Genomic DNA, 143,758 nt, shown 5'->3' on the forward strand with positions numbered 1-143,758 from the left:
CACTCTTGACTGAAATCTTGTTCTTTGGCACTTGCACTGAGTGAACAATCCTGTATTGAATGGATTAAACATCTGACAGTCACCCTGCATCGTCCTGCCTCCTGTGTGTGCTTGTGTGTGTGTGTGTGTGTGTGTGTGTATCTAACCATATAAATATTGCTGCTGTTGTCCATTTTTGCACAATGAACACTAAATGACTAAATGAAACACTTAAAAACTACATTAACTATAATCACAAGTTTAAAGTGTTTTTATAGCTTTTCCTGAAAAGTTGCTATTTTAGTAATATAATTTTTTCCTGACAGCGGCAGTATATAAAACATATGCTATTGCTTTCAGTATGAAAAGTTTGTATTAATACTTATGGCCAAAACCAACAGACTCTAAAAGTACTACTCTTATAAAAAAAATCAAGAAACATTTTTGAAATAAAAAAAAGAAATTTATCTTCTTCCTTCTTGTATACCCACAGTACCCAGTTAAGACCACACAGACTGTACTAACACAAACAGATTCAGGAAGCACTCTGCAAAGATTGCCATGTTTACACAGAACTGAGTCATGGATAAGCCATTTACACTTTCAAATGACTGGGCTGATGACTTTCTGAATGGTACCATAATTATTCTTTTCTGCATTTTATCCACCATACCTTCAGGCTGCTTGTCTCTAACGTTGTCTCCAACCACATGAAAGTGTGCTAATGAGAGTGCCAGGGGAGCGTGTATGAGAAGTGAGATGTAGAGGAAAGTTTGTATGAGGTGAATGGACCCCATGACCCTGTGAAGATGAGGTGTGCTGCTAAGAGCTGAGTGCTAAAGCAGAAACGGAGTCGCTCATACATACACACACACACACAAACACAAGCACACAGAATATCGGCACTCTTTAGCCTCTTCTGGAGCCAATCTCTCTCTCTCTCTCTCTCTCTCTCTCTCTCACACACACACACATACACACACACAAAATGACACTACTCAGCTTTTCCATACAACAGGGGGGCTTTGGCTCTTCTGTATGGAATCTCATGCAGTGACTCGACTCAAATTCTCTGACATTTAATGGACTATCGTGGACTCCTGATGAAAGTGGCACAAGCAAATTATGCCAATTAACCACAGCTTACATCACTTGTGGCATGGCCACCTATCCGCATCAACAAAAAAATAAACTGGAGAGAGCAGTGCTTCATGCTGACTTTTCCCACTTTCCACTGGTTCTTCATTCTCCATTGCAATGCCTGACTTTTACAGGGCACCGAAAGCTCTCCTCACTAAGCCAAGAAATTCAGCTTTAAATTCTAGTGTCACACAACAGCATCTTCCTTGTTAATTTTCACACTGCTTGCATTTGCAGTACTAAAAGCACTGATGTCAGTGCATGCTCTGAGCATCCAAAACAACGTCAGATGTTTTAGCTGTGCCTCTGCAGTTCTGAATCAGGGGATGTATTTAAATTTCGTAAATATTTTACAATAAAATGTTTTAGTATATATATATATATATATATATATATATATTCATGTATTTATGTATATATATATATATATATATATATATATATATATATATATATATAATGTATGTATATATGCATATACATATGCCACACTATACACAGACATATTAATAGATATAATATAAAAATGGTACAATACCACTCTTCCCATTTCAATACCAATACTGAAATCTTGAGCATCTGCCTTGAACATCTACTAATCTTGTTCATTTGATCCCTGGTGATGCCACAGCCACCTCTCCCAAATGGTCTAGCCTTCACTGTGTGCCCCTCTCTTTGTTCACCTGTTAGCTGATGTGACAGAACTGGCAGTCAGTGCTCTCTTCCAAGCTGTACCATAACAATGCATTAGTAGCAGCTCAAAAATATGTGATAGGCTAGATTCATGTGCCTCTGAGGATGCACAAGTTAGCCTGCACATTTCCAGCACTGGTGTTATTGTGTGATGGGGAGCCCTAGCTACTGAATGAATGAGGATAAAACATGGGTTAATTTTTAATTAATTAACTAATTAAATAAATAAAAACTTTTAAAATGGGTGGTCAAATTAATCACTTCACTTAAGATAAGCATCAAAATATAGACGATCATGTTCAAACATATACAGCTAACAACACATCACACAGTATGGATGTATGCTACTCCAGACAAGGTTTCTTAAGAATGCACTCATATTTATTTTTCGTTCCTTCCAATATCCAAACCAGCATGCTGATATCAAGTGTGGATAGTGCAAAGTTGGTGCCAGGATTATTACGTTGAAATCGGTATATGGGTACTCATTTCGTTTTAGCCTGACCAGTCGGAGAAAACCTACAAAGTAACAATTCAGTGAAACACTGGCTTTGTCAGGACTGTAAAATGTGATGCTTTTAAACGTGAACACGATGTGAAAAATTTGTTGCCAAGTATGCACTGTTGAGGAAGTGGCTGAGAAGGCAATGACAGCATGGCGCCAATGGCAACTACTACAATAACTGCTCTAGCTGATGTTAGCTAGGTCCAGAAACAAATGGCAAATGTACTTTTTTCATTGCTAGCATAATGTCAAGTAAGGAGTTTCAAATGTGGTCATTCATTAACTTTTGCAAAAAAGTTATTATTACTGAACAACAACAATGTTCTTAATCAACCCAAAAGACTCCTAAATATCAAAGCTTAATATTTTTGGAAGTTGGAGTGTTTTTTTTTTTTTTTTTTTTACATTTGGCTATCTTAGGAGGATATTTGTTTGTGCATGTAACTATTACTTGCCTAATAATTACTATTAATTATTAGGCAACTTAATAAAAAAACAAATATATACCCATCTCACTTGTTTATTTTCACCAGGTAAACCAATATAACAAAATGTATAAATAAACCTTTCTGACATTCAAAAACAAAACCAAAAACAAATCAGTGACCAATATAGCCCCCTTTCTTTACGATGACACTCAAAAGCCTTCCATCCATAGATTCTGTCAGTTGCTTGATCTGTTTACGATCAACATTGCGTACAGCAGACACTACAGCCTCCCAGACACTGTTCAGAGAGGTGTACTGTTTTCCCTCCCTGTAGATCTCACATTTCATGAGGGACCACAGGTTCTCTCTGGGGTTCAGATCAGGTGAACAAGGGGGCCATGTCATCACCCTTACTGGCCAGCCACGCTGTGGAGTATTTGGATACATGTGATGGAGCACTGTCCTGCATGAAAATCATGGTTTTCTTGAACAATACCGACTTCTTTCTGTACCACTGCTTGAAGAAGGTGTCTTCCAGAAACTGGCAGTAGGTCTGGGAGTTGAGCTTCACTCCATCCTCAACCCGAAAAGGTCTCACAAGTTCATCTTTGATGATACCAGCCCATACCAGTACCCCACCTCCACCTTGCTGGCGTCTGAGTAAGAGTGGAGCTCTCTGCCCATCCATCTGGCCCATCAAGAGTCACTCACATTTCATCAGTCCATAAAACCTCAGAAAAATCAGTCTTAAGATATTTCTTGGTCCAGTCTTGACATTTTATCTTATGTTTCTTGTTCAAAGGTGGTCGTTTTTCAGCCTTCCTTACCTTGGACATACACCTTGGAGTATCGCACACCTTGTGCTTTTTGATACTCCAGTAACGTTGCAGCTCTGAAATATGGCAAAACTGGTGGCAAATGGCATCTTGGCAGCTTCACGCTTGATTTCCCTCAATTCATGGGCAGTTATTTTGCGCCTTTTTTTTCAACACGTTTCTTGCAACTCTGTTGGCTATTTGCCATGAAACGCTTGATTGTTTGGTGATCACGCTTCAAAAGTTTGGCAATTTCAAGACTGCTGCATCCCTCTGCAAGACATCTCACAAATTTTGACTTTTCAGAGTGCGTCAAATCTCTCTTCTGACCCATTTTGCCAAAGGAAAGAAAGTTGCCTAATAATTAAGCACACCTTATATAGGGTGTTGATGTCATTAGACCACACCCCTTCTCATTACAGAGATGCACATCACCTGATTTACTAGATTGGTAGTTGGCTTTCAAGCCTATAGAGCTTGGAGTAGGACAACATGTATAAAAAGGATAATGTGATCAAAATACTCATTTGCCTAATAATTCTGCACACAGTGTATACAATCATAATCAAAATTATAATAAGTTGTGAAGCCCACAATAGAATGTTCACCAGTCAGCATGCAGTATGCCATCTACTAGTACTTAACAGGTAAAAAATGTACGGATGATTTTCTTACAAAAAAATTTAATTTCAACAAAATTATACAGGATTATACAGTGTGATTACTGCATTCTAAGAAGTTCAGAACACTACTGCCTATGCCATCTGTGTCCTATCATCCTATTTCATGTCTCAAACTAGCCAATGCTCTGGAACCTTATTTATATAATTATAAATTAATTATTCCATGGCATTAATAACTCATCTACCCCCAGCCACTAAGCAATACAGTAGAACGTTTTATATTTAATATAATAACCTGTGTAGGTTTTGTTCCATTGCAGAAAATGCTGAGACCTCCAACATTTTTTCCAAAGGTTCATGAATGTTACACACTCATAGGGTTTTATAATATGACAGTGGCTTGGCAGGCCATCAGATCAGCTTCAGGCAGACAGAGACTACAGCAAACCTAACTCAATAGATGAAAACAAACACTGGGCACAGGTCCACTGCAAGACCATCCAAGTGAACTACAAACTCAACAACTATCTCTCACCATATGACCACAAGCTGTGGGACTAGAGCCACAGGACTGGGCCACTTTCCTTAAAAATGGACAAATACAGTTGTCAGTAGATGTTACTGAGAGACTAAGTGATGTAGCAGTCCAGGCTTTTTCAAATAAGCAGAGAGGTGGGCTGACTTATCTGCTTTACTGAAAGCGATCCTGCTTTGACAGGCAGAAGACAGAAGACAGAAAACACACAAGCATCTTACACAGTCCTGGTCGGAATTGAATTTCTAGGCTGTCAAGAGTTGAGTCCATTGGCTTATTTCGTCTAAAGAGAGATAAAACATAAGAACTAATTATCTAATTAATTACTAGTTCCACCAGTAAAGCATTATCTGCATTGTCTCTGAAATACTGTCATGGATAATGTACAATAATGTACAATAATGTTATCAATATAGTTTTGTTGGAAAAAAAATAAGATAATAGATAATAGATACAGTTACAACTCTGCTCGATTGCAGGAGCTGGCAAGCGGTCAGACTTGACCTTGGCACGATGGTCAGTGACACACACCTAGTGGCATAGCCAGAGACAATAAAAACAGACATGGACCACAAATAAAACATAAAGAAAGAAGCTCTTTTGCCATTCAAACATAAACCCTACATCAGACCTTTTGGAAACTGACGAAACAACATAAGTGTTAAGTGGCTACAAGAGCCTTTGCCATGCATGCACTTACATGTTGATACAACTGAGGCAATTAATAAGAAAGGGGACACAGCACTAGTGAAGGTGAAAGCTGATGTTTGCAGAGCCAGAGTCTAATCTCATCTGTTAGGGCCCTTTCGTTCTGGCTGTGGTTTCACTTGAGGAGGAAGGTAGCCATGACTCAAAGTGTTATAGAGATATCTACCAAGAGAAAGTGTCCGAGAGAACTGGATCGGACAATTACCTTCCCCAGCAGGGAAATCAATCGGGCTGCAAGCGTGGGAAACATCTGTGCAATTTAGATGGGCGGCTACTCCCAGAGCCATGAAAATTACTAGGATTATTGGTTCAGAGGATGTCCTGCCAAGGCAGCTGCTTCGTTCGCTGTACCTGCCCGCCTCCCTGCTCCCTGATCTCTTTAACACCCTCTGAAGCGGTGCTCGGCTGCTCTGTGGGAAGTGTAGTGGTTCGAACAAAAATGAGGTAGTGTGAGCAGATTGGTTTTCAACAAGGTTCCATGGATTGTGATGAAAAAGGCTTCCATTTAAATAAACACTAACGAGCTTATACCGACAGAGACAGGAAAAAAAACGCGTCTCTGGCTCTCGTGGTTGTGTTCTCAAGCCCAGCTTCAAATCTTTTACAAACAAAGTGGGCCGAGTGAGATTTTCAACCCAGTTTAAAGCACTCCAAATACACACAGCTATCCTGAGCAGGCGCACGGCTAGCCTGGTTCTGATGATTACTCTCATTAGGATTGAGAAAATACTTACCCTAATCAAACTGGCCTAAAGATGCATTTTGTGAACTAATGAAGAGAGTTGTGACACATTATATATTATGACATAATAAAATAATGTTTGCTTGCTTTTGAGTCAAGTCAGATGAAACTTTACCTACATTTCCTTTCCCAGCAGTGAAGATGAAAGACAGGGTTAAAAGACAGGTTGTAGTGAGATCATACATTTGGGTGTCAGACCCAAAGACCATTGCTGTTTAGATATTATTTGGGAGACAAAGTAAAGTAGTGGGTACTGGGTGCTGGTACAGACATCCTCATTTTTTATCTAGCAGTGCAGGATTGAGAACAGTCAGAAACGGATAATTGATAAGGGGGTTAGAACACAGCTATTATATTGGGTATGGAAACAGCTGGACTACAGGAAGACCTAGAAGTTTCCAAAAATTCCAGCAATAAACAAATTTGCTTTAATATGTTTAAGTGGCTGAATCATATTCAGAAGTACAAAATTAGAGGCCATTCTCAGTTCTTTCCTACACTTTTTTCTACATGGGTTTCTAGTAATTTATACTAAATTTAACTTCAGATGGTGCAAAAGGCCTACCTGCACACAGAAAAGGACTGCCATGGGGGATCTGTGTCAATCTGCTTATCTTCACATTATTTTGCTCTCTGACTCTGTGAAAGAAAAAAGAAAACACATCATTTCACTGAATGTTGCATGTGAATGTTTATGCTGTAAACACAACTCTATATATAGTGTACATCACCATTCAAAATGAGGAATCAGTACAAAATAATCTTTTTTATTGTTGGTCCTGTGTGCCAATACACAGCAAAATGTTGATATTTTAAACATTAGTCCTTTAAACATTCTGTTGTGTGCAGTAAGCTGCAGCAGCCTCATTTGTGGAGGACTTGACTAGAATCCATTGTGTGTACCGACTCTAGCTGCAGATTGGTAACACTGCTGATACACCCATCGAAAGGGAGAAAACCATCTCCAGATCCTATAGCACACCGTTTCAGACTATTTAGACGAAACATGTCATTCAACCTAGAAAAGTAGCAAAACAATGTACAGCGTTTTGAGATTAAACATGCCCCAGAAGCCCTACCTGCACACAGAAAATGACTGCCATGAAGGATCCATGGATCCTGTGTTAATCTGCTTATCTTCACATTATTTTGCTCTCTGACTCTGTGAAAGAAAAAAGAAAACACATCATTTCACTGAATGTTGCATGTGAATGTTTATGCTGTAAACACAACTCTATATATAGTGTACATCACCATTCAAAATGAGGAATCAGTACAAAATAATGAATGTTATTATTGTTGGTCCTGTGTGCCTTCACACGTCTCAAATACTCAGTTGGGAGCTACAAAGCAGCAGTACTAAACCAAACACTGTTTGCTGACCAGAGAGATGATTCTGTAGATGATTCTAACATGACTAAGAAATCGGCATGACACAAAGACTGAAATTATCTCCAGATGCCTCATATTTCAAAAGTGTCTTGCTAAAATTACTGAAGAGAGAACTGATAAATAATAATTCTGTAAGTGATTCCACATTTGTCACCAGTAATTTACAATTACAACTAACTGGGGTTGAGCAGAGAAGAAAAGGATTCATGTCTTTGACCACAGGAGGGCATGCAAGGGAAGATTCTCTAAGTAACTGACCACCAGAGCTGTGTTAGGCCCCAACAACATGCAGCAAAATGTATATTTTAAACAGTGGTCCTTTAAACATTCTGTTGTGTGCAGTAAGCTGCAGCAGTCTCACTTGTAGAGGAGTTTACTAGAATCCATTGTGTGTACCGACTCTAGCTGCAGATTGGTAACGCTGCTGATACACACATCGAAAGAGAGAAAACCATCTCCAGATCCTATAGCACACCTATAGCACACCGACTATTTCGACGAAACATGTCGTCCAACCCAGAAATCGTAGCAAAACAGTGTACAGCCTTTTGAGATTCAACATGCCTCAAGTGAAAGAGCTGTTAGGTATAAGAGCATTTTTTAATTTAGCATATAAAATTGGTCAGTGTGTTGGGTATGTCTTGTGATATCCAGAATGGTGACAATCATGCTTAAAAAAACTAAAATAAAGAAAGCCCTGTCTCACCTGTCTCATATTATAAGAGTATATAGTGTTTAGGTGACACCAAGCTGTGGTAAAAAGTCTGCATTTAATTTATTTGACTGCTCTTGCAATCCTCCACAAAGTAATACACTGCTACATAATGTTAGCAGCAAACGATTTCTAAATTTTATATACAGAGGGGCAAAAAAGTATTTAGTCAGCTACTGATTATTATTAGTATTAATGGCACCTGTTTGACCTCGTTATCTGTAAAAAAGACACCTGTCCACAGCCTCAAACAGTCAGACTCCAAACTTAACCATGGCCAAGACCAAAGAGCTGTCGAAGGACACCAGGAAGAAAATTGTAGACCTGCACCAGGCTGGGAGGAGTGAATCTACAATAGGCAAAATACCAAAATACCAAAATACCAGCTGCAGTGTGTGCAAACCTGGTGAAAACTTGTATAAACAGTATTGAGTTGAACTTTTGTTATTGACCAAATACTTATTTTAAAATCCTACAATGTGATTCCCTGGATTTTTTTTTCTTGTTTTGTCTTTCATAGTTGAAGTCTGCCTATGATGAAAATGACAGGCCTCTCTTATCTTTGTAAGTAGGAGAACTTGCACAATCACTGACAGACTAAATACTTTTTTGCCCCACTATATGTTTTGGCATTGGCAGATATATACAAGACAAATGTGTCAATTTGATGTAACCATACTTACTGAATACCATTACCAAAATTGACTTTAGATGTCAAATGAGAATGTTCAGCCATTGTTCACAAACTCTATATAGGCCATCTTGAATGAATATCAAAACTGTTTTGCAAGAAAACTGGGTTCAAAGAGACCTCTAGAGGTGAGGCGAGAATTTTACAAGCATTAAAGCCTAGCATACTATGAGCAAGTTTCCCAGACATAGATAAGCCTAGTCTTCGACTTAATTGCAATACCAATGGTGAACACAAGTGCAAATTATCTTCTTTTTTTAAGATCTGGGTCTGAGAAACTGCCCTTACCTGTCCAGACCCCCCTTCTAATTTGTGTATTCATCTATTTCAAGGTGTACCTATTGCTGACACAGGTCACACACAAAAGAGAAGAGGCTGTTGCTGCTACACCCTGATTTCAGAGAAAACACTAAATGAGTAGTTGTCTATGAACCTTTGGTCAAATTGTAGAAATACTTAAATTCCCACAAGGCTTGATTTAGGGCTTGTTCTTTTCTGTTTGTACATGCTACGTCTTGACAAAGCCATTTCATAGCATTGTGGTTTGCAAATACAGTGCCTATAAAGAAGTATTATCCCATTGGATGTGTTCAGCAAATTACTGCCTTTACAGTGGAATAATGGTCAATATAATTTACAAGATTTCTACAAAGTAATGTAAATTAGATAAAAATATATCAAGTGAAATACGTGATTGCATAAATATGCACCTTCCGTATTTAGTCAATGGATCTTTGGCCTTGCAAGACCTGTCGCCAAGAAATGGTGTGCTTGTGGTAATGTGCAGTATCCGCCAAACATAGCACCTAATGGCCAAAAAGCTCAATTCTGGTCTCATCAGACCAAAAAACCTTCTTCCAGTAGTCTTTGGGTGAACTGTTGTCGGGATTTGATTTTCTTCGCCACTCTCCCATAAAGCTTTGACTGGTGAAGAACCAGTTCTTGTATGCAGAGTCTCTCCCATCTCAGCTGCTGAAGCTGTTCACTCCATCAGAGTAGTCATAGGTGTCTTGATGGCTAGACCACTTCTTGCACGGCCACTCAGTGTGTGACGTTACATTTGAGAGAAATCTGTTTCCACATTAAAGGGCTTTTTGTAAAGTCTTGTAAAAAAAAAAAAAAGACAAATTACATTGACCATAATTACATTTATAAAAGCAGAAATAAAAATTGGCACTTTATATTTCCATTCCTTCTGAAAGTATCCAGATGCGTGCATCACATACCTCTCAGTGGATGTTTCTACAGGTGAAATGAAAAATACAGTAATACTGATTTCTATGCTTCCAAATCTTAAGTATGAAACCTGGGTGTGTGGTTTGTGGTTTGAGGCTCTTGATTATTGTAAAGCTCTTTAATTAAGATTCCTAAGAAACAACAAACATATAGAAAACCCAGCAGCACAAATATAAAAAAAGAGCCTGTCCACCCTGTTTAAAAAAAATAACTACACTAGTTACCCATAACTTTTTAGGCAGATTTGTAAAGTTATGTTCCTCGTCAGGCCTTCTGCAAATTCTCTGCATAAATTACAGAAAAAGCGACGAGTCCTTCTAAGAGGCCTTAGAATAAATATGCCTTTGATTCATTAGTTCATTTTATTTTCTATTACAGTAGCCGTAATAGAACTGTAACCAGCTTAGCAGGTTAGCATTTTAGAAAAAAATTATTAGTAGTATTCATAAAATAATAATATTAATAAACATATAGAAATGTGGTAGCTAGATCATTTAAAAGGTAGAATTTAATATATAGTTATTATATTATATAATATTATATTATATATAATTACTGTATTCCAGTAAACCCAAATGAAGACGAAACAAGAAGCTTAGCTAGTTAATAGTAGCTACTTAGCAGAGGATACACATCCTGAACCTGCTGGGTTGGCACGAAGAGTCTCTTACATGCACTTATTTGTTAAGAGTCTCACAAACTCAAAATCTACATACTGGCTTATTCGCACCTGGACACAGTCTGGCTTTAACGCTGCAAGGTCACGATAAGTACAGCTAGCGATAACTGTGAGGGTGAGAGGTTGGGGGAAGAGCGCCAGTGCTGCTGGACTGGTTTCTTCAGCGGGAGCGGGCCGCTTACCTGGCACAGTTCCGTTACAATTTGAATTGGGCTGAGAGCGTGGAGGAGCGCGCGGGCCGGGAGGCGGGATTTAAAACTACGTCAAGGCACGCGCACTCACTCACCCTCAGCCCGTTACATAGACCTACAGCTGCAGAGGCAATGGAGTTACTCTGACCATTAACACTAGCTCCGATTAATACTGGATCCGATTAATTCCCCCCACTTTTTTATTGACATCCAAAATTACTAAAAATGTCAGTTATACTATCTATTTCATCAACCAAATAATTATTTTTATACCTGAGATGTATGACATTTTTGCAGTTACAACCTGTAATATTTTTACTCTATTTTATATATTTATTTTTTAATTTATTTTTTATATTATTAATGTATATTATTATTATTTATTCTCTTTCTCTCTGTATATATATATATATATATATATATATATATATATATATATATATATATATACTGTATATATAATGTACACTTGTTTTTCCCCGACCTCTACGTATTCCTTAGTACTGTATATAATGAGCGATGTTCTGATTGGTTGCCCTGTATATTGCGCCTCATTCAAAACCGTTAATCACTGTTAACAGTAACGTGATTAATTTAATTTAATTTTGGTAAAAACATTACATTTAGTATGTCAACAGTAATGGGGCATTAAATATTTTTACAATATTTTACATTTTAATGTGAGCTATATTTTATTCAAAGTTCAGAAAATATTGATCGTGTCTAAAACACGTCTTCTCTATTTCTCTGTCTCTTGTAGAAGATTTAGTCACATGTTTACAATCAAAATTAATATATACTGTTTATACACTGGTTAGGGGTCTTTGGTATAAAGAAGTTTGAAGACCCCAGTCCTACATATAGATTACTGTAGATTACAGTGAACAAAGCCGTGTGGCCTGCACTTTTAAAGAGGAGTGCGGATTTGATTAAATGTTGTACAGCCACGTGTTTAAACAGTAAACAAGCTGTAAACAGCCCTCCCTCCCTCTTGGATCATGGCCATGCCCCCGCTCATGAACTCCTTCCTGCTGCCGCGACCCACATGAGCAGCGTTTCCGTCCGGCCGCTCCGACACGCCGCTGCTGGAGTCGATTTTCTGACCAACTCCTGATCTACCCGACACCACGATGGAGCTCTGAAGTCAACAGTAAGGTACAGAAACCAGCGCTCGTCCACTCGTAGTGTTGGTGTGAAGCGATATTTGGCACCGAAGGCCGTCGAGAACTTTGGCGAAAAGCTTTTCTGTGAAAGCAACTTGAGGCGTGCTGAAGCGGCCACTGCCCTGTGTGTGTATGCAGGTAGCCCTGTGTGTGTGTGTGTGTGTGAGCGAGCACACTGTTAACCGTTACCTAGCTTCACGGCAGGCGTGCTACTAGCTGAAACGGGCCTGATCGGCTGTGCTGTGTGAGTGAGCGGGTCTGAGGCTGTTCTCGTGGTTTGTGTGTAAGACCGGCCGCCGGCGGATTCTCAGCAGCTGCCACGTTACTGGGAGCCCAAACGCATGTGACGAGCTAGGCAGTTAGCGAGTTAGCTATAGCTATAGCTACAGCTACAGCTACAACCACCGCTAGCTAAGGCTCCCAGAGAGCTGCTTGCTATAGCCAGACAACAACTTTCGGCTCCTAATGTAACATTATTACAAAACTGAGATTCATAGGAACCGATAAAAGACGATAAAATCAACACAGGAACTTTCTGTTGGTTTTGTGTGGCCGGCTGCTAGCTCGCTAACGACAGAGGAGTAACGTTTGTCTATGTGTGTGTGTGTGGACCAAATATTGTAGCCATGTTGCATCATGCCACAAAGAAGTGAAAGCAGCTGGACTAAACCGGACTCCGTGTTGTGTCCGTCTCCCTTTCACCCGTCAGTCCACCCTGCTCTGGACCGGTGGTGTTGTGACAGTTTTTGTGTTGAATTAGTTGTGCTGATGCGGGGATTTGACTTGGGCCTCTGAGCTTTCAATCACGCCCTGTACTGAAAGCCAGTGAAAAAAAACTTTGTTGTTGTAATGGCATTTTCCTTTTACTCGCGTTTAGCCGTTTTGTTGGATGTTCATTCATTCAAATGAACAACGAAAACTACCGTTTTCGGTTGTGATGAGCATCCTCAGAGACCAGTTTCCTGTGCTACAAGTGAAACGCAAGCACCTACACTTGTCCTGTAATGTGGAGACCATGTGATGGTTGCCTTCCTCAGTAAGATGGTAGAAACAGCAGATCAGGGATGTGTTCAACACAGTTATGACCTCTGTGTGTTATTTCTCTCTGTGTGTTTGACAGATGTGTGAATTCTGCATCGGTGTAGAAGATTGGAGTGACCCTATAGTGGAAACAAGCTAACCCACACATGGCCTGCGAGTCGGCTTTACCTGCCATCATGGACGAGCAGGCCCTCATGGGACTGAACCCCAATGCTGATGCGTGCTACAGGCAAAGAGTAAGGCAAACAGCCCCCCTCCCCTCCCCTCCACCAACACACCTCTGCCTCTCTCTTGAGCTGGGCAACCCTAATCTCATCAATTCGAAGACTACAATCTCTTGTCACACCTAGAACTATGTAGTAAAATTCAGTACTGATCAAATTAGTTAATTCCTTTAGTTAATGTCTTTAAGGAACTGAAATTCAGTACCTGAGTAGTCAGTTTGTTCCAAATTCCTGATCCTGGAAGTGACACTATCTTTTGATTTGGGACTAATTAGAATACATATCCAAAAATGATTGTTTTGGGTCCAGTGTAGAAGTCAAAGTATCTGTCAAAACAATGAAAAAAAGAAATGCCCAGCCCAAGTCAAAAGTGTCACTTCAGTCTGGCATTATATTCTTAGCGAGTACAGCCACAGCTTTCTGAAAGCGATGATCTTCTGGTCTTCTTATTTCATCTTAAAGCTCATGTCTTCTCATTTCCATGTTTCCATGTTGTGATGAATTTTATATGAACTGGCAGTGCAAAAAGTGGTCTTTCATGTCGACAATTTTTCTTTTGTTTTCTTCTGACTTAAGTTGGTCTGGACAAAATTTGGCCCATCTAGCATCAGATGGCCAAAGAACCAATCAGAGTTAGCAGAATGTTACTTCACCTACCTCGATTACATTAGTTCCTCTAATCTCCTTCCTAAGCAGACAGTACGGCCCTAAAACACAGCAACTGTGTTAATCAACATGCTTTTCATACCGACCACATGCTTGCTCGTTTTGGCTCTGATTGCTAGTTTAAGCTCCATGCTGAACATGCACTTCTGTGATGTCTTTACCTTGTTGTTCGCTAAAAAAAAAAAAAAAAAAAAAAAAAAACACTTGTCCACCAAAAAAAAAAGGTTTTGTCGGCCAGACTCTGAAAATGTAACCATCTATACACATAACATAACATGATATTTATTTCTGTAAAAATGTATTTATATAAACAATTTATATCCGTTAGATCCAGTGAATACATGAATTGGAGTGCTTTTTTTTGCGGGGGGGGGGTATTTAACTAAAGTTAATCTGGATTTTTAACTCTCTGTATAATAACATTGATAAATGCTTAATCTGTGACCTATTTAGTATTAAAATACATTTTTAGATATTTAGACCAGTAGACAGGGGCTTTAAGTCATTAGAAAGACATGGTACTCATGCAGGATAAATGAGGAGGGGCAGAGGGTTTGGTTCTCTCAGTTCTCTGAATGCTGAGTCACTCGTCAGACACACAAGAGTCACCTATATTATTTTAAGTTGGTACAGTAGTCATGCCAACAAAACATGCTGACATTTTATAAAGCGTCGCTGTCTGCGATGGACTGTGATGGATTGAGTGTTCAGATTAGTTCATGATCAGTTTAGCGTGTAGCTGTCCAACGATGAGGATGTTAGTAGTTCAAAATGATGTGGTGATGCGTCACATTTTATATGCTGCTCAGTGTCAATCTCAGTCAACTAATGAACCTATGTTTGTACTCTGTTATCAGTTGAACAGATTAAGGACAATGACAAGGAGGTTGCTTGCCAGTTCCTAGTTCTTGCTGGACCTGTTCTTTATTGACAGTAATCTACATCTACATGATTAGGAAAGGAGGGTGTTTTTTTTTTTTTTTTTTTTTTTTCCCCCCTTCCAGCTGGTGCTGGTGGAGTCGGTAGCATTTAGAAAGTTTTTCGATTGATTAGTGATGATAGGATTTTTGATCATGTGATCTAATACCATTTTGCATACTTTATTGTTACTTTATCAGCAAACCCCTCACATTACCCCACCACCTTTTTAAAATAAAAAAATGACTTTTTTGTTTTGTTTTGTTTCAATTAAAAGAAATTAATCAGGGATGTTAATTTGTCAACACTTAACATTTCGTATTATCAGTTTGATAAACGTATTAAAAACTAGAATTGCAAGTAGCAGTCAATTAGGCGAGGCTTTTCACTGTGAGTTGGTTGCTTGACACTGGGTTTTGATGCAAGTGCTTTAGCCACTACTGCTGGGTTACATTACTTTCTCAGGTACCAAAATAAAATCCATCATTCACACACTAAATCTGTAAAAGGGGGGAAAAAAACAAGCAGTTGTGGATAGGTAAGGAGCACCCATTTGGTCACAGTAATAATCACCATGTCCATCTCCTTTCTTTGTCAGGCGTTGGCATATTTTGAGCAGTTGAAGGAATCTCAGGATGGCTGGGAGGTTTGTGCAGAGGCCTTGGCTAAAGGCATTTACAGGTGAGCTGATGGGTTTTCTCACTCAAATGTGCTTATATAAAAAGAAATGTATTTATCTTTTTGCATAGAAAAACACTTCTGTGTCAACATGATGTGTTCAGTATAATTTTGAAGCAAAAAAAAATTCTCTCAATGTACTTTAGTTATATTATATCAATGCAGTTGCTGGATCAGTTTAAATATAAGTAAAATAGTAATTGTTGCTTGTGGTAAGGTTAGTTTGAAGTCATTACGCCTTAATTGCCTTAAGACTGGTTAGGCAGATCAAGAATTGTCATTAGGCGTTGTTAGCTGATAACAATTCCTGGGAGTAATGAGCTCTCTGACTCAAACCTTGTGCTAACACTCAACAATCTTGGGCTCCTATTTGGTGTGTGTGTGTACATAAATATAAATAAATAATGTGAGAGAGGGTGGAGATGAGGGTGACTTGGTCTGTAAAGTAGCAAAACAACATCTAGGTGAGACATTTTGGATACAAGTGCTGTGGACTGATGAATAGGGGTGCAATGACTAATCGTCTTGGTCGACTAAAAACAAATTGTCAATTTAATAGTCAGTTATTTGGTGACAGCACTTATTTTTCTCATGCTAACAAAGAACGGTTTGGATGTACATGAACTACAGTTCAGTCATCGAAGTTGGACCATAACAGTGTGGAATACCGCTGTGTTTTATTGCCGCTGTTACTTTTTACAGTACAAAAGTGGGAACCTACAGACTAAGCAGCTGTCTGTCACTTGAACGGAGTGCATAGATTAAAACATTGTGCCACGAGAGCCATAAGGCAACGTGGACACACATCTTCAGCGCCATCACTCTGGTGTTAGTGGAGTTAGTGTGAAGCATGCGAGTCTCATATGGACACAGGCTGAGTGTAAAAAGAGAAATCTTCAAGGATGTCAACCTTAGACCGACGGACTCCACTATTAACTTTTAACATGGAACATACAGACTGTGTCAAAATAAGTCACTAATACAAAGGTAACAGTAACAAAATGCATGTAAACTGAAAGTTAAAATTATTGTTAAAAGCTGATGGCTACGAGTTATTTAGAAACTGAGCAATTCATAATCTGTGTTATATAATAATAAAAAAATTTCATTAATCAATAGATTATTCATTTGTTAAAATATCCATTTGTTGTAGCCCTGCTGAAGAAGGAAGGCAAGTTTGGTCAGTTATACTTTGGGGTTGTGTGGTAGCACGTGGCACAGGAAACTTTACATGGGTCCTCTACGACCTACATAAACATTTACCATGAACTGCTTCAAGAAAAACAACCTTGTGCATTTGGATTGATCCTCACTGTCCCCTGACTGCAACAAAATTTGCAAATGTGTGAGCAGATCTTAAACCTGCCATTAAGGGATGTCCATATTTATTACTCATCAAGGTGGGCCAATACTGGGTTGTGCAGTATAACAACCCACTGTTTGGCTACTATGCTAATGCAGAGACCATGAACAAAGAGGTCATTGTGACATAAAGAGTTAATACAAATTGTGTATAAACAGTAACTGCTCATTTGGTAGCGGTTAATCAGAGATCCATTGTTAACCAAATGAGGAAAAAAATTGTAATTGTGAACATTTGGTCAAAGATGGGTCTCTGATCATATTTAAGGATAATCATTTAAAACGTCTTCGCCAAACCGGTGTTGGACGGCAAGGCATTACTCCATAATCTTACAGTGTTCATTTTTTTATGCTTGTCCATCAGTGATGACCATGTGAAGTTCTTCTGTTTTCAAGTTCTGGAGCATCAGATCAAATACAGGTAAATCTTTGAACTTTGTACTCTGTTTGTAGTGTATTAGAAAAGTCTACGGTAACATAATGTTCTTGAAATGTAACAAGTAAATGAAACGAGTGAATTTACTTGTTGTACAGAATTATACTACCCTAAGCTCCGACCTTGCAGTGTGGTTGGCTGAAAGGTATTCTGTGAGAGCCGATATCCCACAATAATGGCACTCTGACACAACAACAAATACTATTTGGTCTGTCACACACCAGTTACCCAGTACAGTGGAATCAAACTTGTGTGTCTTTGTTTGTGTCTCTTGACAGGCACGGGAGCCTCACCGGAGCCCAACAGCAGCTGATTAGAGAGACTCTGATGAAATGGCTACAGTTGCAGGTGTTAATGTCACTCCTATTTTTGTCCTGCTACCCTCAGACTTGGAGAAAGGATATTTCCCATATGAAGCTGCTGAGAATGAGTGACGTGGAGGTGGTTGTCTGCATGAATGTAACTCTGTCAAGCAGATTTTTTTTCTGTACAACATCCGGAGAATTCGACCCTTCCTCTCTAGAGAGGCCACCCAGGTGCTTGTTCAGTCTCTCGTCACTTCGAGACTTGACTACTGCAACTCTCTTTGGGCTGGTCTCTGTGTGCGCACCATTAGGCCCCTGCAACTTACCTAAAGTGCAGCGGCACGGGTCGTCTTCAACGTTTCTAAACTCAGCCATGTCACTTGTCCACTGCTGCGTTCTCTTTACTGGCTTCCTGTAGCTGTTGCCCGCATCAGCTTCAAAAACCTGACGCTGGCCTACAAAGCCAAGAACAGACCAGCCCCTCCGTACTTTATGGCGATGGTCAAAAGCCGATCCGCACCAAGAGCATCAAGTACGGCTCGGCGCAACTCTCCATCCCTTAAGATCCACGGAAGACAAGCGCCCAGGCTTTTTTCTGTCCTGGCGCCAAATTGGTGAAACAGTCACTCACTGTCTTCAAACGCAGAGTGAAGACCCACCTTTTTCGAGAATACTTGGGCGAATAGTAGAGTGGTCACCTTATTGACTTGTGTTTAGTAATGTCTAAACTTAGAGGTATATTTTAATTTTAGTCTATTCAAACTAGCTGAGGTTTTTCTTGGGTAAATAGCAAAGCACTTTTGTAAGTCGCTCTGGATAAGAGCGTCTGCTAAATGCTGTCAATGGAAATGTAGTGGTGTTGCTGACGACTTCTCTTTTTGTGCAGTTGATGAGCACACAGTCGGAGAAACCCTTCATCAAAAACAAGGCTGCCCAGGTGTTTTCCCTAACTTTCATTATGGAATACCCGACTGTGTGGCCCAAGTTCTTCTTTGACCTGCTCTCACTGGTGGGCCTGAACCCTCACGGCCTTGACATCTACCTGCGCACACTCATGGCTATCGATGCTGAGGTGGTGGACAGAGATATCTTGCATACTCCTGAGGTACGTCTCAACAAATGTTTACGCTGAAGCTTTTGCTTGTGAGACTGTAACGCACTCAGGTTGTTATAACCTTCCCTTTGTTCTTCAGGAGACGCGCAGGAACACGCTGATTAAAGACACCATGCGGGAGAACTGCATCCCAGCACTGGTGGAGTCCTGGTACCAGATCCTACAGACGTACCAGCAGAGCCACAGTGAGCTCACATGCCAGTGTTTGGAGGTGGTGGGAGCTTACGTGTCCTGGATCGAACTCAACCTCATCGCCAACGACAGGTTAGAGCGTTCGCAGTGTGTAGACAAATAACCGTTTACAGCCATGTGTATTGACTGAAGTTTGTGTTTTGATAGCTAGGGCTGGGCAGTATGTCCAAGATAATGTATTATTATTATTATTTTTTTATTATTATTATTATTCCCCCCAATATTTCTTAGGTATTTGCAGTGTGCAAAACAACGTACTAACAGTACTAAACAGAACTGAACAAACGGGTATAATGTTTATGAACACTGAATCATTTCATCATTGTCATGTTCAGAAAGGGTTTGACCTCTATATACATGTATAGGAGAAGAGCGATGGAGGAAGATATAAGCAGAGAGTGAGATGTTGTTAAATCTCCTCTTGTGTAATGTGTGATTTAGTCAGATCTCAAAAACAGCGCGGAGGTCCTTGGGGAGTGCTTGCCTACTGCCACTAGCTACACAGTATTGCTAAGCTTTTATACGGTTTGTAATTGGTCTAAAACACGCAGCAGTAAATGTTGTTCTGCGTTTTGTTTTGTTTTTTTAATCATTTGTTCTTAACATTTTAAATAAATGTTATTTATTCAGTATGGTATTCTGAATGTTTGCTGAAAAAACTTTCAAAACTATCAAATGCATTACTAATAAAGGTTTAACAGCTGTACACACTTAGGGTTGTACGTTTTGCTATGTAATCACCTGTTGTATTGTCACCCATATTATGGGTGACACTGCATACAGTAGAGGACAGAGCACTTCACTCAATAGCTCATTCTAAAGGTTAACCAAAAAAGTCTATGGTATTTAATATGTATATGACAAACTACTCTTTAGTTTATTAGATTTTTTTTTAAATAGGGAGAAGTACAGTGCAATTTTGTATAGTCAACACTCATGTCTTGTGGAGGCTCTGTGAAATCATTGTGATGCTCCAGTGTTTGCTTACCTTTAGCCAGCCTGCCAAAGGTGATAATCAATCATAGTGCTTACCCTGACCATGCAGTGTTTGTTTGGCCTAGATGTTGATTGGGTGTGGTTTGTGTTGTATACAGGTTTGTGAATCTGCTCTTAAGCCATATGTCTGTGGAGGAGCTTCGAGAAGAGGCCTGTGACTGTCTGTTTGAGATTGTAAATAAAGGCATGGACCCTGTGGACAAAACCAAACTAGTGGAGTCTCTCTCTCAAGTTCTGCAGTCTGCTGGGTTCTTTAATGTGGAGCAGGTATGCCTCATCCCTATCATACACACATGCACATGTACAACTATAACTAATAATTTATAACTAATGTGTAATAATATGTAATGTATAACTAATAATTGTGTGCCTGTGTCAGGAGGAGGATGTAGACTTTCTGGCAAAATTCTCACGGCTGGTGAATGGGATAGGCCAGGCTCTGGTGCTAAGCTGGACCAAACTCAGTAAGACAGGAGATGTGAAGGTTGCTGCAGAAACGCTGCAAGCGCTAGAGGCTAAGATTCCCCTGATGCTACAGCTGCTTATCCATGAGGATGATGACATTTCAGCAAACATAGTGGGATTCTGTTACGACTACCTGCACATACTCAAACAGGTACATACTTGCATTTGTTCACTCTTGATCTTTTCCTTTATTTATATATATATATATATATATATGTGTGTGTGTGTGTGTGTGTGTGTGTGTGTATATATATATATATATATATATATATATATATATATATATATATATATATATATATATATATATATAATATACTCTCTCAGAGCTCATTTCATTTGTATGTCTTTGTCTACAGCTACCTGTCCTTACTGATCAGCAAAAGAGTAATGTTGAGGTATGAAATCTGCACCCATTCATCATTTTAAGCTCTTTTTAGGTTCTTGTAATACTTGTGCTCTTTAACAGCTTTGTTTGCTTTTTAACAGGCAATCATGCTGTCTGTTATGAAAAAACTGACATATGATGATGAGTACAACTTTGAAAATGAGGTAAGAGTACTAATATGTAATGGCAAGGCCAGTTTCTTTTTATTATTATAATTTTTTTTATTATTATTATTAACATTTTAGGTGTAGTGACAATATACTCTGTGTTCTGCTTCAGGGTGAGGATGAGGCTATGTTTGTGGAGTACAGGAAGCAATTAAAGATGCTGCTGGACCGCCTTGCCCAGGTCTCTCCTGAGCTCTTACTGGAATCTGTGCGCAGAGTCTTCACTAGTACCATGCAGTAAGTCCAGGCTCTTTTAACCATTACGTAATACAAAAATCATTTACTGAGCTCTCCACCTAAACCATTATTTGAGTGGTAATTCTCCAGATACTTAAGCCTGTGTGTATGTGTCCAGGAACTGGCAAACGACACGGTTCATGGAGGTAGAAGTGGCAATCAGGCTGTTCTACATGTTGGGTGAGGCACTGCCTGCATCTCATGGGGCTCATTTCACTGGGGATGCTACCAAAGCCAGTACTCTACAGGACATGATGAGGACGGTGAGAAAAATCCCACATCATACTGTAAAATGAGCATTTAGGTGACTACATAAAGATATAAAAAGAAATTGAGGAGAGCTTTATTTTAAGATTTGTTTTTATATGCCTGTATAGCTCATCTCCAGTGGTGTAAGCGAGTATCAGCACACCTCGGTCACGCTGGAGTTCTTTGAGACTGTTGTACGCTACGACAAGTTTTTCATTGTGGAACCACAGCACATTCCAAACGTCCTGGTGAGTTTTTAAACTCCACGCACCTGCCAACCAGACACCAAGTCTGACTGCAAACTGTTTTCTTGCATCAAAAATTTATATGCGTCTCCTGTACAGATGGCATTTCTAGACCATCGTGGTCTGAGACACAGCAGTCCAAAAGTGCGGAGCAGAGTGGCTTACCTTTTCTCCAGGTTCATCAAAACGCTGTAGTAAGTCTAATAACAAACATTCACAGTCATGCAGGCTTTTTAGAGTGATTTGTAGTGATATTGAGTTGAGTGTGCTGTGCTGTTTTTTGATGCTCATTTCTGTTTTTGAACAGTAAACACATGAATGCCTATATTGAGGACATCCTAAGCCGAATACAGGACCTGCTAGAATTGGCTCCACCTGTAAGAAACCAACACCACCCAGAACTTACCCACAAAGTCATAAATACACAAGTTGGTCTCTTTTATACTTACACCCTCCTTCACTCCTTCAGGAGAATGGCTTCCCAGCTCTGTTGAGCAGCGATGACCAGCTGTTCATGTTTGAGACGGCCGGGGTGCTGATTGTGAATGGAGAAAGTCCAGCAGACAGGAAGCAGGCTCTGATGCGTAGTCTCTTAACCCCGCTTATGGAGGCCTTCCGCCTGCTTCTCGCCAAACTGACTCAAGAGGCTGACGAGGAGAGACAGACAGCCCTTGCAGACTGCCTCGGTCATGCTGTGGGCTTTGCCAGGTACACACTCTTCACCTCAAGTCACTTCAAATACACTGTGATGATCATGTTTGCCATGGTGTGCGCTGTATAAGAATTCCATTGTATTTACACTTCTTCCTCTCCTGTGTTCTCTCTTCTGTCAGCCGCACCAGTAAGGCATTTAGTAACAAGCAGACTGTGAAGCTGTGTGGCTGCTCAGAGGTGTACTTGGACTGCCTGCAGACATTTCTGCCTGCACTGAGCTGCCCGGTCCAGCGGTGCACTCTGCGCAGTGCTGTGCGCTCATTTCTCCACCGCATGATCATCTGCCTAGAGGAAGAGGTTCTGCCCTTCATACCGGCAGCATCCGAGCACATGCTGAAGGACTGTGAGCCCAAAGACCTGCAGGAATTTATTCCCCTCATCAGCCAGATCACAGCCAAGTTTAAGGTGCGCTGGAGGAAATTGTTCTGAATGTTTACGGTGACAATTGACCCTTTGGGCCCACTAAAATCACTCATTTTGCCACTGTATTTATATATATATATATATATATATATATATATATATATATATATATATATATATATATATATTACAAATGAACACATGCTATTGGGCTCCATACACACACAGGTTAGATTTGATTAGCTTCTCCTTTCCATCTAAACAGCCCTAAAATATTTGTGAGCATGCCAGCCTGGCAGGGATTTTTTATCCAGGTCCTTGATCTCTTGATCACTCAAGGACACAAGTTAACATTTGTGATGCTGGTGTCATCATAAATCTGTGTTTTCCCATTGTAACACTGTGCTATATGAAGGCTGTATCTTAGCCTGGGTAGTTTTACTATGAATTAATTATTATTATTATTATTATTATTATTGGTGGTGGTAGTAGTAGCACCCCGTATCTACTATATTAATAATAATGGTGAGATTAAATAATGCACCTTTCTCACACTCAACTACAATTCTAAGATTTACAGTGTGATTGGTCTTTTGATTGCAGTTTATTTAATTATAAAATGCTTTTTATTGGCGCTTTCTTGTAGATGTATTGTCTGAGTTAAAGTACCAGAGATGGTTTAGCATTAAATATTTTTAAGATATTTTTAAGTAATTTCAGAGATAACATTTTATATTTTAATTTTTTCCACATCTACTAGGGGCAGGGGGACTGAATTCAGGGACCAACAGTAGTCTACTAGTCACTGCAGCACTTGCAGTTAATTATATAATCTCGATTTTTGCTTTAACACTTAATCTACTTGTCCTTGCAGAACCAGGTGTCTCCCTTCCTACAGCAAGTATTCATGCCATTGGTGCTGGCAATCTTTGAAGTGTTGTCACGGCCTGCAGAGGACAATGACCAAACTGCAGCCCTTGAGAAGCAAATGCTAAGAAGAAGCTACTTCAGCTTTATTCAGACCATGGCCAGCAGTGGCATGAATGAAGTAATGGCAAATCAAGGTAAGAATTTTGGTCAAGGACACTGAAATGAAAAGCTGTACTATGTAATATTAGCTGCTGTATGAAAATTGCACAAGAAAGCTCAGAACTTTTACATATACTTGATTGAACTGAATTTTAAATTTATTTTTATTTTGCCAGGTGCTGAAAATATTGAGCGTGTGTTGTTCACAATCATCCAGGGAGCGGTGGACTTCCCTGACCCTGTCGCCCAGAAGACATGTTTTATCATCCTTTCCAAACTCGTGGAGCTCTGGGGTACTGAATTTTTTTTTTTTTTATATATCTGAGCATGTCAATATGCTGTAACTCTACTCATATATGCAATTATCAAATAATTTGATTGTGTGTGACAGCAATGCATTAAACACAGAATTGTAGTTATGTAACTCAGATCAGTAACTCTGATAACTACTCTGGACAACTGTGAGCAGAAAACCTTGAGGTGACCACATTGGCTTTGATGTCTGTCTGCCAAGAACAGAAAGATGAGGCTGCACTTGACAGTTGAACACCGGAAAACATGGCCTAGTCTGATGAATCTTGATTTCTGCTGAGGCACACATAGTAAATTCAGAATTTGGCATCAGCAGCATGAATCCATGGACTCAACCTGCCTTGGGTCAATAGTCCAGCCTGGTAGAGGTGGTGTGGAGATTTTTTTTTTTTTTTTTTTTTTTTTTTTTATTAATCATTGAATCATGAATGAGCTATTGGAGCAATGGCCTTAAATGGGCACAATTTACTCATCTTCTAACTGCTACTTCCAGCATGGTAATGCATGAACATTTTCATGAACATGAAAATGAGTTCAGTGTTCTTAGTGGCCTTCTTAGTCACCTGATCTGAATTCAGTAGAACACCATTGGGATGTGGTAGAACGAAAGTCTCCACATAAGTGCCTCATGCAGGTCCCCAGACTTTCTAGAGGCAATCATGTCAACATGGACCAGGATCAGAGGCTGTTTTGACAGCAAAGACAGGCCTAATGCAGCGTTATAGTGTTCCTAGTAAAGTGCTTGTTGATTCTATTTTATATAGGGCATAATTATTAACCAATTCTTTTCTCCCCATTCATTTTCTCAGGGGGTAAAGACGGTTTGGTTGGGTTTCCAGACTTTATCTACAAACACATTGTCCCAGCATGCTTTCTGGCTCCTCTTAAACCAACATTTGACCTATCCGATGCTCAAACTATCCTGGTAAGTCTCTTGTAGATCTCTTAAAAACTAGCAACACAGAAAATCAGATAATGTTGTGCCACCTTGTGTAATCTACATTGCAAACTCTTGCATTTCAGACCTTGTCTGAGTGTACACTGACTCTGAAAATGATTCATCTCAAGAGGGTGAGTCACACGTTTTGTTTTCGATTTTGATTTTTTTTTGTTTTTTAAGAGGGAGGGTAGAAACAAGTTTGCTGAGTTTTTTTTTTTGTTTGTTTTGTTTTGTTTTTTGTTTTTTTTGTTTAGTTTTTTTTAAATTTCATTTCAGTAATACTCGAGCATAAATCTTCCTAAACGGTACCCAATATAGATTTTCATTTCAGCATTTCTTTGTATTTTCAGGGGCTGGAGTTTATTCAGTTCTTGCAGCAAGACTACTTGCCCTCTCTGCAGGTGTCTCCTGAAATCGCACAGGTATGTAACCAGGGCTCTTCCAAAACACTCTACTGTCTCACTTTGAGTTCTTCAGTGCTTTAGCTTATAGAATGCTGATTAGTATCTATTTTGTTAAGCTGTGCCTTGAATGTAGTTTGCACTGCATACTTATCCATGTCATTTTCAGGAACTCTGTCAAGTGCTTCAGCAGCCAGACACAAAGATTCTGAAAAACTGCATGAAGGTATTTCCTATCTAATAAACCATATTGCTTCTTATTCAGTCCCTTCAGGCTCTTTTTTTTTTTTAAATGTTGACTGGAAATGTGGCTTTTTTTTTAACCTTTTATCTCAATCACTATCTGTCCCCAGGTATTCTTTCAGCAAGCCAAACTGTAAAAACTGGAAGTTCAAGGGGTTCAGAAACTCCAGTCTAAAAGGACAGCAGTTGTCGGTGCCACTTACAGTACAACATAAAGACAGAGCTTAGCATAGGCTGCTTTTGCACTTAAAGAGAGAAGCTTAACCACGCCCATCCAAGGTGTAAGGGAAATGGTGCCGAAACAGGACTCTCACGAGGATGAGCTATCACAACGGTGACCACAGCCCTCCAGTGACCTAGGCCCAATCGGGAGTCGTGCTCTTCATGTGGATTTGACCTCCAGGCATGGAGAAGGATGCATGATTGGCCAACATGATGAGGTGGAAAGCTAATGGGAGACTGTGGGAGGAGGGGCTTTGATTGGAGAGAAAAGTCTGTCCTAACTTCACCCTTTCATACCTAAACGAGGGGAGGGGAGCATTTGGCGCTTGAAAATATAGAATGAGAATATTTTGTATTTGTGAGAGAGATCTTGGTTTAAAATCTGTAGCGAGTAAAAAAAAAAACTGTAGAGCATTCGCAGATATTTGGTGGTGATATTTTTTTGAGTGGTTGAAACGAGGTTTCACTAAATGAATTGGAAGAAAAGAAGGGCTGGTTTGAGAATTTTATTTAATGATAGATTTGATTTTCCTTTTATGTTACAGAATGGAAGCGTTTAGGTTTTATTTTGAAGTGATTTGGGAGGAATATGAAAGTGCTCTTGATCTTGGCCTTCTGGGTCCGAAACATTTTTTTGTCCCTTGCTTCATCGTTGTAAGATGTGAACAGTTAAATCATCAGGATCTGCTTCTCTTTCTGATTTGTAAAATAAATCTTTTTTCTTTTGTTTATGGCATGTTAAATGCACTGTAACCCACTTAAGCTGTACAGTCCCTCACCATCCTGTCTTAAAGCAGCTACACATCTTTCCTTAACATCGGAACACTAAACACATAGCAAATCTGACCTTTATTGGAAACGATGCTATGTAGACATCAGATGACGTGTATTTTAACATCCATTTTAAAGATCTCATTCTTATCAATTATGCAATATTTTTGTTTTGTTTGTTTTTTTATACTGGTTAAAACATCACATACAGTCTGAGGGCTTTACTCTCTAGGGCAGCAGTTCTCTGGGTGATGCCTGAGGTGCTGGAATTGGGAGTGACATTTACTATGTTGGTCAAGCGGGCAGTTTAGTACTGTAGAGCAGCAGTGGGCAACAAGGGCCAGAGTCCAGCACATGCTTACTGCTTATTTCCCCTGCTCTAACAGATCTATTTCACCTGATGATAATTAATAGGTCAGTTGATTTTAGGTGTGCCTGAGCAGGAAAAGCACCAAATTGTGCAGGAATCTGGCTCTCCAGGGCCAGACTTGCCCAGCACTGCTGAAGAGGAATAGTTTAACAAAGGGAAACTCATGATTTTTCAAGTCGATGATAAAGATACAACATATTGCATGATGCATGTTGAAATTGCACAACGGTCACTTTCACATGACGTTCAGTGCAGTTGAACTATGTTATAACCAAAATGGTTTAAAATTGTAATGATAAGCAGCGTTAGAAGTTAATCTGAGCAGATGGTCATCATTTTACTGATGTAAATTTGTCTTTATGCAAAGATTAGGTTTGAAAATTGCTTTAAAAAAAGGTGTCAGGCATTCAATTGTTCAGTGTTAAGCATTAGTTTTGTAACATGACTTAACGTGTTTATGTAGGATGAATTGGGGGGGGGGGGAGTGGGGACAAAAAGAAATATAAATTTGACTATGGGAGAGGTGTCAATGTCAAGATTTTGGTTAGGATACTCTAGTCCTAATGTGACCTGCAGCTCCTGAGCCCGCTTCCCCATTCTAGTGAATAAATCTGTTCATTATGTACAAACAGGTGATTGAAAATTCTTATGAAAGCCAGCTCATTTTCAAAACCACACAGTGCAAAATAAATGACTTGTGGTTTCTTCCACAAATGTCTGAAAGTGAAGAAATAAACTGTTCTTGGTATTCCTCAGTGTTTTCCTGTGAATGACCGCTACTAGTCTCTGCTCATGCTAACCAATGTGCAACATGCTGTATTTACTGTCACCTTGACCTCAGCAGACTTCTCAGTGTATATGAACAACTCTTAGTATTCTTGTGTAGTTCTGATGAATCTTAGATCAACACACATGTTCAGTGTCTTTATGACCGTGTGTTCATATCAGTTGTTCTACAGTATGAGGTGTGAAGTGAAATGAGCTGCATCTTCAAGTTTATTGTACTCACAGGTATATCACACTGCATATCACACTCACTGGATTTGTTTACAAGCTCCTTCAGACTGCACTGTCTGCTTTGAGACATTTAAGCAGCAGCACTTCAGATAGAACACAGAGCATAGCCCTCAACAGCAGATCAGCTCCTCAAAGTAATCTAGCGTTACACCAAATAAATTACAAAGTCAATTTCATTGTTTCGGACAGAGATATCCTTGTTGACCGTTATTTTTGATATTCCCCTCACCTCCTTGTCAGTCTTTTGTCACAACCAATAAAGTGCATCTAATGTAACCTCTTTGTTTAATGGCTTCTTATTTGTGCCCTTGATGTTCTAGGTCTCAAGTAAAAAAGCAGAGCAGTAGATATTTTGCTGCTTTTATTTTATTTGTTTTTCCTCTCACAAACTGCTTCTTTAATCCCACAACCAAAAATATATTAGCCACATGGGCTGTGCAAAAACAAAGCTCATAATTAAACAAAACAACAACAACTTCAGCTTTTCCTCTGTCTTGTGAGCTTCGTTTTTTTTGTGCAATCTGTTGCACGCGTACTGAAAGGCCAGTCCCTATAGACAGAGAGCAGAGGCCCTGAGGCAGGGATTACTCCCTGTCCCTCTGAAGTGCTTGGCATAAAGAGGCCTCATCTCTGTAGGTTTTGATGATGGCTCAAGTGAGTGTTCTCTGGGTTTAACCCTGTAGCGATGGACGTAAGGCTTTGGTGTTTTAACCCTTAATGACAGCGATGGGTCTGAGTTTGATGGCCTTCTTGCTGATGCCGGCGTCATGGCACGTGTTGACCACGTCGGTCACGTTTTTGTAGGATTCAGGAGCCTGAAGTACAAGAAAAACAGTTTCACATAGTGAAATAGTCATTTTCAAAAACCACAGCTGATCACAAAAAGATATGATCATACAACTGCCTTTGTAACAAAAATCATGATGTACTTTAATATTATTGGATTTGTTGTAGGCTGTAGATTAATGCTTAAAGCTTAAGGCTTTGGTCTCTGCCCTCTGCCCAGTCATTCCTAAGCCATCAAACAAAGCTTTTAGACTACAGTAACCAAACCTGAAGAGTTCTGCTTAGCATGATCTGAACAAACCTGTGGTCCTGATTGCCATTAATTAAACATTGTGGCTGTGACCTAAGTGAATCCCTATTTAGGTTTTAGGGCACAAAGTTTTTAAGTGTCCGAATCATTAAGTAAAATTGGAATGTGATTTTGAGGGCACTAAAATCTCCCGAAAGGCACTCGTATTTTTTAGTGAACAGCGTAGCTCACTGTACAGGCTGAACATGATCCAAAATGCACTGAAAGACTCTGTTACTAAGCAACGGACAGCAAAATGAAAAGGATCCCATTTGTGCTCACATTCTAAACAACCAGACGCCATTTATTTCAGATCTTTGTGTTTATAAGCAACATCAATGGCGAAAAATTATTCCATGAACAGCACACTGTTTTTACTGATCTAGAATAAAGTGTGTGTGTATGGAGGGTTTAAACATGGCACATGAGCAAGTGTCAGAAGATCCAGAGTTTCTACCACTTCTTAGTAAACTAAATATAAGAAGTGACAATAGTGTAATACTAATGAGGGAGTCAGGTATCCATTTCAGTCACAGCTTGTGTGTATTTGTTTTTTTTGTTTTTTTTATAAAGATGCCAAGTGTTCTTTACAATACATGGTTCATCTACAGCTTTCCAAAAATGTAACTTCTGCTTGAACTCTCAATAATAAACATCCCAAACTAGTTTATGATTTTTCACTGACCCCAGATGCAATCGACAAACCAAGACATTCATACATCTTGAGTTTAGAACGGGAGATGCTAGGCTAACATTGCTAACAAACACTGGACACCGCCCAATACCAATCTCATGTATTTAAATACATACCAAATGTGTCGCAACCCAGATTTCATTCGTTTTCATTTGGGATTTAGAGTTTATGGCATTAAATCAAAAACAAACTTTGTATAGCTGAATGAGGGCAGACATTTGAGTAGATGTTCTATTTTAGTTTACAAACCTAGTTTAAGAGTTTGGACTAAACTCTTTGTTCTCTTTGTTCTTTTAATGGCTTTTTGCATGTATTTAGAGATACGACATTCCAAGTACAGTGCAACAACATTAGCATTGCATCTAAACTAATAATCACAGTCTTGGCTTGACTGCATCTGGGTTAAGGGGTCATTTTTGAACCCCAAACAATTACTTAAACTATATCCTGATGAAGAAAGAAGGCACAAGTATGTGGAATTTAGTTGTCAATCTGTTGCTCACCTCTTCCATCACCAGTTTGGGTGAAGCCACTCTAATGGCGATGCCCATGTCAGCCAGTTTATCCAAAACATCCTGGAAGTCCAGATTCCTGCGAGATTTTGCTCGGGACAGTGCTCGACCCTGAAATTGGGAAATGCACTCTTTACTATACTTCCACAATCACATCATGTGCAGTCATAAGTTAAAGACCCAAGCTAAACAGATTCCTGGCTCTGTGGCTTTGTGTAATAATACAGCATGAGATGACAAAAACCCTGCACCTTATAACTGGGGTTAAACACAGGGCCCAGCCTATTCCCTTCACTCATATTCTAATCACCCCCACCTCACAAGCTTTTCCTACATGTCAAACGCGGTGAGGTTTAAAGGCACTGTATACGATTCTAAGGAATGGCTGATGGTATCTGATGTCAGCAAAACAAACAAACCCCGCCCCCCCAGTGCTCCTTCAGAAGCTCCGCCCCATAAAAACAAATCTAACTGCTCCACTACCACAGTTAACCTCCATGTGCTTCTTCTCAAATACACCTCCTTATGCCCCCATGTGTAGCGAACCTCTGACAAACTACCTTACCTGCTGACAAAATGTGTTAACATTCCATCCACACATAATTTACAACTTGAATCTTCACCAACCAACTGATAAGGTTTTTGTGGAGCTGCAAGGACATCATAAGTAGCTTCGTGCAGAAACTTGATGCAAAGCACATCAATCGCCCATGGCTCTCGCCAGGTGATTCTCCGTTTCTCTACACTCTCCCATCTTAGCCCCTGCCAGTTTTCTTTGCAAGGCTGTAGTTGCACACCATACTACTTCTAGAGTAAAGAACTATGGCCTCGAATAAAGCTTGTAACCTTTCACCTTCTCTCTGGTGGCCTTACTGAATGCTTTCCACAAAACTCCTGACCCTAGCCCTGCCCTCCCATTCTGTACCTGCCTAATCACAACCCTGTGCTCCAAAGGACTCTTCACAGACTGCACTGCTCCCACTTTCTTCCTATTCCTATTTCTGATTTATAGCCCTGGACAGCGGCTGCTTTTTTTTGAGGATATGGGTGCTTTACTCACTGCGCCGTGACAGGTGGTGCCGAAGGTCTCGGTCATGCCTTGTTCTGTGCCAGTCAGTACATAGCTACAGGTGCCCATCGTGCCACCAATCAGCACAGGCTGACCTGTCAGCTGGAAAACAGAAGAGAGAGCGCAGCGGTTTATTTTATATTTTTTTAGCCTACGCTACTGTAGTACAAAATAATATTGTTGAGTTACATTACAATTCACTATTACAGTAGATCTTTATTATGAGTAAAATGAGAAGGAATCTGTAAAAGTTTTTCATCAGACAGTAGGAATGAGTCTAAGGTGCCTGTTCCATAGACCATGACAAATAGACAAATGTTCACAGATTTCTGCATGGTTCAGTCATTATAATGTAAAATCAGACCATTGAGAGTGGTTTGATGGTGAAATGCATCAGTGTAGAGACATTGTGCAGTGAAGACACTAAACCAGACTTCTGAAGAGTTTTTAACTACACTAAAGATTACAAATATCTCATCTGATGCCTACAGCATTGTTTTATGATGGTTGTTCAATAAATACATTGGAGGGGTCCCGGGTGGCACAGCCATTTAACCCCTGGCCCAATCAATCATCATGAGATGATCATGAGGCTTGATCCCTGGTGATGCCATATCTATCCATGGCCAACAGTCCCAGACAGCACAACTAATCTCCCTCCATCTGGCCAGATAGGATGCACCCCCCCTCACTGCATCACTCAGGCTCGCTTCATGTCATTCAGAGGAAACACATGCTAGCCTTCAGCCTTCCAGCACTGGTAGCATTGAGGGAGTTGGGAATTGAAAATGACTTAATATGGGGTTTAAAATAAATAAATAAATAAAAACATTAATAAATAATAACACAGATGATGTGTAGGTTCACTGGCAATTTTGGACAACAAATAAAATAGTAACTGGTTAAATTTGTACTTAGATATTGTGACCCCTTGGTTCCTATCATTTTTTTTCTACAACCACCATTATACAAAAATCTGAATCAGTACATTTCTCTACAATTAACCATTTCACACCAAACCACAAAACTGAAATCATGCAGAAATGCTGATTAATCTGCGGACAAAGTAATTAACCATCTCTGCTACTGTCAAGGATGTAAGCTGGGGGACTGGACCATAGATTGTAAACAGTTAAATATCTGAAATAGGGTTTGTAAAGACTACCATAGTCCAGCAATAACCAGTTATTTATGCAATGCTAAGTTTGAGAATACATCCTTACTGCACACTTCAAGACTGTTTCACCTGGTAGTCGACGGCAATGAGGGGATGATGAGGGGGGAAAGCTCTTGTGGAGCCTTTGCGGTGCACCAGCAGTGTCTTCTGTTTACCATCCACCATGTGCTCCTCCACCTTAGCGATGTTATGGGACACATCATAAATCACATGCATGTCCAGGTCATCCGGCGTGGTGCTGAACACTTTTGAGAAAGCCTACAGAACACAAGACAGGAACAGAGTGACCGGCATCAGACACAGCACAATGCACACACAGCTAAGATTAAGTAACTCTCTCTGACTGGGTTAATGGGTTTGAGGAGAGGTGGATGAATGGGTGGATGTATGGATCAATGGGTGGATTTGGACGCAGTTCACAGTTCATGAAAGTGAACTAGAAGCAACAAACATAGGCAGCTTACAACAAAGAAACACAAATTCAGTCATGACTCAGCCATAACTCCTCTGCTGCGTTCTCTTCACTGGCTTCCTGTAGCTGTATCTCGCATTAGATTTAAAACCCTACAAAGAAAAGAATGGACCAGCCCCTTTGTACCTAATGGCAATGGTCAAAAGCTGATCAGTACCAAGAGCCCTTCAAGTATTGCTCAGCTTGACCCTCCATTCTTTAAGATCCACAGAAGACAAGCACCCAGGCTTTTTTCTGTCTTGGCACCGAAATGGATCGAACTTCCCCCGGGTGTCTGAATGGCAGAGTTGCTCGCTGTCCATCTCTTCCAAGAGGGCAAAGTCGAATATTGTGGTCTACATACTGACTTTTGTATTTAGTTGTGTCTAAGCTAATCTTTGGAAAGCTAGTCTATACAAACCAACTAGGGGTATTTTCTGCAGCACCTTTGTAAATCTTGATAGGAGCGTCTGCTAAATGCATTCAATGTAACATTAACATTCAGGATCACCTTTATCAATGCAGAAAGTAAAGAAAGGGTAAGAGCCAAAACAGCCTTAAAATGTGATTAAAACTATTTTTTCCAAGTAAATTCTTACTGTAATAACTACTACAATTCAATACATTACATGATAATGAGAACAGCTTCAAATAGTAGACAAATCTAGCAAAAGAAATCATGTCTGTATTCCTAATCTGTGTGCATCACTCAATATGCTGATTTGCACAATTTGTAGCTTTTGGAGATTTGGGAGGCAATATTTGGGACCCACCTGCTCCTCATAGACAGCCCCTCTCTCATAAAATAAATTTCATATTTACAAAACAGTAGATCAGCCATCACAACAGTTGAAAGGATGAGAGTTTGCTTGTGTGTGCTCGTGTGTGGTGCTGAGCTAACCTGGCGTGTGAGGAAGGTCATGGAGGAGCGGTTGACCCATGCATAGTTGCCTGCCGCAGCCATGCCTTTTAGGTAGTCCTGACCCTCAGCGGAAGTGATGCGAGCGCAGGCAAGCTGACGATCATTTACCACAATGTTATCTCGCTTCATCGCCTTCTCCATGGCAACCAACGCATCTGCACAAAACCACAGAGACAACACACACGTGTCTGTGATCTCAGCTCTGCTCAATAAAACTGTCTGTTTTTCTGAAGTGGGCAAGTAGGAATGTAGTTATATGTTATGCTTATGTTTCTAACCAGGTGGAGTAGATTTGTAGAATATGAACTGGGAGCTTGGTTATGGGACAAACTGCACATTTGAATTCAGCTAACCCACAGGACTTTTACGCTGTGTGCTTTACATTCCAGATGTGAGGGAGTACGAACAGCCAATGAGCAATTCAGCCCACCAGCTATTCAGCACTCAGGGGAGTCCTACTGATCTAACCCTTTTTGCTGTAGAAAAACAGAAGTATGCTTTCATTTTTTAAATGCAATACAAAACTACTACTGTACAAAAGTAATTTAGGCAGAGGTTTAGCTTCTCATGGTTTTGATAAAACTTTGACCAAAACAAAAGGCTGCACTTCCCTCTGGTGGAGAGTTCAGACATCTCATAGTTTTTCCTTAAAAAAAAAAAAGCTAATTTGCATATATTAACAAAATTTATATTTGTTCAACTTGAACCTGCCCTATTGACCTTTCTTGACTATTTGAATATTGTCCAAATCTTACACATTCCTAGTTTAAAAAATAAAAACAAAACAAAAAACACATCTAAATATTTTCTCTGAAAATAAATGAGACATAAATCCCCTGAACCCCTTAAAAAAAGAAAAATAAAATAAAAAGGGGAGGATGGGGATGAAAGACCTTCAATGATCAAGAGGGCACTTACCTGTGGCCACTTGGTGTCCCAGACCACGACTCCCACTGTGGATCATCACACACACTTGGCCTTTGTGATCTATGCCCATCTTCTTAGCCGCGTAGTCATTGTAGATCTCATCTACCACCTGGATCTCAGCATAGTGGTTACCAGCACCCAACGTCCCTAACTGCATCACAACGCAATAGACCAGTTACATACGAGTCAGAACATGCACGATTATGCAGGTTATGGTTTCATGTAGCATGCATTTACCTCTTTCAACCTCGTACAAGGCAGTGCGTGCGAATGTGTACGTACCTGTGGCAGTCCTCTCTTCTTGGCCTTAGAGGAGACTTTGTTTGGGTCGGCCTGCAACATCCTGCCATATTCCTCACAGTGCTCTTTATCTTCGGCCCAGGCGTAGCCCTCACGCAGAGACCAGTCCACTCCCATCTCCAGCGCTTCCTCCAGGTCTCTACATGTATATACACACATAGTCTCCTTACCATCAGATCAAATGCAGTGGAGATTTGATACATACCTGGGTTTATAATTGTCCAAATAAACCAAGCTATTATAACATGTAATGACCTCAGTGTAACAGCAGATATGACATCATGTTAATATGAATGAAACATGAATGCTCAAGTTTTGTTCACCCAATTCAAAAAGTAAGAGTAGGCATCATCCCTACTTTCCCAAAGATGGAAAGGAATCACAAGAAATTTCAGTGGTTGAAATACTGTAACACAGCAGACCATTTGCTATATATGCCATATTATACTGCACATACACTTCTAATAAACCATTTTTTTTTAAACAATCTTAAAAAATGAATTCAACCAATGCTTTTAAAATTTATATCATTAATATGTAAACAAAAGGTTTGATGTACATTGTTAAGAATGGAGATATGGAACCAGACAGGCAGTTAATGCCTCTAAAAGCTCCTTCAAAAATATCACAACCAATACTTACAAATACCTTTACCATTATTTTACCATATTACATGTAAAAACTCAGAAGCCATGGAAGACTGGTCGTTTTGAGGAGTAAATGAAATGGCTATATTTATTTATGTTTTAGACACTGTGACTATTACGTTTGTTCAAAATGCATAATTGTAATGCTTTGCAATGGCAGAAATATACTAACCACTGAAATTCCCATTTGTTTAATGTGTTTAGGGAACAAAACGTCTTTTTGAAAAATAATTTAAAAAGCAGCCTGACAACAATAATTCCAGCAAATACACAGAATAAAGGTTTACATTTATATGTAGTTCAAGGTTTCCATGATAAAGGTTGGCATGGCCTACTGATAGGTGACATAACACAAGAAACACAGGTAAGAACTGAGAGGCTGCACATTAAACTGTAATTAAACTAACTCATCTTAATGATCATGGCCTGTTAAGCATGTAAAGGGTATTGTTAGTTGTTTACTTGGCACTCATGGGAATCACGCCTTTGGATCCCACTCCTACAGGGATGTGGTCAAACAGCGCCTGAGCTAGCTGCTCCTTCACAGGTTGCACATCTCCTTCGTCCAGGTTAGTCCTCAGCAGACGCACACCACAGTTAATATCAAAACCGACACCACCTTATAGAAAAAGCACAAGATCAGCCATTAATCCAAATACTATCGACTCACAAGCTCATACATAAATAAACGTCATCATTATCCGTCTTCCTTCCAGATGCCATTTGGTCACAGTTACCTGGCGACACAACTGCTGTGGGGTCACTCATGTCAAAAGCTGCCATGTTTCCAATTGCAAAGCCATATCCAGAGTGAACGTCGGGTAAGCCTACAGATTTCTACAACACATACGGCTCAGTAAATCACATGGCGTAAACAGAAGCATGCCTTTAAGAATCATAATTAGTCAAAACCTTGACACATCATCCATAGGATAGGACGCATCTACATGCTTACATGCACGATTCCGGGCAGGGCTGCCACATTGCCAATTTGCTTCATAGCAGGCAAAAATCCTCCAAACCCTGTTGACACACAAGATCAGCTGTACGTTATATTGCTGCTACGTCATATCAGTAATAGAGCTGTTTGTATGACTGCGTTGTGAAGTGACTATACCTCCTCCACGACAAGCATTTCGCAGCTCCTCAAACATCAACTTCTCCAGAGAATCGTTGACATAGAACACGCCCTCTACCTAGGAAATTTAACACAATACTGATAAGTTTCAGGAACTAGCCATCAGGTCACCAGCAGTTCATGGACAGGTTCACAGACACAGACAAGCCTAAAAGCAATTCCAAATGTTTCAAAATGTTTCAACAACAAACACAGGTGGTTCGACATTTGCGCTCAGGATTTGCTGGTATTTAGTAGAATCCATTCTTCCCTCCCCCTGTGCACTACTGGCAATTGGCACTGGCAGCATCACAACCCCAAAACATGATAGACCCACCCCAATGCTTCAGTTGGCAAGGTGTTCTTTTCATTAAATGCAATTACATTTCGCCCAAGACTTCTAATCTGATGGTATCTCTCTACAAACACTGAGTTTTGTGACAAGCTCACAAGTAAGGTATCCTTCTTATAACTCTTCAATGGCAATTATGGTGGAATGGTACTCCACCCTTTTGACTCAGCTAAACTTCTTGAAGGTGTTATGGCACTCAAATGAAGGATGCCACCTTCATCACCTTCCACAAATGCCACCTTCTTCACCAACCTTTAGACAGTTACTTAGAGGAGCCCATGCTTGATGAGTGCTAGAACAAGATTTGAGGAGACAGAATTTCTGGCAGTTCCTAATGACAGGTGATGACATGCCTCAGGCCTGATTCGCTGATCACAGAAAAATCTTAAGCCTTTGCAACATTTTAGGTGTTTATTATTTTATGCTATGAAAGCCAGTGACTGTGCATCAGTGCACACAGTTGCAGAGGCTATGTTTACTACTTCTCAATAAATAAATCAATCAATCATTAAATTATATTTTTTTAATAAATATAAAAAATATATATATATATTTAAAAAAAAAAAAATATATATATATATATATATATATATATATATATATATATATATATACACACACACACACACACACACACAAAAGTGTGTAATTTGGGGGCAAAAAAATGGCAAGACTGTACACTTAAATGTCTGCTTAACACCCACAGGAAGTGTATGTAAATATAAACGATGGCTGAACGGCCTGAAAACGATCAACTGAACCCCTTCACGTGGCTACGTGGCTTTTATGAGTTTGACAGGTTCACGTTACAGCCGTGCGGATAAACCGAGCAGGAGAGGAACATTTAAGACCTGCTAGGAAGAAGATGGGGAAAGTCCATACTGATAACCTTAACTAGTTAAGAGAGCTGACGTCGTTTAAGAGCAGACTTCAGGTTAGCTGCTGCTTTCCAATAAATACCCACGTTTTTGTACCGATCCGCTTGGTTACCTGCATGTTTGGGACGAAGCCCTTCTTAATTCTCCAGCAGTTCTTATCGATCTTATCCAGATACTGGAGCTCATCGTTGTACGAGCGACTCATGCTGATATTCAGCGCTTTCACCCAGCTAATACACCAGTATTCACGCAGCTCCTCAGTCAGAGAGAGTCCTGCTCTTCTTCCTCTCTGGGTTTTAATGCCTTCTGGGTAAACTTCAGAGCACCCTCTACTGCTCTGAGGGAGAGCTGCAGGAGTGCAGTGCACGTTAATTATATTATATTAACTTATTAAATTATATTATATTAAATTAATTATATTGACAATAAAAATTATTATTGTTATTATTATTGTTGTTATTATCATTATTGTTATCGTTATTATTAATATAATTATTGTTATTATTATTATTATTATTATTTTTTATAATAATAATTATTATTATTATTATAATATAAAATATAGTGCTAAAAAGTAACGCTAGGTACACTTAAGTGTATGACAGCCTAACACTACAATACCTTGTGTGGGCTAATACAATACACCATAATGTGTCACATAAATAGGCACAGACAAAAATTGGACCATATATATGTGAAAATATCAGAAAATATTAGCAAGACAAAACATGCCATTACATAAAAATTAAAAAAAATATATTAAAACGTGAGACTCATTTCCCACGTTATTCGATGTTTTTGGCCGGTGCGTAACTGGGTGTTGCGCGCGAGCTTGGGCTTTTATTTTGTAAACAGCAGCACTGAGACTAACGCTGCAGGTTACGAGACCGTCTCTGCCTTCACGCTGTCAACGTTGGTGACGTCTGTATCAACAAACTTCGGGTAAGTTAAGCTCAACGGTACTTCTCCTACACATTCAACAGCAGGCCTGTTAACCGAACAGCTTGCTTTACCTCGGGCTGGCGCTTCTGTAGCTGTGCAAATCAGTTTATCGGAACTTTCGACAAGCTAGCTAGCATAGCGAAGCCAGGTTAGCGAGCTGCCCTTAGCTGTGGACAGTCAGAGCTAGCTAGCTAGTGTGACAGCAAGGTGTCAGTCCTTATAGAGCGATGTGACTAGACCACATCATCCCCTCAGATAGTGTTAGCTAGCTAGTGCATTGGGACGTGCATAATTATGGGGGGTAACGTTGAACTCCACGTCTCCAATTGTCCTACTCCTCTGAGGCGAGGAGGGTTCATCACCAGACTCCCACTCGCCTGAAGCTTCTTAATGTCATATGATGTGCACGCCATTATGTTGCATCCAGAAATATATAGCTATAATACAGGGTTTCCTTATATTAGTCAATGATTTTGGGAGAAGTGCTGTGTCATTCATTTGTGTACAGTCCAATCACCCCACCCTTTTTATCTTTATTGTCTCCAAACCAAAGAGTTTCATTAAAAAAAGGATAATCACTTCAATGTTTCTGCCTAGGTCGAGGCCATAAGCCCTGCAGTGTATGGTGAACATCGTAGCTATTAACGAAATCTTTGGGTCATGTATTACATGTATACATATATGTCAGTATTTTTAATGGAATACATAGGACTCTCCCTGCACCTGCCACCACAAAATGCATGCGAGAAAGTGCAACCTTAAGGAAGCACCACAATGGTTTACTGTGACCCAACTCATACATGGAAGGATAGGGGAGGTTTAAGTAAGGCCAACCCAATAGGGAATACAAAGGAAAACAATCGTCTGAACATATTGCAAGAATGGGGAATCCGTTTCAAAAGCACCAGATTACCAACTCTGTGACTTTCCCTTCAATAGTATGAAGTTAAGGGTGAGGATCAACAAGCAGACCAGCCGGGTGGAGTTGGAAGGAGAAGATCCCACGCTGACTGATCTCAGTGTCCAGGTAAAGGAGGTGGTGTTGCCCTCAACTGGTTTCAGGTTAGTCCTGTAGTTTCCACAGACACCGGAAACTTTGTCCTTGAAACAGTGGGTCTTATACCCAGTGTGTGATATGCGTGAAATGCTTTGGCTTCTCTGATTTATGCATGTTCTTGTCCTTCATGCAGTGCTGATACAGAGTTCAGTCTGTCCCTGAATGGGAAGGAGCCACTGGTGGACACTGGGCAAACACTGTCCTCATGTGGGGTGGTGGCTGGGGACATGATCAGTGTGATTCTGCCTCAGAGCAGCACTTGCTCCGCCCCACCGCAGCCCTCTACTCCTCAGACTGCCATTAGAGCAGCGGATCAGCAGAGCACACAGCGGAGTCACACCGTATCAGTCATGCAGAGCTCCAGTCATGAGGTAAGTACTGCTATCTTTGAGAAGTCGGACAGAAATGCCCCCCAGAGAATAAAAAGCAACAGTGTGAAGGTTCATTTGTCCGCAGTGGACGGTATGCTGTAAAGGGTGTGTCCTTCCTTCATATGACTGCTGTGTTTCGATTTATGGATGTCTATGGATCAAATATGTGGTTTGTGGAATCTGGTCAGACTATTTGAGAATGGTAGATTTGATAAGTTTTAATCTATGAGTGAGTAAAGTATAATAAGGTGTGCAGTGAAGGCAAGTGTGCTGTGCCTGGATCAGTGTGCTTAATGAGTAAATGTCTGCAATCACTCATTTCAGAGAAGAGTGAAAGTTTAGAGTTTTACTGAAATGAAAGTGAAATCCCAAGAATAGCTTCGCTTCTATATACACACATGTATCAGGTGTGTGTGTGAGAGAGACAGAGAGAGAGAGACTTTCCAGTGTATTTATGTGTGTTAAAGGGGCACTGAAGCAAAAGTGAAAAATTAAAGCATCTGTACGTCTAATACAATCATGCCTACTCTCATCTTACTGCAATGATGCATTAATCTTTAGGGCATACTCCTTTATGATTTATCTTGAAGATGGAAGGACATTGTCTTGGATTTTTTGGATTTGTTTTCTGCTAGCTAGCTACTTCAGAAGGAAGCTAGATGGTTGGCTTACTGCTGGGAAGCTCAATGTCACATCTGTACACTGTTAAAAGTATAAGATCCTTGAGGAACCTTTGGGGGGGCTTGGAGTTGGGGAGGTGGGGTTCCCAATACTGAATTCAATCCAATACTGTAACAAATCTATCCTGAAAGAGCACACACTCCCACTGTGTGATGTGATAATGTTAACTGTGTGTTTCCTCATGTGGGGTAGTTGAGTTTGAGTGTAATGGGCTTTAAGTTTGAGTCTGAGAAAGTTTGAGTGTAATGGGCTTTCGATGCTTATCTTGTGTGAAGTGATTCTGAAGAAAATAAAAAATATTGGATTAAGGTTTTTCAGCCAATACTCAAGACTTCAAGACCAATATCTTAAAACCAGGGAAACCAAGTGGTATTGAGCCATCTCTAGGTATAGGCTGTGAATGCATTGTGGGAGTAAAGAATTTTGCATAACATGACCGGTAAGGCAAATGTAAGTGCCAATTTCTGGCAAAGACTCTTCTCTGGGGCAGAGTGTACGTTATGTCCCATGAGCCTTTGTTGTAGCGCAAATCTATTGACAACAGGAAAAAAGTTACACATAGCATTATGGCTGTACATCATGAGCATTTTGACCAAAATACTTTACTTTTGTTGGATTCCATGAAGACTGTGGTTTATATCCGTACTATTAAAGACACAATTTGGCTAATAAACCTGTGGAAACTGTGTGTGTGACTCCTTTAGGCAGGCTCCAGCAAGAGCAGCAGCAGCTACAACAGCAGAGACAGCACATATCAGCCAGAAGCAGTGGAAAGGATGGAGAGAGGGGAGAATGAAGAAGAGGCAGTGGGACCTTTCGTTCCTGAGCCTATGCTGTGCTGTGAGGCCGAGCAGGGGAAGGCTCCTCACTCTCTGGAGATGCTTTTTCAGGCTGCGCAGTGCCACAGCTCATCAGATTGCCTGCTGGTGGCAGCACATTTGCTGCTGCTGGAAACCGGCTTTTTGCCCCAGGTCAGAGCTTGCACTGGACACATTCACTGCGTAGGATGACCCTTTTTTGAGCATAGACTCTAGGTCAGTGGTGCTCTATAGCTTGTTTGAAAGAAAATCCTGCAGCCATTCCAGCCCTTTGTGGCTACGAACGGGCACCCTGCTCTAGAACACAGCTGCAGGACAGCATGCAGAACAAAGCTGCAATAATCAGTGTTGTTATTCCACACTATCATACTTGAACCTCCTTTGCTGTGTGTGGCTCATTGTGTGATGTGTGCAGGGTTGTGACGTCAGGGCTGGAGAGATGCCTGGTGGCTGGCGAACGGCAGGAGGTGTTTACAGACTGCAGTACACACACCCTCACTGCGAGAACAGTCTGGTGTCAGTGGTTGCTGTGCCAATGGGCCAAACGCTCGTCATTAATGGTATGCCTGTCAGTCCAAAGTTGTTGCCGTTACCCGCATGAAGTAAGTAGCTTTTTGTGACCGTATATGTTGGGCTTTTTGCTGTTTCCCCTGCAGCAATATTGAAGACAAGCAGCTCACTTGAGAATGCACGGAAGCTGGTGCTAAAACCAGAGGCATACGTGACTGAGGCGTGGACAGGTGCGGAACATTAAATGCAGAATTTCTTAAATGCAAAGTATTGTATTTCTGAAACACTGTAAGTGACTAAGTATGCTCTTGCAATAGGAAATGCTGGAACTGCCTACAGAGAAATGCAGAAGCTGTCTCGTGTTTTCAAGGATCAGTTGGCTTACCCGCTTATTGCAACAGCTCGAGAAGGTACATTCTGAGTGTAAAGTTAGTTTTAGTAATATGGAAAGCTCTATCCACACTCCCTACAGTAGACTGGCATCCAGATAAACCCAGAAATCTGGGAATCATTTTCTTTATCATGTTTTGCTGTAAAAATTTGACTAAAAGTAAAAGTCTTCAACTGAGAGTTTTAATTTTTATGCCATACCAGCATATGAGCAATTTTTTTCAGGTTTTCTTGGTCTTCCAGATCTCATTGTGACTTCCAAAGTTTCCTAAAGTGTAATGTCTTAACATTCACTGTAAAGTCCACAAGAAGAAACACTTGGCTAGTTTCTTACAGACATTCCCTACCTTGTGGGAATTGATTTGTGAGTTTTGATCATTTGCTAATCAAGGTCTGAGACTATATTTTTAAAAAGGCTCTTACACAGACTACACCGTGTTGTTTTGTTTTGTTTTGTTTTGGGGTTTTTTTGTTGGTTTTGAAAGGCAGAGTAACCAAATATAAACTTTTGCACTATCCCACTGGTGCCTCAACAATTTGAGTAGACTGTATGAGTAGACAGAAGATCCAGTAGAACAGCAGAAGTCCTGGATGTGTGAAAACTCTTTTGTGTAACATAGAAGTGTTTTTATTGTTTCTGATGCAGCGCTGGGATTGCCTGCACTCTTCGGTCTGGCTGTGCTGCCTCCTGAGCTACTACTGCGGATTTTGCGGCTTCTGGACATTAACTCTGTCCTCTCGGTGTCTGCAGTCTGCACCCACCTGCACTCTTCCGCACAAGATCCCATGCTCTGGAGACACCTGCTGCACCGTGACTTCAGAGGTACCGACACACTAAGTACACATTAGCACCATGTTTTGTCTTACAACATCCTTGCCTAACTAGAACAACTACAGAGCTCTCAACTTACATTGACTGTACGTAGAACTGGATTGTTAACAACGTGACATTTTTTTGTTTACTCTTCAGTGTGTATTCGACTCGACAGTGAGCACAGAGACACAGACTGGAAAGAGGTGAGGAAACAGTGTCATAGCTTTTTCAAGGCACATGAACCAGAAGTGGATGAATGTATCAAGGCAATTGTCATACATTTTTCGTACCTTCATGGGGTGATTTTGTAATGTTGTCCTGTAAACATGCTCTTATTACATTTGTATACATAAAATACATTACTTCTTTTAATTGCCCTTGAACTTGAGGAGTGCTGTGATCTGCCATTGGGTACTTTTTTTTTTTACCATAATCTCTGACAGTCTTGAAAATAAGTTCAAATGGGGGCCAACCTAAAAAGTAATAACCATAATAAAATTATATACAGAATACTTTGTTTGTCCTCTTAATCTGAATATTGGAGCCAGATGTGTTGGATCTGAACTCGCCAGTAGGTTTTTAGATGGTTAGGATGAAATTATTGTCTCGTATAAACATATAAAAATATTACTTATTACTGTCCAGAGTGATCAAGAAAAAAAATTGACTCTTCTCTTCACTATTTATCTTCTCCAGCTTTACAAAAGGAGATATAAGCAGAAGAAGGATTTGAGCAGATGCAGGATGAGATGTTACCCCTACCCAATGCCCCCCATTTACCCACTCACTCCGGTCCCCACACCCCCTGTACCCTTTCCCCTCCACCCTCCCGGCATCATCGGTGGAGAGTATGACGAGCGACTCTCCATCCCACAAGGCATCTTCCCCCGTCCACGCTATGACCCTATTGGCCCTTTGCCAGGTCATGAGCCAGGTATGGGGATGCCCTTTGGCCGACGTTCGCTTAGACCTGGCGGGAGTCGACCAGCAGATATCAGGAGAGGTTTCATCTGAGGGCACCAGACTTCTGCTTCATGTCTTAAAAGACAGTAATGACCCCTGATGGGACATATTAAAGCAAGCAGGCTGCTGCCTAACGTCTACAAACAAAAGTACTTGGTATTATTTGATACCTTATACATGCTTCACAGACAGGTCAGGTCATTCTGTTCACCGTGGATTAATGAGCAAACAGAGCGGATATACCATCTGAAAAGGATCACATACCGTATTTATGTTGTCAGCAGTTATATACACCTTCATCCAGTCATCACTGGAATAGCAGGCATGCGGCAGCATCCCTGTCTTTCGGATTTAATTCTTTACAATTTAACAAACATAAAAAACCTGATGAAAACCTGAAGCCTGTTACTCTATAGATTAGTGATTTCCCCCTCATTGCATTGATCTGTTTTTTTTTCTTGATTAACACACCAAATCTAATTTGCTCTGTATTCATACTGCTAATCCACTCATGCAACCTCAATGCCAATTACATTGATCAAAACAAACACCTATCATTCCAAGTTGCTGAGACTGATGTTTTTAGATCTGTTGCATTTAAAAGGAGTGCTGAAGACAAGTTACAGATTCAACAGATTTACTAAGAACATAAACATGTCCTTTCCTTAGGCATCATTCAGTAGCGCAAGCTATTACATTAAAAATATGATCTGCCCATACAGATGAATGTCTTCCCCCTCCCCCAATCAATAACACAGATTTGACCATTTGACGCATTTGCATAAATGTAGCTAATGTAATGCTTGATGTGGCCCGAGTGTGTGCTACAATTGAGACAGCTAAATAGTGTGGTCTAATGTGAACTGCCCTTGGAAATGCTGTTGTTCCAAACCTGTTATCAGCAAGTATGGTGTGCCATTTAGCAATAAACTGTATTTTTCCATCTCAGTCCTGTGGTACTGATGTGCTTGATCTTCAAACAGTGCTTCTCAGTACCAGTTATGCAAAGAGTCAGTCATGTGCCTTCTCGGTGCTGTTGGTCCACACAGGCCTGCGTTTTTCTATAAAAGCTCTGATGCCCTCCTGCCCGTCGTGCAGTGCCAGATTGTCCACCATGACAGCGGAGGCAGTGGCGTATGCTACATCTCTGGGTTGCGCCATCTGCCTCTGGAATGCCGCTTTCCCTAGAGCCACCACTGGCCGGCTGGACTCGCACACTCTCCGCGCAATGCCCAATGTCTCCTCCTCCAAGCGCTCTTCACTGACAACCTTGCTCACCAGCCCGTGTAGCAAAGCTTCCTGCGCTGTGATCGGGCGACCTGTGAACAACATCTCCATTGCGACCTGGGACAGACAAAACGAGAGTACAAAAAGAGTACAGGATTCAGTAAGGTCACGGAGTAGGTCACTGTTTATCAATGCAGTGCTGGGGGCTGTTTTACAAAGCAGGATTTCTTGTTTAGCTTTCAGCTAAGTTTGATGGCATCTTATGATGGTGGATCACTTTTTTATAGAGATGCATCTTCTACAATTTATGCTTCACACCTAATCTGCTCTGGGGCAGGTTAGGTCTAGGATTTCAGATGGTAAACAGCTCATGAGCTAATCATGAATTAAGCTTGTAATGGTGGACCCCTCTTCACAGCAAAACTTTGGAAGACAAGATTTTAGTTTGACAGTGGCGCTTGGATTTCTTTTTACCTCTGTGATTAATGTCAAATCTTAACCTAACTCATCATGTTTTATAATGGTCTGTTTGATCTGTGCATGAGGATTAATTGTCTCTTCAGTATCTGGGCCTGGGTTGGCAGAGAAATGTGATTTGCTTTAGTGATATGAGTTTACAGCGGCTGCATGTATAGGTTTGTAGAGTTGAAACTTAAAGAGGAACATCTACTTTGTGAGACAGATCCTCGAAGTTCTCCTGCCCTGCCTGTTTTCATTGCTCAAACACCTCTGATCCAACTAACCACGTAATTAACCAGCTAAGCAGTGGAAGATACTTGCTTAAAAAAGCAGCAGCACTGGACAGATGTTTAGATTTGATCATTATTAAAAGCTAGTATTTCATCATATTTCTATTGAACTCTAGAGGAGCATAATGTTTTGGTGATGCTGCACTGAAAGACAGGGGTGGGCAATCCTGGTTCTGGAGGGTCGGATTCCTGCACAGTATGTTGCTTTTTCTGCTCAAGCACAACTAAGTCAACCTGAGTCAACATCTTTTAATTGTTAGGTCTGTAACAGCAGGGAAATCATCATGATGTGCTAGACTCTGGCCCCTGTTGCCCCTGCTACAGTAATGTATCTGTAATGCTAATCCAAACAGACATGTCCCTTAATTCTACCGGTCAGAAATGTAGAGGTAACAGGCATCTCAAGCCCTTCTTAAACTTCCCAAAAGTGGGTTTGTTAGTGCAGGAAAACACTGCACATGCACTGCAAGGGTGTTCCGGGATTAGGACCCATTAGACTAGACTCAACATCAGGATACTTTATAGCAAGCTGACAGGCTACAGGTAGAGTGGGCACCTTTCTGGGCACGGCTCTTCCGATGGCCACTCCTGGAGTGGAGCAGAACAGGCCTACATTCACTCCAGGTGTTGCAAACGTTGACTTGTCTGTTGCCACAGCAATGTCACAGCTGGCAACAAGCTGGCATCCCGCTGCCGTGGCAATACCGTTCACCATAGCAATCACAGGCACTGGGGCATCCTGGATCACGGCCATAACCTTCAACAACAGTGACATTACGAGAAATGACTGACATGCCCAAAGCTTATTTTACCTCAACAGAGCTGATGGATACAGAGATCCTAACTACTCATTAAATGGTGTAGTCATTTTTGTAGGTTACCATGTCCTAACCTCTGAGCAAGCCTGGAACACACTAGTGTGATATTCTCTGCCCTGGGCTGAGGTCAGTTCCTTAAGGTCATGGCCAGAAGAGAAAACAGGACCCTGTGCTATAAGAGAGTGAGAGAAAGATTTTACACAGACATTCCTTTATGAATTCCAGAGGAAAAGTTGATGTCTTAACACATCCATTTTGATCTCTGATATAAAAAAAGAAAGACGACATGCCTGATATTATGATGACTCTGAGGTCGTTGTCGTCTAGGTCAGTCAGGATGTCCTCTCGTAAAGAGTTCAGCATGGCCAGAGACAAGGCATTTCTCTTCTTAGGGTTATTCAAAATGATCCTCCTAAAATGACAGCATGCAGATGTGATCGGGCTATTCCGCTATGCTAAGTGGACGCTATTCCTGCTCACTTTATGTGGTTAATAATTAAAGGTGGATAATGACAATACTTTTTTATTATATACATCTTACTGATCAGTTGTTTTTGTGATAAATATGAATGCCTGCCGGTCTTCCATAACACTGACCAACTGTATTCTTCACTACAGTGGGCAGAATTAGCCTTGTTCAACTGGATGTTATGGTTGCAGTATAAATACACATATTTAATCACAGAATTGTGACTTTTCTCTCTCTCCCTTTCTGCAAGTGTGAGCTGTGTCAAGCTGACCTCTGGTATGTGTGTGTGCGGGCCTCCCTCTGAAGGGAGTTGAGCTAGCTGTTAAACCATTAGAAGTAATCTGTATTGTTGCCATCTTGCTAAGTGATAACGTCACTGTGGCCTTGAATGAGCTCTGAGATTTGGGTTAGCGCACACACTCACTGGGTGAAGAGAGGCCAACTGGAGAGATGACCTGAACAGCTATGGATATTCAGGATTTTCTCAGTATGTATATTTTATATATATTGTACTGTTTATTGATTATCATAGTCAGTTATGACCAATGGATTTAACTTTCTTTGTCCCATGTTATGCAGAGAAAGTGAACCAACACCCTTTCGGACCTTATAATAATATAATAGTGACGTAGCAGTACCGTTAGGGAAATTCGCCCCAAACCATTGCAGTACTAACATTAGTAGTGCAGTCGTACAGAGAATATGTGGTAGCCTCAAGCTGTCAGCTGTTTAGCAACATGTTAACCTGCTAGGCTTGGCTCAAGCTGATTGGCGTCTGACTATGGCGAGTGTAAATGACACGCAGGAGCTAGAAGACACGCCTGCTTCTTTCAAATCAGCCATTTGGGAAAATTTCAGGTTTCGATAGCAGTAGAGAGCACATGCCAGATTGGACAAGGAAAAACGGCTAATTCAAAAGAAGCCAATTGATCTTATATGTCAGTGTTTTTCACCAGCTGTAGGGTACATGTGGGGGAAAACAGCATACACGTATTCATACATTTATTCCGTATTTTTATAAAATAGAAGACATGCAGCATGTAGCCAACTGTATCCTATATAGGGTAGAGCGTTGGTAGAGCAGGCTCAAAAATCCAGCCTGACCCTACCCGAGCATGTGCATGTTCTGTCCGAGCCCGACCCATAAACTTTCATGTCATTCTAACATTCTAACTTGTGCAACTTTTTTACGATCACAGTGTGATTTGCTACTTCACTATATTGTGATTATTAAGACATAGCTTTATATAAAATACAAAATAGCATTAAAAAACGTAGGCCTACGTCTCCAATCATTTTCATAAGCACTGGGTTGGGCATTGACATCACGCTCCTGCTGGTCCCCTTTGGTCGGACTGAGTGGCAAAACATTCTGCAGCCGGACTCAACAGCAATCCATCCAAATGACCAAAGAACCAATGGTCAAGCTATCCGAGGCTCAAATCACACCCGTTTCGAGGATAAAGCCTCATGTCTGAGGGCACAAAGTTGAGTAAAAGGTCTTAGGAGCATTTGTGCATTTTTAGGCACATTTAGTAGACTGGTTCATCCAGGTTTGCTTCCTTTCCCTTTTAAATTTGTCACTACGTTCAGGACTTCACACAGTCAGCTCTCCCATTTTGGTGCCTGGATTCCAGAATTGCAGCCATCCATTAGTTTCTCTTCCCTTAAGCTTTCTGCAAAGCAGTCTGCAAAAGAAAAGCTCTGAATTCCAGCCACAGTTTTTTCCCCGCTTTGTGTTTTAGCGGCATTCACACTGAACGCCAACACTGCCACTCAGTCCGTCTTTTTGACACTCAGTGGGCACGGCTGCAGTGACTCCTGCCACCTGTGACGTCACATGCATACCCTCTATTGCCTTTAGTGTTGTCCCAACCCTACATGACTATACCCAAGTCCTTAGGCAAGTCTGTTCCCAGGCCCGTTCCCCGTTCACAGAGATAGAAGCCTGATCTCATACGACTGGAAATAACTGCCCGGCAGCAATCTTAGCAAGGCTGCCAGGCAGTTATTTCCAGTCATACGAGACCTGGCTTACAATATCTGCTGCGTAACCAGCGAGACAGACGCCATGAGCGTTACGAGAACTCCTGTGGATATTACAACCAGTGACCATCTCCTCATTTATTAATATGCAACAGTACACACTATTCAAACCGTCCCATAACTTTAGGATTTATTTATGCTACACAAACTGAACAGCAGCTGGCAGCTGAACTGTGAGTGCTAGCACCAAACTTACTGCACCTTATCCCGGCCTCCTGCTCTCGGACGGTTAATGGCGGAGCGCTGTGAGTGCACACAGCTCGTGTCGAGCAGCTAGAAAGAAACCTGCGGACACAAGACCTGACCAGCCTGGCAGCTACTGCCTGAGACATGATGACCACAGATATTCCCCCTCACGCTAACACCGTGAAGACGACTAGCAGCTCCAGTGGCCTACTTTCAAAATAAAAGTACCCCAAACCGGCGAGCGCGAGCCACTTTATTAGGACACTACACTAGCACTGGGCAAAATGTTGGGCTGCACCAGGCTGCCTGTTTCTGCTGCATATCTGCACATTGAAAATGAATGCATTTTAGTAATATCAAATATATTAAAGGAGCATTTATGTGCACTACTGAGCATTAACATGTGTTTCACGGAGGGAAAATATGATGAGTAGTTGCCTACTAAGTATTGTAATGGTGCAAAAAGTCTGAGGCATGTTATAAATAACCTTTATATTTATTAAAAACCTTTATATTTATTCTCATCCATTTATTCTCACTTTCCAGCATTTTATCTGGGTAGGGTTTTGTTTGTTTGAACGATGACAAGCCGGAATGAAAACAAACCGAAAGTAAATAGAAGTAACGAGACTATTTTTAAAATGTGAGGAAAAGAAAGTACAGATAATTGGGTGAAAATGTAAGAAGTAGAAATTGTAAAAAAAAAAATAATAAAATGAAAAAATTAAAAATATATATATATTTATTTATTTTTATTTATTTTTTTTTACAATTTCTACTTCTTACATTTTCACCCAATTATCTGTACTTTCTTTTCCTCACATTTTAAAAATAGTCTCTTTTTTTTTTTATTAAAATAGACCAGTTCTGCTCTGAACTGATCCTCAATCAGTCATTTTAAGCCCTCTAATAAATCAGAGAGAAGCAAAAAAACTCTGTCTTGTATGTATAACAGTGCTTATTTTTACATTTATAATTAAAATATTTTTTATTTTGTTATGGAGATGGTTAATAATATATAATAATAATAATAATAATACGAATTAAAAAGTGTGAGAAGCCCGCCTTGCCTGTGTGAGGAAGCCCTATTCAGCCACGAGAGGGAGTCCTACACCATCTGACTGCCCTGGATCAAAGGGCAGTGTTTTGCTTTAGCGGCTGATCAGCTCTGCTCCTTTACACCAGGGCCTCGCTGAGGAATCACGTGTACACAAAATAAAGTCTAGCTGAACTGCTTATTTACAGACAACAGGAATTAGGCATACACCCATCAGATCAGTTACAATTACTCCTTAGTGAGATTCAACAGATTTGATGGGATCATGTAGTAATTGAGCATTTCTGTTTTTTTTAAAGCTATTTCACTGCTGGTCTCGGGTCAGCGTGGTGTTTGAGGAACCCCTAACAGTCCACAGTATTGCTCACAGGTGAGATACATATCTCATCAGGTTGTTACAGACCATATTACAGAGCCATCAAATGAACTCGGAGTTTGTCCAGACTGCTGTTCCTGATCTACCGCTGGCAGACGGTCGGGTTGTGGGTCTTGTGTTTAGTCTGAAACTGGACCAGTTATTTAGCATCAGGACTGCTGCCCCCACCCCACCTGTATTCCGAGGGCGGGGTTGGTCGGAAAACGAGTGTGCAGGGGCGTCTTGAGGGAGGAGGAGGAGGAGGAGGAGGAGGAGGGGCTGTGCGGTGAGAAGAGTTTGGGAGACGGGACGGGTCACTCCGCTTCACTCACTAACTCTGCCGGCGAAGTGGATTTTAATTCCAGACTGGATTCAGATCTGCCAGAGGTACGCATGTGTTCATGTAGCCTTTTATTTCCTCTCTAACGAAGCTTGTTCAGAGGTACCTTAATTTGAGCCTTTGTTTTTTTGCTCCAGAAAATATTGTAGACTTTTTCGTTTTAAACGACCATAAATGCGCTTCAGCAGCTGTGTGCTGCTGTAATTCAGCCTCTGTAACTCAATAACATTAATGCACATTACTCTGTCTGGAACAAAAGATTATAGGTGACTCTAATGGACATTATTCAACCAGTAAAACTATGTTTTTTTTATTTATTACCAATATTGTTACATAAATGAAAGTACAATATTTTTGACAGTATAAGAGCTAATTGACAGTATGTTAACATTAGGAATACTGTTTTTAACTGTAAGGGAGAGTAGATTAATATTACAAGAATTATTGGTAATTCTAAGAAACTTACTATTAGGAGTATTATTGGTAACTAATGAACAGTCAGTTAACATTAGGAGTATTATTGGTAACTCTAATGGACAGTCAGTTAACACTAGGAGTATTATTGGTAACTCTAATGAACAGTCAGTTAACACTAGGAGTATTATTGGCAACTCTAAGTAACAGTCAGTTAACATTGGGAGTATTATTAGTAACTAATGGACAGTCGGTTAACACTAGGAGTATTATTGGTAACTCTAATGAACAGTCAGTTAACACTAGGAGTATTATAGGTAACTCTAATGGACAGTCGGTTAACATTAGGAGTATTATTAGTAACTAATGGACAGTCGGTTAACAATATTATTGGTAACTAATGAAAAGTCATGTAACATTAGGAGTATTATTGGTAACTCTAATGGACAGTCAGTTAACACTAGGAGTATTATTGGTAACTCTAATGAACAGTCAGTTAACATTAGGAGTATTATTAGTAACTCGAATGAACAGTCAGTTAATATTAGGAGTATTATTAGTAACTAATGGACAGTCAGTTAACATTAGGAGTATTATTGGTAACTCTAATGGACAGTCAGTTAACACTAGGAGTATTATTGGTAACTCTAATGGACAGTCAGTTAACACTAGGAGTATTATTGGTAACTAATAAACAGTCAGTTAACATTAGGAGTATTATTGGTAACTAATAAACAGTCAGTTAACACTAGGAGTATTATTGGTAACTCGAATAAACAGTCAGTTAACATTAGGAGTATTATTGGTAACTCTAATGGACAGTCAGTTAACACTAGGAGTATTATTGGTAACTCGAATAAACAGTCAGTTAACATTAGGAGTATTATTGGTAACTCTAATGGACAGTCTGTTAACATTAGGAGTATTATTGGTAACTCTAATGAACAGTCAGTTAACATTAGGAGTATTATTAGTAACTCGAATTAACAGTCAGTTAATATTAGGAGTATTATTAGTAACTAATGGACAGTCAGTTAACACTAGGAGTATTATTGGTAACTCTAATGAACAGTCAGTTAACACTAGGAGTATTATTGGTAACTAATAAACAGTCAGTTAACACTAGGAGTATTATTGGTAACTCTAATGAACAGTCAGTTAACACTAGGAGTATTATTGGTAACTCTAATGGACAGTCAGTTAACACTAGGAGTATTATTGGTAACTAATAAACAGTCAGTTAACACTAGGAGTATTATTGGTAACTCGAATTAACAGTCAGTTAACATTAGGAGTATTATTGGTAACTCGAATGAACAGTCAGTTAACACTAGGAGTATTATTGGCAACTCTAATGAACAGTCAGTTAACATTGGGAGTATTATTAGTAACTAATGGACAGTCGGTTAACATTGGGAGTATTAGTGGTAACTAATGAACAGTCAGTTAACATTAGGAGTATTATTGGTAACTCTAATGAACAGTCAGTTAACACTAGGAGTATTATTGGTAACTCTAATGGACAGTCGGTTAACATTAGGAGTATTATTAGTAACTAATGGACAGTCGGTTAACAATATTATTGGTAACTAATGGACAGTCAGTTAACATTAGGAGTATTATTAGTAACTAATGGACAGTCGGTTAACAATATTATTGGTAACTAATGAAAAGTCATGTAACATTAGGAGTATTATTGGTAACTCTAATGAACAGTCAGTTAACATTAGGAGTATTATTAGTAACTAATAAACAGTCGGTTAACATTAGGAGTATTATTGGTAACTCTAATAACAAGTCAGTTAACATTAGGAGTATTATTAGTAACTAATGGACAGTCAGTTAACATTAGGAGTATTATTGGTAACTCTAATGAACAGTCAGTTAACATTAGGAGTATTATTGGTAACTAATAAACAGTCAGTTAACACTAGGAGTATTATTGGCAACTCTAATGAACAGTTAGTTAACATTGGGAGTATTATTAGTAACTAATGGACAGTCGGTTAACATTGGGAGTATTAGTGGTAACTAATGAACAGTCAGTTAACACTAGGAGTATTATTGGTAACTAATAAACAGTCAGTTAACACTAGGAGTATTATTGGCAACTCTAATGAACAGTCAGTTAACATTGGGAGTATTATTAGTAACTAATGGACAGTCGGTTAACATTGGGAGTATTAGTGGTAACTAATGAACAGTCAGTTAACATTAGGAGTATTATTGGTAACTCTAATGAACAGTCAGTTAACACTAGGAGTATTATTGGTAACTCTAATGGACAGTCGGTTAACATTAGGAGTATTATTAGTAACTAATGGACAGTCGGTTAACAATATTATTGGTAACTAATGGACAGTCAGTTAACATTAGGAGTATTATTAGTAACTAATGGACAGTCGGTTAACAATATTATTGGTAACTAATGAAAAGTCATGTAACATTAGGAGTATTATTGGTAACTCTAATGAACAGTCAGTTAACATTAGGAGTATTATTAGTAACTAATAAACAGTCGGTTAACATTAGGAGTATTATTAGTAACTAATGGACAGTCGGTTAACAATATTATTGGTAACTAATGAAAAGTCATGTAACATTAGGAGTATTATTGGTAACTCTAATAACAAGTCAGTTAACATTAGGAGTATTATTAGTAACTAATGGACAGTCAGTTAACATTAGGAGTATTATTGGTAACTCTAATGAACAGTCAGTTAACATTAGGAGTATTATTGGTAACTAATAAACAGTCAGTTAACACTAGGAGTATTATTGGCAACTCTAATGAACAGTTAGTTAACATTGGGAGTATTATTAGTAACTAATGGACAGTCGGTTAACATTGGGAGTATTAGTGGTAACTAATGAACAGTCAGTTAACACTAGGAGTATTATTGGTAACTAATAAACAGTCAGTTAACACTAGGAGTATTGGTAACTCTAATGAACAGTCAGTTAACACTAGGAGTATTATTGGTAACTCTAATGAACAGTCAGTTAACACTAGGAGTATTATTGGCAACTCTAATTAACAGTCAGTTAACATTGGGAGTATTATTAGTAACTAATGGACAGTCGGTTAACATTGGGAGTATTAGTGGTAACTAATGAACAGTCAGTTGACATTAGGAGTATTACTGGTAACTCTAATGAACAGTCAGTTAACACTAGGAGTATTACTGGTAACTCTAATGAACAGTCAGTTAACACTAGGAGTATTATTGGTAACTCTAGTGGACAGGGTATCTTAGCATTCATAAGAGCCACACTGAAATGTTCTTCTTTGATTGTCTCTAAATCGAGACCTTTGGCTGTTGGTGACTTGATTTTTGAGTGCGTGCAGCCAATACAACACTTTTCATTGTTACAGTGAGGAGATTAGGTCATTTAGGTCATTTCTGAGCGTATCATGAATATTTGTAGTACTTAAGGATCACTTCACTGGATTTAGCGCAGCACAGTGTATAAAACACTGAATAAATTGATTGTACTCATAGTCATTTACATAGTCACAAACCACAGAAAACCCCCCCTGAAATATTACATTTCTTTGTAATGAACCTTTGCGTATAGCTGTTTTGATTGATTTGTCACCACTGCCGCCCAACTATTGTACAGGCTTGAGCAACAGTCTGCTCTCAACCTTCGATTGCATGAACCTGATGTCTCACATTAGGCCTCCTCAGAACTAACCTGTGGTCAAGGACACATGTGTGACATCATCGATGTCTTAAGTATACATAAAAATGCCACCATATGCTAAAGTATTTAAAGCACAGAGTGTTTCACTACAAAATATTATGAGGCATGCTTCACTGAATAGGCTTGCTCTTGGAAATGGCTTGTGTCTCACTTTACAGTGGAATGGTGTGTCTTTGCAGGTGTACTTATGTGTGTGGACCCGCTGAGGCCCGTTGCTCCAACGGAGATGTCTGAACTATTGACCTTGACCACTTGACTGCACCACGAGACACGGAGACGTTGACGTGGTAGCCATGGACATTCATGTGCACGGCAGTCCGCGCCTTCACTACGGGCATAACGGCTACCTCCAGGCCCCCCACTCAGTGAGTATATGTGGGACTCCCGCTGTACTACAGACTAACACACAGAGCCCAGGACACGCACAGTCGCGCCACATGACGTCAAACTGAACGTCAGGGTAGACGAATGTCCACAATGATAGGTGCCTGAGCACACATTTATTAATGTATATGCAAAGATATATAAACACACTCACACACACACATACTCTGACTCTCTCTCTCATACACACACACACACTAAACACACATTCTTGAACTGTGTACACACAGAGGAGAAACCAGTTCTGCTGCAGTTTTTTCAGCTGAGTCTGACAGGAGAACTCATTGTGCTCCTCATTCTTTCTACAAGGTGCGGCTTTCCATCACGGATGTGTGTTTGTGTGTGTGTGTGTGTGTGAGTGTATCACTTCTAGGAGCAGCGTAATTATCTCCAAAATCCTGGAAAACAGAGCCGCCTGTTACAGATTAGCCACCACTGCTTAACAGAACAGGAAGCTTTAATGTGTGTATAGTGTCACCAACCCCGCGGCACAGAGGAATGCAATGGGGGCTTCTGAAATTCTCTCTCTTGTTCTTTTGACAGACATTTAAACGCTCACGCGTTCACTAATGGTTATTTCCTCATTGTGTTTGAGTAGTGCGTGGATTGTCCTTTTAATAATGGCGGAAACACAGCAGCTCCAGGCGCACTGCCACCGAGCCTGCAGCATTGTTTTCTTCACAAAGTCTGAGTAATGTGAGAACTTCCAGTGATGTGTTCAGTCCAGTTCAGTTTCTCCCTAGCTCAAGCAGAAAAGCTGGTTCTGTGCTCCACGCTCTTTCTCTTACTCTCTCTCTTTCTGTCTCTCTGAAATTCCTGAAAAGTCACAGACTGCATAACTTCTCAAAAACTAGACTCGTGAGTAGGGATGTGGAGATGACATATCGATACTGATATGTCGCGCTCAGACTCTGTGTCGGGCCACTGTGAGCAGGAAATACTGGATTGGAAAAGACTGCATCAGATCCAATCCTGTAACACATCTATCCTGAAACAGTGCGTGATGTGATGTAGTTAAGATGCTATTTTTAGGCTGTGTACTTGGTCAAAGAATACTGTGGCCTATTGTGCTGTAATTGATCACGATTACAATTCATATTGTCTTATTGCCCAGCCCTACTGAGTAATTTAGGACCAACCCTGATCCTGTAGTAACCCTGCCTTGCACAGGTTTTCCTGTTTTCCACAGCTGGTCCAGTCCAAAGAAGAGCTTGTTAATGAGCTCATGTTACATGGATCAGGTGGGCTTGAGTGAGGAATTGTCAGCCAATGCCAATATCCAATATATATTTTTTTTAACTATATTTAGTTATATATTTTATAATATAATTTTAATATTCATATCGAAATATGTATTTCTAAAGGGTTATAAATACAGTCCAATGAATAAACTGCAGATATTTCAGCCAAGTTGTCCAGAACATTCTGCTCATCTGGAGTTCAACAAATACATCGGCAAACATTTTTGATTTAAAAATTTGGTCAGATCGAAATGTTTGGCTCAGCAGTCTGATGCGCTACCCTTAGGGGTCGCAAGGTCGAATCCTGACCCTGATCCTGAGTCTGAGAGAGCACGATTGACCATGCTCTCTCTGAGTGGGTAGATGATGTTCTCTCCCCTCATCACTCTTAAGCGATGTTGGCCGACACAGGCCTCAGTTAGCTGGTGCGGTGGATCTGGGGACCCTGCGCTTTCCTCTGAGCACGTCAGCTGTCCAGCAATGCTGCATAATTTACATGTATCGGAGGAGATGTGTGAAGTCTTAGCCTCCTAGTGTTGGGAGCATTGCTAGTGTTAGGGGGAGTTACAAACGAGTGGGTCAATAGGGCAGTACCAAATTGGGGAAAAAAAGGAAAAATTATTATCCACAGATTATTAAAAAAAATCAAAATGATTGGCAGGTCTAGATCTTTTTTCTAAGTATCCGTAGATACCAGTAAGATTTTGATATCATTGTCAATCCTTAGGGAAAACTGAGATATATGCGAAATTCTTGGTGTATAATATATCATTTGACTTCCTTTTCAAAGCAGTTTAATGTAAATTGCGTTAGATTGGGCTGTTGTCATTTAGGTGAAGACCCCTTGTAAATTCTTAGGGTGCGGTATATCCATTTGCTATCCACTGTTTGCACATTTCGAAAGCGGCTCTGGATAAGAACATCCCCTAATGAGTAAATGTCAATGTACATGTACTTCAGAACCAGGGTGGGGACCACTGGAGTAAAGGTACCAAGCCTTACCTAATCTTAGAGGCTGACTTCATGTTCTATTTCTGAAGCATAACTGCCTCACACACTTGTGCACACAGGCCCGCCCTCAGTCCTCTTGCGGAGAGGCAGGTGGAGTTATCCTCCTTTCCACCTCGGGTTAGACCTTGTTGGTTTAGGGGCGGGGGCGCGGGGCTGAGGCAACAAATGGCCCACTGTTCACTCACACCCCCCTCACACACACACACATACACACACATGCAGGAGAGAGGAGGCTCCTGTCTGGCTGGACACTGTGCTGCACTGTGCTGTGTGTTAGAGAGACAGAGCTGTGAGGCACTTCTCCACTGAATCGAGTTGTTTCAGAATAAGACAAAAATGAATTTTACTGCCGCTGCTCTTTAGCTCCTGTTTCTTCTATAAATCCAAGGGAGTGCCTCTTCACTTTATAATGGAACACAAACACCATATAAAACATGAAGAGCAGGAGAGCTACCCTTTTTTTTTTACACATTGTCCTTCTGTGCAGTGTTTTATATACAGACAGTCTCAAAACTGCTCAAATGTTCAGTGAGTGTAGCAGTATGTTGGAGGTCCTCCTTGGGTCTCATGCCACTCTGTCATATTGTCATTATGTTTTCTTTTCTTTAAAGGATCTAAATAATCAATAGCAATCTATCATTGCTACTCCTGGAACCTGCACTGTGTAACTTTGCTGTGTAACCAGAGTCATATTCATGCAAAATTCTGTAATCCTACCCTACTTCATCAGTCCACATGCTACTTTCATGGTTCTGTATCTCTCAGAAGTCCAGAAGTGAGTGTAAGCTTGTCCTTGAGGGGTGCCTTGAGTGGTAAATTTCTCTTCTCGACTGTAGTGAGAGCCCAGGAGCCAGAAATATGATGTGGCTTTAAGTTTTCAGAGCTGGTAAATCACCTGAACTTCCTCACTCCTCAGCCCACTCCTTTACGTGATGAGTGGTGTGGCATCTTGCATTGTCTTTTTGGTAGATCAGGTTTTTTGTGTGGCTCTCTCCAGACATCAGCATGTGTGAGCCATTCTTTTTGACTGACTTTTTGTGAAACAAAGAAATTGCTCATAAAGACATTGAGTAAGTTGTGGAAATGCCCGGCTGACAGATACTTCCTTTTTATACATGCCGCCACTTATCCTGCTGCTTTATATTCCCAGGAAAATGAGGGCAGGCAGAACAAATATTAAATTTCAAATCAGCTCTTTCTGCGCAGTACACACGTACAGATATCTAATGCCACTTGTGTTTTATACGCTTTCAGACTTTCTGTCAGTTTGTTTTTTCAGCATTTCAGCTACTTATCTGCTCCTCTTTCTTCTCTGTTTCTCTAGAAAGACGATGGCCTGCAGTTTCTCAGTCTGGAGGAGAAAGAGTGTATTCTTTTCTTCGAGGAGACTATTGACTCTCTGGAGGAGGGTTTGGAGGACGATGGTGCAGGATTGTCATCAAGAGGGAGCACACCTGTGGAGAACATTCAAGTCACATCCAGTCCAGCTGGAAGCTCCATCCCAAACACAACCATAGCTCCAGGCCTGATAGAGCATGACATCATTGACCTGGTCCACTCCACACCAGACTTCACCATGCCAGGTACTGCCTAACACTGCTCATTTGGGGCAAGGGTGGTTCAATAGTCTGAGAAGGAATAACAGGGTTTGCTACTAAAAATGACAGTGGTGCAATGATAGGAAGTGGTTATGTTATCGTATGTTTTATCGTATGATTTAGCGTTGGGCGATACGACCTCAATATCACGTTTAATTATATATATTAACTGCTCGAGTGGCTGAGTTGGCGTTGCTCAGTGAGTGTTTGAGTTTACTTCCATGTTGCTTCTATGTCACAGTCTGAAGGGGGTGGAGTCACTTGATTGCACACGCGGTGGTATGTTTTTAAGGGGACAGTACATGAACACATTGGGGAAAGTCCTAAAATAAGGAAAGAAATAACTGACATGGGCAAAATCACATCTATTAGAGGTCCTGAATGTTTTAATTAACTTTCGCTGAATTGCCCAGCCCTAGTTAGATTACATCATTATTCACTCAAACATGGGGCAGAATAGGTTGTCTGAGACAGTGCTTTCCATCTCTGATCATAGAATCCCTCCAGCCTGTGCATTTGTGCATTTCTGGAGCAGACATGCTCCACAATCAGGGCTGTAAACCACTGCTGTAAGATGTCTCAAGAACACACAGGAATTCCATGTTTATGCACAATAATTTGATAATGCTGCAATTTAGCTAGTTTAGTGTTTGATATGCTGCAGAAGAGCTTGGTTGAATATTTAAAGGAATGTTCCAATAGCAAATCAAATTTACACAGTTACATAGTCAGATTTCTTTAGTGTATATATTTTGCTTCTTTAGTTTTGCACTAGATCTACAAGGCTAACGCTGCTAACAAACTCTAGAAGTCAATAGTCACTAAAATCTTTTCTGTAGCAACATGCCCACACATTTCTAGATCTGCATTCAGGTCAGATGTGTTGATGTGCATTAGGGCATAGCATGGCTTACTGTGCACTATAAAAATGAAAGCTGAGAGCAGGCATTTTGTTGAAGAAGTGTAATGTGCATAAACCTTTATGTGCACACATCACACAGACCTAAAAAGCTAAAGAAATGAAACCACCACTGTCAGATTCTTTGTTTGGCTGTAAGTGCTCTAGGTTGTTAGGCTTATGTTTCAAAACTGTGCAAAACTAAAGAAAAAAACATTACATTTTTGAAACCCACAACTTCAATTCCTAGTAACTGAATAATTTAATAATTAGCTTAATTCTAAAACTAATCTTCTAGATTTGATCAAATGTAATAGTAATCCCTTGACTTTGCTTCTCCTCTTTGTCAGATTTTCAGAGCTTGTCTGTGACACCACAGGCTTATTTTGAGACAAAGCCAATGAGGGACCACACAGTGAGCCCCCCAGCCACGGACGACGCATTTGAAGATAGTGTCCACCAGCCTCCTCCGGGCTCCATCCCAACTCCCGTCATCATTGCCAGCAAGATTGCTGAGCACCAGGGCACAAGTGCCACCTCTTCCTTGCCCTCAGTGCTGATCCAGCACAGAAGTAGCCTGGAGTCTCCACACAGTCCGCCTTCCAAACATGGGCCACCCACCCACGCCAAGCCCCACCGACTCCCCGACAACATAAGCATTGTGCGGGGAAGCCAGGAGCCAAGCCCCCAGTCCATCGCCACAGCGGCAGTCAACATGCAGGAGCGCCGTTCACAGATGCTGGCCAACCTGCCTCCCTCCTCCCACCCTCTACAGGGCGGGGAACCAGCCTGTGTGCGAAACCTTCCTTCACGGAGTGTGTCGTTCAAAGACCTAGCACCAGACAAGTCCAGGATGGAGGCACTGTCTATGTTGGGGCTGACTCAGGGTAGAACACTGCCAGTAACAAGCACAAAGACAGAGAGTAGTAACGTGACTCCTGCTAACAGCAATACTAACAAAGTTGGCAACGGTGCTGAGGTAGCCAGCAAAAGTGCTCATACCTATAACAACATCGTTAATAATGCCAGTATCAGTCCTAACTCCACTGTCAGCCAGAAGAACAGCCCGAACAAAGTAAGCTACAGTGCTGATACAGCTAGCAACAGTGCTCATACCAGTAGTGCTAATATCAGCCCTAACACCACTATCAGTCAGAAGAAGAACAGCAGCACTTACACTCAGTCTAGTCCCACCAGCTATGAGTCAAAAGCTAAGAGTGAAATCTTTACCAGCAACTTCAATAGCTATGGGGGAAAATCAGCTGTCATCTTGCCTGCTGCAACAGACACGTTTCCTAACCATGCTAACCAAAACAGAAGGTCTAGTAGTGCATCAGCAGAAGTGACGCACAGTGACTTCAACAGCTATGGCGGCAAGACCATCATGCTGAATCCAACAGCCAGCTTCAGGGCAGAGTCTTCCCCATCCCCTGGCAGTCCAGCAGTCAGGCCTGAGCCAGCAGAGATCCAAATCAACAGCTTCGGTGGCAGGTCCAAGGTCATAAACCCTTCTGTACACGCAGACCTGTCGGACGAGCCTGTCTACAGACCCCGCTCCAACAGTCACTCACCATCCAGCACCATTACACACGCAACCCACCACAGTGACCTTCACAGTCCAACCGGGAGCAAATCTAGGATCTTCACACCATCTAAAGCTGAGAGCCAGCACATGGTCCTCCACTACTCCAGCCCAGCCAGAGATGAAGTGCAGCCAGATGTAAATACCCATGAGGCTAAACCCAAAGCAGTAAGCCCCCACCACCCTGACCCGGTCTACCAGCCTTTAGGCAGGAGCAGGCTTGCTTCTGCACCCCCTACGCCTGCCCCAAAACCACATCGGCCCACTGCTTCTCTGAGGCCACGGCCTGACCCCATTCCTTCCGAGATCCGCAACAGGCCTCCGCCCAAACCCTCCTTCCGCACTCAGGGCATTACGGTGCAGTTCTCTGGGAAAGGAGCCACAGACGAAGCCAGACGAGATGCTTTGCGTAAATTGGGACTGCTGAAGGAGACTTCCTAAACCCTCATTGCAGCGTCTTTAAGGGATTATTGTACTCTTAGGTTCTGCGGTTGCCTTTTAGATAAGCGCACAGCCCTTTGTTTTCGACTCAACAACAATAGTATTATTTCGTGTTGTAAGTGTGTACTCAGTAACTGTTCATTTACTTCATCAAATGAAAAAAAGCTCTATTTAAGAATGAATATTCCTTATAATAATAATAATAATAATTGTTAATCGATAGGTAATAGTTACGATCATGTTACAATGACCCAATCAGCACTCCTCCACAGTCATAGTGCAGTCATCAGAATTGTTTAGCCAGGACTAGCCAGGACCAGTTCTCTTACTTGGAGATAACGCAGGTTGCAGGGTCAGATAACATGCGCTGATGTGGCCCTTTAGAAAATGTACACACTCCCAAACATTCCAATTCTTTTTATTTTTCCAGTTGAGCACTGTAAGAGTTCATTCAGCTATGGGGATTCCAGCTGTCTGTGATTACTAGCCCGGTATTCAGATTACAGCTGTATAGGACTGTGTGACAGATAGACTGGTGATACTAAAGACATTCTCTGCTACTCATCTCCCTTCAGAAGTGCTGCTCAGTCTGTCTCCGCTCTACAGAACCTTCAGTGAGTTCCAGTCTACCCTGGAGTAGACTGTAGCATGTTTGACCACCACAAAGGGTTCTATGAGCGATGCAATCGAAGAACCACTTTTTGGATCACACACACACACAAAATCATTACATGTGAAGAACCTTCACATTATGTTGAGGCTCTTTAAAACTGTTCACACTCACAGAGTGTGTTTACAAAAATGGTTCTCTAAAGAACTTCTGAAAATAAATCACAGAACCCTAAGAGCTCGTTTTGACAGCCTTATTTTTAAGAGGGTGGAGCTATTGATTGGCTGGCGAGAAATACACGTCTATTACTCCCAGTGTACACACTTAACAGTAAAAATGCTTTGAGGGATGCCATGAAAGGTCTGAAGAAGAACTATGTTTGAGAGAGAGCTGTGTGAAGTGTGAAGAACCTTCTCTTGGTCCAAAGGTTCTTTAGACACACATACCCTGTCCAAAAACATCCATTCAGAGTCTGAAGTGTTTTGTTTATGGCATCCCTGCGAAGATCTCTTTTTGACCCAAAAGAGTCAAAAGGGTCAGTCGTCTGTATTTAGGGGCTTCTTTTCTTCTTAACGTCTCGGAGCAATAATGCTGATCTGGGGTCAGCGTATGCCTTTTATATAACTGTACAAGATTATGTGAACTCGTGAGACCTGGACCAGTCTTCATAAAGCTCTCAGAGTTCCACAGTGCCCATCTAGAATCCGCTTCCTCTATTTTTTTCTTACTGACAGGAACAGATCCTAGATCAGCCCTCGTGCTCTAAAAAACCTTTATGAACATGGGTCCTGATCGTAGATTAGTGTTCTTAATCTGAGATGTTTGGAAAAATACGGGCCAGGGAGTGTTAGATCTCCCCTTCACCCTCCTTCTCCAGGATGCTGCTGTTTGGTTATAAACTCTGAGTTAATCCTGGTGGGACGTTTGAGTCCTGATCATATGTGTGACCACCAGAGACACGCTGTTTTAATAGGGGCCAGTTTGAACTGTTAGGATTCTGCAGGGTATCGGCCTTTGTTAAAATGTGTAATTGATGATATTATATAGAAATGACACAAAGCACACTATTTTAAGAGCTGTCCTCTCTCTTCCCCTTCTCTATCCAGTGTGTCCTCTGCCTAATCGACAGCTTTTTGACAGTATGTCTCAGCAAACACTGTATTCATTCTCTTACCGTGAAATTTGGGAATCTGTGAGAAGTGAGAGCTGGACTGCTTCTCTCGCTCCATGCCTCTTCTTACAGGATATTTTTACATTTGATGGCAGTGCCTCCCCCACTAAACCACAGCGATCCAAATCTAGCTCCTGCAGGAGGGTGCGGAGCGAAAATGTGGAATTTGTTTTTTCTTTTTTTTCTTTTTTTTTTCTTTTGATTTTCTTGCTTTGACCATCTTTCAGCACCGCCCTTTTCTGGACTGTCTTTCTTCATCAAACATGGGTGTGAAATCCAAGGAGCATGTGTGTGTGTGTGTGTGTGTGTGTGTGTGTGTGTGCATCTGGGAGACTGTGAGAGAGTGTGCAAGCTTTAGAATGTGTGTTTGAGTTGGCACTAGAGTGAGAGAATGTGTGTGTGTGTGTGTGTGTGTGTGTGTGTGGTGAATGGCTGGCGTGTCGTGGGCACATGGTTGATTGATGTCTTTGTGTTTTATTTGATGTTGTTTTGTTTTTTTTCCAAGTATGGACTCCGGTTTTTGTAGCAATTCTACAATTCTAAATGAAGGACTGTGTATTTTTACACATGGACACACACACACACCGACATGTTTTTCATGACTAATCTCCTGTTGAATCTGTTTTTGCTAAATTATTATGCAGATTTCTGTATCATCTTCTGCCTCCTGTGTTCCTGAATAAAGCAGTTTATCTCCCACATGACTTGTGTTTGTGCCTGTGTGCCAGAGCTGAAGGGTCCTGTCTTATCTTGTCCCAAGTCCTAGGTGCTGGTGTGGCTGCAGGTTTACCCTCCAACAAAGGAGTATTATCTGCTAGAATAGAGCAAAAGTAGAAGCCCTATGCTAAGTGAATATATTAAATAATTATCATTCAATCATTAAACATTCTGGAATTTAAATGTACAACTATCATACCATCTTCATATAGATTTAGTATTTGGACAGTGACCCTTATTTGCCCCTTAACATGCAGCAAAGGCCTGGTTAAGCATCTCAATAGAGAAAACTCAGATCTGGAACATGGGTTCCAGACTTGAGGCCATTTGTGTTGGACAACAGATGGAATTGGACATCCGCCTTTAGGCCATCCATGCCCAGAGCAGTGGGTAGCCTGGTAGCACCTGCTGCAACTGTGGCAGCTTGGCAAACCCACAACCCTCTCGTCAAGAACCCGTTGCTCTAAAACTTCTTAGCCACCTCTGACCAATAAAGGGGCTCTGTAGAAATGGCTGTGATTCCTAAACAGGTAACATAAGACTTTTGTTAAAGTGCTTGTAATTAAAGCTGAAAGTCCATTGTTGTGGTGTATTGAAATTATATCCCTGTCCAAATACTTTTGAACTTGACTGTATAGTTATATAAAAAATCATAGGTTAATTTAGAGCAGTGCTTTGTGATGGATTACTTTCATTTATTGGTTGTTTCAAAAATGCCCAGCAGGACAGATCAGTGATATCAGGTCATTTGTTCATTTGGTAAACTGCATTCTTTTTTTCTCAGTGGAGTGTAAAGAGAAATACGTGTGGCTTGAAAAGGCTGGGGCTTGTGCTTCACTCCAGGCAGCTTCACCACATTTCTTTCTAAGAACTATTACCACTGCTCCGAATCTGCTGAACTATGTCTAATGCGGTTTACAAATGTACTTACAGATGTGGGCCACGAGGAATTAGTAGGATGCTGAAAGGCAGCCATGATGTTGAGAGTTCAGCCTCCATAATCCAAACGGGTCACATGCTAAGATTGTAAATAGGGCTGTTTGTCCTGAGGGTAAGGAAGGGAATCATTTCATGGTGTGCTGCCATTCGTGGTACAACAGCTTCAAATGTAATTAGTGATGTTTAAAACAACATCCCAGGACAGTAGTCAAGCATCTAAAGGTCCTAATCTGGCCCACCAAATCACCCACTCTTCTTTAACTTACACTGTTTGGAGCTGTTGAAGGTCCTTCAGTTTAAAACTGTGGTGCTTTGAGGAACCTTCAAGGAACCTTGTGTTTTCCTAAAAGTCTTTTCCTAAAAGCCTTGAACGTTTCTCAAAACACTTTAAGAGATTTCCCCCCAGTTTTCAATTAAAGCACCTCCAAAAATTCCTCAATGTTCTACTTTTAACAGTGTACTGACACAGGTATAAGGGTATAAAGAGAGACTCAACAGCAGAAGCTGAAGAACCAATCAAAATACTCAGTGGCAGGTTCTCCAAGAAGAGTTGATCCACCATGCTTAACAGTGGACTGTGTGTAATGTGTCTCCTCACATAGGTTTGAACTCCCTGGTTTAGGTCATTTAACATACTACTAGACACAGTGATACAGATACTAGTTTCAGTCGTCTTTTGTTTGCAATCTTTAACTGTATCACCAAAACCACGAAACAGACCCTTCAATACACTCACCAAGCACTTTATTATCTGCACATCTTCAAGCACTTATCTAATCAGCCAGGCCAGCAGCTTCGAAGCTCCATGGCTCTTCTACAATATACAGTTTTAAATGCGATCAACCTTTTTAAAAGTCTAAAGAAGTTTCACATGAACTTCACACTAACAAATCTCTCACAGTCCACAGACATGGTTCTTTAGGGGACCAAAAGTGGCTCTTCTATGGCATTATGTTCAAATTAAAAGGTATTTGTCACTGTACAGTGTACAGCGAAATGTGTCCTCCGCATTTAACCCATCTGTGGTAGTGAACACACACACACACACTCGTGAACTAGGGGCAGTGAGTACACACACACCCAGAGCGGTGGGCAGCCAACTCCAGCGCCCGGGGAGCAGAGAGGGTAAAGGGCCTTGCTTAAGGGCCCAACAGTGGCAGCTTGCTAAGCCCGGGAATCGAACCCACAACCCTGTTATCAATAGCGCGGTGCTCTAATCGCTGAGCCACCACTGCCCCATTTTAATTAATACAAATCACCATTTGTAGCTCTTTTATTTTTAAGGGTGTAAGCAGAAACCATTGCTATTCATCTTAAGGCCCCTGCAAATGTGTTTGTCTAATCAGACAGACAGGTGCATATACTCGTGCGTTTTGTATTTTTATATAAAGAATTCTATCCGAATATATGCCACTGAATCGACGATTAAAAATAATACAAGCTTATACAAGAACAGCTCAAAATTCAGAAAGCATTTGGATGAATGTGTTTAAATCCTCTCGGACTTAAATTCCAAAATAATGATTAGACATCCAGTCCTCCCTGTTTCCATTTGATTGGAGTGGTGTGTGGTGAGTTGATGGGGGTTTGGCCTGACTCTACCTGTTCTGGTGGAGAACAGCTGTAGAAACTGCACAGGCAGTTCAGGCAGCTGGTGAAGCTGGTTAATGTCATTTGTTTGTTCGTAGAAAACAGGCCAGACACGTTGGAGCAGAATGCAGCAGAACAGGCCCTCAGCGCTCGGACAGATACGGTCACTCCGACTGCGTCTGCCTGCTTTCTATCAGGTGTAGGTAAGAGGTAGGATTTATTATTCAGAGCATTTTATCACATGTTCTGAACGCTAAGGTCCGTCCATCTGTCCGTCTTCATTTTCATGATGTGTAACTTGTTCATATTTTGTCTCATGTCAAACAGGGTGTACTGAAAGGTTGACTCCAAGTGGCTGCTTTATAATGTCCATAGTTAAACCAAATTAAATGAGTTTTATTGGAACAGCGCTTTTTATGACTGACATTGTCAGAAAGCAGCTTTACAGGACTCCAGTAATAAAGACAAAAAAAAAAAAAAGAAACCAGAAACCCCCCTCATGAGCAAGCTGGGGTTTTTTTTGTGTTGATTGGAAAAGTTGCTCCGGAGTTGAATTTCCTTAATTAATGTTCCATTTAGTTCTGTAAAATAACTTTTAACCACTAGAGCTGAGTGATTCACTAGAGTAAGGTTCAACTGCCACCGATATGATTGGAGGAAAGTGCCATGGGCGAGAGCAGGGCCAACTGTGCCTTCTCTGACTCCGGCTGCCGATGGCAAAGCGGCATGGTGTGGGATTCAAGCTCACAAGCCGCAGGCTATAGTGGTGGCGCATTAGATTATTAGTATTATGGAGTTTTGTTTCTTGAGTCACTTTGCAGTAGTGCTTGACAACATGGTACAAATATTTCATCAAAAAATACAACCATCCAAATACTCCCATATTTAGTACAGTGATTTCTATTCAAAATCTGCTGCACTTCATTCACTTATACCAGACTAATTACACTGTTTGTAATGAAAGGTGCAGTAGATCAGTGTTCTTTAAGCATTTGCACCTTACATACACATACAATACATCTTGGCAGGAGTGTTGTAGGTATACTGCAGACCTTCAGAAACTCCTCAAATTAAGATTTCCAGACTTTGATATTATATGGCAGTAAGGCTGTGTGCTTCACTTTCACGTTCCCTGTTCTGGACTACACATCATGGGAAGCATTTCATAAAGCAAGATTTCTGAGTCAGGCAGAACATTTTGGACAAGTTTTAGAAAATGGTCCAGTATGCATGTCCAGGGTTGGTGTGGATATGGGTGAAAAAAAAAAAAAAAAAGACACGAGAATTGCACAGCAATGAAATCACTTTACTGCAAGATCATTAATATTTACTGACATACAGCATGTGTTACTGGCCTCAGCCATCTCTACGTAAACATTCATATATTGAGATAATATAAGCTACTGAACAGAGAGAAAAATCACAAAGAAACTCATTAGGTAATCTTAAACCAGCCTCGTTTTACAGAGAAAGCACTTGTTCATTTGTCAGGATGCTGCTATACAGCACAAAGAGGAAAGAAAAAAAAAAAAAGATCTGGGAGCGCAAAAGATCTACAACTCAGAGATGTGTCAAAGGCTTGCTCAAGAAAAAAAATAACAATGTTTCCCTCCATTTAACTCCTCTGCGCCTGCTGAGGAAAGCAGTACATCCCACAGTACCCCACACTCTCCATCTTTCAAGCTGCCTTTGTGAAGACTCCTTTTATTTAAAAAAATATTGTTTTGCACAAACAGCACAACTTTCTGGCATCTCCCGCTCGGTGGCTGCACCACTTTCTCCAAGTCACTGTGCGACATGGAAGCTGACTTGCGCTGTGTAACACTGCCAGAAGGAGAGTGTGCCTTCAGTTTGCTTCCACCATCCTGCCTGAAGAAGAAACAGCTAAACTCTCACGCCACTCGCTGAGCCCTTTACAAACATCCACACATACTTCTGTCTGCTATCTGAAGCCTGCCTGCCTGCCCGCCCGCCTGTCGGTCCGTCCGTCTGTCGTCTGTCCGTCTCGCTGTCTGTCTGCATAAGTATAAGTGTGGGACTGTCCGTGTCTGTGTGTGAGGCGTGCCGGAGGTAGAATTCCTCCAGTTCTGCAGCTGATGGTGCTCGTCTTTCCCTCCTCTCCTGCTCTCCGCTCAGGTTGCCATGGTGAGGTTAGAGTCTGTAGGTCTGTCTGTAGCAGGTGCGCACTCCCTGCCCGTGCAGGGAAGACCAAATGCACCGTGCTCTCGCTTTCTGTTTCTCTCTCTCTCCGTCACGTGATCAACTCGCTCGCTCACTCAGCGTCTCCTACAAAGCAAAAGAGCGGGTTAAGTGCGTGCATCCTCTTAAAAAAAAAAAAAAAAAAAAAAAAAAGTGGAAAAAGTCCATCTCCATCTTTATACAGTGATGGATGTCCAGTCTTATCTGCATAGGAACAGCATGGCTGCAGGACTGAATTCCAAACACTTGCTAAATCAGTTGGTCTCTGAATTCAAAGGGCTGGTTTTTAGAACATATAATTAATCCTTTTTTTGGGTAAAACTGCACACCCCTGCTCCAAGCTGTGGTCTGTAATAAGCCTTTGGTGGAGATCTGTGCGTGTGCACGATGGTGCTTGTGTGCACTCTAGTTAAGGTACACAGAGCCACAACTTTAGATAGACATGCAAATGTTTTTATTGCAGAAATAACGTTGAACAGACATTTGCGTCACGAGGAATTTGAACTGGAAAATGAAAAAAGGAAAAAAAAAACAATTTCCACCTTTAATAAATAAACTTGAATAACCAAAAACTTGTGTAACTTGCACTGTTCTAGACACGCCTACAAATAAAGTAACAAATATCCTTCAGTCCCTGCTGACAGATTAAACCCAGTAAGGTGGACAGGACCACGTTCAGGCTGTGGGGTCATGAGTGGATGACTGATGCTGGATCAGGTCGGCTGCCCTGTTGTGCATCAGCATGGCTGCTGTCCTAGCTGTGCTGCCTTCTCTTCCTTTAGTTTTAGTCAAACTCGCCTGTGCCTCTGGCTCGCCCTACTCTCCAACTTCCTGCCCACAGATACAGCAACCAGCAATTATTTACAGTAGCAAGCAAATGGTCAGGAACCCTTGGTCAAAATTTCTGTTACTGTGAATGGTTTACTTAGTACAAGATGAGCTGACCTCCCAAACAAGTTAAGTTAAAGACAAACTTTATTTTTTAACATTTTAAGCAGAGTATCAATTGTGTTTTGTACAAGTTTAAAGTGCAATGAAAAGGGGGGGGGGAGGGCAACAACAAAACAAACAAACAAAAAAAGAATCACACAAAAGTTTAGGCACCCTGTCTCAGCTGTTAATAATCACTGTTAGTGATGGAAACTTCAAATATTAAAAACCTTGTCCCAACAATCAGCAGCTATGAGCTCCCCCCAAGCAGCTACCTAGCACTCTGAAAAACATTATAATAATTGTTGCCCTCAAAGCAGAAGACTATAAAGTGTTCCCAAGTAGACATTTCCTTGTTTCAGTGCATAACAATTTAGCAATGGCGGTTAACAAGAACAGTGGAGGTCAAGTTGAGGTCTAAGACCTCAGAGAAAGGCAATTCAAAACCCCTGTTTGACTGCAAAAGACCTTCAGAAAGATTCAACACACTGAAGTGATGGTGCACTGTTCTACTACGCAGCAACATCTGCACAAATATGATGTTTACAGAAGAGTCATCAAAAGAAAACTTTACCTGCTTCCTCACCATAAAATTCAGTGTCAGGGGTTTTCAAACGAACATGTAAACAAGCCTGATGCATGTTGTAGTTAAGCTCATTTAAGACACAAAGCTACATATGAAAAAAGGATAACATTTCATGAAAAACCAACCAAAAAAAAAAAAAAAAACAACTGGTTAACATGGGGTGGATTGATCATGCTTTGGGCAAACTCTGGAATCAAACATCACAATCTCTGAAAGAAAAAAGCTGCAAATGGGGAAAAAAGGGGGATGGCTTCTACAGGAGGATAATGAGACTAATCCTGAACACATTTCAAAAATTTACAATAGACCACCTCAAGAGGTGTAAGGTCTCTCAATCTCCAAACCTAAACATTGTTGAAAATCTGTGAAAAGACCTAAAAAGAGCAGCGTATACAAAAGGCTAAAGCCTTTGGTGACAATGCCTTAAACAAGACCTAAAAGACTAGTAAAAGTGTTCACAAGCTGCCAACTTGACAGTGCTGACACTTGCCAAAGGAGGTGTTAATAAGCACACAGGGTAGCCAAACTTGCTTCAGACCCCCCCCCCCCAATCCACCCCTTTAAAGAAGTGTCATCTTTAAATTATTGTTCACAGTATTCACAGTAACGGATATTTCGACCAGGGATGCCCAAACGTGCATTCTACTGTATAGCATACCGCCACTGTCTAACCAAACCAGAGTGAACATACATTGGACCATAGGTACAAAAAGACACAGAAATCTGGTACAGGATATACACCTTTATAACCCTCCTTTCAGCATGTCTTACCTCCCCCCAGTCTTGAATATCAGGTCTGCATTTGGAGCCCCTTTAGGGTGCTGATAGCGTGGCCGACGCTCTCGGTTTGTGTTAGCAGGCGCAGGTCTCTGAGCCAGCGACTGCATCATCTCTGCGGGTACAAATATGAAGTTATTAATAATATCAGCATCTGCACAATGAACTGTAAGTAACTGCTACAGTTACATTCACATAAGCTTTATTGCTCCAGTCCCAATTTTCTTGCTGACATCTTTCAGCCTTGATCGTTCATATTTGTGTTTGCAAGTGATCAATATCTGATATTAGTCTGAACAAACCCTCTGCCTTGTAAGGACCTATTGGTGCACATTATCTGGTTATGTGCACAATAAACAATTAAATATGTTAATGGCTCAAAAGAAAGGCACTGCTTTCTGTCTCTCTCACCCTGGTAGTCCTCCTGTTCCTGCCGTTCATTGATGTCCAAAGTGAGTTTCTTCATACGCATGCGCTCCTCCTGTTCCGCCTGCTGCTGGTTAAAGTGATTTGCAGCCAGGTGAGACGACAGTGGCACGTTCAGGATCTTGAACTACAGAGAAAAAGATTTCAGTTCACACACAGAAACAAACTAACTGGATTTATTTAAACCAATCATACAGTCTGATGTACCATAAGGAATCCAGACCTCTGAACAGCAAAAGTAAGGCAGTCGGAGGATACAGAAAGTGTAATGCAGAGTACAGCAAAGTACTGTAGGGGGTTGTGTGTGTGAGCAGCTTTACAACAGTGCGCGGTTCTGTGAGCTGCAGTTTACTCTCCCAAAGCCACTTCCTGAACACACCCTGCCGCTTTGGACTGCAAAACCACACATTCCACAGCCAACACACACACGGACCTGTTGTTTGTTGCCTTTCCTGGTCAGCATGACGAACTGCATGGTGTCGTTGATGTCTGCATTTGTTTCTCCTGCACAGGAAGGTGCTGGGCCTTTCTTCAGCTGGCTCTTCAGTTGCAGTGGAATCGCAACATCAAGCTGGTGCACCTTCACTGCCTCCCCACTGCGCTGCTGCTCAAACAAACACTTTATTTGCTTCCACATAGCAGACAGTTCAATCAAAAGGAATCAAAACATCCCTATCCGAGTATCCAACACAGAAGGAAGTTAATGAATCCATAACACGCGCCGTTACATGTTAAGGAAGCACCATCTTTACTAAACATCCGCCTAAACAACTGCCTAAACTGTCCAAGATACCAATACTGTGCAAGCTCTTCAGCCTTAAAGACTTAAAACCAGGCTAGATTGATTATAGGATTGGATTAAACTCAAATAAAATATTTTCTATTAATATCGGCCACATATCAATATTCCTCAGTAGATATTCCATCTTTACTAGTGTGAACGGCAAAGAAACGCCGCCCGACAGCAAAGCCCATCCCTCACTACGTCTTTCACCCAGTTGGAAAATACGTAATAATCGCAAGGTCACAGCACCCACCGGCTGTACGAGTTAGCTGAGCACACTATAATAACAAACTAACAAATGGATAAAGACTATACTACTGACTGGTATGCAAGCGAAACTAGGTGCCTCATCTCGATTAATTAATTATTAATGTGTGCCATGCTCCTCCTCCAGGGGAAATGATGTGAGAAACTGGATCACAAAAGGTCACAGAAGACCAGCTGTGACCGACTACACGTTTTGGCAATCATTTGAGATCAGATCACCCGAAATGCTAGTTAATGGTAGATGTAAACATGGGCATATGGCAAATAAAATGGTAAGGTCCATTAAGCTAGTGTGTGTCTAATGCAGAGATTAAGGTAAATTAAATAAAATACATTTCCTGTAGCTCTTGTCACTTTATGGCCCAAAGAGGCAACATTACATTAATTCATTCATTTATTTAAATGCTGGTACATCTCAGGTCATGTATGGAACATACCTGCAAGTTCTCCAGCATCATCTTATCCAGGGCCTGAATAAAATCATCATCCTCTGCACAGGCCACATGTTTCAGACCTCCACCACGAATCATCACCTCCTAGCAACAGCACAAACAGTTGCATTCACACTTTACAAAACACTGTTGTTCAAAAATAATTCTGCTTGTTCCCCCCCTCTTCCCGAGCCCAGATATCCAGATCTGTGGAATACATACATTGTTCTCCTCATCCGTCTCATTCTCTTTGTTGGAGTCAGTCAGGTAGTCTGTGTTCTCTTCCTCCTCCTCCCGCTCCTCTTCCTCATTCTCATTCTCTGACCCTTCCTGCACGCACACGCGAAAATCATAGTCAAAATCTTACACACAGAAACAGAAAACGCCTCACAAAAGCTCCTCCAGGAAGTTTACACTACCATTTCCTGGCAGCTGCATTCATGTGCTCAGTTTGTGTCGGTCCATCTTTGTAAGTGTTATGTTGCATTTAGTATTTATTTTTATTTATTTATTTTTTGCAGAGACAAAAACCCCATTCACATCTGGTTTTCTGGATTGTATCCTTGTAAGACCATTAGTCAGAATGAAACCCGATCGCTGTGTGGGATGGAATATGACAATCATGCAGCAAACAGTTTTTTTTTTTTTTTTTTTTTTTAATTCGTTCTATTCGTTATGCTGTGCTAAAGATGGTAGCTGCCTGGAAATGTGTAATTTTACAAGCATTCAAGCATTTCAAAGTGCTGTTTAGATACCTGTTCGAATAGTGCATCGTTCCTGCAAGTTTGTTTGACACAGTAGTGTCTGTCCATATTGCTATTAAGCATTTTTTTTGGTTCGGTCCTAAACCAAGTGGTTTAAGTGACCAGATCAGATCTAGGTTTTAATTGTGTCTTGGGTGCGTTTACACTTGCATTTTTATGTGGCTTGATCTTATCAAGGAAATCATCCTGATACTCAAGATGCATGAAGTGACCAGGTAAAAACAGGGTCAAAACGTCACAAACCACGGTAGGTAAGCCGGAATTCACACGCCAGGACTTAAAGGAAAAATGCAGGTTGAAGACCACATTCCTCCAGTCTACACAAATATGAGCCACCAGACATTCAAAAGAAACTGCTGTTGTGTCTGTCTCAGAACACCACATTCTCCCATTTTCCCACAGAGTGTGTGAATGCATTTCTGTCACTAAAGGTGTAAGTCTCTGCTAAAAAACTGTAGTCAGTTTAATCTGGGTAAAAGCAAACAGCTCAATGTATAACGAAATGTCAAATTACCCACGACTTAATTCTGACCTTAACACGATTACTTTTTAAAAATTGCACTAAATACTCAAATATGACCAAGATTAAAAACAGACAGAGGGCCAAAAACAAAGTCACTTTGGGCAGTTCTAACATTATAAAATACTATTAATATTAGCTTATACATATCTACGATCATACATAAATATTACAAAATCTATTTAGACTAGAGAGGTCACAAGAAATGGTACTTTTGGTACTAATGGTACTAGCACAGAGTCAGGGTAGGGTATGTTCCTATCTGAATGCAAACAGAAGAAAACTTGGTCAAACTGATGTGCAAACAATGTCACAAATCATCTTAAAATTAAAGATAAGGACGGAACCTGGCAAATATTGAAGAAACAACTGACTTGCAGTTTAGTCTCATAATTAAGAGCTAGACAAGTGTTTTGCCCAGAAATACAAGCTATTACTGTGATTTCACAATACAAACTATGTTTGGCTACTTCCACATAATGTCATCATCATCATCATCATCTTTAGTAACAGGAAATCATTCTACATTTTAATGGAGTCTGCTGGTATTGAGTACCCAGTCTGTTCTTGACTCACCTCCTCCTCCGGTTCATTCATTTCACTCTCATTGCCAGACTGTTCCTCCGTCTCGGCTCCACCTTCATCGTCATCATCCTCATCTTCCTCATCCAAAACCTCCCCCTCCCCCATGGCACTGGAACAACGGCCATCCTTCTCCAAGCCTGGACGAATACACACCCAGTACAAACAATGTTTTCAATATTCTTTGGGAGAACAATAGCAGTCATATCTAAGGTGGAATGGATCTTAGGCCCATAGACGTCCGGTTTCACTTTCACAGGCTTATCTTGCCCGTACAGGCTTCCTCTTTTATTCACCAGCTACAAACATGGTCACTACTTGTAATTACTAATGACTAATCACTTGCAGCAAACCAGATAAACTTTTTGGCATATTCCACTATTTCTTTGCTTTAGTAGTCTGCAGTGCAGTCTGCAGAGAAGGCAACACTTACCACAAATACAACTACTTAACTGGGATTACATTACAAACTATGAGTGGAATGTGCACCGGACACACTGATCATGTAAAAGGTCTGTAACAAAGTAGAGCAGCATTCTGTTTTTGACATGATACAAGTATAAGAACTGACCAAACACATGAAGTACGGGTCAGTCTCCCCTCCAGCTACAGTAAGCAGGAGAGGGCCACTAACTAAATCTGCAGCAAAACAATACATATGTTTAAGCTTAACTCAAAAGTCTATTAGAGATGCAATTTACTATAACTAAATGTTTTTATTGCCCCACAAAAGTTGTCTAATAGGCTGTTCCAAAGTATGCATTGGCATTAAAGGGGCCCTAGAATAGAAAACTTTATTTATCTTGGCAAAGTTGAACAAAGAATGAAAGTGGACAGAAGTGAGATGCTGTGAACCTCAAACTAGCTTTTGGCAGTAAAACAAGACAGTTCTAAAACCCCAAAACTGTTATATGCATCCAGCCCACCTGCAAAAGCATTTTGAGGCTAAATACAACAGCTACGTCACATTTATACGCCAAAGAAAAATGTAAATACTAAAATAATATTCTGTGCGCACACACACCAAGAACTAGATTCCAGGTGAACACTTTCAACACTGCACACACAAATCACTCTTTCTGTTGCCACTGCTATCTTGATACCATTACGTGTGCTGAAAGAATGCAGCATTCTCTCTTTTACTCTCTTCAGGTATGTAGGTGTGAAGAGAGGATGAATGAAAGAAGGAAAGACATAATGAACAAGCCTTAAAGTGAGTCACTCCTACAGACTGGAATGCTGCTTAGCAGGGACAACAGAAACTGGGATAACAAGCACACAAAAAGTCAAATTACCCAGTTTGACGAGGAACTCTCTCTCTAGTTCCGTGACCTGGCGGCAGACTTCCTCCAGTGAGCAGCAAAGGTGCATTTTGGGCCTCAAAAGCTCCAGCATGTCACTGATCATGTAGTCAATATCAATGGGGAAGGGGTGATCTTTGGTCCACACATCCAAACTCTTCTTCCACCAGATATACCTCTGTGTACACACACACACACACACACACACGTTACTGGCTCAGCCTACACAGGCTGGTACAGAGATTAGTAATAAATATGAAACCCATGCTCCTGTGTTGTATGGACATGTTAGGTCTCCCAAGTTTTTTCCCCCGAGCTTGGATTTGCTAAAGATTAATATTGGGTTAAACACAATCAGTGACCCCACAAATGAAATTTAGCATTTCACATTATAGTTAACATTCTGAGTGCTGTGCAGGCTATTGCTTCCATTGCAGTTAAAAAAAAAAAAAAGTAAAAAACATTTGGCCTAAAGCAGCATTTTGTGGAACACAATCATAAAATGCATAAAAAGCAAAGTTTGGAATGAGAAGTTCCTTTTAAACAGCTTCTAACCACACTCTGGCATGAGGCAGCACTTACTACTGCTAAAATAAAATAGCAAGCAGTGACAGCTCCCCTTTTAAGAATAATAAACATCTTAACTTATTATTAGCTCATTAAAGAAGAAGAAAGCCCAACCTGGAAGTAAATGAGGAAGCAGTCAAGCTTTCTCTTGCTGGAGCCACGGTCGAAGTATTGCCCGCAGGTGTCCAGCAACGTGCACACCAAGCGGATGCGGAACAGGTGCTCAGGAGGGTCCAACGGACTGGGTGAGCCATCAGTGTTCACACCGAATGAGATGAATGAGAAAAGTGTGCGGAAGATCACTGCTGACTCCACCATGCGGTAGTTGTACAGCTCTCCTAGAAACTTAGCACTACTGATACGCCGCTGGTTGAACTTTGGCTGGTTCACCTGCCAAGGCAACAGAGAGAAGAATTTTGTTGTTTTTAAGTATCACTGCTGACATTTATTATTGCCAAAAAAATCAAGACAGAAATAAGAATATCACAGAATAAAAGACAAGACAACGACATCATTGTAAGAGTCCATCTATTATGTTCCGTAGTGCTACAATAACGCATAAAGACACGCTACCTCCATGCCAAGTCGGATGTCCTCTAGCACTCCATCCACTACATGTATGCCCACATCCTCCTGGTATGCAACTAGACCAGCCAGCAGGTTAGCCACACAGTGGATGCTGTTATATTTCACATTCCAGATGTTCACCATGCAGCAAATAAGATAACTCTTCATATCTGGATCCTGCCAAGGCAACTTCCGCATCTGTCTCAACACCTACACACACACACAATCAAATTTCTGATTCTATTTTCTTGCTTTAAGTGCACAAAAATTGCAAAAGATACATAAAAATAAAAAAAGGCACACAGACAAGTACACACCTTCTCTGTGGTAACTTTAGACAGATCCTTGTAGAGAAGCTTGCGGATATACTCTTGAAGCGGAGGCCTCTTTTTGCGCACGGTTTTCTCCATGGGTGGTGGGTTGCAGTAGTAGTATGCATTCTCCACCATAGTCACATACCGAGCATCCAGATGTTGTGCCTGTTTTTTACGCATCATTTGCTCCTAAAATGCAGTGTGTAATGAAAAAAAAAAAAAAGAATAACGTGTACAAATGAAGTAAATGTTTTATTACAATATATTTTAATATAGTTTAAATAAAGATCATGTTAAGTCTGGTGTTAAGCACACTTAAAAGAGGCAGAGAAAGAGAGATATGGGGACAACGATAAGTGGAGAGAATTTAGCTGCCCCAAGTTCACCATAATGAATTTGTTCTATGGTACTGTTTATAAGCTTTACCAGTAGAACGCTGGTACGCAGGTGAGATTCAGGTGACCTGAAGAGGAAACGTCCACATGTCTCCAGCAGAGTGCAGGCCATTTCAATATGGTGATGAGAAAAGTCAGACAACAGCATCTACAGACCACACACACACACACACACACACACACACACACACACATTATACAAGAAAAACTTGTATAAAAAAATGTAGTTATAGATTTCAGGAGGGTTCAACTTTGCTCACCTTTAGACAATGCAGAGTGTCTGTTTTGGAAAACATTTTGAATTTGGCCAACTCCCCAATAAACCTCACTGTCTTATTTTTGGTCTCAATGTTGATTTGGTCCTTCTTTCTTACCTATAAGAGAAATGGAGAGCTCATGATTTTAGGCTGGGAGAGGTGGCTGTGTTAGCAAACTAAGCGCATATAGGGCAGTGAGTGTTTCAAAGAGGCAGATACACACATGAAATCTAAAGTCTCCTTTGAGCATGGAGCAGAGATCCTCCGCGACATCAGACATGCATGGGTGCAGAGTAGCCACCAGTCTTGAGTAGAACGGCAACAGATCCAGTCTGATGAAGAAGAAGGGAAAAAAAAGTCAAAGAAACAACACATATTTAAAAACAAAGAAGAGCTACATTAGATGATGCTACAGCTCCACCTAGTGTCCGCATGGATAAGTACCATGTAAACAGAAATGAAAATGCACATACCTTTGCCTAGGAACAGTGAAAAGAGCACGAACAAGCTTCCTGCGGTTGGACTTTGTGTTCATATTCATACAGAAGTCCATCGCAGCCTGAAAGTAATTACATATATATATATTTTTTACATTTCTGATACTACTTTGAAACAAAGAGAAAAGTGTATTTGACCTTAGATCTACTTTCCTACATGTTCCTCTCATAAAAAAAAATGTTTACAAGACCAAAACAAACAAACAAACAAATAAATAAAATAAAGCCAGCTACTAGACATCTAAGCTTAAGGCTACATATTTTAGTACTCTCTTGTGCAACAGGTCTAGTAATGTTCTTTAAAGATACACCCACAAGCGATCATTCATACACACTAAAGAACACCAGAAATCATAAAACCAGGAGATGCTAAATAAAGTTTGGGTGCTCTGGTATGCAAGATGTGAATGTATGTTTACCTTATCAATCAGGTCTCTGTTGACACAGTTGGGGAGCTGCTGGATGAAGGCGTCAACAATGAGCTTAAGATGAGATCCAGTGCTGGCATCTTCATCCTCTTGTTCTACACACACACACACACACATGTACAAGCATAGTAACACTAAATGAACAAACAGTCTTCACAGTATTAACATAAAATTAGTGTTACTATATATGTACTATATATTTGTACCTGTATAATTATGCTATTTGAAACATTGTGGGTCTTATTTTTATGACGAACAAAAACATTCAGTTTTGTCTGAACACCAAGAGCTGGTGTCCTGGACATTCACTAAGCCAAGGTAAATGATTACAGGTTAACATTGTACTGTGATTCTAATCAGAGATGGACGGATTAGTGTATCGATACCAATCGCTGATACCGATTGAAGGCGGGGCAGAATGCAACATTAATCTTTACAGGCATTAATTGGTAATGAATCACCATGCAGGGCTTCTGTTATGTTCCGTGCATTATGTCTCAACATGAAATGTACTTTACTTTTTGGAATCAACCACATTCCCATGCAGAACTGCACTGCAGAGCAAAAAGTGAAATGAGTGCTTATCTAGTGCTAAAACCTCCAATACTTTGGGCATGATTCTGTTAGCTTTCCGACTGTTGCTGCTGCACTTTTGGTTGTGGATAAATTTGGTCTGCACGGTTTTCTGTTTTGTATACTTAGTGGTGTTTGTTATCTCTGCCAAGTTCTGATCCTCAATGTACTAGGCAGAGTGTTGTATGCGCACTGAGTATCTGGTTAATGGTTTAAAAGTCTTTCCTCCTCTTGCCCAGAAGACATATTATTTGAGTTAGATACAAAAAAAAATAGGCAGACTGACAAATACAACTCATGGAGCAGAGTACAACACTCGCTTTAAGATCTGGTGTCCCAGACATTCATTAAGCCTAGTCTTGGACATGCAATCATTTTCAGGAATGCTAATATCTTAATTACTTTGCTTTGAAAATATGTTAAAATGTGATATTAAATAAAGATGAAAATACATAAAACATGATTGGCAAAATGGCATGGATAAACCTTATCTCAGCACAGAGGAGATGTTTATTCACCCACCTTGCTCATCCAGGAATTTCTTGGCCAGTTCTTCGCTCTCAGTCTCATCAGTGGCTTCCAGTTCTAGAGGGTCATCTGTAATGTCCAAAGCCTCAAGCTCCAGCTCCAGTTCCTCAGTGCTGCTAGCTTCTTTCCCTTCACGCCCCTCTTTAACTTCTGCAAAGTGAGAGAGAGAGACAATAGAAATTGACTTCAGTTCAACTCAATTACCAGACCTCAGGCGTCAAAGTGACAGTGACTCTCCATAGGCAATTTTCTACCTTTGTTGTCATCCCTTTCCTTGCTCTGACAGGCCTTCTCATTGTCCTTGAACAGAATGGCAGGAACAAATGCTTTTAGGTCCACCAAGTTTTCGTAAAAGTTTCGTGCATCCTCATCCTCCCAGATTCCTCCTTCAAGCTCATAGTCTCCAGGTTTCCCTGGGGTGAAGATGTCAATGCCTGGACCATGCTCTGCAACACAGATATATTACACAACAGAATTAATACACCACTCCCACACCTCTGTAGGGGTAGGTATCGCCACTTAACTCTTAAATACAATATGCACCGGAACCCATAAAACCACTGCTTTTGAGTTTGCAACTATTCTCAATCCGATAGAAATTGCTGTCACAAAGCCAGAACTGATACTGATAGTACAGTATCACAGGGCTGAATACTATAGCAATAAACAAAACATTCTGTTTTGTCTGGACACCAATGGCTGGTTTTCTGGACATTCACAAATCTCAGTCTTGGACTACATTGTGGTGTCAATAATGGTTCACCACTGGGATTTTTGTCTAGTCTTGGTTTTAATCTAGAAAATGTTTATTTGTTTGAACACATTTAACACTATATATCTGCAGCTTACTTAACACATCTGCTGCAAACAGCTGTAAAAGCTGTTTGTGTCAAGCAATGTGATACTATACTTTGTCAATCTCAAAATCAATTAGTAGCATGAAAACCTGACTGTACGTGTTCGTACCTTCCTGGACAGTCTTATCCTGAGGCAGCTCAGGCATGTTCTCATCTAGTAAATCAGCCAAAGACTGGGTGTTGGCCAGCAGTTTCTGATAGCATGTGGCAAACTCCTCATACTGCTTATGCCTGTCCTCGCTTAATTCTCCTTTGGAGTGCAGAATACGCCTGAAAGAGAGTGAGAGAGAGGGAGGAAAAGACAGATTTAAGAGGTCTAATAGCTTTGCTGTCTCTGACACATAGACAGAACTACAATGGGCAGCTGATGATGATGATGATGATATTTGCTCACCTGTTTTGTCTTTCAGTGTTCTGTAGCTCTCTATGATCTTTCTTAAGGTGTTTAGTGAGAGAGGTGAAATACTCTCTCAGCAAGTTCTGGAAGGGCTGCTGCTTCTCTGTATTGATGATCTCACTAGGAGGGAAAGTCAGGTTGAACTTTTCTGCTGCACCTTTTACCCGACGAGGCACCAGGCCAGCAATGTCATCTCCACAATGCTTGCAGAAGCTTATCACCACTGAGACGTGAGTGTGAGTCTCGCGGTCAGCACTGATGATGTTCTTCAGCTGCTCGTAGATGAGCGAGAGCCCTTCCTTATCAGTGAAGAGACCCACAATGGTCAGCTCAGCGATGAAGCGCAGGTCTGTGCGCAACTTACTCACGTTTGGAGCCTTCTCCTCCTTACGTGCCTCGAAGTGCCTCTTCCAGGCAGCCAGAAGGAGTGGCGCAAAGTCCGCATAGCGCTGGTGGAACAGGGAACACAGGTGCACGGCACATCCCACATCAGAAATCTTCAGCTTGGCCTCCACCAGCGAACTGACAGCCTCTCCAATGTACTTGCTGAGGTTGAGTGAAGCAAAGTCATGCGAAAGGGAGTCACGCTGCTGTTCTGTGAGTGTACGGAGCTTCTTGACAAAGGCCGTGTTCTTCTTGAGACTGGAGTCCAGACGGCTGAAGAAGGCTTCCTCGGGACGGCCTTCCTGTGCATGCTGGTTCTTCCCTCGCAGCTCCTTCCTGGTTTGGTGCCTTTCCCATGCCTCCTGGTGCAACTGCTGAGCTTCCTCTTTTTCCCTACAGTACAAACAATATTAGCTGTAACCTGTTTTCGATATTAGTCTGATTTAAACTGCAAGTCTAAATAAAATGCCACCATGCAAAACAGCACAGCAGCAGTGCAGTCTGAAGGTCTCAATCTAAACTTAGAGACAATCCAAGATAGATTTGAATATGTAAAAACATTGTTGCCCAGACTTTTTGCAATACTATGCCATATTTTGCAATATTTATGCATTACCATACATGTGATGAACATTAAAAAAAAATTTAAACATATGAATGACAAAAATAAAAGGGTTTAAAGAAGTATAAATAAAAATCTTAATATAAAAGATTAGATATTTTAAAGAACAGAGGGGATGAACACTAATATTCATAAACAGTGAGGAAATCGCCCTTTATAAAGGCAGATATATCCAGCGTTTCACACAGCTTTTCAGTTTGTTTGACACACTGAGATCTTATTTGGGCTGCTACTGATGTACTCAAATGACTTACCGTACTGTACATCAACACCACATCATTTTTTTAATTTAAAAAAAAGGTCAATGTGGAAAACAGGATCGAGGAGAACCCTCATCCGTAACCCTTTCAGAAATCTTACTTCAACTGGGCTGCCTCCTCCTCCTTCTGTCGTTTAGCTTCCTCCTCCAGCAGCTTCTTTTCTTGTTCCTCCTGCTGCCTCTTCTCTTCTTCTTCCTTCCTCTTCTGCTCTTCCTCAGCCCTCAGTTTTTCTTCTTCCTTCTTCTTCCGCTCCTTCTCTTCCTTTTTCCTCTTCTCCTCCTCCGCTCGACGCTTCTTGTCTTCTGCAGACTTGTTGCCATCTTTCTTGCTACTCACTTTGCTCTCATCTTTGCTCTTCTCCCGGGAGGATGTGGGTCGTCTCTCCCCGTCTCGGTCTCGCTCTCGCTCCTTTTCCTTCTCCTTGTTGCTGAAGGAGCCTGCTTCTTTCTCATCCATGTTTACTGACTTTTTACGTTCAGCGGGCATCCTGATAAAACATCAGACATTTCTTTTTATACTAACTTAGCTAGCACTACCTCTTCTATAAACACAACCCAATTAAGCAAGGTGGAAGACCTAGCTGGCTACACCTGCTAGCTAGCTAACTAGCTAGCTAACTTAGTCAAACAGCTAAAGTCACCAACGCGACAAACGAAGTTAAGGTCTGGAGTGGACCGAATAAAAGCTTGCACACTCCCTTTGGTGTGATTTTAAGAGAATGGCGGTATGAGATATGAGCTAAAGTTAACGCTATCTACAACATTTTGAAAAGTAGGCTGCTGTTTTGACAAAAAAAAAAAAACAACTACCGTGACCAGCTAGCCGAGAGAAACACAACTTAGCTAGCACTAGTTCTCTAGTTAGTTACCGTAACACAAAAGTGAGCTAGCGCCAGCCTGACAAACGCAAATAATAGTTAGCTAGCTAGCGTTTCCATCAGGTATTACCCCTATTAGCTCAATTTTAGCCAAAATAGCTAGCTAAACACTCCATACTAGGTAACAGGAGAGGGCAGTGAGCTGCAGCTGTAGCAGTGACAGCTGTTCGGTCCAGTACAAAACATGAGCCGAGCTCACACCGCTGAGTTTCCCCTCACCGCGCTCGTCCGCTTCAGCTACTTCTACTCAAACATTCCCTACAAAACTCGCAGATTTCATGAGAGCAAAGTTAATCGATGAATAAACCACAAACTAGCGACTTACACCATGGATTTGCTTTAGTCGAAGTGGTGAAGAAACTCACGGCATATGCCCGTTAGCAAGTAAGCTAATTCAGCTTTGCCATAGAAACCGAAACAGCTAGATAGCTAACGCTGATAGTTATGCTAGCTAGCTAGCTACATGCTAGCTGTCTGTCTGTCGAGGGCTCTTGGCTACAAACTTTACGCGCCCCTTATTCCCACACATGAAGGTAAATACGATGCCAACTGAGAATAATAAAACGAGTTAATCTTAAGCTGTCAAGTGTCCAGACAGCCTCTTCGTGAACAAGAGAGCGGTTAGCAGTGTCAACGTTAGCTCTGCTCAGCTCGTTTGAATTTCAGGCCGTCGTCAGAGAGCTGGGTAAACTTGACCGAGCTACTCGCGACCCCGCGGTAGTGACACCCACCTTCACTACGCCCCGCTGTCTGCAGTTAAAGTCGTTATCTTACCTTCAAAATAACATAAACAACATCAGGTAGTTTGTTTTTTTTTAGCTGGGTGGGCTACTTTTTTCCTCTGCCTGCTTTCGTAGGTAGGACCCCAAAATTTGATTGCTCTGTGCGCCTGAACAAAATGGGAAGCATTGCAGGCTGGGCTGAGCTGGTGGTGTCGATCATGGCGCGCAGCATACGATCATGATCTGAGGTCGGTAGTGTACTAACTGCATATCCTCAGTCACATGTACTTAAGCAACAGCTTCTAATAAATTGAGTTTTTTTTCTAAATAATATAGGACCACGATGGAAAAAAGAGTAAAATCCAACCTTTAACTCAAGTGAATTTTAAGGGGGGGAAAAATCCCTGACTAAGAAATAATTATTCTTCATAAAATCACCTGTTCCACAATTATTGGCACCCCTAACATTTCCTAGGAAATAATGTAATTAAAGTATTTCTGTCAGTTCTACAGTAGTTTACGAAGTTGATCAGAGTATGTACGTACATTTAATTAGTAATTCACAACTTCCTGTTACCCTAAAGTAGCCACTCACCTCCACCTGTCCATATCTACTGTCAGAGGAATTATTAAGAAGTTTAAAACAACTGGAATAGTGGTAAACAAGCCTGGACGAGGACGCAAGTTTATTTTACCACCACACACAGTGAGTAGGATGATCAGAGAAATAAAAAGGTCTCTAAAGCTCACTGTTACAGAATTGCAACAAATGGTAGCTTCTTGGGGTCACAAAGTCTCCAAAACAACCATCAGGCGCTATCTGCATGTCAACAAGCTGTTTGGGAGGTATGCACGGAAAAAACCTTTTCTCACTCACAATCGTAAACGCAAACGTCTGGAGTTTGCTGAGCAGTACTGGAACTTCAACTGGGACCGTGTGCTTTGGTCAGATGAAACTAAGATAGAGCTTTTTGGCAACAAATGCTCTAAGTGGGTCTGGTGTAACACAAGAGCTGAGTATGCAGAAAAGCACCTCATGCCCACTGTGAAATATGGGGGAGGATCAGTGATGCTGTGGGCCTGTTTCTCTTCCAAAGGCCCTGGGAACCTTGTTAGGGTGCATGGCATCATGAATGCTTTGAAATAACAGGACATTTTAAAACAAAATCTGGTGGCTTCTGCCCAAAAGCTGAAGATGGGTCGTTACTGGGTCTTTCAGCAAGATAATGACCCAAAACATATGGCCAAATCTACACAGAAATGGTTCACCACACACAGAATCAAGCTCCTCCCATGGCCATCTCAGTCCCCAGACCTCAACCCCATTGAAAACCTGTGGGGTGAGCTGAAGAGGAGAGTGCAGAGGAGAGGACCCAGGTCGCTGGATGATTTAGAGAGATTGTGCACAGAGGAATGGTCAAAGATCCCTCTATCTGTATTCTCCCATCTTGTGAAACATTATAAGAGAAGATTAGATGCTGTTTTGTTGGCAAAAGGGGGTTGTACAAAGTATTAACATCAGGGGTGCCAATAATTGTGGCACACATGATTTGATGTTAAACAATTATTTCTTAATGTGGGATTTTTTTCCTACTGAATAAATTCACTTGAGTTAAAGGTTGGATTTTTACTTTTTTCCATCGTGGTCCTATATTATTTAGAAAAAAAACTCAATTTATTAGAAGCTAAAGAACACATCTTAACCAGGGGGGCCAATAATTATGAAGGGCACTGTATATAATATATGTATATATATATATATATATATATATATATATATATATTAGAGCTGGGTGATATGGAAAATCTTATATCACGATATTCAAAGACATTTTTCCCTCGATATACAATATTTATTAATATTTTGTCATGTAGACAAAATGTGCCAACAGCGTACATTTTTAAAAAACTGCTATCCAAGTACCCGTCATAGAATTAAATAAGACTGATAACAAAGACTGTCTTTCTTTGTCAATGAAAAGTGCAGATAATTAGGGCTCTTTAAGCACTGACGATATCCACAATACATTCATAAAAGCATATTGTGTACTACGACAACAAAAATTTATGATACAGTTAAATATTGTCATATTCCTCATCTCTAATACACACAATGTTTTTTTCTATCTTTCTTATTTGTGAGGAAGGGAATATTCAGTATTGATCAAGGTACATTTTAACCATTCAAAGTTTGTTACTCGGTCTACTTTTGTAAATTTCAATATTTGTTGTGTATTTTTTGTGACAACATTGCTTTGTGATTAGTCAGGTTAATCACTTTATTAAGAACAAACAGTACATACAAAGAAAACAATAGCCCCTAATACACTTCAGCTCCTATGCTGATATATGCTGGAGGATGCTCTACATAAAGTTTTTTTTTATTATTCCTTAATTCTGTAGTATTTTGTGATGCTGAATTTGAGTAAAATAAATTCAGAAAAAATCTATCCAGAATAGACATTTCATAACCAAATTTCTGGAGTAGATTGTAAGTAAAACTGTAACAGTAGTCATTAAATAACCTTACACACTAATAATTCATGTATTTACCTAAGTACAGTATTTATGTAAGTACAGTTGGAGGTGATAATTCTGTGCAGATTTACTATACATAGGCTATAAGAGCTGCTGGGGTAAAATAGAAATACATGTGTGCTTCCTGCCTCAATATCCCAACAAATCCATATGATGGCCAGACGTTAAATGTTGGCACTTCAAATAAACCCCAATTCATTTCCCGCATCAGCCATGATATTATTATTTATTGTGAAATTATTGAAAATCAACACTCCCACTCATGCCAATGATGCCAGAGTGTCTATATGACAAAAAAAAAACAAAAAAAAAAAAAACAAGACATAGTCGAATGTTCATATCAAACAGTCAGATGTAGACTGACAAATTTCTGGATCAGGTAAAGCCCTAATTTAAGCAGGGGTGTCCAACACTTGACTATATAGGTCACATACAATGTTTTATTCATCATAGGTACATCTAATGAGCTTGTACAACAGTTCTTCAACAAAAAAAACAAAACAAGCCCCAATCACAATTTCCCCCTGTAATTAACACCTTATTATAAAGTTTATTCATTAAAAAAAAAAAAATAAAGAACACTGTGCTTTAAGGGCACACTGTTCAGTCACTCTGCTCTCAGATCTCCTTTAATGGCTTTATAAAGCTGAAGAAAGGTGTCTGCCCACAGCTCCCTCTGGTGACCAGGAGTTGCCTGTGCAAGTCTCTGAGCTGTGTACACCATGGTGAGCACAGTGCGCTCAAAGTCCTCTCTGTTTAGGTGACCCCGGTGCTGTTCCAGTTGGTGGCAGAGGCGGCGGATGTCTGACAGTGTTCTCGGAAGGACGTCCTCGCACACCACCTCCAGAGACTGTAGCCGCCGCAGAGAAGCCAACTCCTCATCGACCACACGAAGTACACCTTCCCTGGCGTCCAAGTACAGCCCTGACCACAGCGCCTGAGACATAGACAGGCATACAGACATATATAGACATATTTACAGCAACAGCCCTGAACACCCCCCCCCCATCTATAGATTGCTTGTATACCATACCATAACTGGAACAACTGTATAATGCACCATACAGATAAATCTAAACACACTCACTGTAATTTATACTGAACGCTGAAGTAGTGCACATGAGTAATGTACTGTATAATTAGTATTATGCCACAGTCAACTCTGGGTCTGACTGTGCAATGTGATTGGCAGACAGGCACTCAGACAGAATCTCTGTCAGTACTAAGTACATACCTTGCAATCAAAGCATGCCATTAAGCTGTCACTGAATAGAGCAACACCTCATGCTTCCTTTTTGTAGCTGCCATCCAGCGATATTAGCTAAAAGGTCTGTAATTTATATTTTGACGGCTGACTGTATTTAGCAGAGCTTGAATCAGAGACCTTCTTCTTGTTAAGCCTGTTTGTGTCATCATGGTTTTAAAATCTAATAACTATCAGTACTAAAACTATAATGTAATTGCAGTAATACACTTGAGGTTGTGCTATGTGGTGCTAAGCTGTGGGCTCAGTGTAGTTCATAAAGCACAACCTCCAAGTCTCCAGCTCATAGATCTTCCCTGATATGATGTTTCACTTGGAAATATATCATGCTTATTTGCTAGGATTTGCAACTCATACTGACCCGAAATAAGTTACATGCCGAGTATTTGAACTAGTATGTCATGTGTGTCTCTATACACCACAACAAAGGAATCAACTGACCGAATCGAAGTTGATGGCCAATTGTGGTCTGTTCTCTTTTTATTTCATGACACATCTGGGAAATACAAACTCTGGAGTTGATTCCAATTGTTAAATCTGTATTGAATACTGTATTTATGGGAACTCTCAATATGCTGTCCAGAGAGGCATGAATGCAAGTGAAGGGCCACCATTATCAGAGAGATACAGACACGTTAGGAGTCGCCAAATTAACAATTTCTTTATTCTTGAAAAGAAGGAATGCACTGGTGAGCTCAGCAACACTAATAAGAACAATAGAAACAAGATTTTTTGGACAGAGGAAACCAAGACCCTGTTTAGACCTGGACACTTAATGCGCCTTGAGTATCAGGGTCTTATCTGGATCAGGCCAAGTCACATAAAAATGCAAGTATAAACACAAACCAAGACGCACTTCAGAAGGTGGTCTGAGATGCATTTGACCGTATTTGAGTAAACACTATATCTCTCCAAGATTCAACAACCAAAAGCCCTCCCAGTACAGCCAAAACAGCAGTAATAATAGTGTAACCGATTACTTGGTAACTTATTACTTAGCACAACTGAGAAGGTAAACCTGTATCGAAAAGGATAGAAAGTTATGTTGATTAAAATAAACTCTCTGGCAAACTATAATTTTCAATATACCGGTTGCAGGTGCAGATCTAGAGAGGACAGCATCTGGGTCCAGACTGGGACAGAGGTTCACCTATTAGTGACCTCTGTTGTAAAGTATTTTATAGTACTAGACCACATTCTTTTTACAGAGTTGTAGCCTACGTTTTCTGTTAAAGCCCATTCACCCAGGTTGAACAGGGCCTGAGTTATCAAAGTTATTCAGATTCTCTCTGTTTTTACCATTTCTCACTCCTTCTTTTTAACCTTCATACTGCTTTTATGAAAAACACAATTGTGGAAGCAATGATGGGAATTTCATTTCTCTCCTCGTACTTTCTGAAGAGAGCCAGTCTTCTGCAGTGTGTTCAGGAGCAGCCTAATTAGTTTGCTTCGAAGCAGCAGTGCAGAGACGGGGCTCAGGACTGCTAAAGAAGAAACAGGAAGAGTCTGTAGGTGCAAGTTTGTTGACTGTCTAATGATGCATCATTGCTTGCATTAGCTCTGTCCAAGACACTGTTTACCTCAGTGAGGAGTTGATGGATACAAGTATTGGAAAAAAAAGTATGAGTCAGACAGAAAAGGTTGATGTATGAACAGCTACAACATATTGGCCTACCTGAGTTTAAGGACTTAATGTTGTACATTTTAGTGTATGTGGCAAGTGTCATTTGTACTTTAATACTGATTCAAGGAACTGGGCAAAAACGTCTCTCCCTTAACCCAAACATAGTCAATCAGCCAAGATGTTATGAGATACTGTTCTGTACAGTTGCAGTCTAAACCATTCAACGTCCATTGCAAATTAGGTTTATTTGCAAAATGTACAAACCTTCCACATCAAATTGGTCATTTGCTTTCTCCAAATTCCCTTCATGACAAGCATCCCTAATACTTAGTTGAGCTCCCTTTTGGCTGTTATGACCTGCTGCAAACTATGTTTGGGTTAAAGGAGAGACGTATTTGTCCAGTTCCTGAGGAATCTTAGCCCATTTCTCAAGGGCAACGCTCTGCAGCTCAGTAATATTATTGGGTTCAGGTCAGGCGACTGTGACAACCACTCCAAATTCTTCCAGGTGTTCTGTTGGAAGGTCCTGTGACGCCCAAATTATGGCTTCCTCACAGAAAGCATGACATTTTCCTGATACTTGATTGAATCCATCCTGTCCTTCCACATGCTGCATGTTTTCCAGTGCCAGAGGAAGCAAAGCAGCCCCAGACCATCACTGAGCCACCGCCATGCTTCACTGTAAGCAGGGTGTTCGTTCAGCGTATGCTTCATTCTTTCTTTCTCCAGACATACCACTAATTCATGGGCCTGACAAGTTCCAGTTTTCTTTCATAACTCCACAGAACAGAATTCTGTGATTCATTTATATATGGGTTTGAGCAGTTTGGAGCTAAATATTTTGTGCTTTTTTGTTTTTCTGTGGGGTATAAGCTTCCATTACAGGCCACATTAACGCCATAGCTTCAGTGCAAAATTACAGAAGTAAATATCAGACATGAACATGGTGCCATTTAAAACACACACATGTGTTATGGACACATTGAAATACCAATTTTTTGTCAGTTGCAGTTTCACCAGAAACATGTTAGATATGCAGAGCAACTTTTACAAGGTCCCGCTACACTGCTATGTTGTGACTGTTGTGTGCTTTATTTGATGTTAGTACAACTGTTTTTGTGTGATGCTTGCCAGAGTACCTTTACAACTCATGATATGTTGCTGTCCTCTTGTTCTCACTTAGCTTATTAAAAGTTAAACCACCTGGCCCAAAATAAAAATGGAGAAACATACTGACCTCCCATTGAAATAAGGAAGACAATACTGGAGGAAACATACCTCATAGAGCAAGTCTGTGTCCTCCACAGATCTTTGGATGGAGGGGTTAAGTAGAGTGGGAGTTCCCCTCTTTACTCTGAAGGCAGATGGGTACAGTGCTGAGGAAGATAGGGGTTCAGGTCAGTGAGTGCAAAAAGTGAGAAAGTCAAAGGTTTATCTTCGCTCTTAGCTGTGACAGACCTTAACCCTGAACACTCTAAACATCTGGTAGGAGAAGGCTGATGGACTGTCTGCAAGTTATGCGCCCTTTGATTGGCAGGTTGAGGCTACATCAGGGACATGCCTCAACTGCTTACAGGTCACAGCTTTTCTCTAAAGCTCCTCAGACAACTCCACTGTGGGAATTTCAAAGCAAGCATCTGTGTGGCAGGCTCCTATTGCTGTATCTGCTTCTCATCAAGTCTGCAGTCAGACCAAACGGGGACCACCTGATTCATCCCACAGTTCTATATGCTAAGTCATGATAGTATAAGGTGACCATGTGTCCTTTTTTTCCTGGACACTCTAAAATTTGGAAAATATGAAAGGCTGGGATTTCTAAAATCCAGATTTAGCATTGATTTTATGCAGCATTTGAAAAAAAAGAAAGAGAGAGAGAGCGAGTGAGCAGGACACTGTTTCATGCACTTTCCATGGAACCCAGTAAGCTGTCACATAGCATTTCAATTCTCTAGTAAGGCACATGATTTAAATTCGCTGTCTGCCAGACTTCCAAGTAAATGTGACAGAGAGTGGTGGAATGCAATCCATTCACCAAACACTGTCCCAACATCACTTGAGTAACAAGATGGTGGGTACCTCAAATTTGTCAATACAGCATGTAGAAAGTCAAACCAATTTATAGGAAGGTATACAAAATGTTACTCATTTTAACTGATATACCTAATGAGGAATAAGTTTACTGCCAAACATCACAGCAATATGCAGATAAATTGTCATTAACTGCCTTCAGGAAAATGCTAGCTTTAAAGCAGTTTGAAACACTGATGACCCCTTCTAAAAGAGGAAGTGCACTAACCATCAAGTCCCAGGCTTCATAAGCAAAAGAATTCATGCAGAGCACAAATAATGGCAAGACATTTATTAGAAAAACAGTACACTGACAAAGCATGTTAACAAGCAAGTTAACAAGGCCAATAAACCAGTCAGATGTGCATTAGGTAGATATTCAATGCTTAACTGAAGAGTCATACTGTGCAGAAACCCTGTAGCAGACCTGTAAGAAGCACCATTCAGGCCCTGAGCGAAGTTATAGCCAGTTGAGCTTGGGTTTGCAGCACCACTGTAGAAGCCTGGTGAAACCAAAGAGGAGCCACTAGATGTTACTTGTGCCACTGAATCAGATCCTGACTGGCTGAAACTAGGCTGCATTTGGGTATCCTGGTTCTGCACATCAACATTGCTGTTAGAAAGCTCTTGAGGCCACACACGGGCCACAGACAGACGACTTACTGGAGTGGATGCTTCAAACCCTGAGGCTCCATATTGACCACTTAGGGCACTGGCAACTTGAGACTGCATGCCCTGAAAGCCACCCTCAAAACCAGAGGTTTGCCCCACGCTTACACCTTGAGAAGGTACACTCTGATATTGGCCTCCACTTAGTTGGGCAAAGTCACTTGCAGGGCTTACTAGATGTTATGCTGGCACCATATTGACCCCTTGGGACACTAGGAACTTGGGACAGGGCACTAGAAAAGCCTGTCTGGAAACTAGTAGGGGTCTGCCTTGTGCTCAAACCTTGAGAAAGTACACTCGGATATGGGCTACCACTTGGTTGGGCAAAGTCACTTGCAGGCCTTTGGCTGCTAGATGCTATACTGGCACCATATTGACCACTTGGGGCACTAGGAAAGCCAGTCTGGAAACTGGTAGGGGTCTGCCTTGTGCTCACACCTTGAGAAAGTACACTCGGATATGGGCTACCACTTGGTTGGGCAAAGTCACTTGCAGGGCTTACTAGATGTTATGCTGGCACCATATTGACCCCTTGGGACACTAGGAACTTGGGACAGGGCACTAGAAAAGCCTGTCTGGAAACTAGTAGGGGTCTGCCTTGTGCTCAAACCTTGAGAAAGTACACTCGGATATGGGCTACCACTTGGTTGGGCAAAGTCACTTGCAGGCCTTTGGCTGCTAGATGCTATACTGGCACCATATTGACCACTTGGGGCACTAGGAAAGCCAGTCTGGAAACTGGTAGGGGTCTGCCTTGTGCTCACACCTTGAGAAAGTACACTCGGATATGGGCTACCACTTGGTTGGGCAAAGTCACTTGCAGGGCTTACTAGATGTTATGCTGGCACCATATTGACCCCTTGGGACACTAGGAACTTGGGACAGGGCACTAGAAAAGCCTGTCTGGAAACTAGTAGGGGTCTGCCTTGTGCTCACACCTTGAGAAAGTACACTCGGATATGGGCTACCACTTGGTTGGGCAAAGTCACTTGCAGGCCTTTGGCTGCTAGATGCTATACTGGCACCATATTGACCACTTGGGGCACTAGGAAAGCCAGTCTGGAAACTGGTAGGGGTCTGCCTTGTGCTCACACCTTGAGAAAGTACACTCGGATATGGGCTACCACTTGGTTGGGCAAAGTCACTTGCAGGCCTTTGGCTGCTAGATGCTATACTGGCACCATATTGACTACTTGGGGCACTAGGAAAGCCAGTCTGGAAACTGGTAGGGGTCTGCCTTGTGCTTCCATCTTGAGAAGGTACACTCTGATATTGGCCTCCACTTGGTTGGGCAAAGTCACTTGCAGGCCTTAGGCTACTAGATGTTATGCTGGCACCATATTGACCACTTGGGGCATTAGGAAAGCCAGTCTGGAAACTGGTAGGGGTCTGCCTTGTGCTCACACCTTGAGAAAGTACACTCGGATATGGGCTACCACTTGGTTGGGCAAAGTCACTGGCAGGCCTTGAGCTGTAGCAAAATCTGTCTCTTGCTCTGTGTGTGTGTGAAGGTGTTTGTGTGCTTATTTACTGGTAGGAGAGAGCAGTATTAAAGCATTTGTTCTCTTTGTGGTTTAAATAGTCTGGCATATTTTCTGATTGAGCTGTTATGAGAATGTAAGAACCGACTATTGTTCCATCGTGTTGTAGAACCCCCACCATTCCTCTAAACTGTTCACAGTCTCCCAGAGCAGGACAGTTTTTATGAGAAACTGCTGTTTAAAGGAAGTGAAGGGAAAATTAAGGATGTGTTGAATTAGTTTTTTACGCAAGAAAATCAAATCTCAAATCAAAGATCAGATCTCATCTAATCACACTGTAGACACATTCGGTCAAAGTGGGTCCAGATACAATCCAGAAACAAAATGCATGTTAATGTTAGGTGTTAACAGACTCTTGGGGTGGGTTGTGTGATCCAGAACCGATCATCAAACATCAATTCCTGATCTTACTAAAGCTCCCATGGCTTAATGCAATGAAATCCCTACCACAGTGGTCCATCCTCTGGTGATAAATCCTCTCAGAACAGAAGAGACTGTTACTGCAGCAAAGGGCAACAAACAAAACTATGGATGAGCAGGTGTCTACAAATTCAAACTCATACACTTATAACATATGAGACAGACAACTGGCCCATAGTGTATTTGGGCTTTTTTATGACCATACTGGGTGAATATGAGTATATACCATAACATACATGATACAATATAAGGTTCTGAAATTATATTTTGAAATGATAGTTGGTGCGGTGGTTGGTGTGGTGCAACAGATAACATCACTACCTGCCAGTGAGCTACCTCACCACGTGGGTGACTGGGGTTCGATTACCATTCTGGGTGACTATGCTGTGCTACACCAATAAGAGTCCTTGGGCACGACTCCTAACACTGCATTGGCCCACCTCAGTAATATGAGTAACCTTGTAAGTTGCTCTGGATAAGAGCGTCAGCTAAATGCCGCAAACGCAAATATTTTCAGTTTCCTGGATACACAGTTCTGCATAAGTAGCTTTAATTAGAGTTTTTACATATAGGGGAATTTTGGCCAAAGATGGATCCAGTCTTCATGTTCAAAATTCCATTTGGAGGTTAACGTCCTATTAGTAATTGAGTGACTTAGCCAGCTGCCATGACCAGGCCAGCTCATCACAAATATTTGGAGTTCTAGCCCAACACAGGCATGAGGACACTGGTGACGAGGACATGACACTTCCTGAAAAATGCTGTGCCCTTGGAGAGAGCGGGATGTAAAATAGTGTTTTCTATCTACCCCTGAGTGCTGAATTGTAATGATATGTCAGTTAGATATACAGAGGTCAAGCCAAAGCCGGTGAGTAAAAACTCACCACATTATGGCCCCACCACCAGTCCAAAGGAACAGTTTGTCTGCGGGTTTAAGATGTAGCAGGACAATTTGTCCTTTACAAACAGTCATGGTTGAACTGCAAAGAAGTTCAGAAAGATCCCTCCTCAATTTTTTTTTTAGACAGGTAATCAGAATCAGCTCCTGTTCGGCCTATTTGTCAGTGTGCACAGGAAAAGAAAGGACCCATAGCATAGGATTTCCAAACTGTGTTTTTGTTTATTACTCATAAGGAGCCATTCTTTCACAGTAGTTAAGTGGAGTTCACTCTGCCTGACCCTTTCTGACTTGCTGGTAGCAGACATTGGAGATCATTTTGGCTCAGCTTCCTTGCAAAGTGTTTGTTTGGGACATTGGGTGCCTTTGTGGAAACAGTATTTGCGTTCTAATGGGAGCCTCAAGAACTACTGCTTTTTTGAGTTTGGTCCAAGTCATAACGGAATTGCTAAAAGTTCATTGCCAAGAGCACAAAATCGGAAAAGAAACATTCCGTCCCATCTGCTTTTGTCCCTGAATAGAAACAGGGAAGCTGTTTGCCGCATAAGATGGTATTGAAACTATTTCCTTCAGACTATTTGCTGGACGTCCAGACAAAACAAACCGCATCCGAGGAGCCATCTGCTGAAACCAAATTGCACCAAGTGATTTTTAGAACAATTTTTAGAGCCTATTTCTTTATTCTAGTCGCACACCGTCAAGTGCTCTTATGCATTCTCATTTGCATTCTCATCAAGCTTGTCTTATTTGCCATCCAGTCTTACCTTTCCTCCAGTGCAGTGCAGCAGATATGGACAGATGGCAGAGGACCAAACACACAATCACGAGGGCTGCTGTCTCCATATTCTCCTTCGTCTCTCAAGGCTTCTCTGCGTCTTCTGCAGTTAGTGTATATCACCGGGGCCTGGCTCCAGACATTCAGGACAGTAATAAACAATCCCTGCACATCACACACACACACACACTGGCCCCAACTCTTTACTCCCATTCTCCTCCTCCTGGCTCAGCTCTCCTCCTCTTCCTCTCCAGCAAACATCCCCTCTCTCTCTTTTTCTCGGACTGAAGGAGAATTGTTGTGTGAATGTGATGATCATCTGGAAGTCATCATAAGCTCAAAGACAGCCGGCCTGCTTGCCTGTCCATCTAACTGCTGCCTTACCTGGCTGGAAGTCTGCTGACTGCTGACTACCGGCAAAGCCACTGCATTCTTTATCACCAGAGCTTCTTCCGCTCCTTTTTAAAGGAGGATATTATGTAAAACAAAAATTGTATGTTGGATATAACTCACTAAGAGTTGCATGTACTTTGCAAACATGGGTAGAGTTCATATAACTCATAAAAGTAGTAAATATGTAACATGTATGTAAAATGGTTGGGGTGAAAAATGCCTTGATACGTTTTTACAACAATATTTGCCTATATTGGCTGGTTTAAGTCACCGCAAATGCTCATATGAACCACATAGCATAGCTTTGTTTTTAGGCACTGTAGCAAGCATATTGTAATATTTTTTTTTTTCATTATCCTTTAGCCTCACTGATAGTGTCAATGTCCTTGTGGTGTGCAATTAGCTTCCCCAGATTAGGTTTCCTTACGCAGCAAAGCAGTTCAGGGGCTGGATTCACAAAAGCTTCCTTAAGAAAAAAATTATAAAGGATTTTAAGAGAAACACTAGAGGTAGAGGTTGATAGGAATATTCTTATATGCAATTCTCCGAAAATATTTAAGAAGTTCTTAGATATTCTCTTAGAATTCTATTTTGTTAAGACATTCGGCATGGCTTTCGTATTTAGGCCAGGTGTAGCTAATTATAAATAATTCCAAGCAATATTCAGTTTAATCTGTGCAATGGAAAGCAAAATGTAGGAAAACGGAATCAAGCTAAGCTTTCAAACATTTTAAGTACAGCAGAGCTACAAGTGATCTTTCTTATGCAGAAACTAATAGTACTTTAAGATCTCCAGTTAATCCTGTTAAATCAGACAATTGTTCTTATAATTTAAGAAGAAAAATCTGAAAAGTCTTCTAAAGATTTTTAAAGAATGACAGTTTGTCTTAGCCCCTCCATACCTGATGGCAATGGTTAAAAGTCAGTCTTTACCAAGAGCCATTCTTTAAGATCCACAGAAGACAAACATCCAGGTTGTTTTCTGTCCTGGCACCGAAGTGGTGGAAAGAACTCTTCTAAGAGTCCTTGGGCGAAGTGTGGTGTCGAGTACTGTGGTCTCAATGTTGACTTTTGTGTTTATTAGTATCTAAGCTTAGAGGTATCTTTTGGATCCTAGCCAATACAAACTAGCAAAGGGTGTTTTATGAGTAAACAGTGAAGCACTTTTGTAAGTCGCTCCGGATGAGTGTGTCTTAAATGTATCCAACCTTTTCCTTAAGCATGAAGTTTAGAAAATTAATATCAAAGAAATATTTCTTTATTGTGATACTTTTGGGAATCCACCCCTGATGTGTTAATACTAGTGTCAGGTAGTTCCTGTTGTTTTTAAAGCAACGGATGTTGTGGAGAAGAGATGGTAAAAGCTTTTTGGCTAGTGTTATCTTTTAGCCTAGCACGGTACCTGCTCATTTGCGCTTCATCGTTTCACCAACTTCGACTAGGACTAGTAGGTGCTTTTCCAGTGGGAAAATTTTGGGGCTGTAAATATTATTCCATCAAGACTACAGACTAGGTAACAGTTTTGGTCTTTTAAAATCGGCACATTTTTGAGTCCAGTTTCAGTTCTCAGCAGAATTCCACTATGTCAAAATAAACAGTTTGCAAGCGTGGGACACTTTTAGGAGAAGACAAGGAGAGGTTGGAAAATGATCATTACAAATAATCCACACAAACACAAACCTTTTTTATGTGTCAGCTGTCAGCTGACCTTTACAATGGGTCACAACTGAAAAAGTTATTGAAAGTTAAGCATATGTTTTCCCTATTATATCATATTTTTATTATATTCCCTGTAAAATTACAATTTCTGACATCTGAACATTTTGTATTTTCTGTAATGGTGATTCTTACATGTTTTTAATTTCCATGTTTCCTTTAGTACTCAACTGCTTCACTTATATCAGCAGCTGCTGCAGCATTGCACCAGCGAGCAAGTCATTTCACACAGGTGCAGGATCACTGCCATGTCTGTTTATTAACTTCTCAGATGAGATCTTGTGTAGTGCAGCATGTCATCTGGAGCCATGCTGTTTCACACAAATATAATAAAGAAAGATTAGCAACACGAGCATGAGCTGCTGTGTTTCCAGCACACTGGCAGAGGTGAGCCTCTTGGGCATGCAGAATGCTGTGAGACGACTCTGCTTCAGGAATTCAGAACGCTCTGTTTTCATTGGCCCAGTGTCCGATGCGGCTGCAAGACGAAACTCACAGAGTTCCACAGTAACGAGAGAGAAAACACAAAACCATCTCCAGTTGCAAACTCAAAACCTTTTTTTTCAGAGACAAAATAATTTCAGATGTGCCATAGAAAAATACTAACTTTATTTTGTTCCAAAGCCAGCGTGTTAATGAGTGTTTGTGTAGTTCACTGCTTAAGCAGACTGTAGCCTTTTGGAAAGTCTGTCTTTGCTAATACTGAACATATGGCAGGTGAATAAATCAACAGCAATAGAAGAACTACTGTGTAGAATTACAAGAATCTAATTGGCCTCTAGTGCCAAGTACCTTATTAAGTGACTTTCGAACCCTTCCCTCATTCATAATGTGGTTTCCAGCCCTTTTTGTCTCTCAGCTCTAATATTCCGCCATTTGCACTCAGTCACAACAGATGTTCGTGAAAAGCTCTCCAGAAAGCCATATGGGCTCTGAGTGGTGCTGCCCTTGTACTTTCCAACACAACTGAGTACAACGGTTGCTTGGTGGCTGATCCTGCTGGGTCCAATATCAGTTTTCTCCATGATCAGCACTAATATTTGCCCAGAGGAACTTGGCCAACGGATTGATCCCCAGGCCAGGCTTTGTAGTAATGAGTTTCTAGTGTGCAGGCACCAGAACTTAATGGAATGAATAGGTAAAAGGATCAATATGTACAGAACGGAGAATGCTGTTATTAGTAAATGTGTGCATGTTGAGCTTATCTTTATAAGTATACATAAATATATGTAATACATATATGTATATGTATTACAAAGTTTTTGTAATTATCACTGATACACAGAAAAAATCTACTGGCAAAATGGAAGCAGACAACCTTGACGACTGCCTTGTCTTCTGCTTTGTCCGATTCTTGCACTGGTTTCTTAAATTAGTAATGTTATATCTAATGAAGAAGTTGTGGCATGTTTAAAAGCTTGGATGTCCATGTAGTGGTAAAGTCTCAGGGCGTATGTCCTTAGGCCTTATTTGAATTGACAGCTATTGACAATATGAGAGCATAATAAATGATCTGACATTCAGCCAATTTTAACTTTTAATGCAAATGAGTGCAGGCTCAGCATTGCGTTTAGCCAATCAGGCAGGAGTATATTGGTGTGTTACAGTGCCCTCCATAATTATTGGCACCCCTGGTTAAGATGTGTTCTTTAGCTTTTAATAAATTGAGTTTTTTTCTAAATGATATAGGACCACGATGGAAAAAACAGTAAAATCCAACCTTAAGTGAATTTTAAGAGGAAAAAAAAATCTGACTAAGAAATAATTATTCTTCATAAAATCACCTGTTCCACAATTATTGGCACCCCTAACATTTCTAAGGAAATAAATGTAATTAAAGTATTTCTGTCAATTCTACAGTAGTTTACGAAGTTGATCAGATATAAATATGATGTGACACAGAGGCCATTTCTCTTCAACATGGGAAAGACAAAGGAACATACCATTTAAGTAAGGCAGATGTGTGTTGACCTCCACAAGTCAGGCAATGGCTACAAGAAAATAGCCACTCACCTCCACCTGTCCATATCTACTGTCAGAGGAATTATTAAGAAGTTTAAAACAACTGGAACAGTGGTAAACAAGCCTGGACGAGGACGCAAGTTTATTTTACCACCACGCACAGTGAGGAGGATGATAAGAGAAATAAAAAGGTCTCCAAAGCTCACTGTTACAGAATTGCAACAAATGGTAGCTTCTTGGGGTCACAAAGTCTCCAAAACAACCATCAGGCGCTATCTGCATGCCGAGGCATGGGAGGCATGCACAGAAAAAAAAACTTTTCGCAATCACAATCATAAACGTCTGGAGTTTGCTAAGCAGTACTAAAACTTCAACTGGGACCGTGTGCTTTGGTCAGATGAAACTAAGATAGAGCTTTTTGGCAACAAATGCTCTAAGTGGGTCTGGCGTAACACAAGAGCTGAGTATGCAGAAAAGCACCTCATGCCCACTGTGATATGGGGGAGGATCAGTGATGCTGTGGGCCTGTTTCTCTTCCAAAGGCCCTGGGAACCTTGTTAGGGTGCATGGCATCATGAATGCTTTGAAATACCAGGACATTTTAAAACAAAATCTGGTGGCTTCTGCCCAAAAGCTGAAGATGGGTCGTCACTAGGTCTTTCAACAAGATAATGACCCAAAACATATGGCCAAATCTACACAGAAATGGTTCACCACACACAGAATCAAGCTCCTCCCATGGCCATCTCAGTCCCCAGACCTCAACCTCATTGAAAACCTGTGGGGTGAGCTGAAGAGGAGAGTGCAGAGGAGAGGACCCAGGTCGCTGGATGATTTAGAGAGATTGTGCAAAGAGGAATGGTCAAAGATCCCTCTATCTGTATTCTCCCATCTTGTGAAACATTATAAGAGAAGATTAGATGCTGTTTTGTTGGCAAAAGGGGGTTGTACAAAGTATTAACATCAGGGGTGCCAATAATTGTGGCACACATGATTTGATGTTAAACAATTATTTCTTAATGTGGGATTTTTTTCCTACTGAATAAATTCACTTGAGTTAAAGGTTGGATTTTTACTTTTTTCCATCGTGGTCCTATATTATTTAGAAAAAAACTCAATTTATTAGAAGCTAAAGAACACATCTTAACCAGGGGTGCCAATAATTATGGAGGGCACTGTACATGTAAACAATAATCCAAACAAGGAGGAGAAGCTAATATTGGCGGTGTATTGATGTCCAGTGCTGTATAACAATAGTATAATTAATTTTTGTATGATGTAATATTGCTAACATTGAATTAGCATTCAGATACTTACTTCAGCTTACTTCCAGAGACATGTTCGGTTCCTGCTCATTTTTATGACAGAAATACCCACATGCGTCAAGCAGAAAGATGTGACTTGAGTTCTGTGACAGAATGAAGACAGAAGTACATGTGTATGTTTAGCAATACTAATGTTCAACAACCATACGGCTAATAACTTCTCTGTTCACAAGTACAAGTTATAGCACTTTACCAAGCTCTGAAAGACGATACAACCTGTCAACCTAAGAAAACATTTTTTTCGTGGTGTTTCTGAAACTTTTGGAACACCAAGTGCATGTTTTGTAACGATATGGACTGAGAAGGTTCTGTCCAAGAAAAAATCCCCTGCTCCCAAACCAACTCCTTCAACTCCTGAAGTTAGCAGCTGACCACATGGACAAAGAAAAATCTATCTGGTGGAAAGTTTTATAGTCAGACATGAAAGATGTTTGGAGGAGTAAAGGTGAGGCATTTGACCCCAAGAACACTGTGCCAGCTGTTAAGCATGGTGTTAACATTAAGCTCTGGGACTGCTTTGCTACCAGTGGAACTGGTACATTGTATAAACTAAATGGCATAATGAAGAAGCAGGACTTCCTCAGAATCAGCTAGATGGTTGAAACAATTGGGGGTTCCAACAGGACAATGAACCCAAACACATAGGGAATGAATAAAGCAGGCTAACGTTAAGCTTCCCAAAGTCCTGAACTCAACCCTATTGAACATATGTGGACTGGGTCAGGTCAGGTTGGGTCAGGTTGGGTCTGCACCATGAAACCAACAAACTGAATTAAACTCAACCACCATTCTGACAAGAAGAGTGGTCAAATATCCAACCTGAGTTCTGACAGAAGCTTGTTGATGGATACTAAGAGTGTCTGGTCAGGGTGCAACTTGCTAAGGGACATTTAACCAAACAGTATATTCCTGGCACTGTATGTATAATTTTGACTCTGTGTTGGTCCATGTGAGCAGTCAATGTGAACTTCTGACCACTACTGAAATTTTACACAGAAGGCTATAAAAAGACCAGCTCAAAATTCCCACTGTCTAAAATGCAATTGGGAAACTTGAAAGTCAAGCCAAGATCTGAGAGACCAAGAAAGCTCACTCATACTGCTCATATAATTACTAGAAAAGCAAAGCAAACCACATTAGTGGGATCCACTAAATATGAGCATACTCTGGAAGCAGATGTGACTCAAGCTGATGCTTTTTTTGCATCCAAAACGTTTTGCTCTCTCACACCTCCCAGCTTACAGGAACGAAGCAATTATGAGCAGAATACCTGGTATATGTGCGCTGGGAACTGAGATGCAGAAAAAGTAATAGACCATTTCTTGGTCCCTGAGAACTGGGTTGGGAGTGTTATGTAGTGCAGTACGCATCAGTCCAGTCCCTCAGACCCTCAGCCTGTCTACATTTCTCATCTACTGAAGCTTCTAGTGCTGCCTGCATAATTTTTTTTGATTACCTGACCCAGGCGCTTTGCCCAGTGCGCAGAGATGTGAAAAATGAGCTCAGCAGATTGGCATGTAGAAGTGTGATTAAGTAACCTGATGCCGTTTGCCTCTACCGTTTGAGTTCGGGTGGTCTTTTGGGAAATGGAAAAGGAAAGATGTAGGACGCCCCTGTAAAAACCTGTGCTGAGTGCCAAATAAAACTCCATGCCTCATACTTTCTGCCCTTCTCCATCTCTTGAGATACGGATGTTTGGTCGTTTAATTCCTGACAACAGGTGGCACTGTAGGACAGCGTTTCGTTCTCCTGCCATCTCTTTGCTGTCACAGCTCTGTTAGCAATGGACTCATATTTTTTCCACGCTCTCCCGCAAACACAGAAAAACTCAGTCTCTCTAATGAAACTATGCAAAGCACTTTTCATGTTGTCTGGATTTAAATCCAGGTGGGCGCCCTTGTAAAGCCCCTCCATGTAATTGCCTGTGTAAACCTCAGATATGTAAATGGTCTCGGATTGCTGGCTTTGTGTGTCTGAATAGCCCTAATTGCTACATCGTGAGGCCGCATATCAAAGCAATGCTTCATCTGCTTTTAAAAAGGAATGAAAGACAGAGGCACAGGGAACAGCGTCAAGCCTTCTAACTCTACCTGCAAAAGGGCTTCTGCCTGTGACCCTGAAGTCATAAATAGGCAGTGTCTCTCTGCCTCTCTCGCCCAAACGACCAGCCTTGCACCAGCCCAGATGGCACAAAGGGAGATGACCCTTTGCTGCAGCCCCAGTCTCAGCTGAGGCAATCCCTCGACACACTCATAAGCAACATATAGAACCCAGCATCCTCAGCTCAGTCAGGCTGTCTGTAACCACAGGGTCACTCGCTCTGTGACACATTCTTTGTCAGGAGGCATGCTGGAACTGCCATCTATGTGAAAAAAATACAGAGGAAATAAATGAAGACCTCATGCAGATTTGTTCCAATGGCTCGTTCATGAATGCAGCAAAACCTTGTGGTTCTGAAATGGTAACTTTTTGAGATGTTTCATCATGTCACACAATGCCAAGGCCAGCTGGGGCTTCTGTACAAATGTTCGAAATGAAAAAAATGCAGTAACATTGGCCATGTTAAACACTGCAGGGCAAATCAGATCCATCTGTCTTCCTATCCGTTTCTTCCTGGTTAGGGTCGCGGTGGGCTCAGAGCCACCTGGGATCACTGGGCGCAAGGCAGGACTAATCTGGACAGGCCTGGACAGGGCGTTAGTCCATCATAGTGTACCACACACAACAATTCATTTACAATTCATAGACAGTTCATCTACCATGAGTGCAAAAACTTACATGAGTACAAAAACCCTTTATGAGCTTAGCAGTTGATATGATGTGTCAGTGTCATTACCCAAATACTATAACTAGCTAACAGAACAATCATGCTGTATTTCACAACAAAACTGCACTTTCTATTAGGAATCTAACATGAACAGAACAGGAAAATAGTGTCTGTAACCATGGTCAGCAGATAACCTTGGCTAACAGGCAAACAGGCTCTTCCAGTCATATTCGGACACAGTTCAAAATAATGAAAAACACAAAATCTGTTCTGACCAGTCAAACTAAGTTGGTGTCTATACGTTTTTCTATTCTGTCAGCAGAAAATTGTCATGCCAAAAATGCAAAAAAATTATTTTTAAGGTGCCTGACAAAACAAAGCCTAAGAAATGTGATTAAGAAGTACATGAATTCAAGTAAATTGAACAAAAGTGAAACCAAAGCTGATGCAAAGCTGAAACCAGTGCATTTCATTTTAAGGTTTCAAAAATTGCCATGCAAATATGTCATGTGTGTGTATATATATATATATATATATATATATATATATATATATATATATATATATGTAAATTAGAAGTGTTTTTAAAACATGGTGGACCTTGAGGTGGACTTTGAGGCAGGCTTGGGATCATTGTCTTGTTAGAAGGTCTATTGCTCCCTCACAGAAGGTATGATGTTTTGTCCTAGGATTTCCTGATTCCTGATTGAATCCATCTTGCCCTCCTCTCACTGCAGATTCCAGTGCCAGAAGAAGCAAATCAGCCGCAGATCATCACCAAGCAGGGTGTTCTTTTCAGCCTATGCTTTATTTTTCCTACCTCCTGACATACCGCTGAAACAAAAATGTCTGAGGCTTATTTATATGATTTTGAGCAGATTGGAGACGACTTTTCTTGTGCTTTTGGGTCAGTAGAGGTGTACGGTGTCTGCTCCTTACTGTGCAAACTGAAACCTCTGCCTGCTGCCACCAAATCTTGCTGCAGGTCTTTTGAAGTCACTCAGCACTTTTGCAGTCACATTTGACCATGTGCCTCCTCAGGAATCTGGAGGCAGCTGGCGATAGCCTCCAATTTCTACAATGTCAAGGTAGCATAGCCAGTGTTCCTTTAACTTTGAACTTGAGGAACTTTTTAAAACATAGTGGATTTTAAGGTGGACTTTGATGTATGCTTGGGATCATTGTCCTATTACACTCTCTAATGATGCCCACGCTTCAGCTTTCTCACAGAAGGCATGATGTTTTCTCCTAGGATTTCCTGATATTTCATTGAATCCATTCTGCGCTCTACACACTGGAGATTCCAGTGCCACCGTCACTGAGCCATTGCCATGCTTCGCTGTAGGCAACTTTGTCTGTGGAGGAACCTGGAGGTTCCTCATAAAGTGCTTTGAGGAACCTTCAAGAAACCTTTTTTTTCTACAATCGTTTCTTAAAGATTTCTCAAAGCACTTCATGAGTTCCAATTTGAAGAACATCCAAAATGTCCTCAAGGATATTATACTTTTAACAGTATAGCAAAAATACCAGTTCTCACATTTTACTGCTTTAACTAAAAAGCAATTGGGAACATGGTAACTTGTTCTTACAGCCAACAACAACAAAGCCGAGCTGTTAACTTTAAAGTGTAATAAATATGCACATACAAGAGAAGGTAGTCCAGAGGGAAAGAAAACATCAAGAGGTTGTATAAAACAATATGCAAATACTATGCAAACATCAGGAGCTGGGAAAGACTGGTTTAACAGTTGCATTACCAAAAAAAGCACCGATCAATTACATCAGTTTCTCCTATTTACATCAATGGAAGAAAACATGAAAGATTGTTAGAGTCATTTCATTATTTTGAGCGTGTACAGCTTTCTTCATTGTTAAAAACAGAACATTTAGAAGAGCCATCTTTTCTTTAAAAATAGGCTGAGATATGGAGGGCTTGTAGTATCTCTAAAACCATTATAGAGCCTGATGGTATCCGTACCAAACCCAGCTACAAAGAGTTACATGTTCTAAAGCTTGAAAATCACACACAGATACATTCAGGGAAGCACAGCTGAGGACAGAGATGGCGCGTTTTCAGTTCAATTAAAGAAGAAGAAAAAAAAGTTGGACCCAGGAGCACTTGCTATGAGAGTTTGGCCAAGTGTGAAAGTCCCTGGCCCTCCTGAAACGGAAACAGCGTCTTGTTTGCAGGTGTTCATGTACAGTGAAATGCCATGACTCCAAAAAAGTGCTCTCCTTCTCTGCTAAGTGAAGAAAAATTATGAAAAACATAAGATGAGTTTCCTCCTGTCCTGTCATTTCTCAATGGGCGCAGAAAATTGATGCTTATGAAATTCTCCTGTGTCCAAGCCAAACATGGATAAGGAGCTACTCCCTTTACTCCCTGTATTTAAGCACAAGAGTAAAAATGCTCTTACTCCTACAGCCACTACGGATTCCAAGATCACTAGACTAGGAAACTTCCAAAGAAATGTAATAACTCTTAGTACTTTCTGAGGAAAACAAAATAACACTGAAAGAAGCAGATAGCCTGTATCTGAACATGAAGAGAGGGTGGTGGTGGTGGTGGTGGGGGTGGGGGGGGGGTCGGTCGTCAGGATGGTGAAAGATAGTTTCCAACCGATTGAGTGGGACCGAATGTAAGTTAATCATTAATCTCAATCCTTAAAGAGTAATGAGAGAGCTGTGGCTATCCCGTAGGAAATACTCTCTTCTTCACAACCTATTGATCTGCAGTCATCATTACCACGTGTGCATCCTTCTGTGTCTGAGTGTAGTTGGTACTGGTGTTCTAGTGTCCTGCACATGGAAGCACTCTACTGGAACCACTCCTTTAACATTTGCTTTCAAATCCACATCTACAGGAGCAGTTGCTTTATATTTCCTCAGTTTAACTACAGGGAGTACTGCACTGTAGCTGCTTTCCCCTGTATTGCATTGTGCAGGCCTGAGAGCTCACACCTGGAATCTCATTGACTGTAGAACTCTATCAAATCAAACAGATGACCAATACCACAAAATGAATACATCAATCAATCAATCAATCAAAGTGAGTCCTACCAAGAGACCACCCAGTGACTCTAAAGTCTGGTTTACTTACGCTTGTTTGGTCTCGTCAGTTGCACAAATGTTTGTTGTTTAATGCTTAAATATTCATGCAGCAAAGAGATCATCAATTGTGGAGAATGTGGAGAGAAGTGCATGTCCACTGTGTACTGTAAACTGGCTCTCAGATAAAAATACAAAAACAGCAGTGTTTCAGCTCTTGTACAAAGGCTAGGCTAAGCAGCTAAAGAAACCACAGCGCAGTAAAGTTAACAAGGCATATGCAATTTCCTTCTATATGACCAGATTATTATTTACATTTTCATTACCAAATAAAAAAGGACAGTATACTCCCAAAAGCAAAACCTTTGAGCATTTATTATGTTCTGTTGCATCAGTCAGTGCGTGTTTAAGATGCAGGGGCAATCAGTTATAGTATGTGCATTTTCAGTCCCAAACAACATGGTTTAATGATTCATTGGTTATTTTTGGTACTCAAATAAGAGGATTCTACAACTGGCACAGGTTTAGTCACACACACACACACACACACACACACACACACACACACACACACACTCACACACTCACTCATATGCATATAAATATAGATATAGATAAATGAAATTACAACTTTACAAGAGAAACAAATGCAATGGAAGTCAATGTAAAAGATATTTCATTTTGGAGCATTTCTATTGGCCCGTTTAACAAGGTTTTTAAGACAGCAACAGTGACAATAGAAACTATATGTAATGGTGACATTGGGCAGTGGTGGCTCAGTGGTTAAAGCACTGAGCTGTTGATGACAAGGTGGTGATCTTATACCTGGGCTCAGCAAGCCACCACTGTTGGGCCCTTAAGCAGGGTCCTTGAGCAAGGCCCTTAAATAAAAAAAAAATATATATAATATATATATATATTTGTGTGTGTGTGTATGAGACTGAACCTCAGTGAATCATTAAACCATGTTGTGGCTGTATTTCCTGTAGAAATGAGCAAAAATGCTGTTCTGCAGTTCTGCCCTCCCAAATGTAAAACATAAAACATTTTGTTAGTCCAAACGTTGTACATTAGCTCTATTTCTAAGTGGGGTTCCTACAAACCATCTCAACACTTCTCCTAAAAATCTTCCAATAAGAAACAAACACTCTGACTTATAACACACAGCTCACCGAGAACTGCTCTCAACTGAATATGACCCTCAACTAATGAAACACTTATTCTAATCATCCTGACATTGACTTGGACATTTGCTAAAGTCATTTGTGAACACACTAATGCATGTCCCCACTGGGCTATCCTTCGTTCTATCTTTCTCAATGTCTTCCAGGCTTGTTTACCTCAGATGTGCTGCCTCATGATCTCCCGCATGCTGTTTTTCATTCATTAGCTTCATTAGTGATTTTATTACTGGGCGGATCGAAAAAAAACATCTCACATCAGGACCCTCATTCACTACACAAGCGGTCTAGCAACTTTCTCACACAAACACACACACACAGCTCAGCACCTCCATGCATGGGTGCTCACATCCACACAAACAAACAAACTAGTTTAATGTAGAAGCACTGTGTCCCACTGAGAGCAAGGTCATCTTCTAGACTTGACTTCTCTGGCCACAGCCAGCCAACAGCACAGCCTGCACCCATGCACTTAAAGCCTTAATCAAGAACTGCTGAGATGGCGCCACACTACTGAGTTATTTTACAGTTTCTGTTGTTGCAGCCTTAAAAACCAGCCTGCCACTTCTAATCGATTTTGACTGTGGCTTTAAATTTGTATCTCTGCTGTAGTGCATGAGTTTTCTCTAGCAGTGCTTTTACTGCATGTACCCTTGGTGGTAAATGGTAAAAAAAAATTGTAAATCAAAGAAAAGGAAGAGGAAGTCCCAGTCAGGCAGGCAATCAAAGTGGGTGGGTACAAAATAGAGCTGTGATTAGGCCCAAATATAGCAAGAGAACATTCTGAATCCAAATAAAACTCCACATTCATAATGCTACCGCATATCAATTTAACCTGCAGTGACAGACAGCTGCTATTAAGAAGCCAAATCATCAGCTTCCCAACATGAATTTTAAATACCAATTTAACATCTCAAAAAATTGGGGAGAAAAACTAACACTGGCTTAAATGCTGGCCAAAATGGCAGCTGATAATGGCAAAAGTAAAATTTTAGACACAGGACTACTTTTTTTAGTCTATTCAAACTAGCTGAGGCTTTTCTTGGGTAAATGGCAAAGCACTTTTGTAAGTTGCTCTGAATAAGAGCGTCTGCTAAATGCCTTAAATGTAAATGTAGGACTAGAAGGTACTGGAGTAACTGTGCTTTCGTACAGTACCTGCATAACAATCATTTTGGAAGATGTGCACTTCACCTTAGTATTATTCTCAATTACTCAATTACAGTTCCATTTAGACCTTCATCATACTTGTTAGAAACTGAAGGAGTTTTATATGTTTATGTACATGTATTAATATTTATATACACTATGAGCTTAACAGCAAAATTCACAAGTGTTTGATCAATGAATCGACCAATACATTTCCTGGTTGAATTACTATTGGTACTTTAACAGTCCTCTTCATTGTGCTGTTCAAAAGACAGCACCTAACAACTGATCAACAGCACCTCGCCATTGCAAGGCTTTAAACAGGAAGTGACCACTGAGCTTAGAGTGTCACTAAGTGTCTTTAGCAGGGTGCACCAGAGATACTGCTTTGTTGTGAACAGTGCCTTGTGGAACAGGATGATGAATGCCACACAACTCCAGGCACATTTAAGGGAGGTGAGAGGCACCCAAGTGTGACACCACCACCAGGCACAGGCATCATCGTCTTGCATGGGCCAGGGAGCATTTATTCTGGACAAAGGGAGCAGTGGACCTCAGTGCTGAAGGCCGCCAACGATGTTGGAGACGTCTAGGAGAGCGCTATGCATCAGCCACTGCTGGTGTTGTTACTGGTGGTGTTACAGTGTGGGCAGGTGTGTCTATTTAATACAGAACTGCCCTACACTTTGTGAATGGTACAGTGACAAGCCCATACTACTTGAATAACATCATGCACAAACAACACAGGCCTAATTACAGCTTCATTGACGACGATCCTTCAGTTCATCAAAGTCGCATCATTAGGGAACGGCTGTTGGAGACTGGGGTACCTCAAATGGAGTGGCCTGCACTTTCTCCAAACCTATGGGATCAGCTGAGTTGCTGTGTAGAGGCTCATAACTCATGGTCAAGGGCACATGACAAGTAACTAAGACATTGACATTTCACCATTTCACCATTGCATGCTTCTACTTAAATGCCGGAATGGCAGGAATAGGCTCTGGACAGGGCACCAGTCCATTGCAGGCTACCACACATACCCATATCCACTCACACACTCACAACTAGGGGGCATTTGTGCATTACCAATACACCTATCATGTGTGTTATTGGGAAGTGGGGTGGAAACCAGAATAACCACAGGAAACCCACACAGACACAGTGGGAAAAAAAACCCACCCAACTGCTCACAGAGAGAGACCTGAGCATGATTCCTTTTCATTTGCATACACTTATATACATACATTGACAGGTTTTGCCATTATTTTGGCTCCATGCTTTCACTTTCGTTTGGGTCAGATTTGACACAGCACTTTTACTTAAGTGCAGTTTTCGCCACATCTTCCACTCAACCCGACCCTGACCAAACTGGACAAGAACAGTCGGGCCTTGTCGAGTATGTGAGCAAGTCTGTGCAGTGATGGGCTAAAACGCTAGCTGTGAAAACTGAGTACTGTATGAATCTCGAACCTGCATGGTTGTTGCTCGAACGCTTGTGAGCACTAAGCTGTTTTGCTGTGTAATCAGTGTTCAGCTGGAGGGAGCAGTGCCTCTGAGCCATATCTGATGGATGATATATCTCTGCTCCTGTGATTGGTGTGTTTGGGGGGGGGGGTCAAATGGTAGGACACAAGCGTGCTGCAGCCCTCTCTGAAGTAGTGCAGGGGATTTGACGGATTGCTGTCTGTAGGGGGGTCACTTATCTATGGAGCTCCGGCCCAAGTGAGTGTTATCTCATCAGAGCTATGACCGTGGGAACAGTCTTGCCTGCTGGCTTTGCACTACTGGAATGGAAAGAGAGCGAGAGAGCGAGCAGATGAAGAAATAGGCTTGTGCGTTCTCTCACCTCTATTTAGGTGCTTGTGGTCGTGGGCAGTGTGAGTTTATCTCACTGGCGTTTGGTACTTGTGTTTCTGCTATTCTGTCTGTGTCTGTCCAAAGGGGCAGCCTCTAGTCTCAAATGATGTGTTTTTCCTCTCTCTCTCTCTCTCTCTCTCTCTTTCTGTCATGCACATACACAAGCACACAATCACTATTTTCACTGCTGGTTGATTCGCTATGTGGAGCAAGTAAATGAAATCAATGGAAAAATGCCACCAGTGGATTTTATGGATTGACCCTCTTGTTCTGTGACTCTGTGGGGTTGGGGGTGGATGTGGTGGGTAAGGGGGGGGGGGTCAGCAAAGAATTTAAGGTGCACAAGCCTAAACACACAGTCACATGCACAAACACACACACATATATATCTGCAGGGAGCCCTCAGGGGGCACTAGTAGAAGTGTTTGACTCATACATTGAGGTTGAGGACTATAGAGCTGGCACCATCTCCTCAGATTATAGACTGCCGCTCACTGGCTGCCGCTCTTCTATCATTTCAATTCCACATGCCATTTGCAAAATCATTGCGCTGTCAGACTCAATAAGAAATCTCTGTTGTTAGCTCCTCCACTCTGGAAGCAGCAAGGAGAGCAGACGAAGGAAGCTCAGCACTATTCTTGGAGCCAGCCGAAGGCTGAAGGTAGCCGCAACATGGCTGGTTTCAATGAGCCTGGCCCCTCTGAGGCTACAGGAAACAGCAGAACATGTTCAAGGCTGCTAGCCTTCACTACAGCTAAACTGGCTACGTGACAGAAGGCTGGCTGTGGAGCTATTGCCCACCGTGCCATGGCTGGAGGGGTTGTGTGTACGTTGATGGTTGCAAAAGCTGATCTAATGAGATGGGGTTTATTTTTGCTCTGTGGATCTTGCTGGTATTTGGCTCAGTCTCTCTGAGCTTCTTCTCCACATCTCTTCTCCTGTTCTCTTCTCTGGACACCATGAGTGTTGCATAGGCTCCGATTTGTGAAGGGTTGGGTACTGAAGTCGATACTGTAAGGGTATCAACCAGACCAAATTACGTCAGGTACACAAAGTACTGATTCACGTCAAATCAGTTGGTGCCAAGTTTCGGTTCAAGGGTAACACACAATCAGGGCAATGGCGAGCCGAAAGTGTAATACTGCGTGTCTTAATAAAATGTAATAGAATTTAAGCGCTGTGTAACTTAGCCTTATCAAAAACAGCACAAATGCTTAGCAACTCACACATGCTCCCTAAGGAATATCGGCAGTTTTTGCTTCCACCTGATTCAAAGTAAACCTGTTTGCCACTTTAAGCTAACGATTGCAATTATGGAGGAGACCTTATGACTCACACTCAAATACTCACACATAGACGATTGGGAGAGGGGATTGGGGATGTGGGGGGTGTGAGAGGGGGAACACTTTATGATCATGCTATTCTTTCTGAAGTAAAACTGCACTTAAACACACTGAACTATTCTCCCTTGCTAGGACTCCTCACACTATGTCCTGCTTGAAGTTGCAGAGATGGCTTTGGGATGGAAGGAGGAGGTAGAAGTTGAGAAGTTTGGACTTCTACAGAGACAGTGCAGTACCACTGGGTACTAGTTCAAATGTGAACAGTGCTCAACCCCAATCATTACCCTAGAAGCACTCATATCTAGAAAGGTTTAAGGAGAGCCATAAAGGCTGAGTTGGGCTAGGCAGAGATTGGCTGAAGTAATAACAGACTAGCAGTGCAAACCCTCAGCTCAACTCAGCTCACACCTCTGCGGCACAACTGGCCTGAGGATCTGATGAAAGAGTTGCGAAAGCGGTGCAATGCTTCTAAAAGCCGAGGGCAGCTGGTGATCTGTAGTCCACTCTGACAAACAGAACCACCGTCGGCCATTCCACTTAAAATGAATTCATTGTCATCCCTTCTGTCTGCCGACTGCCTTTGCTTTCATGGTTAAGAAGACCAAGCGAAAGGAGGAAAATGAAGACTCGCGGCATGAAACAGCCTCAGCTCACAAGGAGCAGGACTCTGGCTGGTCTCTGAGGATACAGATGACTTTTGTGCTGGGTTCCATCGTTCAGTGTCAGTGCTAATGTGGTTTTAAGCACACACGCTTTCTGGGAAGCGGCAGGGGAAAGTTTGTAGTGAGGTGCCAGCACTCCCGCTGCTCGCGCTTAATCAGCCGCAAGTTCCTGTCAGAGAGCCAGAGCTCTAATTGCTCCTGAATAATCACCGGAGCCCTGGAGTTGCAACGGGCAGCAGCCCCACACACCCCACACACCCAGCTCTCACATCCACACACCACCTGCCGTCAATCACTGCCCATGACGGCACTGAAGAAGCAGTCATGGCAAAACTGCTGTAGCTAGACCTTCCAAATGAAAACAGAATGTACACTGGTGATCAGATGTCATACACTGATGTGGGGTGTTTAAGGGATCAATCTTTTCTTCTTTTTTTTTTGGTGTAGAACAGCTTATCAAGTGATGGAGTGGGTTGAGGAGTCATCACATTTAAACAGCACTGAGAGATTGTTGGGAAATTTGTGGAGAAGAAAAAATCAGCTGCTTTAGGATTAAACTGCAAGATTCCTTAGAGCTCCTGATCGGCTTTCTATAATTCCCCCTAGCGCATTATCTTTTCTGATTGGCTCACTACCAAGCTAACATGCCCATGTGGGGCCTGTATGGATCACTCAACTGGGAACCAGAAAGTTTTGTCCTTGTGTTCCATCTTGGCCCCACATATGGATGCCCACCATAGACCAGAAGGGATTAAACATGGGCCCCATCTGGGTTGTACGCTGCACATGGGGCCTATATGGGACCTAAGGTGGGTTGTAACGTTAAAGCCCATTGGGAAAGCTCAACTGGATCCCAGTAAAAACGCATATACAAACCCTCCCAGAGCCTGTGCCCACCTGGAATCCACCTAGCCCACATTCCACCCATGTGTGCCTCACATCAGCATGTTGGCTAGTTAAGTTTTGCCTTTTGTCTGATCTTTATGCACTGTTTATTTGCTGCATGTTTGGTGTGTAACAGCCTTCAGCTGTCAGTTGGCAGTGTATTTTTTACAATATGGTATCAAAATCTAAACTGAATGTATATTCAATAAACTTCAGGATGCTTTGCCAGATTTACCTATACATAAATATAGATAACCTATAGATAGATTACCATAGATACCTATGCAGTTTTTGTAATTAATGATGTAATGAAGATTCTACAGTTTATTAGCTAACATGTATCTACATTCACTGGCATGTGATTTATTTTATATATCTACCATAAAGGTGCACTTTGTATTATAGGTTTACTCACTGTCGTTCATCTCCTCTATCCCATCCATCAAAAAGAAAGACACCACCACTAATCACTGTAATTTCTATAAATTGGCATAAATAGTGCAACTATCAAGATTTATGAGTATTATTACTTTATAATATAATACACAGATAAATAATGAATATTTTAAATTTGCGAAATATTTTGTAGGCCTGCCATTAAGCCTTCCATATACAATGTGTCATTTCAATCACATTATATATTATTAGTGCACAGAGGGCTAAATAATTATATTACTGCCTCTCCTATAGGACACAATTTATTAATATATCAGGAAATCTGGTTAAAGTTTGCTGAAATCTGTACTGAAGGGCTGCCAACTCACACTCATCTCATTGTCTCACACATTGTCTCACACTCACTTGCCATTTCTCATGCACTTTTAACGACCCCACAAATTTCAAATTTTCCATACACTCTAGACTGACAACAGCACCTTCTGAAAGCTCAGCCAGCCAAGTGCATGATAAACAGATGCTACCACCAGAGGAGATGTATAATGGCGAAGGTGGTGAGTGGACAGTTAGAATGATCCTGAGAGCCTGTTACTGACATACTGACATACTGACACACACACACACACACACACACACATATATATATATATATATATATATATTTTTTTTTTTACTATATGACGTTATGTACTTATCATCACTAATATATTTTATTCACAGTACTAACGGTACCTTTTCTTGTTTTTGGCAAACAGTGAACATCCAGAAAGCTGAAAATGTTTGGTCTTACCAGTCGAATAGTAGTTTCTAGCAGTGGATTGCGAGTGAGGAGTGCTTGTGGAGCATCATGGCTCATCCGAAAAAATGGATGGGTGTTGTCTCTGAGTAGTGGAAATTAACCTGTAAGCTAAGTCCATTTTGGCTGACATTTAATCAAAGCAGGCATACTTTTAGCTTGCACTAGCCCTGTCTCCCCATCCTCATACCCCTACTAATGAACCAGCCCCGTCTCCCCATACATCCAAGTGAATCATCATAAAAAAACAAGGAAAATCAAAACTATAAAAATAACTAAATATTATTATTATTTTTTCAAATCTTTAATTTCACCATTAAGTCACGTTTAAAATGTAAAAGATGACTTTTAGCGCACCCCACTTTCTCCCGCTCAGCCCATTTGAACCTGAACCTCAAGAAAATTGTAAGCATTGGCAGCCCTGCCGTGGTAGGGCAGTTTGCAGAAGGAGCTCCTGTCCTGATTGCAGTTATTATCAGGAAGAAATATCAAAGCTATTGTCCTGCAGGAACAAACAGCAATGTAAGTGGAAATGAGTGTAAAATACACTATTCCTGTAAGGAATATTCACATATTTATTAATATACATTTACATTACTAATAAATTTAGCATTCCACCTGGGTATTGCTTGAAAAACACAAGTCACAGCAAGTGGTGGATCAGTGGTTAGAGCACTGGGCTATTGATGACAGTGTCGTGGGCTCAATACCATGGTTCGGCAAGCTGCCACTGTAGGCCCCACACCCTCTCTGCTGCCCACTGCTCCGGGCATGTCTGCTCACTGTCACCGTGTGTGTTTGATCACTAGTGTGTATGTGTGTGTTCACTGCTTGCATGGGTTAAAGGCCAAATTCTATCTGTGTGCAACAGATATTCTATCTACATGGCCCCTCTTTCTGTATCCGACACCGCATAACCTATGCAGCAAGCTCGAGGATCAACTCAGGACCTGTGGCAATGTCAGTTTTTAAACACTTAGCATCATTTCCTGGCACACTAAAAAGCAATCTAAAGTGGTTGATGCTTTTTATTCGACGAGTGTACGGGGTGTTTGTTCGCTTTGCCGCGATCCATAGAGGATGCTGATTTGATTATCCACAAGCGGAGCTTTAATAGCACCGAGATAGTACAAGCAGCAGAACAAATAAAAAGTCAGTCAGGCAGCGAAAAAGTCAAATTGTTTTAATCATGATGAACATTGAGTTGAGAATGCAGCATATCATCAGATCTTTTAACTTCAGGAAGAATTTCTCCTCTGTATTTGCCGGTTGGCCACTCACTAGTGGCTGGCGCTGGTTTGTGCCTAACCTGGCCTCTCAGTATCACGGTTAAAAGTCCAGCTTGGTCGCAGATTGAGGTGCCAGCAGAGATTCAGCACTCTATGAGCTCTATAAGCTGAAGGTCTCTGGAGTTCTTTATTAGTTTCCCACACTATTAAAGAGCTCTGCAACAAATTCCTCCCTCTGGGCCGAAGAAAACAATGCAGCATACTAAGACGTTGGCAGCTGCTGCTGTTGAAATTACAATGACACAATCAGTACTTTGCACTATGGCTGAGCCTGGGACTCAAAGTTTAAAGTCTGCGGTCAAGCTATTACTAATCTGGCATTTCTCCCTAATTCTGCAAAAGAACACCGCATAATCTCTACTCAACCTATTTGATACGCAATCCATTAGGCCTTCATTCACTCACACAGGGAATTCTGCACCTCCTTCAGAAGCAATACATCACTCACGCTGGGCTAGGCCAGTTGTCCTTGATGTCCTTGTTTCTTATTTAGCCCTCTTGATATGCAGGCTTCCACTTTGGTCACCCCACTGCCCTCTCACTTGGACGCACACACCCGCGCACGCCCGCACCTCAAAATCCTGCTTAACATTCCGAATCCATTTGGCCCCAGGACACATTAATTCACTGGCCTTTTCTTTAATAAGGGATGATTAGTTTCCCAATGACTTTATAATCTCTAGTCTGGTGCTGGCGGGCCCTGCTAATGCAGCCCCTGCCCCGGCTCACATCCGCAAGCTTTGCAACACGCCACCAAAGACGTCTGAAGGCCAAGCACCCCCCGTGTCCCCCTCTGTATCTATTTGTGTGGTATCATCAGCCCTCGCCGTGTGCCGATGATGTGCATTAGGCCACGGGGATAACATGGAGATGATGAAAGCAATAACGAGATTAAAATGAGCAGACTGCGGTGTCATTGCAGTTTCTGCCTAGAGGTACAATACAGCACAAGCTGGCGGAGCACACGGAACACGGGAAGGTTCAGAGGGAGAGAGAGAGTGAGAGAGAGAGAGAGTGAGAAAGAGGAAATGGAGCATGTTGACCTACAGACCTTAAATACATCATATAGTAGAATATGATGTTTCATTCAGTCTGTCAATTATATTGCACACCATCATTTTGTCTGTCAATCGACTTTAGCAGAAGGACTGTGGAGCTTCTTTTGAATACCTGAAATGCACGCAAACACACACACACACACACACACACACACACACACAATAATAAGTCAGTCCGTATCCTACATAATGGTTTATTGATTCCTTCACCATACTGACTGCCACTGCCTTAATGTATGCTTTAAATGTTGTGATTATTTCCCTTCGCTTCCCTCCCTGTATTTTATCATAGCCAAAGAAAAGATCAGGCCGACTGCAGGCCTAGTGTTTTTTTTAGCCACATCAGCTGAGTAAACCAGCATACAGCACCAAAAAAGAAGCTTTGGGTACTTGGGTACTTCTGAATGAACTTTAATAACATGGACAAACCGGACTACCTCAGGTGATTGCCAAGCTGGAGCTAAACACACATCAGGAGGGAAAGTACGTGTTTTGTTTTTTTTCCTGTCAAGACTCGAGAAACCCAAAACAAGAGAAGTGAGTGAGGTCAAGGCTAAAAGCTAACCCAGCTACAATCTCTTCAGCTTGCTAACAGCACACTGTGCTGAGAGGACACAATGAGAGGACAGCAACGCTATCTGGTCAGACCCAGGAATGAGGTGGGGTGATTTTAGACTACTTGTTATACAGGGGCACACACAGAACTTAGATGGGCATAGCTGTACCATTCTGCTTGCGTAATGATATTACTAGTTAATAATAATATGCCAATAATAATATTAGCAATACTATTAGTTGTGGTTCGGCTTCTTCTTATAGGTCATTTTACTGTAACACTTGCACAAAATATTTGAGGCATAAAATCACGTGATATTGTAATTTTTAATGCATCATCAGTTCATGTTAGCTAAATAACACAGACTTTGTTGTACAATATATAGTAGTTTTATTGGCTATATCATGACACTTTCCCAAGTGTGTACAGTGGGGAGAACAAGTATTTGATACACTGCTGATTTTTCAGGTTTTCCCACTTGCAAAGCATGTAGAAGACTGTAATTTTTATCATAGGTACTCTTCAACTGTGAGTGATGGAATCTAAAACAAAAATCCAGAAAAAATACATTGTATGATTTTTAAATAATTAATTTCCATTTTATTGTGGGAAATAAGTATTTGATACACCAGAAAAAGAAACTTAATATTTGGTACAGAAACCTTTGTTTGCAATTACAGAGATGAGACGTTTCCTGTAGTTCTTGACAAGGTTTGCACACACTGCAGCAGGGATTTTGGCCCACTCCTCCATACAGATCTCCTCCAGAGCCTTCAGGTTTCGTGGCTGTCGCTGGGCCACACAGACTTTAAGCTCCCTCCAAAGATTTTCTATTGGATTCAGGTCTGGAGACTGGCTAGGCCACTCCAGGACCTTAAGATGTTTCCTACGGAGCCACTCTTTAGTTGCCCTGGCTGTGTGTTTTGGGTCGTTATCATGCTGGAAGACCCAGCCACGACCCATCTTCAGTTCTCTTACTAAGGGAAGGAGGTTGTTGGCCAAAATCTCACGATACATGGCCCCATCCATCCTTCCCACAATACGGTGCAGTCGTCCTGTCCCCTTTGCAGAAAAGCATCCCCAAAGAATGATGTTTCCACCGCCATGCTTCACGGTTGGGATGGTGTTCTTGGGGTTGTACTCATCATTCTTCTTCCTCCAAACATGACGAGTGGAGTTTAAAGTTCTATTTTTGTCTCATCAGACCACATGACCTTCTCCCATTCCTCCTCTGGATCATTCAGATGGTCATTTGCAAACTTCAGACGGGCTTTGACATGCGTTGGCTTGAGGAAGGGCACCTTGCGTGCACTGCAGGATTTTAATCCTTGACGGCGTAGAGTGTTACTGATTGTTTTCTTTGAGACTGTGGTCCCAGCTCTATTCAGGTCATTGACCAGGTCCTGCCGTGTAATTCTGGGCTCATTCCTCACCTTCCTCAAGATCATTGATGCTCCACGAGGTGAGATCTTGCATGGCGCCCCAGACCGAGGGAGATTATCCGTTATTTTGCATTTCTTCCATTTTCTAATAATTGCACCAACAGTTGTTGCCTTCTCACCAAGCTGCTTGCCTATTGTCCTGTAGCCCATCCCAGCCTTGTGCAGGTCTACAATTTTATCCCTGATGTCCTTACAAAGCTCTCTGGTCTTGGGCATTGTGGAGATGCTGGAGTCTGACTGATTGAGTGTGTGGACAGGTGTCTTTTATACAGGTAACGAGTTCAAACAGGTGCAGTTAATACAGGTAATTAGTGGAGAACAGGAGGGCTTCTTAAAGAAGAAGTAACATGTCTGTGAGAGCCAAAATTCTTACTGGTTGATAGATGATCAAATACTTATTTCCCACAATAAAATGGAAATTAATTATTTAAAAATCATACAATGTATTTTTCTGGATTTTTGTTTTAGATTCCATCACTCACAGTTGAAGAGTACCTATGATAAAAATTACAGTCTTCTACATGCTTTGCAAGTGGGAAAACCTGAAAAATCAGCAGTGTATCAAATACTTGTTCTCCCCACTGTATAAGTGTGTGTGTGTTCTGTGTAGCAGACCTTCTTTTAAATTTTTACAAATGTCCATTATTTGGTGCAAAGAAAATGTTAGCAGCTCAAGTTTTTGGAAAGACACTGGGGTATTTTGGGAAATGTAGTGCCTGCAGTGGAATGTCTTGTAGCTCTGCTTAGCAACCCAGGATAAAATTGAGCTAAATTTTTCTGAGACATGTGCCCCAGTAAATTGGGTATAATTACACTTGTGAATTACAGTGTTATACATCAAAATCAGCATCTTTTATTCTGAGGCAAAATAACAGGGTTGTAAAAAAAAAGTAAAAGTAAAAAAAAAGCATGTGAAATTGCTTTTTTCATCTTTTTGAGACTCCAACCAAAGAGCTAAAAGATAATGCTCAACAGTGTCGAAGACAAATATACATAAAACTGTCAAATTTTCAACACTATATGTTCTTTTGTAAAGTGCCTTGCCTACAAGTAGTATTCAGCAGCCAACAAGGCTTCAGCCAGGGACACGCCATTACTATTAGAGCTAGGCCAAAAAAACAACAAATCATCTATATAATAATAATACTATTTTCTGCTTGCCTTCCTATGTGATTTCTTATATCGCAAAGCTAGCATGGGTGAGTATTTTATTTGAAATTTATGAGAGATTTTAACGCTTTAAACTCAGCCAGTTTGCATTGCTTTGCATGTAGTTACTGATTAGTAATCCTTGTCATGGAGTCATGGAGAATAAGGGGTTAGTACATGATGCATCAGTAATGTATCTAAGACTTCCATAAAGCCATTTTTTTTTGCATAAAATTGTCCCATCTAGGAGAATCGTTACCGATACATGAGTGCCTAATTAAGCCGAGAGTTAGTCTAAAGTGTAACGCCTTCTATTTAGCTTCTAATGTCCTGACCAATTGCTTGCCTGTAGCTACCCAGATACCACAGAAAAGAAATCTGATTTGATCAGTTCTTTCAAACCAAAACTTAAAAACTTGGAAAAAAAAGAAATAAGAATTATACTACAATCCTTAATTGTATAACTTTTTTGTATAACTTTTGATTCGGATGTTTTCACTAATATGTGGTAATGCGTTTCTACAGTCAATGTGCTCAGAATTTGCTTTATAAAATAACAACATTTTATTTGGTATAAAAAAACAAACATCAAATTACCTAATCATCTTAATTTCAAATTCTCTTGCTTTAAATATGCTGATGGTGTTTCTCAAGAGTGAGTTTTGTTTCTAAATGTAGTGCAGATTGGAATTTGTTGACAGATCATGCTGAAGGCTAACTCTATATTTTGCCCAGGTAGTAATTCAAGGGAGGAAGCAAGTCCTACTAGAAGGTTGTTCAGCTCTTCAGCATCATCATTATCACCCTCATTTGCAGCCTGCTACCCGGCTCAGCCTTCAACGTCAACACAGGCGTTTCTCACAAGAGGATGGCTGATGAGGGAGGACACTGAATGAAGGGGTTCGGAAATGGAGAGTGGAAAGGGAGAAGTTTATATCTAATGCTAATCACTGAGAAGACCTACGCTGCAGCTCCTTTATCCGGGCACCCAGAACTAGACACTGAATCGTACACTATTCTCATTCAAATCACTTTAATCAACTAAGTGCAGTTAGGCGGCTGCAGACCATTTCATCTACATCAGTGTTCTTTACTTTTAAGCCCTGAAGGAGCACTGCACTTTTACGTGATTCAGCCCACGAAGGGCTTGGTAATTAAGATGATGAGTCGGTTCAGGTGTGTTGGGAGTGGGGAAAGCATGAAACAGTGCCCTGCAGAACTGGCAGTGGAGGATAGTGACCTGCATCGTCCTCTTAAGCTGCTGTCCCCTATTTAAAGACGATGGTTGTGCTGAAATACCAATGTGCAAATATATACAATTCATATAGCAAAGAGCCGGGGTGATGCTAAACCTCCAAAAGTGGTGGGACGCAATTTGTTGGTTAGAAATACAAACAAATAAACGAACAAAAAAAGTTATTGTACATTGTAAAAAAAAGTTTGTACCTAAAAAATAATAAAATAATATATGTTTTATTCAAATACAATTATTGTTCATTTACAGATTATCCAGTTCTTTTTTGTATCATATTTGTTGGTTATTTTTTGGTCTCTGCATTTAGGGAGAGTGGATTTTAATGTATTCATTTTTGTTAGCAAAGGCCAAAAGTGTCTGGGTATTGACAGAATCCTCCAGAAAGTGGTGGGGCAAATGGCAGCTCACCTCTCTGTTCCAGTGGACATAGCATATAGAGCACAATGTACTGATTTGCTATAGTGTAGAAAAACATGGAGGATTAACCACTGTATGGCCTGGATTAATTGTACCATTATTATTTACTTGGATAATATTATTATTTGTTTATTTGTTATTTTTTTGTTTGACTGACAAATTAGGCTAAAATAAAGTAGCGCTTTGTCCAAATGTACACAGAAATGCCACTGTCGTAATGCTCAATAACAATAGCATGGTTCACATTTATCAATTAGCATTTTACCATGACTACTTTTACTGAGGGAGCTCCAGGTTCAGCCAGTTACAGAAAGTCATTCAGTTCAGAAACATTACTGTCAGAAGGGGAATTGGAGAGTCGTTATGGACGTCAGGAGTATCGTGTCAGACATTTGTTACTTTTAAGTCCAATTCATAGCATCATAAAATCACAGATCTCTACAGTAACATTTTAGATTTAAATGGTGCGCAGAAATGAGCTAAACAATAGGACGAATCGGCAGACCAATTAAAGAACAAGAACAACAGTGCGGTGCTCTGTTGTCCATCGTCTTCTGCACTGCCCTATGGAGTGAAATGCCAGATGTCCGGAGACTAGGAGAGACTGGAGTGAAATTGTTTTAGGAAAATAAATAGTCAGCTGGATCTGACAGCGATGGCCTTCTGCTGAGGAGCCTGAGAGAGCTCCCACTGGCACTGCTGTTCTACTACACAACACAGCTCAAACGATTGCACTATCAGAACTGCATTACAGATTCACTGGGACTGATATATGAGTCCTTGGCAGTCGTATCAGTATTGTCATTTAATGATTTGCTATTGGCACGAATCTGGAGTGAAGGGAGCCTGTACTATGAGGGTCATTGACAATCGTCTGTTTTCTCGTCAAATTACATCATAGGCACAAATGAATACATTTATTTCGCACACCAGCATATATGTTTAATATTTCATAAACATTTACACAATGTTTAGAAAGGCCCTCATCATTGTACTCCCCCATTCTAACACATTTAAATGTTTCTGGCTACAACAGATTGGCCCATTTTCACTGAAAGAAGATCTCGGCCTGGTCTTTCAATACAGACACAGTAACAAAAAGAGCATGTTTAATCTGTTCATTTTAGCCGAAAAATCATCTTGGGTATGTTCTGCCACATGGCTGCATATTGTACTGTAATATAAACTACATAACGTACATCACTCTATATCATGTTACAACATAGTGTAGATATAATGAATGCCCAAAATGATTGGGACACTCTGGAGCAGCCGCACATGACCCTAAGGTCACTACTCCCAATGCCAAGTGTGTATAAAGCCCCCCAGCAGTGGGACTGAATTCCACTGAGTGATAAAGCTCCATCCAGTACTTTTGGTTTCCGATCCAGAACTAATAATCCAACATTACCAGTACCTGACCTCACTAATGTTCTTATGGCTGTACACAATTAAATCCTATTGCAATGAGCAGTCTTTCAACACTTAGTGCAAAGCCTGCCCAAAAGAGCAGAGACTGTTACTGCAGAAAACATCCTATGAATACCTTGGATTTTAGAAAGACATTGGAGGAGCGGGTCACTACAAGCTTTTGCACTTATTTGGGCTGATGGTTTTCACAACTCAAATTACTAAAAATGCCTTTTAATGATGATTTACCATTGGCACTTAAAGTCAGTCCAAGATTAGACATGATTCATGTCTGAGACTGGCCAATAATGGTCAATAATGGCCAATCATGTATTACTATCATTTATAGTACTATAGTGCATTGAATATAGAACAAGTAATATAAAAGAAACTCCACATAGGACTCAAAATAAGAACTTTGTCATTTAGATGCTCAAAGGTCCAATGGCAATAAGGGATATTAAACATGGTGAAGCTTTGGCCTTTCATCATATAGCTTCTTAAAATTATTGTGCCCATAATGTTGGAAATCCATTAAAACTCCCCCTTTCTCCATTAAAGATCCACTTCTGTTGAGAGCTGAGTCAGACTGTCATCAGATAATGGACTGACATTCTTGAACCTGTTTTAAAATAGTCTGCATGACCACAACCCCAAAGATTCTCAGACCATGTCTTAAAGTGTAGCCAATTCCAACAATATGGATGGAGGATTTTGTTGAGACATGCACTAATCATAGACCTGTCATGATTATCTGCAAACCTTTCACATCAGCAGGCCTACTGTGCTCAAGTTCAGGTAATTGGGGCTTGAATTTGAGTCATTGGTGTGAAAGCGCAGATCCAGGTCCAAATCACTGAACCCTGGGTCTCTGTGTTGACATTAGGTATCATGGGCAGAATTTTAATTGCTGTTAGTGGGGACTATTTTTAATTCAACTCTTAGTTCTGGAAAGTCCCCTTGGTCAAAAGCGCCAAAATTATATGGTGGAACGGAAAAGATCTAGTCTGATTGGTTGTGCAGGCCATGCGTGAAGGAAAAAGACCTTTAACAAAGGGGAAAAGACTTTTCTCTGTGGACCAGCTTATATTTGACACATAATCTCCTTTTCCCAAGTACTTTGGTTAATTCAGCTGCCATGGAACTACCTGTCCATGTGACATCTGTCACCCCAGATATCATGTCTTGCTTAAAAGCAGCAAGCTTGTGGTCTGAAGCTCTTGATCCTGGTTACACCACATATACATATTAAACACTGACTAAGCAGCCCTAAGGCCAGGGGTATTAGGAAGCAAGAGTGGAGGCTGTTGCAAGTGAAGCATGGTACACAAAGTGCTACTGTTTGGCTCTTTATTCAAATCCCAGCACAGGATTAATCAGGGATTTATATAACAGCAGTCGCAGAGCAGTGACCAAGCTCAGATAACTCTTTTAAAAACAATACCGGAGTCATACAGAAAGTTTATTAGGTATGGTGCCCCAGTCCCACAGACTCGTGAACTCATACATATTCCATTAAAGCAAACTAGAGGCTTATGTTGATAATCTTATTCTTACATCAGGAATGGAATTAGGTGTGTGTGCACAATGCCTGTGTAAGGCGCAATGTTTGAGTAGACAGCTAGAGGTATTGGTGGAGTGGATTTTACTGTTACAACAAACAAACAAACAAACAAACAAACACTAAATACAAGTGGATAATAAACGTTTCCCAAGCAAGTACAGAGTACAGTACCCAATTCCTCCCATTCCAGTGTGCAAAGTTTGCTACTTTAGTTTAGCACTGGAGCTTCGAGAGGAATGTGTCTGGCAAGTAATGGAAGCTCACCAACCAGAAATGTGTGTCTAGTAATGCAGAATCTAAAATTGTCTGGAGGTCTGCTTAGTTTGTGGACATCTATTGAAAATAAGCAATGTTGCAGTCTATCCACCAGATAATATATCACTGCTGTCCAATGAAAAACATACATGTCCATTTTGGCCAATTTTTCAGTTTTCTCCATGGTTTGAACCCTGTAGCTGCTCTGTATACTGTATAAATAATTCTGGAAGAATGGACCAATAGAAATGCTCTAAATTACTTGGGGATAAGCTCTTGTTTGACATTGACTTCCATTCAGAGTTAAGACCATTTTTTCTTTCCCTGTAAAGTCACCATTTTCGAGATCCATGTTTTTCATTGGACAGCGACAATATGCTTACAAACAGTGTGCGTTTACGCCCTGCTCCTGATGTTGAGGTAACAAGAAAGCTTTTGGTAAGTCATTATTATGGCTATGCCTGTCTAATTGTTATGGCTATTCATGAAGTATAATCAATATTAAAGGGTCCACATTATGAAAACCTTGTTATTATTTTTTAAACATAAGACTTTTATATACAGTCAAGCAAATAAGTATGGACATCCCAGGGAAACTTGTATTTGTTGTACATATTTAAAGATATGGACATCTGATTTTCATCTGAACAATAATGAGACATAGAAGTAACAGAACTAAGGAAATAAAACTGAAGAAATGTTTTTTCAAAATAAAATAAAATTGCCTAAAAATTACAATTAGGTGCAGCACATCAGATAAAGACGATTAGAACATCATTACAGAGGACTCTGAAGGATCCCGTCTTATTCAAACCTAGTCTGCTCTCCAAAGGGCCTGGAAAAAAAGAAACGTAAAAGATCTCAGAACACTTAAAAATCAGCCGTTACGCTATCCGGAAAATAGTTTACATGTGAGACAACTGCCTAGCAAGTTCAGCCCAAGAGCAGAAATTAACCTGCAAACACGTCCCAATTGTTTTTGTGACGTCACAAAAAATTGCATTTATATTTATCCACCAATTCAAACTACATTCATGCTGAATTCATGAGGTATGTTTCAGTCTCTACTGCTTTTCAAAGTCACTTACACATATCCTAAAGGCATGGTAACAAAAACAACCTGTTTAAATCTAAGGGATAAAGAAAGCTTGGTCATGTATAAATGAATTTGTGATTTGCTGTAAGGCCTCATTCTGACGACTTCTTGAAATAAACAAACCGACTCATTGTGTGGTCCCCAGTTTGCTTAACATAGAAAGATGGTGTAATGGTGGTATCACACTGAGAAGCAAAATTTGCTCACAAGCAGGCTTGTGGACACTCAGAGCAAACTCTGGTATGTTTGATTTGGGTATATTTCCTTTCTAGGCCAGAGCAAGAGCCAGGCTCAAATTCCCATCTGGTGAACTCCAGGACTCAAAGTGCAGCTGGTATTGGAGCACTGTCTGTTTTCTGTTCTGATCTCAAAAACACCACAAATATTTTTCCTACTTTTGTTTTCTGGACTTGTGGAACTATTTTCTTGAACACACCCATTTTATGAGATGAAGACGCTTGGAACGCATGCAGAGCAACCTCTAAGTCTGTAGAACCATGACTCTCAAAGTGGGGTCAAGGCAAATTTGAGAGAAGAACTTTTAAATTAAACCTTCCTTTTTTATGAACAAAAAAAAAAAAAAAAAAAAAAAATATATATATATATATATATATATAAAATATAAAATATATAACAAATGTCACTACACACATCACTCTGTCAGTCAACTAAAATGAACTAAATTCAACTACAAAGAACATCAAGTCTAATTTCAGTAAGAACGGTGATAACAGACTAAAATGTAATCAAATGAGGCAAAGTGAATTCACCTGGATTATACCAGCAAAGCAAATGATTTTTTTAAAGCAAGAATAAGCAGTGAAGTCTTTTTGGATTTTGAGACTTCAAGGAGTACTGAGTCTGAATGCGTTTAGTAACTAACTGCTAAAAGCTAAAACCCATCACTGAAGAAAAGCTTATTTTCCTATTTAATATTTATGATGGTGTACTGTTGTCTCTTGGACAGCTGGGCTGTAATTCATAAACTACATTTGTGGAAATCCCTGGATGTGAAACATTTGAGAAGCATGGCATGAGTGGCTCTACATTACAGTCCAAAAGAACCTTTTAATAAATGGTTCTTTAACCCCTTAAACAGCCTATGGACCACCAATAGGCTATTCTGTGGTAAACTTCTATTACCAAAAAATAGCCCTACCAGTTTGTACAGAAGTCCCTGTAGTTATTGAGTAATACACCTTAGTGTGTAATAAGCCTTGAAGTGTTAAGGGGGTAAAGAAGTGTGTTAAACTTGTTAAAAGTTTAAAGAACCTTCATATGTAGACGCTCAGGCCGAGAACCATTTAAGAGCCTTTATTTTCTAAAGAGTGTAGAGATAAAGAACTGCAAACTTTGTTGTAATCAATGAGGTATTCTTGGCTACGAGAGAGCACAACTATCAAGCAAAGCAACTTTCCACAGCGACTCCCTTATTTTCTCATTAATCACCAGTCTATCGCTTATTACAAATAGCCACGCATCAAGCAAGCTCTCCCTGAGTTACTTAATGACTTTAGAGCAAAGGAACAGGCAGACACACTGACAGCTCCGAACAGTGCTCCTCAACTTCTGACCCAAGTAGGCTGAGACGTCTCCCTGTTGGGGATGGAGCCCCCCTTGGCTATTCGAACCTCTCAACAAACCCAAATAATGAGGCAGTGCGTGTGCAGATGATGCCGTCCTCTCCGCCACAGAGCTGCTCATTAGGACCCCTCTCAGTAGAAAGGGATGAGAGAAGGCAGAGACTGTGTGAGAACAAGGCCTCAACATGCACGAGTATTGACAGCGTCCAGCGTCTACCAAGGCAGTTTAATAAGAAAATTAAACTGCATCTGGCACTGTATTGTTTTTAATGAAGCCAATGGGGAAATAAAGAGTTTTACGAGCCTCATCTCCCTGCTACACTAAACGGCAGGCCAGGCATGACACTTTGGTGGGTGGTGAATATAGCGGTCATTAAAGATGCCTGCCATTAAGAACAGTATACATGGCTCTCCATTGAGCACGTAATGGAGTGATCGATGCAGTGATATACGTTACTGTCCGTCTGCTTAGGGCCTGACCGATATCAATGCAGGCCCCTGTAGACGTCCATCCGTGACATAATCGATACTCCACACACTGCTAAGAACCCAAGCCGTGGTACGTGAGAGAGGGCAGTTGGGCAACCCTCTTTCTCCTCCACTGTCAACTCGGCCATCCATCACGGTTTTCTATAAGCGTCTATTGTGTGAGTCTGTTAAAGCCGTTATTGACCTTCACTGAGCGGACAACTCAAGGCTGTCTGATGTGCTTACTGCACCGACTAATAAAGCTTCCCCTGAACACCATTCCGGGACCTCTATGGGTCCCAATCAGAGAGGGGTCCTTGCGCTTTATGCATGCTGTTTACGAGTGTATTTCAGAATTGTTATTATTCTCAAATGCCATCAAACTTTAGAAAGTGCCATAAAAAGTTAGCTTTGCAGTTATTGATTAAACATTACACTAGAGGCACTGCTTGTAGAGGCAGCTGTGGAGCTGCATGCTGAAGCCTGGGAATGAATAAAGGCCAGAGACACAGTCAATGGGGACAAGGATATTGGACCTATGGGTGTAAATTCTATACATCCAAAGCTCATCATATACTAAAATTACTACTTATACAACAAATTAGAAAATGCCACCAAAATAACCATACATCAATGTCAACATGCAACATTTTGGAATAAAGGTTCCAAAATGGGTTCTTCATTTTCCAAAGAGCTTCTCAAAGATGGTTCTCCAGATGATCCATTAAATGCTTTTTTCCTAGAGCAGTACATCCAAGCCAAGAACCATTTAGAACCCTTTATCTTTAAGAACGTTTGCAATGGACAAATCTTTAAAACTCCATTCATGACATGACTAGTCTAGATACCAGATGCCTCGAGTTCCGAGCCGGCATTCTCAAATTGAACAGTGTGGTACGCGATTGGGTCCAGTGGTTCTCATGATTCAGGACATTGAAAAGGATTGAAAAGGAAGTTGGTGGAAAGCTAGACACCATTTCCTTCTAAACTGGCAACTAAATAATAATGGTAAAATAAGTAACTTTCTGGGTCAGGCAGGGGAGAGTGGGGTAAAATGAGCCATTGTTTACTTAAGTCAACCTATATACAAGAAAAAAAAGAATACATGCAACACTAGGTCAGAATGTGTGGCATCAGTTGAGACATTAGAAGGCAACAAAATATGGGGTTCCAAAAAAGTGGTCTTTTAACTTGCCTTGCCTTGTTAGAGGCTAGGTTACCAGATATTAAATCCCATAGCCTGCTGCTGTGTACTTATTAAATAAATACTGCAACTAATTTGTCCATAGCTCTGCAGCCTGAAGATGGTTTACCAATGTTTTGTAGAACATCTATATATCATATCTGTGTTTTCTTAATTACACCATTCTGAGTAGGTCTAGAGACTGTTGTGCTCAGTTCAAAAAATCAAACCAGCCCGATCCCAACAATTACTCCACACTCCAAATCACTAAGACCACAATTTCCACAATTGGTTGAACGTACCTCCAAGGGTCTGTCTCATTTTGCCCCTTAGCCACCATTTTGGGGAAAAAAAGTGTTTAGTGGAGCAACCCAGAGCTACGCTTCTGCTAATGCACTGACATGTCCTTCACACTGACAGTTTATTAACATATCTGATTTTTTTTTTTTTTAAATATGCTTTCCACTTCATCCACATGCCTTTTCCTTCCGTAGCTAGATGGAAAAGGAAAAATGCAAAGAAAAGTTAAGGTTACGAGACAAGAATGATGTACAGATGCCCATGTCGGTTAAAAAAAAAAAAAAAAAAATGTAAACACATCTCTGATGCCAATATCAATTTTGTGCTTTCTTAATATTTCCTTTTCTTTTCCCTGTCTGTGTGAAGATTTACCTTCCTGTTGCAAGTGTAATAGATGCCGCTTAATGTATTTCTTTAGGCTGTTTTCCTGATTAGCTGAATGAGGTGTGCTAGATTTGAGTTGGAGGTGAAACTTGCCGGATGGTTGGTGACTACTAGTAGCAATATTATTGTAGGTCGCATGACCTCAGAAGAAAATAGTATGGAGCAGTCTCATTATTCACAAAAGAGGAAGCGTAATTCTGTTTAGAATCAGGTAAAGAAGCCAATTGGAGAAATTTACACATCTCTTCCTATCCCTACTTTGTTTGCTTGGGGTTGTGTCGATTTACACACGATACGAATAACTATAATAAATGAAAATAACACCAAAATGATTACCCCACTCTCCCCTGTTATAAAAGCACTTCTGCATTTGCCTAAATTCTATGAGCTAGCCCTCCATCTATGCAGTCCATTGCTCACACAGAACACCAGACTGTCCTAAGCTGCTGCTTGCTTTAGTCATCCAATTACATCGATGACCATCTAACCCTACAAGACTCAACTTGGGACTTGTGACTCAAGCACATTTTGAGTCGCAAACATTAGAAACATCTGGAGACCTCAGAACGCTCCGAAACCTGACCTGAAGGGCTTGAGATTGAGTTGCTTGCAGATCTGTCATCTGTGCTGACAATGGCTTCCAACTTCATTTCCAGTTTTGGAAATTTGACAGAAGGGAGAAACTGAGGATGAAATCACAAATGTAAGTGTAGAGCAAGACCAGCTTAACAGAACAACATCACAGAGGCAAAGTCAGTGCTGTCTTAAAGCATTTGTATGTTGTCATATTTGCAGAGAGATCAGGTTTCTGTTCAAAGCAAGGCGTCACCGACCTCATACTAACTAACTGAAGTCCTGGTTGGTGACGAAATGTGGCAGAAACAAATGCTTGAATAAGACTTACAGCCACTTGGGCCAGGTACTTCAATCTAGCCATTTCTCTCACTCCATCTCTTTCTCTGTGAAAGCGGCCCACACTGCCTGTGGAAAGTAAATAAATCAATAGGCAGAAGAGAGAAAATCACAGAAATCTGCAGCACTGTGCAGGGCTGTTGTCTGAGGGGGGTTTCTTTCCTCGGCACAGCGGCGATGAGCAGCTAGCATGGTTTTATCTCCCAGACATGCAGGTCTAAAAGAACACTCTGCCCGACTCTCAATTACTGCTCCCCGAGGAAAACAAAGAGGTCAAACGCTAAGCCACTTTCTGAAACACTAAACCTTTTCATGTTGGAGTGAGGGTGGGAGGACATAGTGCCTTTTACCAGGGCCTGAGTGGGTCAATTTGCTGCTATGGCAGAGTGCACAGCAATGACTTGGCTCTTAGACCCCACAGGTTGCTGTACCACCAGCCCTGTCTGACACATCTAGACATATTACATTAGAAAAGGTGGGGACGACGCCGTTGTCTGCGAATGTCTGTTTTTCCATGTGAAAACTGATACAAGTTTCTCAGCGTCGTAATGACAGGCAGGACCATGGCCCGTTACCCATACCCTTAACTCATACTCATAACTCACCAGTTCTCTGCACCATGCTATGCTCCAGCAAGTCTACGTGCCTCACTCTTCCTCAGTGTTCTAGCAGCTATAATAATTCCCCTTTTTATATGCAATTAAAATCTTCCCAAGAACATTTTCTAGCAGAATTGATTTCTCTACTCCAAATAATTCTCCAGCTGAGTGCTCTTGGTCTGCTGTGCTTGTCTGGGCTGAGCAAATATGACTGCACACACAGCAAACAAAAGTAGATTGATGAGTCAAAAGCTCCCGCGGGATTTATAGGTTTTAGTTATAAAAGACGTAAAAAAAACACACACATACACACACACACACCCACAGGTGTACACAAGGTCTCTGTGGAGACCCATTACTACTGGAACTGTACATTTAGGGAGCTGAAGCTCAGCTAAAACCCCTGAAGACGGCGAACATGAATGGCAGGGATACGGCAGGACCAGGAATCTGCAGCATGAAATCCTTCTTTCTTCCTTTCTTTCTTTCACACACACAGACACACACCTCCAGCGCTGATGGACTGGATCTTAATTAAACTCAGTGGAACGCTTAGTGCTTGGCCGATAAGTACAGATATGATTGTGCTTACTTTATATTTATTTCCCCTTTTGAATGTTTTTTTCGTGGATCAAACCTAGAACGCTGTCAGAATCTCTCTCTTTCTACACACACACACACACACACACACACACACACATGCACACACAGAGACACACACACATGCAGACACAGAGACAGACACAGACGCAGACAAAACAAACAAGTTTGTTTGGCCTGATGAATCATCAGACTTGTAACAGACACTAAATCGTAAATTAAATATACAGTCTGGTAAACTGAGCAAATGCAACTTAAATAAAATTCCAAATGCAAGGCTTCTCAGCTAAATATTTATACAATATATATTAATCACAATAAATATGATTATGAAATGAGTTTTTGATTTATATAATCCATTATGTGTGGCTTTTATATGAGGGGAAACAGACTTCTCTTTAGTTGTACACACTGTCAAAAAACTAACTATGGAGGCTGGAAGTCAGCTTGGCTAGCTTTCACTGTGAACTGTAAACATGCTTATACATGGTGCTGTATTGCACCTTGCACCCACCAAAGCCCCTTTTCAGCAACCCCCCCCCCCCCCCCCCCTCGGGTATTACCTTGACCTGGGTATTATCCTGCTAGCCCCCTAATACAAAGTCCAGGCAAAGTCTGAGTGAGCATGTGTGTGAATACAGCAGATCATTTTTTGGGGGGGAATTCACAGTGGACGTGTTGACATCGGTAGCCTTGTTCGCCATCTTCGATGTGCTGTACAAAAAAAAAAAAATGCTGCTACATTTTTCGAAAGTGAAAATGGTTAAAGAGGGAGATTAAATAATATCAGTGCAAATATGCTTACAACAATTAAATTTGTTAGGCACAACAACCATAACAGCCTTGAATCTTTGAGAATGATATATCAGAATACAGTCCAAATTCACAAGATGACTAATAGCATGTTGCACTAAAGTATCAGCGCTCCTTTTTCCCCACTATTAGTTTGTGCCTTTTCACAATCGTTGGCAAAAGCCAGGTCATGGAAATTTCAAATCCTTAGAAACTCTGACTCCTCAACCAAGCAGCAGCCATGCGCTCTTCTAAGCAGCTGCCTAGCACTCTGAACATTAAAATAATTGATGTCCACAAAGCTGGAGAATTTCAAAGACGTTTGCAAGACGTTTTCAGGTAGCTGTTTCCTCAGTTCCTAATGTAATTAAGAAATGGCAGTTAACAGAGGTAGTGCAGGTCAAGCTGGGGTCTGGAAGAACTTTCAGAGAAAATTGCTAATAGGATTGCAAGCCGTGTACTCAAACCCCCTGTTGGACTGCAAAAGATCAGATTCTACTGATCCACTGTGCAGCGGCATCAGCACAAACATCAAATGAGCCTATAAACAATCTAAACATTGTTCAAAAAATCTGTGAACAGATCTCAAAAGAGCAGCGCATGCAAGACGACCCAAGCGTCTCACAGAACTGGAAGCCTTTTACGAGGAAGAATGGCTGAAAATCCCCCAAACTTAAAACTGAAAGGTTTTAAGCTGGCTACAAAAAGTGCTTACAAGCTATGACACTTGCCAAAGGGGGTTCAACGCTCTTGCTATAGACCTTATTCCTTTTTAGAAGTCATTTTTCTGAAAATATTAAAGAAATGCGTCACCTTTAACATTATGCTCCTGTATGGGGACAGCATTAATGTGTACCTCGATATATTTACAATGTCATCTCAAGGCAGTTACACTTTTCATTGTGTGTAAATGACAAATTCTAAAATGACCTACAATAAAATCTTGCTACATTGTTTTAAAATAAACTTTGCTCTTCCTTTCACCAATGGCAACATGCATGACATGCATGGTTTTAAGGTTGGCTGAACTGAAGGCTAAGTGTCAGACTGAACTCTCAGAGAGCTAGGCTGGAAATCACTCACAGAACTAGTCTGAATTAATGCCGGTCAACAGCACTAAATGAGTGAGCAAGAGAGACAGGGTGTGATTATGGTAGGCCTATTATTTATTTATTTATTTATTTAAACAGATTTAAGAACTGCTAATCTTATGGGCGTGTTTCTTTTTCCTTTGAGCCGTATACTGGTTCTTAAAAAAAACATTCTTATGGTTTCTAGGTAGGCCCACTTCATCATTAGCCTCAAAACAGTTGGCAGTATACTGTTAATGTTAGCGCAAGATAGAGACAGGAAGTGAGATGGAGAAAATGAGAGTTCTTCCAGAGGCAATTATAAATACAAAGACAAACAATAATCATTCTAATAATTTGGATTTGATACTTCATTAAGCACAATTTCGGGGTAGTTGATCACAAGCCTCGCACAGCATGGAGTCACTGTGGCAACTGCAGGAGACAAGGGACGGGGGAGGGTCTGTGTATACTAATTAGCACAGCTGGCAATTATGTCTCTAATACGGACACTTAGCAGACAAGCTGTCACCACTCACCAGCCCATCTGAGGTGAAGGAAGGAATTCAGCGACCTTACACTTACAGATGACTCATCTTTAAAATGCCCTCCCCCACTTTTCTCCAGTTTTCTCATGCTGGTTCTAACAAATGTATGTGATGAAGCTTAAAGAAAGGTGATATGGCCACGTTCTCATCCTCAAAGTAGGCACTGTCCAAAGACATCAGGGGTCTTCGGCCCTAGCAGCTCCCATACCAAACAGCAGGGGGCAGTAGAGGTAAAGGCACAACTTTGGGGCCCAATAAAAGAAAGTCCACACAGGCTTAGAAGGCCGACAAACGCAAACAACCAGAAAACGGTGCAGCTCTAGTCAGACGACTGACATTACGAATTCAGAATAGTGCCCCAGCACCGTAGTAAAAGGGCTGGCCGCCAGTGTGTGTGCGCGTGAGTGTGTGTCTTTAAGTGTAGAAACAAAAATGAGTCTGACTGTCTCTGCTGGAGCCACTGTACGCTCTTCTATTCAGCTCATTCTGTCCATTTAAAGGCACTCCCTGGCTCCAGAAAAATGTGCAGACGGTGAATCATGGTTATCGCTGAGCAAAATCACAAGTTTTTCTCTCAACCTCATCAAGCACATTCGGCGGCTCGGCAAAGACAAAGCATAAATGAAGCGCTTTATATTCATGGAAAGCGTGCCAATCAAGAGCGCGACTTCATCTGCCAACTGGCTCTCTTTAAGGGGCTTAATCGCGTGGGCTTACGACGGGGAGAAAAGGACTAGCTAACTTCAAACTGTTCACGTTTATCTTCGTCTTACACAACCCCCTCCGCCCTCCCAATAAATAATGGGGTTAAAAAGCTTTCAGACTTCCATACACCACCCCAGACCCCCAAACGACCCCTCTAAAGTACAGGTTGGATGCATAATATACAACTAATTACACCACTCATGGCCTTAGTTCTCCTGCTAAAACTACAACGCTCTCATTGTGCAACATCCATTCTCAGCATCTCTGACATGTCAATGCTAAATCCACCAAAACAAACATGCATTTTTCTGGGCTGCAGGAGTAATAGGACAATGTAATACATCTTTGATGCAGCTCGAGAGTTCCTTCAACCACTTGACTTGATGTAGGAGTCTTTTATTAGACAGTGTGTGCAGTCAAGAACGTTCATCTATACGCTGAGTATACATGTCATTAAGCCCAAGGCCCATGCAAAGCTTCCCTCTGGAAGAAAAGGTTTGACAGGAGAGTCTAACATGGATCTACGCCCCTGGGATGAATTCATTTAAGTGTAGCGCAATAAAGCACCATAACATGCATTTTAAATTACCGTCCATCAAAACGCCATATATATATGTGATGCCTGTTATTGTCTTACATCTTCTTGGTTTGACAGCTAGTATGACTATTAATTTACACCTAGTAATCTTATAATCTTAAATTACTTGATGTATATCTAAATGCACTAATAAACTGCAGGGGTCAAGGCTTCACTCTTAAGTGCTGTGTCAAGTTTCTCCTATTTTTGTCACATTTAAATTACATTTACATATAAAAATTAAATTAAGACTAGAACACTGATGATTCCATTTATTGAAGATAAAGATTTATTCAAAACCAACACCAATCAGCCATAACATCAGCACCACCTGCTTAATACTGTGTAGATCCCCCTTTATGCCACCACAACAGATCTGAACATTTGAGGTATGGACTCCACAAGACCCCTGAAAGCAGCCTGTGGTATCTGGCACCAAGTGGTCAGCAGCAGATCCTTAAAGTCCTGGAAGTTGTGTGGTGGGGCCTCCATGGATCACATCAATGAGCCTTACTTGCTCATGACCTTGTCGCCGGTTGACCTTTCTTGGTACAGCTGCAATTAAAATGATTCAACCCCCATTGTGAACAGAACAGCCTTTTCAGCTGTTTGCAGTAAACCAATCAAACAAGACCAGTTTAAATAGCTCAACACAACTAATAGAGCAAGGGCTTTCTCCAAATTCAACACAAATTGCCACTGTTAATGACTCATAGGAGCGCACATTAGCAAATCAGGTGGCAAATCAAGGGCTTCATTAGTTGCATTAAGTGTGCTTTACATAAAACACAGCAAATACTTTCACTGGCTTGGAGTTGGGTTGGGTTGACCGTGATGTTGGACTGCAGGTTAGAAATATGGCTAAGTTTGATTTCACAAGCCAGACCCAAGCACAATTACTGCCATACCTAAGGAATCTACATTCCTGGCAATGTAAAGAAGCTAGAAGTTCCCAAAAAGCAGCACATGATGCCATGTTCTACTGATATTCAAATACATTTGTGACACAAAGTCTTTATGTCTACTAATCTCCAAAGGGTTACCAAACTATTGCTACAGCTCTGGGACTCCAGTTAACCACAGTGAAAGTTATTATTCACAAATAGAAAACTTGGTGAACTTTCCAAGAGTTGCTTGGCCTACCAGAATTTCACCAAGAGTGCATTGACCATACATCTAGGAGGTCACAAAACAACCCAGATGGACATCTTCACGGCTGTTTCATGGCAGACCTCTTTTATTTATTTATTTTTACAGACCAATCACAGACGCTTTGGCGCTTAGTGTCTTCGGCTGTGGAGTTCACCCAGCTGCCATGTGCGCCGCCAGAAGTATGTTCAGCCCTTAACACTGCTTTCCACCATACCAACTGTCAAAACTTGGTGGTAGTGTGATATCCTGGGGCTGCTTTGCTTCAGCAGGACCTGGACAAGTTGTCAATTAACGGAACCATGAATTCTAATCTGCAGCCCGTCAGGGCTGTACCTAAAGCTCAATCGCAATTGGGTCACGTAGTGTATATTACATTTATGGCATTCAGCTGATGCTCTGAAAGGCAAGTTGCAAGGTTACTTGTTTTACAGAGGTGGGCCAATAAACTGTTAGGAGTCTTGCCCAAGGACTTTCATTGGTGTAGCGCAACATAGACACCAAAACAGGTAATCAAACCCCATTCTCTCACATAGTGTGGTAGCTCACTGACGGGTAGTGGTGTTATCCATTGCACCACACCAACCACTTTGGCAGAACAATGATCTGAAGCACACCAGCAAGTCCACCTCTGAATGGCTTGGAGTGGCCAAGTCAAAGCCCTGACTTGAGTCCCACTGAGATGCGGTGGGAAGACCTTAATAGGCAGTTCATGCTCAAAATCCCTTTAATGCAACAAAATTACAACTCTTAACATAGCTGTGTACTTTGCCATTTGGAAGCCTTTTCCAGAAGCTGCTCTCCCAGGTTACTTGGTGGTCAACAAGTCCCCCAACTTTGATATGTACCAGGATCTACCGAACTTTAAAGTCATGTTACCGTTCTACGTTTTTAATTTATGTTTGCCTAAGTATCACTGGATTCTCAGAATTATGGGGTCGATAAGAGACAAAATGCAACTACAGCTACATGCAAGCTGACACTAGGCACATATAACTAACATCCTTAAACTAGAAACCTCACAGAGCACCCCATACAAATAGTAAGCTTTGTCAAGTGTGGTAGTAAAGTGGCTTACAAGATGTGTAGCTGATGTTGGTATGTAAACAAGCACTTCATTAGACACACTAAAACTGGTTAAGGCCTCCTTTTGCTCACAAAACCAGTCTTACGTTTTGTGGCATGCCTTTCCCAAGAGACTGGATATATTCCTTTGAGATTTGGGTTCATGTTGCCATACTGTGAATCTCAAAATGCTCTATTGCATTTAAATTATTGGACTGTTTTACAGCAAAATACTACTGCATTTTTTTAGAAAAACATTTCTCCACATTTAAGTGACCAACACCACAACTTTGCTACAAATTCCGAAATGCTTATTCTAGTTCACTAGTCTCTTGAAATAAAGACATAAAGACCCCAAGACTCACACTTGGATCGAAGCACTGTCATTATTAACATCAGTTTCATAGGCCCCAAAATAGATCCTTGTGGAACTCCATAGGATATGATAAACAACACAGTTATTAAATAAATTTACAATAGTTTCTGCTTTAGGCTTTGAAATTAACTGAATTATAAACCTAGGATTCAAGGGGTTAAAAACATGGAGGAGGAGAGTAGTGCTAAGGCTACAGAGATGTCCAACAGTGATCCGCATGGAGGAATAGTCTCAGACCCCTTGCTGTGTTTTCTCACTACCATTTTAGGAGCAGATTCAGTGCTGTTATCTTGCACAAAGGGTGAAATTGGGATGCATCTTGGTTTCATTAAAAAAAATAATTAAAAAAAAAAGCTTTGCCTCTGAGAAATGGTTTCACATTAGGACTGCCGTTTTCTGAACGTGCAGGGCTTAGAAAACAAAATAAATGCAGCACGTTTTCTTCATGGTAATTCATTGTGACAAAACTGTAGGCTAAGCAAGTCCCATATTAATTAAAGAAATTCCTCAGGAACATGCAAGGCACAAAAGCTTTTAATGCAGAAAAAGAGAGATTCAGTGTACTGACCATTAAACCAACTTCCATCTAAAATCCCCATAAAATGTTCTGTAGCTGGAAAATTAACACTTAGTATTAATGGCCTTTGACTGAACTTTATTTGGCTTGCTTTTTTCCCCCTCTGGACAATCTTAACATTTGCTTCAGTTGTACAGCCAGAGACAGAGATGGGGTAATTGGTCATTTGCTCTGCCTCTGCACCCAACCGTTAGTTAGCAAAAGCCAAGTTTTGTGAGTACAAAAGTTAACCAGACAGCACATGAACTTTGCAAAGCCTCATGACACATGTTCCCTCATCATTCCCTCACTCATTGTTCTTTTTCTCTCCATTCTCATATCAGTCCCTAACACATGACCCCCTCATTTATTGGCTATAATGAGAGAAGCAGTCTGCTGCAGGACTCACCGACGCAAACGGACATGGACAGAACGACAACCGAACAGACACCATACTGCAGTATATTCCAATTAAAAACACTCAAATTTCTAAAACAAGAATATCATAATAAAACCTCCAAAAAATCAATGAAGTTGAAATTTTTTATTGATTTTTTTACATCAACTTTTTGTTCGTCACAATGATGCCAGATATAAAGCTTTAAAATGTTCTGTTTATGGTGGAAACGTCTACTTCAAAGCGACTCGAGAGAGAAAGAGAGAGAGACCGAGCAAGGAAAAGAAGCACAGCGTTTTCAGAGTGTAGGAGCAGAGGCATTAGCATGCAGTGGGTGAGCAGTAAAGTCCATCAGTATCAGTGACAGGAGTGCTGGAAAGTGAGACACGTCTGCTCCTCCAATTCGACTCTCGCTAGAAAACTCAGAGCAATGACTCACATTTTTTTTCCCTCCTTCTTTTTCTTTTTTTTTTTCTCCCTTCACACCCTCAAGAGTACAAACACAACTGAGCAGAAAAGCAGAACTGCAGGCCAGCATGACATGATTTCAACACCATTTTGAATTAATTACTTGCAACTGTTAAGAGCTAATAAACACTGCTTTGTGGGGAATGTCATGAACTGTAACTGAAATGTAGTCGGGGGGGGCTTGCACTGGGAGAGGGTCACTAATTAGTGATATTCAAACTTGCCATCCCATGCGTCACATCCAGCTTAAGATGAAGCATGGGAACCACAGAAGAAGAGCCTGTCAATGTTTCAGTCATTAAAGATTAAACCCCCATGTCACTAATGCTACTAAACCAAAATAACCAACTCCTTGGAGCTCTAGAGTAGAAAATACATTTACATAATTATTTTCTGCACATTCTTCATGACTGGGGATGGTTTGCAAGGCCTGAAAGCTTGGTACTGTACATGAGCGCTGTAGTTTTCTTTCCTATTTCGTATGAACTCTAAGAGTCTGTACTTAGTGGTTTTGACAATGTAGGCACACACTGAGGGCCTCTCCACAGCCAGTGGTCCTTAAGTGAGGCATGACTGATTGACAGATACGTTTAACCCAGGGCTAATTCAAATATGCTAGTAAAGAGTAAATCACTCACCCCCTCCCCAAATAATAATAATAATAATAATAATAATAATACTAAAAAAAAATTAAAAAGTAAATGTGGAATGAAAAAGAAAACCTAGAAGAAGACAAGGCAGCCACCGGCCAGAGGCAAATAGGCGTGTGTGTGTTAGTCTGTCTGGTGGCCGCCAAGTGTCTGTTTGCACCTTCGGAGCTGCGGGCCCAGACTGAGCCTCACTTCAGCAAGGCTTTAATGGCTTCGCTCTCCGCTGCCTCAAACGCACTCAGTCCATCTGGTCCTTTCGTCTCCTTATCGGCCCCCTGTAGA

At 41.0% G+C, this 143,758-nt stretch overlaps 9 protein-coding genes across 12 annotated transcripts in view; 4 read left to right on the top strand and 5 right to left on the bottom strand.

Moving 5' to 3' along the window:
* Nucleotides 1–76, top strand: part of pthlha (parathyroid hormone-like hormone a) — a 9,003-nt gene extending 8,927 nt beyond the window's left edge. The window contains exon 4 of the mRNA XM_072673818.1: nt 1–76. This exon is cut by the window's left edge and continues 721 nt beyond it. The gene's annotated coding sequence lies outside the window, so the exon portion shown is untranslated.
* A 12,045-nt stretch (nt 77–12,121) lies between these two features.
* xpot (exportin, tRNA (nuclear export receptor for tRNAs)) lies at nt 12,122–28,573 on the top strand. Its single transcript, XM_072672430.1, has 25 exons — nt 12,122–12,224; nt 13,353–13,509; nt 15,680–15,762; nt 17,486–17,542; nt 17,836–17,905; nt 18,749–18,967; nt 19,056–19,240; nt 20,263–20,431; nt 20,544–20,780; nt 20,989–21,027; nt 21,119–21,181; nt 21,297–21,421; nt 21,540–21,684; nt 21,799–21,918; nt 22,015–22,109; nt 22,223–22,292; nt 22,385–22,623; nt 22,749–23,034; nt 23,867–24,056; nt 24,198–24,314; nt 25,143–25,258; nt 25,357–25,404; nt 25,624–25,695; nt 25,844–25,900; nt 26,028–28,573. The coding sequence occupies exons 2-25, from the start codon at nt 13,420–13,422 to the stop codon at nt 26,052–26,054; spliced, it is 2,919 nt and encodes a 972-aa protein (XP_072528531.1). The 5' UTR covers nt 12,122–12,224; nt 13,353–13,419; the 3' UTR covers nt 26,055–28,573.
* A 72-nt stretch (nt 28,574–28,645) lies between these two features.
* rtcb (RNA 2',3'-cyclic phosphate and 5'-OH ligase) lies at nt 28,646–38,700 on the bottom strand. The gene is made up of 12 exons (XM_072672431.1): nt 38,531–38,700; nt 37,189–37,267; nt 37,027–37,094; nt 36,809–36,908; nt 36,534–36,690; nt 35,407–35,563; nt 35,116–35,275; nt 34,177–34,352; nt 32,894–33,082; nt 31,639–31,749; nt 30,570–30,689; nt 28,646–29,112 (listed from the first exon to the last, which is right to left on the bottom strand). Exons 1-12 carry the CDS (start codon nt 38,621–38,623, stop codon nt 29,005–29,007), a joined length of 1,518 nt encoding a protein of 505 aa, XP_072528532.1. The 5' UTR covers nt 38,624–38,700; the 3' UTR covers nt 28,646–29,004.
* Nucleotides 38,701–39,283: 583 nt separating this feature from the next.
* On the top strand, nt 39,284–45,912 carry fbxo7 (F-box protein 7). 2 transcript variants are annotated; one of them, XM_072672432.1, is made up of 10 exons: nt 39,284–39,360; nt 40,300–40,422; nt 40,551–40,788; nt 42,174–42,440; nt 42,703–42,847; nt 42,944–43,027; nt 43,115–43,207; nt 43,834–44,010; nt 44,158–44,204; nt 44,698–45,912. In XM_072672432.1, exons 2-10 carry the CDS (start codon nt 40,301–40,303, stop codon nt 45,013–45,015), a joined length of 1,491 nt encoding a protein of 496 aa, XP_072528533.1. In that variant the 5' UTR covers nt 39,284–39,360; nt 40,300; the 3' UTR covers nt 45,016–45,912. The 2 variants fall into 2 exon arrangements, with proteins under 2 accessions (XP_072528533.1, XP_072528534.1); XM_072672433.1 differs by lacking the exon at nt 39,284–39,360 and having other exon boundaries at nt 40,306–40,387.
* Nucleotides 45,585–50,656, bottom strand: echdc3 (enoyl CoA hydratase domain containing 3). The gene is made up of 5 exons (XM_072672435.1): nt 50,475–50,656; nt 48,049–48,170; nt 47,833–47,930; nt 47,497–47,697; nt 45,585–46,308 (listed from the first exon to the last, which is right to left on the bottom strand). The coding sequence occupies exons 1-5, from the start codon at nt 50,603–50,605 to the stop codon at nt 45,976–45,978; spliced, it is 885 nt and encodes a 294-aa protein (XP_072528536.1). The 5' UTR covers nt 50,606–50,656; the 3' UTR covers nt 45,585–45,975.
* Nucleotides 50,657–52,200: 1,544 nt separating this feature from the next.
* On the top strand, nt 52,201–65,970 carry LOC140550022 (uncharacterized). Of its 2 annotated transcripts, XM_072673819.1 has the most exons (4): nt 52,201–52,258; nt 56,513–56,698; nt 60,294–60,552; nt 61,816–65,970. In XM_072673819.1, exons 2-4 carry the CDS (start codon nt 56,627–56,629, stop codon nt 63,486–63,488), a joined length of 2,004 nt encoding a protein of 667 aa, XP_072529920.1. In that variant the 5' UTR covers nt 52,201–52,258; nt 56,513–56,626; the 3' UTR covers nt 63,489–65,970. The 2 variants fall into 2 exon arrangements, with proteins under 2 accessions (XP_072529920.1, XP_072529921.1); XM_072673820.1 differs by lacking the exon at nt 52,201–52,258 and having other exon boundaries at nt 56,385–56,698.
* Nucleotides 65,971–69,800: 3,830 nt separating this feature from the next.
* Nucleotides 69,801–86,497, bottom strand: upf2 (UPF2 regulator of nonsense mediated mRNA decay). Of its 2 annotated transcripts, none has more exons than XM_072672437.1 (22): nt 86,380–86,497; nt 84,829–85,215; nt 83,460–84,239; nt 83,175–83,335; nt 82,463–82,654; nt 82,203–82,358; nt 81,099–81,202; nt 80,656–80,741; nt 80,406–80,514; nt 80,186–80,299; nt 79,957–80,073; nt 79,534–79,719; nt 79,223–79,426; nt 78,764–79,039; nt 78,077–78,260; nt 76,776–76,921; nt 75,138–75,245; nt 74,922–75,020; nt 73,867–74,037; nt 73,419–73,560; nt 73,002–73,122; nt 69,801–70,801 (listed from the first exon to the last, which is right to left on the bottom strand). In XM_072672437.1, the coding sequence occupies exons 2-22, from the start codon at nt 85,212–85,214 to the stop codon at nt 70,792–70,794; spliced, it is 3,852 nt and encodes a 1,283-aa protein (XP_072528538.1). In that variant the 5' UTR covers nt 85,215; nt 86,380–86,497; the 3' UTR covers nt 69,801–70,791. The 2 variants fall into 2 exon arrangements, with proteins under 2 accessions (XP_072528538.1, XP_072528537.1); XM_072672436.1 differs by lacking the exon at nt 86,380–86,497 and adding an exon at nt 85,931–86,357.
* A 2,139-nt stretch (nt 86,498–88,636) lies between these two features.
* fam180a (family with sequence similarity 180 member A) lies at nt 88,637–98,280 on the bottom strand. Its single transcript, XM_072673821.1, has 3 exons — nt 98,113–98,280; nt 93,032–93,129; nt 88,637–89,802 (listed from the first exon to the last, which is right to left on the bottom strand). Exons 1-3 carry the CDS (start codon nt 98,189–98,191, stop codon nt 89,473–89,475), a joined length of 507 nt encoding a protein of 168 aa, XP_072529922.1. The 5' UTR covers nt 98,192–98,280; the 3' UTR covers nt 88,637–89,472.
* A 44,210-nt stretch (nt 98,281–142,490) lies between these two features.
* mtpn (myotrophin) overlaps nt 142,491–143,758 on the bottom strand; it is an 18,292-nt gene continuing 17,024 nt past the window's right edge. Inside the window, exon 5 of the mRNA XM_072672438.1 lies at nt 142,491–143,751. Within this exon, the coding sequence (XP_072528539.1) occupies nt 143,665–143,751 (87 nt within the window). The 3' untranslated portion in view covers nt 142,491–143,664. The remainder of the gene's footprint in view (nt 143,752–143,758) is intronic.

Source organism: Salminus brasiliensis, chromosome 2, assembly GCF_030463535.1.
Source record: "Salminus brasiliensis chromosome 2, fSalBra1.hap2, whole genome shotgun sequence".
Lineage (NCBI taxonomy): Eukaryota > Metazoa > Chordata > Actinopteri > Characiformes > Bryconidae > Salminus > Salminus brasiliensis.

Bases quoted from the DNA above. Each gene is read 5' to 3' on its own strand.
- xpot (XM_072672430.1), top strand. From the start codon at position 13,420: ATGGCCTGCGAGTCGGCTTTACCTGCCATCATGGACGAGCAGGCCCTC. The intron at 19,241-20,262 runs GTTAGAGCGTTC...TGTTGTATACAG, and splicing joins AACCTCATCGCCAACGACAG to GTTTGTGAATCTGCTCTTAA. The intron at 21,422-21,539 runs GTAAGTCCAGGC...GTATGTGTCCAG, and splicing joins GTCTTCACTAGTACCATGCA to GAACTGGCAAACGACACGGT.
- rtcb (XM_072672431.1), bottom strand. From the start codon at position 38,623: ATGAGTCGCTCGTACAACGATGAGCTCCAGTATCTGGATAAGATCGAT. The intron at 35,276-35,406 runs GTACGTACACAT...GTTGTGATGCAG, and splicing joins AGAAGAGAGGACTGCCACAG to TTAGGGACGTTGGGTGCTGG. The intron at 33,083-34,176 runs GTTAGCTCAGCA...TGTGTTCTGTAG, and splicing joins TGACCTTCCTCACACGCCAG to GCTTTCTCAAAAGTGTTCAG.
- fbxo7 (XM_072672432.1), top strand. From the start codon at position 40,301: ATGAAGTTAAGGGTGAGGATCAACAAGCAGACCAGCCGGGTGGAGTTG. The intron at 40,789-42,173 runs GTAAGTACTGCT...TGACTCCTTTAG, and splicing joins TGCAGAGCTCCAGTCATGAG to GCAGGCTCCAGCAAGAGCAG. The intron at 42,848-42,943 runs GTATGCCTGTCA...TTTCCCCTGCAG, and splicing joins CCAAACGCTCGTCATTAATG to CAATATTGAAGACAAGCAGC.
- echdc3 (XM_072672435.1), bottom strand. From the start codon at position 50,605: ATGTCTCAGGCAGTAGCTGCCAGGCTGGTCAGGTCTTGTGTCCGCAGG. The intron at 47,931-48,048 runs GCATGTCGTCTT...ACTCTCTTATAG, and splicing joins CAGAGTCATCATAATATCAG to CACAGGGTCCTGTTTTCTCT. The intron at 47,698-47,832 runs GTTAGGACATGG...CTGTTGTTGAAG, and splicing joins TGTTCCAGGCTTGCTCAGAG to GTTATGGCCGTGATCCAGGA.
- LOC140550022 (XM_072673819.1), top strand. From the start codon at position 56,627: ATGGACATTCATGTGCACGGCAGTCCGCGCCTTCACTACGGGCATAAC. The intron at 56,699-60,293 runs GTGAGTATATGT...CTGTTTCTCTAG, and splicing joins ACCTCCAGGCCCCCCACTCA to AAAGACGATGGCCTGCAGTT. The intron at 60,553-61,815 runs GTACTGCCTAAC...CCTCTTTGTCAG, and splicing joins ACCAGACTTCACCATGCCAG to ATTTTCAGAGCTTGTCTGTG.
- upf2 (XM_072672436.1), bottom strand. The intron at 82,359-82,462 runs GTAGAAAATTGC...CTCACTTTGCAG, and splicing joins GGAAAGGGATGACAACAAAG to AAGTTAAAGAGGGGCGTGAA. The intron at 75,021-75,137 runs GTATGTATTCCA...TGCTGTTGCTAG, and splicing joins AGACGGATGAGGAGAACAAT to GAGGTGATGATTCGTGGTGG.
- fam180a (XM_072673821.1), bottom strand. From the start codon at position 98,191: ATGGAGACAGCAGCCCTCGTGATTGTGTGTTTGGTCCTCTGCCATCTG. The intron at 93,130-98,112 runs GTAAGACTGGAT...TATCTTCCTCAG, and splicing joins TGCACTGCACTGGAGGAAAG to CACTGTACCCATCTGCCTTC. The intron at 89,803-93,031 runs GTATGTTTCCTC...TCTATGTCTCAG, and splicing joins ACACAGACTTGCTCTATGAG to GCGCTGTGGTCAGGGCTGTA.